Genomic DNA, 144,179 nt, shown 5'->3' with positions numbered 1-144,179 from the left:
ATTAGATGTGCTGCATGTAATCCTACCCTAATAGCTCTCTTGGGGGGAACATCGCTTACAAAGCTCAATGTTTGTAGCCAGGAATGGAGGGACATGATTTGCAGCCACTATACAGCACTTAACCCCAGTATCTCCCAAAGGCATATTTTCGTTTTGGGTTTAGGCATCTTTCCAGATGTAAGTCAGATATGAAATGCTACCTGCGTAACATAAAGCTATAAATAGGTTTAGCGTGGAAGAGACCTCTTGAGATCATCTAGTCCGTTCTCCGTGCTCTGAGCCTGTACAACAGGGTCAGGTTGCTCAGGGCCGTGTACAGTTGGGCTTTTCAATAGTTCCAAGGATCGGGAGTCCGCAGCTTCTCTGGGCAACCCCTTCAGTGTTTGACCACCACTATGGTAATTTCTTTTCTTACACCTAATTAGAATTTCTGTTGTTCAAACTTGTGTCCTTTTCTTCTCAAAGGTGAAGAGAAAAATGTTTCTTCAGTAGTCTTCTGAAATAAAAAATAAAGCCAAATAAAAAAGAATTCATTTTGTCTAAGCTGTCTGAAGGAAGCAGAAATTCCTTGCAATATATCTAGGAGGATCTATTTGCAATTTTTTCCTTTACTGTAGGACTGATAATTACTAACTATCTCTGGAACAAGATAGAATTCATATTATTTCAAATCTTTATCAGCTTAGTTTGCCTCGTGATAATTTTAGGCATCACATTTGCTTGCACACCATTTAAACATTAAGTCAATAGAGCTCCTCAAGAGGATGTAAATTACAGAAAGTATATTCATTACTCCGGTTTTGAACTGTAATTTTAGTTGCTTCCAGGGCATGAGAGGCTAGGACACTCAGATAGTCCTAAAATCTAGATAACACAGATGCTGACAGCAAAAATTATAGTCATACTCAATGACCTTGCATGGCATTGCTCAGCAGTCCAGATTCCTGGGGAACTAGTTCCTGTTCCTTCTCAGACCAGGCAGGTTCTTGCCTTTGTCCCATACCACAGACAAGCTAACAGTCCTTTGGAGAGCTGGGACAAGGCTATTGGGTGGACTAGAAAGAATTCACTGTTTGTCACTTACTTCTAAGCATTGGTCAGTTTGGTTGTAGCAATGGTTCAGACCCAGCTGCTGGACATAGAATCATAGAATCATTTAGGTTGGAAAGGACCTATAAGATCATTGAGTCCAACCATTGACCCAGCACTGCCAAGTCCACTACTAAATCATGTCCTTAAGTGCCACATCTTCAGGTCTTTTAAATACCTCAAGGGATGGTGGTTGTAGGGATAGTTTGATTTTCGGAAGAATTTGTAATGGGAAAGCTAGGAACTCAGTTTTCCCTAGGAAGGCTTTCTGCCTAAATGGTAAGTCTTTCTCAAAGGCAGTTTCAATGATTTCTCCCTATCCCCTGCACAGCAAGAGAAGTTCTCAGCCTCTCTCTCTGATATGTGAGAGGAGAGAGAGAGCCCTAACAGACATGTACAGAGGCCTTGGGAAGGTGGGAGGAGATACAGAGGGGATAAAGAGGCCCTAAGAGGGCAGGAACTTGCCTTTTTCCACTGGGGGCCAGGTGTGTGCAGCACCATTAAAAAGTGGTCCTTCCATCTGAAATAAACTGTTTCTTTTTTTCAGTCCTTCAACTGCCTTGGCATTCTTGGGAAGAATATCTGTGTATGTTTTACCTTACAGTGACTCAACCTCTTTCCTGGGCAGCCTGTTCCAGTGCTCGATGACTTCCCACGAAGAAATTTTTCCTAATATCCAGTCTAAACCTCTGCTGGCACAACTTGAGGCCATTTCCTCTCATCCTGTCACTTGTTACATGGGAGAAGAGACCAACACCCACATCACTACAACCTCCTTTCAGGTACTTGTGGAGAGTTATGAGGTCACCCCTGAGCCTCCTCTTCTCCAGGCTAAACAACTCCAGTTCCCTCAGCCGCTCCTCATCAGACTTGTGCTCCAGACCCTTCACCAGCTTTGTTGCCCTTCTCTGGTCATGCTCCAGCACCTCAATGTCTTTCTTGTAGTGAGGGGCCCAAAACTGAACATAGCATTCAAGGTGCAGCCTCACCAGTGCTGAGTACAGGGATCCTGAAGAAAAGAGCACTGGCCAGTGGGGCAAAGGGATCTGCAGCTGGGGTCACTGTGAGTTTGCAGGTGCAAACACTGCAAGAGCAGACAGTCTGCTAGCACACAGCAAACGACTTACTCAGGACATACTGGGCTGGGCAGTTAATGGGTGCAGTGTGCATGTAGAAGTTGGAAGGAGTCTCGCGTGTGGCAGATTTCATGCACTTCTGTCAGGAACACAGTAGTCCTATCGCAGTGTGCAGCACAGACGCTGCCTGCTGCTGCTGGTTCTGATGTGCAAAATCATGTTTCCACTGTACTACATAATACCTGTGGCACCAATATTGCCTATTGCTGTGAAGAACTGACTCTTTCTCAATATATTTGAATTCTAATTTTTTTGAGAAATGCTGCAAAACTTTTTCCTTTCTCAGCTCTTTACTTCAGTCACTTCTAAATCTCTGAGTTGAAACTAAGCCATAATATTCTTGTATAAGCTGTAGTCATAGGGGAAAAGATGATTATGAATTCTTGAACAGTAAAAACATGATTTTCTATTTTAACTCTTTCTCTTTGTTGCTATGTTATTTTTTAAAATAGCTGTATTATAAACTTGGCAAAGCACTGGTTTTATTAGGAGTTTATGTCTTGTTGTTTCAGAAATATATATTTTGGCATCCGTGAGAAAAAACTAATGCCAGAAAATCTCCATTTGTACATACATGTTTGCAAACATTAGACAGCAAAAGCTACTGAAGATTGTATTCAGTTTCTGCATTACCTTTTCTGGTATATTTTCTACTAAAAATGAAGAATGTCACCAGCTGGACACTAAGTCCTTCCAGTATCCAGTTCAGTTCACTCTGGAACATCTCTTGAGGGTAGGCCAATGCCCAAATTCACATGCAGGCAGCATCTGCCAGAAGATGTGACAAAGGCTGGCTGACCTCCACAATTCAATATACAGAAAATAATTGACCTTCCAAGGCAGGTAGATATTAGCAAGAATCCACACATCTGCACATGTGGATGAGACAAGTAAACTCCCTCCACTCCACACATGCTGCCTTGCCTAACAGGCTGCAGTCCACAGTTGTTGATACTCATGCTATGCCTAACAGTCTTGTGGCAATTGGTAGGGCAAATCACCCCTTCCATGGGAATGCAGAGCTGCTCCCAGGAGGACACTTCCTATGATGCATTGTGAGACTTGGATTTTTGTAGCAGGCTCAGGGACAGAAGTTGTGTCAGTGTGCCAAGGCATATGGTTTTGCAGGGCCTGCACACTGTTTGGTTGTGTTTACTGGCAGCTGTGGTTTGGGACACTGGATCAGAGGGACAGTTCATCATTGTGTGAAGGCATCGAGTATGGAGACTGAACACAGAGCATATGATAAATCTGACAAACAAGGCAAATGCTGCATTCTCATCCATCAACACTTAAGGAACAGCAGAACAAGACACAGCATGGTAGGTGGGACAATACTGCCTTGCTGACATGGGATGACCAGTAATGGCTCCACAATGTCTGGAGGATGGCATGCTGCAAGGGAGGTGCTCCAGCCTTTCGGGGCCATGGTACATGACTGAAGAAGTCATGACTGAAGCCACAAATGGGCTGTCAGCAATTTTCTTTGCAGATCATTTAGAAGATTCAGGGTGGGGTTGTCCTGTGCATGTGGAACACAAAAGCAAAATGGCACTGGCTTGAAATCACCTGGATGTCAAGACTGTACATACAGCCATGACTTGTTTTGGTTACAATCTGTAACTGCAAAACTAAAGGTAAATATTTTCTCGTGGAGCAGAGCCTACATACTGATGGATCCCTTAAACAAACAATGTGCTCTCATAAGAACTATAGACTTAAGGCTAAAGCAGGCAATGGAAATTAGGGATGCCACATTTGCTCAAATTCATACCGCATCTGACAATTCTAATGAGTAATTGCTCACTGCAAATGCATGTGCTGTTTTGTGGATTGTGAACTGTTGTTAGACATGTTATACTGATATCTTAAGGATTTTAAAGTGCTTTTGCCCTTTGGGGCTTTTTATTTGAGCACTACAGGGATGAGGGCGCTGTTAATCTTTATGGAGTATTTTGTGCCTAATTAATTGTAAGGACGTAGGTAGCTGAGGGCTTTTCTTTACAGAATAAGATATCAATTAAAATGTAAATCTTTACAATTGCTGTCTTGGGGACATAGGGATCCCTATAATTGAACTGTGTAGATTACTCACTGTGTTCAAGTACATTAATAATAATATGTTGGCACAGCTGCTCCTTCTTAATTCCTTACAATTAAATGGACAGTACCACGTGTTAAAAACAAATTATGACCTGTGTTCATTTTGTCACTGTATGCAAGAGGGTTAAAATAGTTCTGTAGTTAGAACAGGTGATTGATAATAACAAAAAGCCTGCAAACTGCATGAACAAAAACTGATGAAAAATGCAGGAGTTTCACATACCTCCTTGTTCCTTTTCATTTCCTTTCCCTTTTGCATCTTTACTTGGACATGTGATGCAGGGCTGGCTACAGATTACCTGGATGAGAACTGTTTCCCCCCTTCATTTGCCTGAGCTGTCCCTGGAATTGCCTTTTTTCGGTAGCAAAAATGTAAGCATCTGTTAAGCATCTGCAGAGGGATGTTTGCAGTGAAAAGCACATGAATCTCTCCAGAACAAGGCAGAGACATCTGACCCCCACTGCAGGGAGAGGGGAGCTGTGTACTCCTAACTCCATACACAATCACAGATCAGTAAGAAAATGCTGGAAGCTACTTAGGGTGGTCGTGAAAAGGTGTTGCTGCCCCTCACCTCACCTCGACTCTCCTTATTCCAAAACCTTGTGTGAAGTTCTCTCTCTGTTCCTCCTGCACTGCTCTCCCTCCTGGAACATAGCCTCTCTCTTTTGCCTCTGCGGCAAAATATTTCACAGCTCTCTTTCTAAAGCCCCTCCAAGGTAGCAGCAGGATGCTCAGCCTTCTGGCAGCACAGTTTATCTTGCAGATCTCAGAGTTCCCAAAGAACCCATCCAGCTAGAATTCCTTAACAAACATGCAAGAGAAGGAATCCCTCCAGTAATACTTCTGTAGGACAAGACGTAGGCTTAAAACTTTCCTCTTAATACACCATTTATTTGAATGCTAAAGAAATAGCAAGACAACAATTTAGCATAATGGAATGGTCTGAGTAACTGTAAAGTTACAACACTAGTGTTTTTCTTTGTTTTTCATTGAAGAAAATTCTGACATCCTGTAGCAGAGGAGACAACATGATATCCTAGAGGTTAGAGCACTTCCCTGTAAGTGAAAAATCTGAGCCCTCTTCAGCCTGAAGAAATTTGAATCTGTTGTTCTCAATAAAGTTCCTAATCATGCTATGAAATACAGCACGAGGTGTTCTCCATCCACCCTGCTGAAGCAGAGCCAGTGTGCAGCAGAGTGCAAGAAATGGGACCAGGGAGAGGGGACAAGATATAGGGGACCTGTGTGTAGTATGGTGAGATGAGGATCCCCAGCAGTTTATGAGTTCTGAAGAGTTTGGTTCCTTGCTCCAGATTATATTTATGTATTTTAGCTTGTGATGCTCAAACAAGCAGGACTAGCAGCAAATATCCCTTCACTTAAGGTTTAATAAGAAAAGAGCCATCACCATTTCCTCTGTACTTCCTTGTTCACTTGCATTACGGAGTTTACTTCAACTTTAAATGCTCCTTGCTACAATGAACTGGAATTATGACTGCCTTCCATGTGATATTTAATACCCTGCCTGGCAGGATGAAGCCTTTACTTTGCAAGCTTCAAAGTGGAATTTGAAAGAATGTTGCTGATTGCAGTCTGTATTGAGCAAAGCCGTTCAGCATGTGCTTTGCTTTCTTTTGTCAGAATTTAAAATTTTGAAGCAAGAAACTAAAACAAGCAACAAGCTGTCTTCTGGATACAGAAAGATACAGAAAGACACCATTGAGTCAGTACTGTTGAGGTTTAACCCCAGCTGGCAGCTCAACCCCACGCAGCCACTCACTCACTCCTCCACAGCAGAATGGGGGAGACAGTCGGAAGAGTAAAAGTGAGAAAGCTCGTGGGTTGAGATAAAGACACTTTAATAGGTAAAGCAAAAGGCACACACACAAGCAAAGCAAAACAAGGAATTTATTCACCACTTCCCATGGGCAGGCAGGTGCTCAGCCATTCCCAGGAAAGCAGAGCCCCACCACACATAACGGTGACTTGGAAAGACAAACGCCATCACTCCAAATATTCCCCTTCCTGCTTCTTCCACCAGCTTTATATACTGAGCATGATGGCATATGGTATGGAATATCCCTTAGGTCAGTTGGGGTCTCAGCTGTCCTGGCTGAGTCCATTCCCAACTCCTTGTGCACCCTCAGCCTCTTCTCTGGCAGGGTGGTATGAGAAGAGGAGAAGGCCCTGACTGCTGAAAAGGCAGTAAGCACTGCTCAGCAACAATGAAAGCATCACTGTGTTATCAACACTGTTTTCAGCACAAATACAAACCAGAGCCCCATACTAGGTACTGTGAAGATAATTCAGACTATCCCAGCCAAAACCAGAACAAATACCCAATGCATTTATGTCTTTAGTCTCCTCTGAATCCATACAATCTGCCAAAATTAAATTCAAATAGATTTTAAGACGCTGTTTTCTTGTTGGCTTTTTTTTTGTTTTCCCCTTGGTATTAGTTTCTATACCTTCAATAGGTTGAATGTCTCTTCAGTCTCACACTGGTCATTCCATCTCCAGGTCCCATGCACTATCATGCCAACCTTTTTAACACTGGATGCATTTCCTGCCACAAGCAATCCATATGCAGCTGCAGTCTCTACTATGGAAGTGTTTCAGCACTTGTGTCTCACTGTCTTCAGCCACAGTATTGAGCCCCCACAAAACTTCCACGTTTGGACCCCACATAGCACCACTGCAAGCTCTCTTGACTCCACAACGATTGGTGTCATAATGACAGCAGAATGAAAGCACTAGGACCACATCACAGGACACAAAAGTTCTCCCTGTTTCATTTTCTTCGTTGTTGTGAATAATCACTTGGCATATTTGAGGGAAATGAAATGGTTTTAGCTTTTTCCATAAAAAATAGCTTTTAAAATAATGATCATGGTATCTTATGTGCCTGACTCCTCTCTTAGACTGGAGACCTTACCTGTAACTGACTAACACAAGAGACTGATACTGCCTTAATTGGCTAATGAACAAATGTCTAATATTAACAGGACTCATTCACAACTGTATCACTACGAGCACAGCAATTCTGAGTTCCAGTTATATTGCCTGTTACCTGTAGTACTAAGTGACAATTACTATGAAGAAATCAACTAAATCACATGCAAGCTTTATCACATTACAATTCTATTGCCTTCCCTTCTCCACTTAGTATTAGGGCATAAACCCATCCCTTCTCAGCCCACCCCTGCATGCCAAGTCTTTTGGACATAGACCTGATTAGAGTCCAGCAGGTTGTCCCAAGTGTGTTGTCCACCATCCACAGGTCAGCTTTACCACTGGAGGTATCCACACTTCTACAACCAGAATATCCCACGCCTCTTTGTTCTCCACAGAATTATACCTAATGCCTATTTTTAAATTATTTCTTGGGGTTTTTTCCTATTTAATTATTTTAATTCCTAGTGTTTATTTTCCTAAGACCACCTTGTCAACAACCTTGCATTTCTCTTTCTCTGCCTCCCACACAAATGGGACCTATTTAATGACCTGCCTCTAATTATTTTTTCCTCATTAGTGCCAATTCTGCTACATCCACATCCAGATTTGATATTTCTAACACTGTTATCTAGGCAGTTTTGATACAATGTGGTATTTGCTCATCCTATTATCTAGATAGTCCCAAGACTCCCTTCAGCCCGTTTCATTCAAGCTGATTACATTTCATCTATACCATATGCTTTTTGAACTGAAATATGTTATCTTACTTTAGCCTTGACTTCCCTACTTACTCCTGATTTATGCAGAGACAGCTTGCATACCACAGCAACAGAATAACCCTTTGAGTGCTCACACAATCTCTTTGCCCTTGAACAGCTTCAGTCATCCTCCAAGTTCCCATGGTGGCATTAGCCCGTTTTGAAGCTGTGTTTGAGCCTCTGGCTCAGTAAGGCTGGAAGGAATGTCCTTTGAGGAGTGGCTGAGTACTTCAGGCTTGTCTAATTTGGAGAAAAGCAGGCTGAGGAGTGACCTCATTGCTACTGAGGAGGGTATGTGGAGAAGGAGATGCTGATCCCTTCTCCCTGGTATCTGGTGATAGGTCCCATGTGAATTGTTCACATCTACACCAGGGGAGAGTTAGAGTGGACATTAGTGGACATTTCTTACCAAGAGAATGGTCAAACACTGGAAGAGGCTTCCTAGAGAGGAGGTCGATGCTCCAAGCCTGTCAGCGTTTAGCAGTGTTTGGACAATGTCCTTAATAACGTGCTTTAACTTTTGGTCAGCCCTAAAGTGATCAGGCAGTTGGACTAGATGTTCATTGAAACTGAAATGTCTGTTCTACTCTAAACAACCTCAGAAGAGACCCACTATCAAGGAGACGTGCATTGCAGCAAGAAATACTTCACCGATGTCAGCAACAGTATCACATCTTACTGTTAAGAGTCACTTTCTCTTTCCAGAAAGCACAGAGCCTCCTGTTACTGCCAAAACCTCATTTCAGTGCCAGCAGCCACAGCCAGGCTGCACTGCCAGTTGCCACTTTTCACTATCATCCAGCATCTCACTTCCCTTTACCACCAAAATCCTAAGTGCTAAGACCCACTGTCACAGCTCATCTGCCACCTGCCCGTTCCCATTGCCAACCCTACACAGTCTTGTCTCACTGGGAGCATCTGCAAAGGCATGGCTGCTCTCACCAAAGGTGTGACTGCTGCTCACACAGCCAGCCAGCAGCACCTCCAGAGCTCTGGCAGCACTAACTCCAGTCTGGCCTAGCGAGAGCATCCCTGCCACCACAGGAGTAGCTGGTCTGTGTGAGGGCCACACCACCCCCACGCCACTGCTCCATGAGTGATGTGATTCCCAAATTGGGTTGATGGGGTAAAGACCACATGGATTAGGGTCACAGCCTTGGCTGAAGGCAAGAAACGCTCCACAAGTACTTCCCAGTCCTTCTGCTCCCTGACAGTGTTATCAGAGAAGCTGCATCCTTTCCATAAATTCAGCCTGGGGAACTGCATGAAGGATTCATGGTAGCACAACTGATATTAAAGTTACCAGATTAAAAGGCAGCAATTCCCAAGTGACTGAGAACTGACTAGAACAAGGACACCACACAGTCACCCTTAGGAAGATGGCTAAGCTGGGACAAGCTGTAATATAAGAGACAGTGAGTGGGATTCATGTGTAAACTCTGGACACTTACAGTGTGGAAATGATTCATCTCATTTTGAAGAGGACATCTACACTTGGTCACATGAACTGCACCATAACATTTAGCTATTTCTCATCCTACATGATTCAGGAACAGTGCTTTGCAATATCTTGCTCAGATGCCTTCATGTTTGAATAGATAAATCTCACACTGCATCTAGAGGTAGTAAACCCTCTGCTTAGAAGGCAAATTCTACATGCTACTGGTCTGTCCCCCTGTCAGAACTTGTAATCAATCTTTCAATTTTTCTCACTTGCTTTTGAATTCTAAACCTTCAAAACTTCAGAAAACAAGATTTTAGAAAGGCACACACTTTACCTTCAACAATCAATATTTTCTTTATGATAACAACAAATTATTTATTCAAACTGTCTAAAAAACAAGACTTCCTTTTTTGATCTTTTGTTAGAATTAATTAGAATTCCTTCACATGACTTTCTACTTTGATCTGTAAATCAATTTCTGACCCTACCAGCAGCTTGTGAAATATTTATTAGCACAGGAATATTATCACAGCCTGATTATTGTCTAGATCACCCATCTAGCAGCATACATGCCAGCATGTTATTGCTGAGAAACTTGGCTGTGGTGCTTGTCTGTAAATTATGACAGTAATTTTCCATGTCCCACTCTTTGCCCTACTACAGGTTTCTGTTTACCCATGTTTCGGTCTGACAGTGCTGTTCCATCTTGTCTGGCTTGCTGTACAGACATAATCTTGCCAAGCAGGGTTATAAAATCAATATTGCTAAATCAAATAATGGTATTATAATGAAGCAAGCTTCAAAAGATAAATTGTATTCACTCGTGGATGTCATATTTATTTTAAAAGCAGAGTGTCTGATTTACGGTTATTCTTCTATGCCTTGCATATTAAATGTGGAACTAGATATAATTTAGGGGAAAGATATAATAGATGTCTACAAAAGCATATGCATCATGGAATAGATGGATAGGTATTGATCCAAATACCTTCCCATTAAGGCCAATCTAATTTGATGATTTGATTATGTTTGAAACAAACAGAACAAGGTGGTTTTGACACAACAGGCTGTAAACCTGTGGAATTCCTTAATAGAAGAGGCTGCGGATGCCAGAAATTTGCACAGTCCCAACAGAAGACCAGAAAAAATATCCTAAGAAGAGACCTTTTGGGGGTTATTAAACCACTTCAAGCTCAGGAAATTCTCTCAACATTGTTGGAAGCTGGGACAGTGTTAGGGAACAGGCATGCCTCATTTTAACACTTCTTTAATTGACCACTTACAGCCACACTTAGAGATATAAGGGACGAGATATCTTCTCCTAAGTTCTTAAAATTTGTACATGCTTACACCAAGCTTCCTCAGAAATGATTACTGGAGCTGGCATTATTTCCTCATGGAAAAACATAAGGAAGCATCTAGAGTCAGCATCTGTCATGTCATGGCTAGGCTTCGCGAACGAAGATTTGGGAAGGGCTCTACCCACGTTTGTTGCAGGCGCGTTGGTGGCTAAAAAGGCCAATACAAGATAGATATGTCCGGTTGCAAAAGGCACAGCAGAAAGACTCCTTAGATGGTATATTCTGCAAGGCTCGATTCTTGAGTCAGCATCTATAATAATAATAATGGCCAGTCTTCGCGAACGAAGATCTGGGGAAAGGTCTTTTACCTTTCCAGCCTGCGCAATGGATTTTTAGGTGAGACACAGCCTGCGCTGAACTGAGCCCACCCTTTAATCCTAAGGTTCATCTGCCGGGGCCAAGCAAGCTTGGACAATGGCAGTGAGGTCCTCAGGACGTAGGTTTGTTTAGAGTGACCTTCTCATAGATGGATGGCCTCACAGGGCTAACACGGGTTCCATCTACCCGGGAGACCGAGGAATCGAACCCGGGTCGCAGCAGTGAGAGTCCTGCATGCTAACCACTAGGCCACCAGGGGTCTCTAGAGTCAGCATCTAGATAGCAGACAAATGCTAAGGGCTTAGGCAAGGGAAGATAGGAGGACTTAAGTAACTGGATGGGGAAAAAAGAGGATTCAAAAGGAGATGACATAATAAGGATTGGGGAAATGGTCTTTCAGCCACATTCTCAGTGAGCAGGACAAGTCTATCAACAGCAGAGAAAAGCATGGTGAAACGATGACAATATTGAAAGTCTGAGCAAAAGTTTTTCAGAAGATCAGCTGTACTTCCTCAGTACTACTGTACTGTACTCTCCTATGCTCAATATCATCCCTCTGGCAACAGCAATAACAAGGGCATAAGGTATTTTGGTTCTTTGTTGTTGGAATGGAAAGCCTGTATATTACGGGCTGATAAAATACACATTTAGCCCAATTAAGCTATTGCAAGAGAAATTGGTGCATCTAGCCCTTATTGCAGATAGGGGGCATTATTGAGCCTTGAAGCCTGACGCCGCAACTGTCCCTACTTCTCCTCACATGTGGGGGACAACACAGGCTATACTCTATTCCCAAGTTCACTGCACCAGGATCCTCACTGCTCTGTCTCCTACCTTGTCCTGCCAGTTCTGCTGCCTGGGATACTCCTTGTGACAAGAAGACCACATTGCAAGTACCCACTGTACCTGGACAAGGGGGTAAGAAGAGAGTACCTCTCCTCCCTGTCTTCTCCCCATGAGGCAGATACTGTGTGTTGGTCATTACAGAAGACCAACAGAGGTACAGAGCCATCAGAGGATGAAGAGCAGGGAAAATGGAACAAGTGATGGTGACAGCTTCAAGTTTAGGCTCTCTTGCCTTCTGATCCTTGGTACTCTTCAGGAGCATGTGGCACCAACAGTTTTGTGTCTGCTGCCTGGAGCCTTCATCAGAGCTGTCACCATCAGGACATCCCTCTTGCCTTGCTCATTACATCTCTGCCTGGATGAAAGGACCCCTGCTAAGAAGTATTATTTAAAGTTTGCATCCAATATTGAAACTTGAATAATCAGCAGAAGCCTCATATTGTTCACAGTGACTGAGGAAAGGAAAATTTCACAGTGAAGATGAAAATCTACGCCTTACTCATGCAAGCTGCACATAACAACTGCAAATCTTTGATAGAAATATCAGCAATATTTGTTGAAGCCTATCTCTGGTTTTCATCTTAGTACTGCTAAATATAAAACATATAAACAACTTGAGAAGAAGGAACTGTGACCTGGAGCTCTTGTCTGAATACCACAGCTGCTGGCTGTGATGCAGCACATATGCTGTGTGGTCCAGCTTTTGCCCAGAGTGTTAATGCGTGCTCTGTTCCCAGAGGACAGCAAGGTCTAGCCACCTCTGTGAAGATACAGGCCTGGACCCCATCAGGCTGAAAGGCAATCTCTGCATTTCTGGCAAGTGCTCTGCCCTTAGGCTCTTCCAGCAGGTGTGTCCAACCCCACGTGTGCTTCAAAAAGACAGCATTAGGAAGGGTTTTCTAACAGCAGCACGTAAATCCTGACGTGCTTGCAGGTCCGAGACCCTCAGAGCACAGCCTGGTCGGGTGCGAGTTCCCCTTTCCCTCACCACCACCCGCTCCATCGCTGTGTATCCGGGCCTGAGCTCCGCTGTGCGCGCGGCGGGGCGGGAGGGGAGATGGAGAGGGGAAGGAGCCCGAGCCTCCTCCTGCCGGAACCACCCGTTCCCGCTGGGCCCCTCCACGACCTCTCTCTCCAAGCCCTCTCCGGGCCGCCCCCGCCGGCACTGCCCGCCGTGCCCCCCGGGCCGCCCGGCGCATGCGCGGTGCGGGCGCGGCACGGTGGCTCTTGCAGGGACGCGGCCGCCGGCGCCGCCGCCCGGGGCCGCTGCCGCCGCAACGTGTTGCGCTCCGCAGCCCCGCATGGGCTGTGCTCTGCCTCTGCCTGTGCCGCACCGCCTGCGCGGCCGCGGCGCTCCCGGCCGCCCTGCTGCGGCCGCGCCCGGCGCCGCAGGCTCCAGCTGCTCGCTTTGATGCCTTAAAGGACCTCTGCAGTTCATTCCGGGCTGCTCTCGCCGCCTCCTCCTGCTTCTCCTCCCCGCAGCCGCTGCGAGCCCCTTCTTGAACTGCTCCGCGCGTTACCGCCGATCGGTGCAGGCGGGCATTTCCATGCGAGCGCCAGCCGCCCGCTGCTGTAACCAGCAGCAGCACGTCATCCGCCTCCCGCTCCGCACCCGGGGCGATTTTATTACTCCTGGAGGTGCAGGGGCGTTTTTTCGGCAGGAAGGTCCAGTGTAACTTTATTTGCGGCTTCCGCTGTTCTGTACCAGACATCGGTTTCGCTCAACATCCTCCGGGAGCCGAGGGAACCGAAGTTGCCAGGTAAATGCCCCCTTCCTTCTCTGCAGCACTTAGGGAGGCGGCTCCGGTCTGCCTGTTTGCATGGCTGCGGCGCCGCCGTTGTACAGCGCGGGTTGCGAAGCGGAGGCAGCGTTTAATGGCACAGCTGTCACCGGCACAGCTCATGTCGCCGCCCGTCTGTCATGACACGTCCCCGCAGGGCTGCGGGGAGCGGAGGCTGCCGTGCCCTGCACAGCCGCCGCCGCCGGATCACCCCGGCCCGCCCGCCCCGCGCTGCCCGGGCCGGGGGAGCGCTCGGTGCCGCTGCGGCAGCGCAGCCCGGCCGGGCGCCGCCGTCACCGCTGTCGGTGTTGTCCCCGCAGGCCGGGCGGGCACCGCCCGCAGCCAGCCCGTCCCCGGGGAGGCCCGGCGGCGTGAGGCCGCCCGCCGCTGCTGCTTATGCAACACATCATCGATAACCACCCCGACATGGCCACGGCGCTGCTGGCAGGCGAGAAGCTGAAGGAGCTCATCCTGCCGGGGCAGCAGGATGACAAGGCGGGTGCACTGGCGGCTCTGCTCCTCCAGCTGAAGCTGGAGCTGCCCTTCGACCGCGTGGTCACCATCGGGACCGTTCTCATCCCCATCCTCCTCGTCACCCTCGTCTTCACCAAGAACTTTGCCGGTAAGGGCGGCAGGACGGGCAGGGCCGTGCCTCTGTGGCTGCTGAGCGGGACCATTGGTGCTGAGAGGTGTCTGCCAGCCCTCGCCTGGGCGGGCGGGGACGGCGGCAGGGCGGCAGCAGCCACTGCCTGAGAGCCACCTGTGCCCATGACGCGGACCCTGCCCCTCGCCTTCGCGGGCAGGGGAGCGTTGTCGACGTGGTGGCCGCTCCCTGACGGGGACAGTTGCTGCCTCTCGCCTTGCCGGGCAGGCGAGTGGTGGGCAGGGGTCCCCAGCCACCCTCCGGGGCACTGACCTGCAGGGAGGTGTCTGCTGCCCTGCAGCAGCTGAGAGCCCGCGTGGGTGACACAGGGTGCAGGTTAATGCTCCTTGAGGTGGATCCTGAGCAGGTCCTAAGCTGGACCCTGGCTGGCGTCAAGCATTGTCCTGTTGTTACTTCAGACGTCTACAACATGAGTGTTAACTGGCCTGCTAGGGAGAGGCCGATACTGTATATGGAGCCACATGCACAATGTGCTTTGCCATATTGTCACAGTGGAAATCACCAGTGTCTCTTCCTCTTGAGGGCCTACATCTTGCATACACCCAGTAACAATTTTAAAAGCCTGGTTTGATTGCCCATCACCACCAGTCTTGGAAGGTCACATTTTGATGAGCCGTGAAAATTACTGATCCAGTAAACTGTTATGACACCTTTTGGGCCACTAGCACATATGTAAACATTGTTTTGCTTTGTGAAGTATAGGCTTGATGAGTGTAGCTGCCAGTGCATGACTGCTTTTAATGTCCCTTAAAGCTCCATTCTGAAGATCCATGGGAAATTATTAGCACTTTAATATACGGGATAGACCTGGCAGTCTGTACCTTGTGAGGTTGGTAAGAATTGGCTGCTTTAGGATTGACTTCCAGCACTTAATGTCCCTAATACTTGTTTTCATTATGAGATAAAGTTAAATCACCTAGAAGAATAACTCATTGCAAATGGAGTCTGGAGATTTTTCTTAATTATAGTTAAAACTTTTTCAATCTCCCTCAGTTTTTAAAAAAATACAGTTATTTAGATCAAGATTTAGATCAGCCACAGTTAATAAGAGCCTCGTTTTTTGGATGGTTGTCTAGGGGTATCTTGGAGAAACCAAGTTTACAGGGCAGGTGAAAACCAACTCTTCATAGCAACTGAAAGACAGGATTCAAGGTCACCTGTGGGGACTCTCTGTGGAATGCGAAAGTTTTGTGATCCTTTCCTCTCTAGAGAAGTAAGCTAATAGAGTGCATCTTTACTTATATGTGTGCTTTCATATTGTTTGAGAGGTACAGTTTTGAACCTCAGTAGGCCTAAACTCAACCTTGGATGCAGGCAAGGTCATGTCCCCCTTCATGTGTGTTCCTTTACATAGTGCTTCCTAGCAGAAGCCCTTCGATGACTCACTGCTTGTTCAGACAGCAGTAACTTGCTCCATATGAACAAGTCATCTGAGACTGCAGATTGTGGAGGAAGTGTCAAGTCTAAGAGACTCACATTTATACAGTGGATGTCCCTCTGCATGGCTAAACTGTGGTCCTCACACATACGTGGAAGAAAGAGGGCCTACTGAATTTACTCACATCTGCCTATATTTCTGCAATTGAGTTTATTTTGTGCTGTGGGAGACTATTCTCTAGGCTGATGGTTGTGTTCCAAATTTGTTTTTGAGAAGGGCTTAAGGCAATATCACTTATGTCTACTTATGGACTGTGTATTCTGCTTTGATCCAGTAAGAGCAGTAGTCTATTGTATCCTGCCATGGCAAAGCTTATAAGGCATCGCAGAAAACACCCTTATGTCTCTGGGAAAACGTGGGGTAACATTCTTCCCTCGTATGATGTCATGTGTTTGTTCAGATGGTCTGCAGTTAGAAAAATAATATGAGAAAAAGGAAAAAATTGCAAATACAAGAGAATGTAATATAAAAACTCTAAGGGACTGACAAAACTAAATAGATTCTTTTTCAAGGTTGAGTCAAAGAGTTTGGGGTTAGTAGATTCAGTTCTGCTTCCACAGAGTTCAAGAGCAAAACTTTTATTAGTTTTAATGTGGTCTGAATCAGATGTTACTCTTTAACAGAACAGTTTTACTCAGACTTCTTTAATTAGTCAAGCTTGTCCAGAGACACTGACACTGGAAATAACAGTTCAACTGGATACATGCTTACTACTGATTCTGCAGTTTGTGTTTTTTCACCCATGCACTGTCACTGATCTTAAAAAACATCTAACTTTGCTTTGGATACTGCTCCTTCTGTGCAATTTAAATAATAGGTATGGAAGTTCAAACTTTGCTGATAAAATTGAGTAAGGTATCTACTGCCCCTTTGTTGTGAATATCATAGTAGCTTCCCAAACTTTGCTTTGGGCACTTGTACGCTTATCAGATACTTATTATTATTTCTCATTCTGTTAATGATGTCCAGTGGGAAGATACCATCGTGCCACTAAACTGAAAACAACCCCCTTTTCTGGGGGCTATACTGTCCCATTTAATCAGTACTGGTAAAGCTTTTGGAACAATGGTGTGTGCACTCGAGACATAAAAGTGTAGTTGTCTAAAAGCAGTGGTTTCTCACAAAACTTTTTTGCTGAGCACTGAAAGAACCTGCATGATGAGTGGGTAGAGGAGATAAGAGCCGCTTATTTCTCTGATCTACCTTTGAGCTTATGTCAGTGAAAAGTGTAGCTTAAAGCGCAGTCAAGAGCAACTGTACAGTCTGTGCAACAAGTGTGGTGGGAGTTGCTTGGCCAAGCAGTGTGGATGTCCTCCCCTGGGGGTGTGCAGAAGGCACCCCATCATCACAGGAAGCCTGGGCAAACCAGGGCAGTAGTAAGTCTTCTGGCGCCAGAGGCTGCAGTGAAGCATGTTTGAAAGCAGAGTTCAGCCCTACAACAGAGGACAAAGAAAGAGCATGTTATTTATTTAAAAGATTGTAATTAACAACCTTAAAAATCATTATATCTCTAGTATAACATATTATATAGCGTATAGGCCAGAGATAAAGTTATTTATTTAATTTTGTTATTTTAGTGCAATCATTGTTTAGGTAAATTTGTATGCTCTTCATGAAAGTGATTTGTTTGCCCTTGCATTGGAGTGTTCTGATCTTTACGTATCTTTTGATAAATTAAGTGACAAATTACTGCTTTAATAACATAAAAGGCAAGACCTAATTGTTTAGTAGATACTGTGCTGATGTTTTGAATAAATCACAATCCATCTGAACTTAGTGCTTTACAGAAGACTTTAAATTAGGTATTGTGCTTTTCTTCTTTTACATGTATCATAAAATCATAGAATGGTTTGGGTTGAAAGGGTCTTTAAAGACCATCTAGTCCAACTACCTGCCATGGACATGGACATCTTCCACTAGACCAGGTTGCTCAAAACCCTATCCAACCTGGCCTTGGGAAGGGACATCCACAACTTCTCTGGGCAGTCTATTCCAGTGCTTCCCCCCCCGCACAGTAAAGAATTTCTTCCTTGAGTCCAATCTAAAGCTACCCTCTTCCAGTTTAAAACCATTGTCCTGTCAATACAGGCCCTGCTAAAAAGTCTGTCTTAAAAGCCCCCTTTAAGTACTGCAAGGCTGCAATAAGGTTTTCCTGGAACCTTCTCTTCTCCAGGCTGAACAACCCCAGCTTTCTCAGCCTGCCATCAAAGTACTCCATCCCTCTGATCGTTTTCATGGCCCTCGTCTGAACTCACTCTAGCAGATCTTTCCTGTGCAGAGGGCCCCAGAGCTGTATGCAGGACTGCAGGTGGGGTCTCAGGAGAACAGAGTAGAGGACCTCTCAACCTGCTAGACATGCTCCATGTTATGCAGTCCTGGATGCTTGGTGTCTTTACAGTCTTACTCAAGGTTAAAAAAGGGCTGTCATCCTTGGTTCGCTTTAGCCCTATAAATGAATCTGTAACATAACCAAATTTTATTGGGAGATAAGATTTTGTTTCCAAACTTCACTTCTAGACGGCAGTGCATTTGGGGTGCAGTTGAGCTCTCTGCAGAGTGAAGGGCATACACACTTCTAGGATATGCTCCTGAGAGTTAAATTCAGGCTGCAAAGGAGGCAGTAAGAGTTTGGCCATTGATTTCAATGGGGACAGGAGTTCACTCTGATGGCTGAAGTAACATATGATTCTTTCAGTGGCCCCCAATTCCTAAACTTTTTTCATAAGAGGAAAGAAAGTCACTCACCTAACCTCCTACATTGTTATTTCTGAGTCTCTCAATTCTCCTTTAATGTTTTTCAAGCAAACCAGTGTGAGTCCAGAAAGGACACCCCTAGAAAGTTAATTAAAATAAATCCATGTGCCATATGATCTTATACTGGGCGTAAGATCATCATGAGATCATCATTTAGAAGCGATATTCAGCTACCCAACACAAAGAAAGCCCACACGAGCACACACAAGAGAAGAATGAATATTGTTTCCCATCCTCTATTTAGGGTCCAGTGTATGTTGACCTCAAGGATAATAAGGAAAGGTTTTGAGGCACTTTTCCCTGACCCAGTGGATGGATCTGTATTTGAGTTTCCTGGTTTCCTGGAGTTGGTAAAGGTGACTACAGAAGACAGCATAGGCTAAGGGAAACCTCTCCTGTAGCAATGTCCTTGTTGAGATAACAGTGTGTGCAGTTGGTGGTCCCAAGAGAACTTTGGTTTTTGTTTGGAAATAATAGTACTTTAAAGATAGCAATTACATTTTTTATTTAAATATGAATGCCAGTGTGTTTGAAATTCTATCAGAACAGAGACATGACCCCCATCACACCCTTTATAGTCTTAGGCATCTGCTGGAGCACTCATGCAGGTGTATATGCAGTGCTTTGCAAAGGCCCATACTTGTATTTAACTCTGTGAAGGTTTGATTTCTCATACCTAACTTTTCATTTCCTAGCAGCTTGAGCATTTAGTTATTCCTGTGCAAACTAGAAGTAAAATGCAACCAATGTGAATGGAGAGTTCAGATTCGATAGTACTGTGCTGTCCCAGGGCATAAATAGGTGATTATACCAGGTACTAGCTGGTGGTGAAGCAAATTTTGAGCCTGTAAGTATAGCTTGTCACTTTCGTCTTTTCATTTTAGCTGCATTGGAGCCTGCTGGATTGTTCCCTTTCCTACGATAAAGGTTTTAATGTTCTTTTTATTTAAAGTGTTTCCTTGTTAACGTAAACCAGCCTTAGGTTAATATTTGGTGAAAAAAATGGTAAACCACCAAACTTTTAATTAAATGTTAGTAGATAAGGATCTCAGTTATGTAGTTCTAGTCTACCTACAGTTTGTGTTGGTTTTCGGCAGTAATTTTTAGTTATAATGTTTCGGTATTTCCTGTCAAGACATGGTCAGTCTGGAGTGGTATGAATCTAGATAAAAAGCGATTAGTCCTTTAAAACACTGCCTTACCATTTTCACTTCCTTTCCAAAATGCACAGAATGTGGAGTATTAGACAGCAACATTCATTGCCAGTTTGAAATGGGTCTGTTAGATGTGCCATGAGTTTTTCATCCTTTACTCTCCCTGGTTTTACCATGGTACTAGTACGCACGAGCCACAGCTACAAGTAGGATGCTGCTGGGTCAGCAAGTGCTGTGTTCTATCCTCCCTGACTGGCAACAGTGCTACAGGTGGCAGCCTTTTGTAGTGAAGTGTCTCATGGTATTTGCTGAACTTCCAAGACACTGTTCTACGATCCAGTAGTTTAAGAGATACTTAACTTTCATGATGTGCTGCTTAATTTGTTTGTATCACTTCATGTTTAGTGAGTCGTTTAAATATTCCAGTTCAGTGTTGTGCCGGGTCCAGAAGCAATGTCATCAGTAATGGGAAGTTCCTCATGCAAGGGACCAGAGAGTGGTGGGCCCTAACGGAGAATACATTGCTGTTTTTGTTATGTGTTATCTCCACAATATTGAAGTATTTTGGTTTCAAAACTGGTGTGGTCAAAGCATTGCTAAGTCATATCCCTCTTGTACAGTGCTTCATGCTTTCTATTTAAAGTGAATTTTTCTTTCCATGTTGGAGTCATGTTGGCTTTTCTCTCAGAAGCTGTTAAATACCAGTACTTTATTAAAACAAAGCAAAGCAATCATCTAGTTGATTTTTATACTTTAGTCAAAAGCCAAGCTGTGGCACTGATTTCCATGCTAGGTTTATAAAACAGTGCCTCCAAAATACAAAAAAAGTTGCTCAAAAATACTGTATTTCTATGTCTCTTAGCAGTTACATAGCTCAGCCTCTACCATCCTTCTGCTAAAAAATTTTCATGAGAAAGCAATGGAAAGAGACAGTAAGTTAAATGACTGAAGGGTTAGTTCAAGTTTTTGTGTTTTATTTTCTGTTTTGTAATGATTTACATAAGCAATGCTTACTTCACTGTGGAGTACAGTATATGCATGAGTTTAATGTCTTCTTTGCTTTTCATGCTACAGTATGGTTGAAATAGTATATGCTGCAGATTTCTGTACTATGAGATGGAGTTTTATTTTGTATTTTTGGTCAGCTTTTCTAATTTGTAGTTCTGTTTCAAGTTGTAGCAGGATATTTTCATATGCTTACTTAGGTGACTTATCTAATAGATGACTTTTGATCTTGTTTTCCTCTTCAACTGCACTTAAAGCAACATAGAGTAAGAAAGTAAAGACAAAGTTTTTCCAAGTGATTATTCTTAGTGCTAAAAGTACGGGGCCAGAATGTTTTGTGTACCTGATGACACCAGCGCAGAAATTGTTTGTGAGGCAATATTAGTAGAGAAAAGAGAATTTAAGGAGTGTCTCATTACCCTTAAGTGCTTTCTAAGCACGTATTCTTAAAAAGGATTAAATGATACAAGCATGGGCTGGCTGCAGTTCAGCTGCTGGCTGTTTGCATTGCTGATGGGATTTTTCCGAAGAGTAAAGGCAATTTACTCACATACAAACATGAGGTGTGCACAAGATATACATGCTGGGACTCTGTGAATTTTGATAATTAGAAGATTTGCAGTTATACAGGTGAATGGTAGATAGAAAGTATTCTTGAGGAAATGCATGAGCAATACATGTGTAATCACTGAACTGCAGTTCCTAGCAGCTAGAAATATTTTCCTGTCATAAATTCTGTTTCTCGAACTTCATCAACGCACATACATCATATTTTATTATATAGTCTTTAAAGACCATTTGTGCTACTAACCCCTTCATTTTTTCAAGTGTCATATATGTGAAGAGGTCCAAAATGTGGATGAGTTTTATCTTACTACATCCTTTCAGATAACCAACAATTTGAACAGATGGTCAAAAATATTTTTGTTTAAGAGCTACTTAATTTGTTCACCTTTTGTCAAAGAGGAAAAATTATGAATAAATAAGGGTAAGGTTGAGTCTGATTTTTAAACCTACCCTGAGGTGTTTGAAGCTCTCTGTTGTCTCTAAACTAGATAGAAATCATGCATCCATGATGCAGAGCTGTAAAACTCTTCAAGAAGAATCTGCATCGTCACTGAGTTACTTGGGTTCTGTCAGTATTAAAAATAACTGCAGTAGGCACCCTCAGTACGTATACATGTTTAATTACAAAAGCAGAATAATTTCGCAGTAGGCCGCATGATTTGTGTAGAGGTGCCATTTGTTTTACATGATACAGGATTTGTTCTAAGAATAACATTGAATTCAGTGCAGATATTTACATCATTGGGGATTTTGTCCTAGGCATGTATTATACTCTTGCATTTGAACTGGGAAATGCAGCAGTTCATTATGATAGCAAGGTTTGGGGATTTGTTTGCTTTTCTTTAGTGGCACCGTGCCTGTCATGCAGATTCACGATTGCTGGAGCAGTGCTGCAGCCAGGTGCTGAGATGTATGATGTTTTTTGCAGCTTAGAGCTCAGTGACTATTTCTGGACCATTTTGGTTAAATGCTCAAATAGTTATTTCACATTTTTAGGTTGGAGTACCTTATCTTCTGAAAGATCCATATCTCTTCAGGAGGTCAGGAGACCTCCACGCTGGAATTGGCAGAGCCCCTGGGAGCAGCCAATTCTTCTGGCTCTGCTGTGATGAATCAAAACAGTTGTGATACATTACAAAACCCAATTTCTCTACACATGGAGGGACCAGTTTTCCAAAAAGCAATAGACTGGCCATCTCTGCCCTATAAATACTATGTTATTAAAATAATATTATTACCTAATGAGCAAACTATTGGTCTTTTTCCTCTTTTTCAATATGAAGTTTTCTGGGTGCTGTGTTTATACCAAGAGGTACTTAATACAAACCATCTTTTTAATTTCTAGTCATTAAATAACTGTGGTGCAATAGAACAAACCTACTGTTTCCTGTTGCTTCCTGTGGTTGTATTTTGCATTTGACCCTTGGTTTAGGAAGCCACCCTTGTCTATGTATCATCAGTTTCACTGGATTTTCATAATTCATTTCACTTCGGCATTTATTCTTGCAGTTTACTTTAGGTATTTCTGTAGTCCACATTACCATAATGTTTGGGTGCTCGTGTAGTTGCTTTGGAGTTCCATCTCTAGAAGACAATTTTTGAATTGGCCAACATTATTTTTTTAATCTTCGCGAAACATTTAAACATTATTTTCACACCTTACCACTTCTCCTATGCGGAAGATCTGTACATCACCAAAATTCCTCTCACCTCCTCATGTAAATGCTAAATTTAGAAGTAAATGTTATTCAGATCTCTTTTGTAGGACTGCCTGCATGGCTGAATTTCATTAATTATGTTTTGATGAATACATTCCTTGAGATTCACATCTAACCTTCCCTCAAATCTTGGCATAATACAGAGCTCTTTGTACAAACACAGGCATTGTCATTTCCTTCCAGGTGTTTTCTGAATGCTCACAGAGCTCTTTTGAGCACAGAAAGAAATGCTGCTAGTGAAGTTCAACAGTACAGTCACTATAAATAACCTCTCTTTCCAGTGTTGTTACCACCATCCTGCATGGCCATCACATGGTGGATGATAGTTCATCACTGAGGAAAATTCCTCTATAGGAGCAGCCGAATGGATTTCGCTTAGGTGCCTCTGCACCTTCTGCATAATAGTTGCTGTTTCTGGAATAACCTTCTCCAACAGCCTTCAACATATCAGCCAAGTTGGAGTAGATACCTTTTTCTCCTGACTAACCTGGGCAGGTGTTAGAAGTCTTTAAGTCTCAGATTGCTGGTAAGGGAACTTCAGCATACCAGCTAGTTTTGGAAGAGCCAATGTTTATTACATACAGGGAATATAGTTCTGTAAATTTATATATACACTAGGAAAGTGCATTATTAATTTCTTGATTCCGCAGATCTAAAATATATGCAGTTCAAGCAACAGTCCTGCAAGCAAAAAAAAACCAAATTGGAAATACAGGGACACCTGCTGCAGCCCTTGCACTGCAGTTACCCCTGTGGGTGACCCAATACCTCTACATCTTTGAAACTGCTTATTTACTTCTTACTCATCATGATTAATCCCTGTAGAGTACAGGCCACTAAAACTTAATAGGAGCAGTGGTTTCCTATCTCATTTCTTTAGGGACTTTCTTTTCAAGATTTTTTTCTTAAACAGGACAAGTGGTTTCAGAGATTGGGCAAAAAAGGCTATACCTTACCTTGCTGATCATGGAGAAATTTGTACCTTAGGAAGACTTCATGGTCATGGAACCTGTATTCAGATTTGGAAGGAGTATTCCCTAAGAAGGCTAAAGGTATTGTCTTTTTGTTTTGATAAAAGTAATAATTCTTAGTAATTAGCTTGCTGAGTTAAGGCTTACTTTGATGGATGTTTTCTTATTCATATGACTAAACTTAGTGAGTTAAATAGGACTGTATGACTACAGTTGATACACAAAAGTAGTGTCAGGGATCCATCCCTATGCTGTACTAATTTCTAACCTTTAAATAAACTTGTTGAAATAAACTAGTTAAATTAAGGGAGTTTTTCCTTTTGCTGTCAGTTAATTCGGGTATTAGCCAGCATTTGTTAAAATCACATTCAAGGCAGAGTTACATATTCCCTGTGGACTATGTAACTGAGATGGAAAACATGTATACTGTTTAGATAATGTTTTACTTTCTTAGACTAAATTTGCAGCCTTAGTAACATGAATGTTTTTTATCCATTTTTTTTTTCAGAGAGAAGAGGATCCAGGACATTTCTTCTTTTCCTTTTAAAAATTGCTGAGAAACTACTAAATAAATTATCTCTGTTTCTTAAAATAAACAGTTTGCTACCTGCTTTCTTGTGCCTTTTAGTACCCAAGATGAATGAGGCATGCATATAAAATTGCTTACATGTATGTGACACAAAGTAAGGACAGCAGTATGATTAGGAATACCCTTGTCAAATACTGGCATTTATTGCTGAATTCAGGGAGTTTCTAAATTATTTTCTCTGTTAGAAACTTGTGCACTGGGAATGATGGGCAGGGAGATTCGGAAATTCTACCTAAGTGTTGAATTACTCCTTAGAGACAAGTGGAGGGTACAAGAAGTGCTTCAGAGATCTTGACTGGCTTGCCATCTTTTCTTCATAAGCAGGTTGGGCACAGGTTTGAGGATATTTAGCAGCCCTCTTCAAGAAGCAGATGCCAGTTGCTAGGAAGCACTAGGCTAGGGTGAGTCTATAGTGTATGTAACTCAGTAAGTATACTTACCAATATACTTACCTGATACTTACCTCGGGTCTCCAGTATGAGGATTTAGGCACTTGTCATGGGGCTAGGAGATCCAGCCTGTTCCACAGCATTTAAGCACCAGTCCTGCTGCCTATACCCATGTAGGGCCATGGTGGTCAGGCTGAGTATTTACTTCTAGATCCTTGAAGAACTTTTTGCACAAGAGTCATACTTACCTTTCCCTTGGTGTAGCAAGCACAAGAATTTTCATATTTTTTTCGTATTTGAATTACATTTTCTGAAAACTTTCTTTTTTTTCTGTCTGCAATTAGAAAATTGTACTGTTTCTTCTGCATTACTGATTTACTGCACTGGAATCCTGAAATCATGCAATTCAGTTGGAAGATTAATGAGGTGTGATTTCTTTTTCCAGAGTAAATTCTAAAAGCTGGAGGCCACAGGACACATACACAATTTGTTATTACAGTTTATATTTTGCTTTGGGTAACTATACTTCATTCCACTGGGAATGTAGTAGATGTAAAAAGTCATTTGCCCTGTTACATAGGGGTGTATACTGTTCATTACTAATATTTTCTTTTCTTAATTTGTAATGCCTGCCAAAGCATCTAAATTTGTTGTCTCTATTTATTTAAATAACTTTCGCTCATAATAATATTTTAGAAGCTTGAAAGTGACCCCACTACAGCATCAGTTCTTCAAAGAGAGGTGCGCATGCCAGATTCTATGCACTGTGAGTAATCCCATTGGCTTCAAGGGAAATGCCCAATGCTTGAAGTCACTTAAGTCTTTTTAGGAGCAGGTCTTACTTTTTATGCTGTTGAATGCTAAGAGATTGCCATTGTTGTCTTTATTTTTAAGGGGCTAGTGAATGTGTTAGGTGCAATTCACTCACTTTCCCAGGAAGACCTGTAAAAACTTGCATGGACAATGGAGAATGATACATACCTACTGCTTCACCATATTTTCTTGACAGCGTTGTTTCAGCGTACCATAACCCAGGTCACATTTTTTGCAAGGTGTTTCATGTTATAGATAGGCAAATATACACACACACATATATGCGCACACACACACACACACACAGGGCTTCCTTGTTAAACTGTGCTGCTCGCATCTCTTTCTTTGATTGAGGTGCAATACTGAGGCCTGAGCTCAATGTATGTCAATTATAGCCTTCTAGCCGTATTTTACCTGATGTATCCCTAGTGCACCTGGCCATTGCATCCATTTTTGCAAATGGACATTTCTCAAAAGAGAAAAAAATTATTCTCGCATGAATCAGCCATTCTTGCTGGACATGATCTAAAGAAAAAGGAAGTTCACCTTGAGGATAATCAAGCATCAGAATAGGATGCTCAGGCATCTTCCATCTTTGAAGGTTTTCAGACTGACAAAGCCTTAATTAAGCTAGTCTGAAATCAGTCTTGATCCTGCTTCGAGTGGGATGTGGGACTCAGTAAATTCCGAGGTTCCTGGCGGCATTTCCATGATTCTGCATTGCAATATAACTTCAGGGAATGGTCTAGAATAGCAGTTATCAGATTTTTCCATGGGTAACTCCATTTCCAGATCTGAGATTCATTTTTGTAGTGGGAAGTTTCACAGGAGTTCCAACCCCAAACCTCAGGATTCCTGCCCCTTTCTTGAGGAGTTTAGAGTTTGTGGTATTGTAACTTCAGTTAGAAATTTAGCGGGATATTTATTTATCAAACATATTTTCATGCCTAGCTATTGCAGCCTGATAGCTGGTGTTTAATTCACGGCCTCTCGAAGAGGGCAGTTGAAGGTGTACTAGAGTATAATAGTTGGGAACCTGTGCATGGAGGTGACAGACCTTGGATTGAGAACAGTAGGAGTGGGAGCCTATGCCTCCAGGAAGCCCATAAGCATTTCTCAGAGACTTTTCGAAAAGGCAGAAGACTTGACAGCTCCTAGCTTCCATACTTTGCCTTCTCTCCTTCTTTTCATACTGTCTGTTTAGATTCTTTAGAAAGAGTTTGAGCACAGCCTCTTCCTTTGTCCCTCTCCCTACCTTGACTATCTTTTTACAACCATGCACTTTCCTTCCCTTAAATTATGCCTTTTGTACTTCCTGTAAGGCATTTTTTCTCCATTTAAGTAGCACTTATACTGATGGGATGAGATGGTGCAGAATGGAGCATGTGAAAAAACTCAGCTGCCAAAAGATTTTAATTTTTCAAGTGGCATAACATAATCAGTTATATTACACAACTAAGTAATTCTGTATTGATTATTTCATCTTGATTGCACATCTGAAAAAATTCAGTGAGATGTCTCTCATACCTTGTCCTAGAGACTAGTTTTATGGATATTTGGAACCTATTTATGTGCATAATGAGCAGGATAAAATGTATTTATGTAAAACTGTTAAAAACATCTGAAAAAAGGGAAACTAAGCATCTTAGTGTGCATCTTTATGCTCAAGTCAGTATAAGATAAAAGTATAATATACTTTTTTAGTAATTGATATACTTAATTATTCACAGGGACATTTCCTGGGAATGACAGTTACTGTAGGAAAGTATTACTGAAGACAGGATTTGTTCCTGGGTATTCCTACTGATTTTTTCTGAAACTATGTTGAACTTCATATTTTGGCATGGAGTTAACACGTTTCTGTAGGTGCACCTTCAGACTTTGAACTTACTGAGACTTTACTCTAAGCATCAGAACTAAAAGTTTTGCAGTAAGCCATCACATTTACTGCAGAAAAGTTGTCCACCAATAACAATGGCAGCTTAGTTACCTTTATTTTGCCTTTGCTAGAAATGCACATATGGGCAAATCATAGCTTCATGTCCACCCTTAACTCCCTTTTCATAATTGTTTGGAACTGGCAAAAGATTATTTTGGAGATGATGACCTTGCTTTCCAGATTTTTTTGTAGGAATTTCTGTCACTTGGGCTCACAGGAATGTAGCTTTCAAGGAGCAGAGGAATAGATTATTTTTATAGGCTTTAGACTAAACAATATTGAGAGGATGACCAATCCACTCAGCCATAATAATGCTCCCTAAGCTTTTAAAAAAATTTCTTTACAGCCCTTTACTCTATTGTATTTTCCTACACAATTGAACAGCTATGCCATATGCAATTCAACTGCAGAGTCTCAGGAAAAAGCTGTGTTTCATGGTGACTGGAATGAAAAAGAAGCTTCCCAAACTGCTTCAGGATTTTCAGGGTGAAATAAGAGTATCAGTTGAAACTTTCTGTATTTGTGAATATAAAACTTTCTATATTTATGAAAGTTAAAAGCAAATACATTTTTTAATATTGCATGATCCAGTGTCAGAGCTATGATTTTAACAGTCTTACAGCCTTTTTTTTTCATACTACTTACATATCAGGAGAACACTGTTAAAAAAAAATTGATCTGCTGTGCCTTCTTAAAACTGTATTAGAAAGGGCCCTCACTACTGAGTTGTATGTGTGAGGAAAACTTGTTACTCTGCTGTCCTCATCAGATCTGCATGTAGAGATCCAGCTGTATGTTTTTGCTGACTTTCATAACAAACAAGATTAGTTATTGACATACTGTTTTTTAATTAATTCATGATTGACACAGGTTGCAGTGGAGGAGAAACAGTTCCATACCCTACTATAACAGAATCAAACAGCTTCAGGGTGTTTGTTAAATGCCAGGTTAAATGCTGCCATCACCTAAGAGGTAACATTCACAAAAGCTACTCAAACTTGGTGTCGATCTGGCTTGGCAGCTTCTTGTCAATGAAGAGAGAGACAAGCTCTTCCTCCAGGCAACACCTAAATGAGTCTTTTGCTTTGAATCAGTTGGGAAGGGAATTCCTCACTTCCATTGTCTGGAGCATATTCTAGAAGAGTGAGCTTCTTAAAGCCAATGCTATGCTTTGTGAATCAAGTCCTATGCTGAGAGGGTTAAGCTAAATATTCCTGTGGAATAACTTTACCTGAATTAGTGGCATTCTCTGACAGCGCATATGGCTCCAAGATATTGCCAAGAGAGGCTGTGGTTGCCACATCCCTGGAAGTGTTCCCAAGGCTGGCTGGCTGTGGCTTTGAGGAACCTGGTCTAGTGGAAGATGTCCCTGCCTGTGGCAGGGGAGCTTGGGACTAGATGATCTTTAAGGTTCCTTCCAACCTAAACCATTCTATGATTCTATATTAGAGAAAAACATTTGAATAAAATTAAATTGTAACCCCACTGCCCCCACTTTATTCAGTTATCAGAAGTCCCACTGACTCCACAGAGGATTTGGGTTTCATCTGAAGGATCTTGGGATATACATGGTGTACAATGAAAATCATGTCAATTTTACAAATATGCAAAGAAAATTCTAGACTAGTATCAGAAAGTTACAGAAAAGGAACACCATGCTCAGCTGTCCCAGTAAATTAGAGATCTTTCACAACTTAACATGCAATGGGATCAGTTAAAAACATGCTTAACAGAGGAAAAGGAAACAAACTCCTGTAAAATGACATTTGTTGTCTCTACTGGTTGGTACAGCCCCATTTTCTAACCTCTAATGCAGCTGATCAGTCCAAACTGGAGTTGTGAAGCTCTTCAGACTTTTTTCTCTGAAGCAGTGGCAATGGATAGGGTGCAGCATTAGTCTCTTAGTGTATCTGTTCAATATAAATGTAAATGTTAAGACACTTTTTTTTTCTTTTTTTATTTATAAAATAAATATATATTGAATTGTTGTTGTATAAATATACAATTTTGGCAAAAGTCACTCTAGCTTTCAGGTCTCAGTGAACAGAACTGGAAGAACTGTTCAGTTTATTTGATAGTAGCAACTGATACATGAATCAAAAAATAATCCTTATGAGTGATTTGTATGAATACTTGTTGCTGTTTTCTGAAGTATTCATGATGTTGAGACCTAGGAGAAATGAACCTATGTATGCCACAAGAAATTGGGTCTCCTATTGGCAAGTTCACCCAATTACAAAAGTTTCTACTTATGAGTAATATAGCATGCTGTTTTTATAATTTTTTATTTCCCTATGGGAACATTTTCACATAGGAATCTATTTGGTCTCCTGGGAAATCCCACAATAAGTCTTTGATAGTAGGAGATGAAATTTTTTGTATGCATCCCTTCATGGGTAGAGTTCGGAGGGCACATAAATTTCCAAAACCAAGGGACTCAGTGAGCATTTTTCTTGTAACACGTCTGTAAATACACAAAATAGTCTAAATGGGAAGCTGTGTAACTTTAGAGTGCTTTAAGCTCTCCTCTGAGATTGAACTTAGATCATTTTAAAATAGTCTTCAGAAGTGATATTAAGGAATTTGCAGGGCTTATTCACTGTGCATGCTGTCTTGGGTAGCAGCATTTATTCTTTCAACTCTGTTTAAATTCGTAGTATTTTTAGAAAAGAACTCTCACTGAGTCACTTTAAAAAAAAAACAACATAATTTTTGTGCAGTTATCAGCATGTAGATCTCTGTAGGTCACAGAAGAGGTTTATACCTCCACACCAAAGAACTAGCTTTTGATTTGCTCACATGTAGAAAGTAACTGGTCCAGTAAGGAGTCATCTGTTAAGCCAGAAAGATTAGGGGGTTTTGCCTGCATATTAATTTTTAATATTCTATTTATTGTTATCAAACAACATGATACTTTATTATTTCTTTTTATTATTTTTATGATTAAGAGAACAGTGCCACCACTCTCTTCCAGTGAGCTGTTCTTGATCTGAATTGTAGACTACATTCAGAAATGGAGCAGGCTTGGTGTTCTTGAGTGATATTCAAGTGAGGAGAACATGCCTTCTCCCTATGGGTCTCATTTTGGGAGGTTTTCTAAAGGTATACCAGAACACTGTAAAATATATTCCCTTTGTTCTACCAGCCAAAACATGAAAACATGGTCTTCCTCTTTGAATAGGGTTTCCTCATAATGGTCGTTGTTCTTTAGGCAATTAATGCTGCTCTAGCTTTCACAAGGTTTTCTATCTTTCTTTCATGGATTGCTAGAAAAATCTGATTGTGTAAGAACATAATTTATATACCAGGTCAAGACAAAAGTCCTTTTATCCCACCATCCTGCTGAAGATAGTAAAAAAAAATACTTATCAAGAAATGTTAAAATTAACAAGCATACAGTGTAATTTCCTTTGATAAACCCTTCCACCCTCCAGCAGCCTGTGATTAAACATTTCTTGAGAGAAAAATTGCATCACCATGTATTTAATAATCCTTGCTATACTTTTTCTCCCATTACTTTGTCTGATTCCTTTCTTGATCAACAGTATTTGTTTCTTCCATAATACTGTAAGACAGTGAGTTCCACCATTTAATTACATGTTATGTAAAAAAACCAGTGTTACAGTTTCTAATGTAGAATTAAATTTCCATAGCAAGAAGTTGGTAACACTCCAAATTCTGTCCTGATCAATCACACTTTAATTCAAGAATGTTACCTAAGAGGGATACAGTTGACTAAATCCTTATTTGTCGTAAGTTTCCATTTTTTTTTACCATATCAAATGAGTAGACTTTGTTAATAAGTATTAAAAACATTGCTTTCGGCTACATCTAAGTTTTTTCTATTTGGAAGAATGTTTAGCTGGGATGAACCTTAAATTTCATCTAAATTTCAGCATTTGCATGGAATATCCTCGGCTACTGACCATGTAGTGAATATCCGGTCTTCTAGCTTTGCAGAGTTGAGGTCACAGTTGGTTAGGATATTGTTTTCAGAGATTTAATTAAACCAAAAGACATATTTCTTACTGACATTTTTAGCTCAGGTTCATTCTAAAACTTCCAGGTAAAAAGTTTGACTTTGGGCTTTGTGAGGATGTGTGCAGGCTAAGCTGGCTAATAGACATGGAGGGCTTAATGCTCATGTAAAGATACGGTAAAATAAAATTGATATAATTTGAAATGTTTATTTTCCAGAGCTCCTTTTGTAGGTTAAATGCACAGCAGTGACTTTTCTCTCTGTTATACAGAGGAGCCAATATACTGTTATACACCACACAACTTCACCCGCGATCAAGCCTTGTATGCCAGAGGATATTGTTGGACAGAATTAAAAGATGCCTTGCCAGGAGTTGATGCCAGCCACTGGCCCTCCTTGTTTGAGCATAAGTTCCTACCTTATGCGCTGCTGGCTTTTGCTGGGATAATGTACATTCCAGCTCTGGGCTGGGAATTTCTCGCCTCCACCCGGCTGACTTCAGAGCTTAATTTTTTGCTTCAGGAGATTGATAACTGCTACCACCGTGCAGCTGAAGGGCGGGCACCAAAAATAGAGAAACAGATTCAGTCCAAAGGCCCAGGGATCACCGAGAGAGAAAAAAGGGAAATTATTGAGAATGCAGAGAAGGAAAAAAGCCCTGAACAGAACTTATTTGAGAAATACCTGGAAAGAAGAGGACGAAGTAACTTTTTAGCTAAACTTTATCTTGCAAGGCACCTGTTCATCATCTTTTTAAGCATCATACCAATCACGTACTTATCCACTTACTACGCTACGCAGAAGCAAAATGAATTTACATGTGCTCTAGGAGAGCCTCCAGACAAAACTAGCAGCTCCAAATTGCACATCAGAGTGAACTGTAAGCTGCCGTCTGTCCAGCTCCAGCGGATTATTGCTGGTGTAGATATTGTTCTCCTCTGCTTCATGAACTTGATAATTCTCATCAACTTAATTCACCTCTTCATATTTCGGAAGTCTAACTTCATATTTGATAAACTGAACAAAGTTGGAATAAAGACCAAGAAACAGTGGCAGAAGTCCCAGTTTTGTGATATAAATATTTTGGCCATGTTTTGTAATGAAAATAGGGACCACATAAAGTCATTGAACCGTCTGGATTTTATTACAAATGAGAGCGATCTGATGTACGACAATGTGGTACGCCAGCTGCTTGCAGCGTTGGCCCAGTCCAATCATGATGCCACTCCAACTATGCGTGATTCAGGGATCCAAACAATAGACCCAAGCGTTGATCCAGCAGACATTGATGCTAATGAACAGCTCATCATTAAGAGACCAAGGAAGAAGATGAAATGGATTCCAACTACCAATCCCCTTCCTCAGCCATTCAAGGAACAGTTAGCTATTATGAAGGTTGAAAACCATAAACCTGATAAACCGAAGCCTGTGAGGAGAAAAACAGCAACAGACAGCCTTATAGCTCCTTTGTTAGAGTCTGCTGCAAAAACCTCACAGCAATCGTCCGCTCATAAAACCGAGCCAAGTGCTATCCCAAGCACAAGCAGTGAAAAAAAGCACACACGGCACTTTTCCTTGGATGTTCATCCATATATACTTAGTAGCAAAAAACCCAAGCCAGAGGTTCAAGCCATCCCCTCAATGCCTACATCAAAAAGCCAAGAGGGTGGATTTTTAAACCAGGAAGAAAATGTTGTAGTGCACGTTACCTCCTCTCTCAAAGGTACAGTATGCCATAATGCCCATACCACCTCCACAGACCATAATTTACATAGCAGTCTTCAGGAACTCAAAGTTTATCTGAACGGTTTGACCTGCCTTGCTAGATTTTGGAATAGCTAATAATCTCAGGGCTTACAGGTCTCAGAAATAGAGGTTCTCTCTCTTAAAGAGCTATGTGGAGGGTAAGGATTATTACAGTAGAGCTGTACAAAACAGGATGCAGGCTGTTGATGTGGGTAGTTTTTTAAATGTAAGCATGACCACTACAAATGTGGTCATGCCTTGCCAAGGAAATGAGGAGCATTTGGCCCCATGATACCCTTCATTCTCCACCAGCACCTGGCACGTTTCAAACATGCCTTATTTTCAAGTCATATGGAAACTTCCATGGTAGATGAGCAGTACTCTGATCAGTAATAGCCCCTTAGGAGCATGTGGGAGACTAGTAATGGCAGTTAAAGCTGCCTGTAGAACAAAATCTCTAACTACCAACTCTTACAGGTTGGCATGTGTTTGTCACCTAGGAAGTCACAACTCAGCTCATTGACATTGTCCTTCACACAAGAGATGCTTTAAGTTGTCCTGTGTCTCATGTGGACCAGAGGATTGATAGTCTGAAGTGTGGGTGCTGGTCAGGGATTCAGGATTTCTGCCATTCCCTTCCTGTGTGGCCTCATAGGAGATGCTCTTTCTGTGCCTCAGTTTCCTATGTGTTTCCTGGAAAGCCTGTCCTTGTCTTAACTCAAAGGAATGTTTCAAATATATCAATAATTGGTAGGTGCTAGAGTGATGAGGAAAGCCATTTGAACATTAAGAAAAGTGATAGATCAGTAGATAAACTGATAGACAGATATCTTCTTGTTTATTTTTGTAAGCTACTGACATAAGAAAGAAGCACTATGCAGTTGAAGTTACAGAAAAATCTGTATGTACTTAAAGCAATGGCTCTCATCTCATTACAAGCTAAGACCTCCCTCTGGGCTTCGACAGACTGACATCTACCGTCACCCCACTGCCCAGCAAAGAAGTGATTTGAGGTATAAAAGTTTCTGTCACTTCCGAATCCCTATGCTCCTTAGAGCCCTCCAACTCCCCAATGTGCATGTGAGCTATTCTACAGCATTCCTTATCCAGTTACCTGCTGTGATTTCAACTCCTCAAAACTACTGGGGTTTTCTGGTCTCAATTACCTTTATCTAAATTAGTGCTTTAATATTTTAAGGGCAAAAAATAATTACAGGAGTTTTGGGGCTCTGTGACTCCCCATTTGCATTAAAAAATTTCAGCTTTGTTTTTGAGTTAGACCTACATTGCAGTCCATCAGGTAAGGTAGACTTATAATTTCTGGAAAGAGACATCAGTTAATGTCAAATTGCTGAGTTCTTTCTAAAGACAAGTGGCTTACAATATGTAACCACTAGTTTTTCCCATTGAAAGTACCAGTGCCTTTTGTATTCCATCCTGTGGATTTCAATAGTCATAACGTTTGTCAAAACATTAAATCATAACATTTATAAAACACCGACCATACTGTAGAGGGGAATAAATTATATTTTTCAGTTGTTTTTTTCATCATTTTACAAAAATATCATTCATATAAGAAAGCATGAGCATGCGTAAAAAACAGCCAGATTTACAAACCCCATTTGTTGTTTGTCTGGTTTCCCTGAGCGTACAGCCCTGTTGTTTTGGAACAGTCCTGTTGGATTTCTCAAGGGTTCCCAAGAAAATTCAGCTCAGGGTTCACTTCTGATCCCACTGAAATCGGTGGCAAACCTGCCAATGACTTTTATTGGTTCAGGACACTCCTGACTGATGGACTGGAAGGGTGACAGACTACCTGTCCTTTAACTGGCTGTTTTGTTTTCTTCCAGACACCCCTCATCCTGCAAAAGAGATCCTATACTCATCTGAGACATGCAGAACTGTGCCTGCTGCTGCAGCTTTTGTCACGTGTAACCACAACCATATAGCCACAACTGCTGCTGCCACCAGTATGGCTTTGAACCAGGTCAAACCAGAGCCAACACCTGCCCTGAACTGCAACTCAGCGCACCCTTTGCTGCACATCAACACGCTGTACGAGGACCATGAGGAGGAGGTTTCAAACATAATGGACAATGGGATTCACTCACCGACTGACACAGGGGAAATTCTCTCCATCCCTACCCCAAAGCAGATAAGGTTGGCAACGTTTGACGAGCCAATGGCAATCGTGAGCTCGGTGGAGTACTGAAGGCCCCGGGCTGCCCAGCTGGCCCCTGTGGCTGGGCCCGAGACCACTGCAGTGCAGAACATGGTCCCCCCAACAATGCAACTCACTGCATGAGCATGGAGAGTTTTCACACAGACTATAGCTTCTGCTGATAACACCAAACAGTTTTTCAAGATCACATCATGAACACTGTCAGTTATTTGCGAAATAGAATAAAGAAAATCTGGTGGAAATAGACCTTTAACACTGAGACAACCACTAGTTCTAGCTCTAAACTATAGCTTCCTGATTTAAATGGGAATTAGCACAATTTATGAATATGAGGAGTCTGATGGCTTGCCACAGCAATTTTAGTGAGCGTTTAAATCCTTTGCATTCAGAATTACTGATTAAAGTTAAAACAACATGGAGGTGAGGTATACTTTTTTAATGGCAGCAGTTAAATAAGAGTTCTTTTCTAAGCAGAGAGGATTTTTTTTTAATTCAGGATTTTGAAAAAATTATATGCAAGCAAAGTTTGGTTTTGTTTGTTTCTTTAGCTCACTGATGTTGGGCTTGATGGAGACTTAGCTGAAAGGGCCTTACTACCACCAGCATTTAAGTGCAAAAAGATTGATACACTCAATCTCTTGCATTTATAAATGAAAATACCTGAAGTATGCCCCGCCCTTTAACATGCTTATATGTTTGATGGAAGATGATTAAATTAAGAGTTTATTTTTTTAACTATATTTTACCATGGAAAAAATTACTTTATTAACTTTTCAAACCAGGTGTTACTTTTAACAAAATGTGTAGAAGAGAGTCATTGTAGCTGCTTATTTTTTCATAGTGTATTTATGAACCAGGTTAGAAACTTTCATGGGTGCTTCACTGATATGAAAAATCTTATGGAGGTCATTACAAAATATCTTACAAAATATGAAACCAGCAAACCTGTTCTCAAATAACACACAGTTAAAGAAGTCTATGAATTTAGTTCTGCAGATTTGGCTAGTCCTTGATTCAGCAAACACTTAAGGCCATGGGTGACACTGAAATGAGTCATGTAAAGCTAAGCACACACTGAAATGGCTTTGCTGGATCCTGGCTCTAGTGCAGGCAGACAATAATCCTGCGGTATGTGCTATCACTCTGATTCAATATTTGCCATCCTTGGCTCAAAGCACATCTTCATGCCCATCTTCCTATAATTACGGTATGTGTGATTTAATAGAAAACTATAGTATAACTAAAACATCTATTAAAAGTGTATCATGCAATAACCATTCTCAGCAAAATTATAGTGAAACAAAAAGTGACTGTGTTAAAATAATATTCCTAGCTGCATTCAGAATTACAGACTGTGTGTATTTGCTTCAAAATTATGTATAATGGTAGAAAAAAATATGCAGCACAAATATGGGACTGAAATCTTGAGTTTATTTTTAATTTATTACCTCAGACATGCATATATTATACCAATATTTAATGAAAATAGCACTGAAAATAAATACCTATTATTCTGAATATTTTAATGTGTACTACTTCCTAGCGTAATGTTACAACACACCCCTAAAGCAAGGTAACCGAGGTTCTTGTCAGTAGATCCCTAGGGCTGGATTAGAGTGAAATGACACTGAATTACCTGTGTATACATATGAGGCAGGTTTATTTTAAAACAATTTGGTTGCAATGGAAAGGAGGTAGGTAGCCATTTTGCTTCTTTTCTATAAAATTATGAAGAAAATACGTAAGAAGAAAGAGACAGAAGGAAAGGACAAGAATAGATAGTGAAGAGGAAAGATGTCACCACCCATGGATCCAGCAATGAGACATGATCAGTGCAATTTCAATGTCTGTGTCAGAGTCATCATGGCAGTCTTGATCTGTTGGGGTTAGGGCCCACACAACAAAGAGTTCAATGGCTTATGTCCTTTCAGGCTCATGTGGGAATGCCCCAGTGATTCCCCAGGGGAGGGGTTTTCTTCGGTGGTCTTTGGTGGTTTGTGGCCCCTTCTAATGACATGGCCACTGTTTGGCCCTTCTTCTAACTGTTCCAGTTGTGCCTCCTTCCTTAGGGAGGAATACCTTCAGGCTGGCATGTGAATGCCCCCGATACCTCCCCTGGGAGGGAGTTGGGGAAATTGGCATGATAAAAAGCATTACTCCTCCTCCACAGGATCTGCTTCTTATCGACCTTTTCCCTTATGTGGCAGGAAAACACTTTGTTTAAAACATCAATCCTGGTTTATCAGGGAAATGATAGCAGGGCTCAACCAGCCCATTCAAACAAAGTTCTGTCCATCACACTTAGTTACATACAATTGGAATTTTATGATAAGCAGTATGCAGGACATGTGATTCACGTAATGTAAAGCCACCATTCCCCCTTACATCAGTTGTGCCCAGCCTTTTGGGCCTGAACAGTCCATTACCAAAACATCAGCAAGCCACAGGATGCATACTGCAGACAGGGAAGGAGGGTTAGGCACAGCTGGGGGACCTGGCAATAACACCCTGAGGTCTTGGAGCAGTGTGGCATGGAGCTGATTGGGGACATGAAGTTCAATCCAGGGCAGCTGGGAGATGATGACTACAACAGCTCCTGCTGGCTTGTCTCCTTTCAGCCTTGGGAAAAGTCACCCATGTGACTTTTTAAATAACAAATCTGCACCTGCATAGTCAGGGTCTTATTTTACCCAAGGTACAGGAGGAAGCTTCCACAGCCAAGGAGTGGGGCATCACCTGTGATGGGACTGCAGGCAAGGTCTCTTCTGCCTGATGGGTTACTGCCAGTCACTCAGAGTCACCCAAAAGCAATGGCACGGAGTCTGGAGGTGAGTAAAATGCCCCACTACATCCTATTCATTTAGATGAATACTGTGGTTAGAATTCATTTTTTAGACAAATTAAAACCATTATAGTTCAGGACTTTAGTTAAACACCAATAAATATTTACAAAAATATGGAAAATTGCCATACAACAATCATGAAATTCTTAATTAAGGCAAAGTGAAAGAATAGGACCTGGAGGCCAGTTTTAAAGCTATATAACTCCCTTATACCACTGTACTTTCAATTGCCAAAGGCAGTGTGGTGAATTTCTTCCTGATTGCAGCAGCTCAGCTGACAATGTTACAAATGTATGGGGGAATCCTTGAGGTTGCCTTTCCACTACCCACTTGGTACCATTAGGCACTGCATCAACCATACAGGTCTGTAGCTGAAGTGATATACCAATAAATGTACATACTAGTATCAGGAAAAGCAGACTGTCTCAAAACTAAGGATCTGAACTTGAAAATGTTCAAGTTGAAATGTACTTTGAAAATAGCTACATTCAATAATTGGAGGGAATTTCATTATGCAGAAAATACAGAGCCAGGTTCTCAGGCATGATGACCTGGTGAGGCAGAAGAGTTGCTCACTAAGGTGCTCGTGTTCTGTATACGTTCAAGAGCAGGACTCAAGTCACTGTCATTGTCTGTGATACTGCTGGTTGCTGGTTCCTATTGATTTAGGGTCTGTTGCTGCCCTTGTAGAAATCAATATTGTGTTTGACTGGACTGACTTAAAGAAAGAAAGGAAACCATATTGTTTTCCTCATCCCTGGGACAAGTTGAACTCACAGAACACCCACGTTACTCATCTTTACCTGTTGTGTTACAGGAGCATTTGTACCATCATCTTTCATAAGGTTGCGGGTGTCAGGCACTCAGCTCTGAATGTTAACACAAGTAACTACTTGATAAGGGCAGGATGGTGGCCCAGACACAGTGTTTCAACAACCAAACAAGCAGGGAGCAAATGCAGCTTCGTCTTGGCTGATGTGGGGTAAATATCTGATGCAGGCACATAGCAAACCCTGCCTTGCTGAACTGAAAGGAAAATTTTTGTGTCTTACCCACCAAAAGGGACTTACCTAAACTGAATGACCAAAGACAAGGAAGTTGAGATAAGGCCTCATTTTTAAGTGTCTCTTTAGCCTGAATTGCATTTACATCTCCATCTGCCTTGTCTCTTCCTAGTGGTTTCAGCTTGACAGATCCGATGACTCACATTCTTCAAGGCTGCTTTCCCATTTATTTCACAGGAAATAGGACTGCATGTTGAGAGCACAGAAACCCTTTTCTTCAGGGTACTCTTACTCAGACTACATTTGACAACCAAAAAGGAGAGACAAGTGTGTCAGAAACATCTTTTGAGCTATATTTAGGCTGTGCAAACCCAGCAGGAGATCAACCGTTTCTGTCTCACAGCAGCTAGAGATGTGCTTCTGTTGAGACTTTTTTAATGCAATAATGATTTTTAGTATTGATGTTACTAACATTTAGCTGTACGGAGTAAATGTACACATAAACACACAGATTTATATATATCAACTATATACCTACAAATTGTATATATACATGTAAATATGCATCTTGCATAGAAATGTTCATCTTCTGTACTTTGCTTTGTAAATAAGCTGTACTTAGTCATTTCTTTTGCCTTCATTTCCCATTATCATGCAGTAGGTCCAACCCATCAACATTATGTGTCTTTCTGACTCCACTGGGATTTTCTGATGCTCAGCGTGCTGGTGAGGATGCTCTGGTCCTGCAGAGTTAGGTGTGCTAGGTTGATACTGTCAGTGAGTCAGGCCCTGATATTGGGAGCTGAGCTGTTCTCTGCACTGTACTTCCTATGACTCCTTGGCACCAAAACCCAGGGCAGAATTTATCTCTGTGCTGGGGATGCAGTCAGTATAGCTGACAGTTGTTTTGTACAAATACATCCTTTGTATCTCCCGAGCTGGCTCCCAAAGCCAGTGTTGGACCCAAAGCAAGAAGTTGAAGCTTCTCTTGCATGTCCCAGCCATCAGGTTATCTGCCAGTTAAAAGTACAGCAGGGTTAGAGCTCACAGGCTGTAAGAGAGACTGCACTGAGGGAATTTCATCTCCAGCTTTAAGCAAGCTTGTCACTGCCCTCTCAGGCTTGCATCAAAGGGAGCACTAATGAAAAGCTAAGTCTGAGAGCATGAGCCCAGGCTCCTAAAGCCACTGACTGAATGAGAACTGGAGACAGCCTCAAATGCACTTGACCTAGCACTGCATAGGGGAAAATCCTTGCCTTCATATCACAGTCATAGAAGAGCATTAATAGGAATAGTGAAAATCCAGCTTTAAGCACAAGAAAGTGAAACAGTTTGTCCCAAAGCTACTCAAGCTATGTCTAAACTATCTAATCTAAAACTAAGAACATGCCAATGCCCTACCTGCCATCATAACCAAGTCAGGATGGTTTTGGGTGTTGCAGGAAAGGCCTCTGAATTCTCATCCCATTAGAAAACACTTTTTTTTTAAATTCTATCAATATTGTGGAATATTCATCAAGGAATGTTTCACTTTAAAGAAACAATGTGTTTTCTCATTAAAATCATTCTACTAAAATACATGCCACAGAGCACATTGGGAGTTTTAAACAGAACAATAATTTTGAGACACCTTCCAACATTTTCCGGCTGTTAATGATGAATATTTCATTCTGTCTGTAAACAGACTGTAACTAATGGCAAATCATTCTATGTACTTTATTTACAAGCCACAAATCTTCAGTTTTTGCTATTCTCTGAACAGTTTTCAAGTGTTTTTAACTGTTTTGCAACAGTGTACAAACAAAAATATTGTGAATGACTGCCACGCCAGTGAGGATCTCAGGGCTCCATGAGTCAGATTCAAGGAAACGTTGGCCTGACAATCCTGTTGTCCTCAGTGTTTTTTGATGCTTCTGACTTTTAATGCTTTACTGACTTGCTATTTGTTCACAGAATGGATTTGCCTGGAGTCAGAGCCAGCTTTAACTGAAAGAAGTTGTTGAGCCTCCTGCTGCACTCAAGAGCAAAGATGTTTACTGACTCTTGCTTAACTAATTTTTCTTTATAATCGCAGGGCTCATAGCAGTCACTAGTCTAGCTTTCCACAAGCACATCCAGGGAGAGCACAGACTACAGCAAATCCCTGAAATAGGAATGAATGATTCACATGCAAAATCTGATGTCTTGCATGAAATGAGACAGAAAATCACCCCATAACCCACTGCACTGCAGATGGTTGCCTATAAAGAAAAATTACATGCTTAAAAGATAATACCAGTTTTTGCTCTTAGAGCTTTTATACCATGGCAATAACCCCATGGCAGTTTACCAGTTACTGCTCTGGAATAACAAGCCTGTGCCCAGACCCTGGGGTGCACAGCAGAGAAGACAGATGGGTACATTTTGTTGCTGAGGAAAAGAGCTTCTGAGAGCAGTTCAGGAACTTCTTTTGCAAAGTGATGGATGTGTTCATCCATGCAAACTTGGAAAAAGGATTTACCACAATGGGGGCTAAGAAAACTATGTACTATTTGTCCTCTAAGTACAGTCCTGCAGACTTCACATTGGCAAATTTATCCTGTTGTTGGAAGGGCCTCCACAACGTAAAGGAGTGACTAGATGTCTAGAATAAATTGATAGTTGGAAGAAGGAAAGGCTCCAGGGAGACTTTATTGTGCCCTTTCAATACTTAAAGGGAGATTATAAGAAAGATAGAAACAGACTTTTTAGTAGGGTCTATAGCAATGTTACAAGGAGCAATGGTTTTAAACTAGAGGAGGGTTCAAAGGAAAGTTTAAACTAGAAGAGAATCTATCTAGATTCAGACTAGATATAAAGAATTAGCAGTTCAAAATAACGAAACTGAGAGCCTGGGAAACCAGATATCCCAGCAGAGCAAAGGGATGCTTCACATGACAACAAAAATAGCAGAAAAAGGAGCTTCTGAGAAAAGCTTTAAATATCATTAGAATGACTCCAAGGCAGTGACAGAGAATATTTTAATGCCTGGGAAGAAGACATGAAGGGACACAAAGGTGATGGAGGTACTGAAGTATCTCTCCTATAAGGAAAAGCTGAGAGAGCTGGGACAACGAATATAACCTTTCAGCTCCACAGGTGGTGGCTGTCAAAGGCATGGCACTGGGCATACCTAATGTCTCTGTCCCTGTGCAGACCCCTGGCACCAGGCTCCCTAGAAAACTCTCCACATGACCACGTAAAGTCAAGGGATTCTCTGTTGTGGAAAGAGAACATCAGCCTGGGAAACACCAGCAATACAGTATATATGCAGATAGGTATTTTCCCCTCTATATTCAAGATCTTTAGGGGACCCCTGGTGGCCTAGTGGTTAGCGTGCAGGACTCTCACCTCTGCAACCCAGGTTCAAATCCAGCCAGTCCCCCGGGCAGATGGAGTCCGTTAGGCCTGTGAGGCCATCCATCTATGAGAAGGTCACTCTAAACAAACCTACGTCCTGAGGACCTCACTGCCATTGTCCAAGCTTGCTTGGCCCCGGCAGATGAACCTTAGGATTAAAGGGTGGGCTCAGTTCAGCGCATGCTGTGTCTCACCTAAAAAATCCATTGCGCAGGCTGGAAAGGTAAAAGACCTTTCCCCAAATCTTCGTTCGCGAAGATGGGCCATTATATTCAAGATCTTTGCAAAAGTCTGCTTAACTCTTTTCCACACAGGTTTGTCAGAATGTCCCACAGCAGCAGTCAAAGTATTTGTCTTCAAACCAGTCTTTACTTATAAGAGTTGCTGGCTTGGCCTGCCACTACCTAATTTGCTCTAAATCATCGGTTTCTACTCAAGTGCTGGGGAGGCCTGGTCTCCTGCCATAAGTCCTTTTGTTTAAACACAGTCTCATACTAAAGTAACCACAGGATTGGAACCAAGGGCAGATCTAAGATTAAAGTGTTGGAAAGAGGCACTTGGGCCTAAAGCCAGAACTATTTCTTTACCTTATTTTTCCCTTTTACCATTTAAATGCAGGTTTATGTTACATTGAATTTCTGGGAAACACTAAAGGAAATATGGGGTGGCAAATGAAATATCCTTTGTAGGCACACTCCTCTTTTTCCCAGCAGACCAAGTGTCTCCTCTGGAGGTTCTGGCCCCAGACTTTAAGCAGTTATAATTAAAACTTTATGGCTTTTTGTTTTACTGTTTCCTCAGCAAATACATGTTAAAATAGGGATGTTGTTTTCAATACAAATGGGAATTTGATTTTTGATTTTTACCCTAAGCATTGAAATCAAAATCCATAAAAGATTATCTAATTTTTGCAAGCTTAAGTAGTATAATTAAGTATTGTGAGTTGTGTAGTGAATTAAGATGTGTAAACCTCTCGGATTTTTAAAAATGCTTCTTGTTTGGGCTAACAGTAAATTGCAAGATACTTGATGACAGGTTTCATGAGCAAAACCAAGGCAGAAGACTTCTGATGAGATAACTTGCTAATTTAGCACATGTTACTTCCTAGTGTTTGGACAGCAGCAATGTGTGGAAGCTGTCACAGCAGTACAATGGCAGCTCTGACCCATAAGCCAGCAAGCCCACAGCCTGTGAAAATGCAACTTTAACCTTTCAGTTAGGCTTTGCCTGCTTGCCTGGGCTTAGAGCTGCCCCTCCTTGGAGGGGTCCTGGGCAAGCATTGAGCAGCCTCAGCTTTTTGGTCATTAAAACACACTCTCTATTCAGGAGGGTTGTCCACTTCTTTGTTTCCGCAGGCCAAACCATTACCAGTGAGAAATGAGAGCCCATGGATCTGCAGCCTTGGCTATACAAGGCATGGGGACACTGGAGGGATCACTTGACCTGCTGACTTTCTCAAGAGGGCTGTTGATGAGCAGAACATGGGTTAGTCAGGGCCCAGAGCTGCCAAAGGCAACAGGCATCCTCCAGGAAGTCAGACAGCCAAAGGCCATGCAGACAGTGCTTGTCCTTTGTTGGGCAGGTCACTGACTTGTTTCTGTTCCATCCCCCTTCATCTGAAGTCCACAATCTGTAACATCCCTGCCTGCTAAGCCCTCCTCTGACATTCTGCCGTTTCTCTACCATATATCTCTTTGCACAGAAAACTGTTCTTCCCAAAGCAATTCTTACAGGTACTGTGCCTAGGTTTTACTTCTTCATTAGCCATTAATGCAGTGCCACAGGAGCAGATCAGCAAATTGAAGCAGTCAGTGCTGATTTGCTCACTACCCCAGCATATGTGGTCTGGGAATTTAAATTCAGATGATATTTAGTGTGCTGTCCTGGACCAAACATTCCTGCCGGGCATGCATGTGAGAGTTGTCAAGTATCTGGACCCTTATTGCTCTACCAGGGGCTGGTTTGTACCTCAGGTAGAATCTCCAGGGCTGTTCTCTCCTGGAGAAGCTGCAATCACAACAAACTCAATCTACAAAATGAACCAGTGCACAACTGCGAGGTTCATCAGGGAATTTTCTCTGAAATCACACTACTCCTCCAAGGCAAAATGCCAAAGATGATGCTGTTTTTGTTATACTCTCTTCTCTCCCTCAGCCATCCTCACAACACCTTACTCATAGAGCTACAGATCCTGTATTGGCTGGGAAGCACCTTGCTCTGCCTCACCAGAGCAGCTGCCCAGCTGCAGCTCACCACCACAGCTGGTACAGGAAAGGCTGCAGAACCCTACCATCAACGAAGAAAACAGGGAGAACCAGCAGGTGCTAATATTGTTCACCAGTTCTGGAAAGCTAAATGCAGTGGAATTTACCAGTTCCTCTGCAAGGTGAATTCTGCCTGAAGGGTAGGATTATACATACGTACCATCATCATCTTCAGCTTTGCCCATTGAATGTGGTAACTTTCAGCTACTGTGAAGTAAAATCAGACTATGGATTTATAGTATATTTACTACCTCTGTGTGGCAACTATGTGTGTGTGTTTACTCTTGACCCATGCTAAATGTTAAATAAATCACTTGTTGCTGAAGAGCAAGCTTTGCTTTACCATAAGATGAACATACACAAGACTGGCTACCCCAGAGTAATTAACATCTCCTAAGTCCACTTCCTAGACTCCTGCACCAGTTTCCTGAGCTCTCTGGAACTGACTCCATTAGAAAACTCCTTAGAGACAGGAACACTAATGTCTTCATTGTAGTGTTGAAATTGTAAGTGTTCATTTGTTGGTTTTGCTTTGGAAGCCAGAGACCATGTGATAAGTGATACTGAATGTGTCCAAATAAGCTATGAGTGTACTAAGCAATCTATCAGGTTCAGAGTAATAAATGACTGCACAAATAACTGGCTTTAATGATGTTTCCTCTGTAGATTTATAGCAGAAATAAAGCCCCAAAGCATTTGGCTCCCAAGGAGCACAGACAAGACCTGTTTAGCATGGATGGCTGATACACACAAATTTTATGGCATAGAAGTTGCCACACCTGAATGCAAACTGAGGATTTTGTGGTGTCATTTCCGTTTTTTCGCCCTGAATGTTAATCAAGAAGCAAATGTATGAATAAGATAACATTGTTTCTCTTAGTGGGCTGGCAATCAGCTAATCGACTTTGTGCACTAGGTAGTATGTGCTAGTCCAATTATCTCTTACTCGTGGAGAATAATTCTTAGTATTTAGCAGAACTCTTATTCCAATGATACATTACCTGTTCCAGCAATGTTCTGACTATTATCTGAGGCTGCACTAAAAAAGCTACAGTTCTCCACCTCTGGAACTTTCAGGGTGAACTATGTCAGTACAGGCAGGTACACTGATTTATCCACCAGTTGCAACAATTCCACTCCCTTCCCATGGCAGATATGAAGGGAGGAATTCAGCTCAGCTCTTACATTTCATAGAAAAATATACAATTAAAATGTACTTAGCAATTTTGTATCAGTGGATAAAAACTTTGAAGTAGAAAGATTTTCTCCCCTTTATTCTTAGAGTTCAGTGCTCTGAAGTGGGATGGGCCTCTTCCTCTCAGCACCAGCTCTGCTTCACTGTTAAAACTGTCCTGTTTGTTAAGAATCTTGCAGTAAGATTTTCTAGCCAATAAGTCTGACATTTTAGTAAACCAGAGACCAAGTAGAGGATCTGCTTGTACCTGAATTGTATTTAGGTGAAAGGTGCTGTTCAGTATTCCCTTTCTGCCTGCTGAGAGGCTGACAGCTCTGCCCAGCCTCAGGCTGACTGACCAATGTTCTGTGCAGGTGGTAAGTGCAGGTAGCAGCATTCCTACACACGCAGCTAGCATTTCTAATTAGCTTATGCCAGCTCCTCCCACTCTCCCCTTCTCTCCAGGAGACTTTAATAGTGTTAACAGGAGCTGCCTTCAGTATACGCATGGAAGTGTCTCCATTAACTTCAAAACAGACATTGATCACAACCATGATCTGAGCTGGAAATAAAAGCTGCAAAAAGGAACTACCTTCTATTCCCTCTGATAAATTAATCCGAAAGCTGACATTTTGTATGTGATTTAACCAGTCCTCAATAGACTCGAGTGTCCAGTTTTGCTAATTAATATTCACACAGAATTCATTACTAACATCATTACAAAAGATAAAATATGATAATTTTTAAACTTGATTATGTGTCATTTTATTGTTTAATACAAGTATTTGTAACAATCTCAGCCGTTATCCTGGTAACTAGTATCAATAACAAGCTTCCTAAATGAACTATAAGAACAATTAATCAGACAATACCTTAAATACATATGGCATTAATTATGTTCACCCAGTGGCAACAATTAAAATTCAAGCCTTGCCTGAAGGTAGACTCAGAAATTGACAAATACAATTTTAACAGCTTAAAGCTAAAATCGCCTTTTATGTAATTCTTACTAAGAAATAATCATAGTATTGGTCTGGCAAGTAACTTGCAGACAGAGTCCTTTATCTAATTTTTTTTTCATACATACCCATTTTTTGTTATTTGTCATCAACCAAGGGGAAAACGCATCTTTGCATGCGTTGTAAAGTCTTTTCTATCAAGAGGTTTATAATCAGTTTCTGGAAGAAATTTAAATTTTTATATTGCAACATGAAATCTAAAACTATTACAAGTGCCGATGACAGAAATAAAGAAAATACGTTTCCAAAAAGCTTATGTAATAGGATCTGAACTAACCTCAATGATGGACAGGGAGTAGAAATTCTTCTTTTACTAAGCTGTCTGGAAAGGACACCCTCCTAGCAGTAAGCAGCAATGTTTGTTCTTTAACTATCACAAGTAATATGTAGCTAAAAACATTCATCCCTTGTGAGCCTTCACTCACAGCTTTGATAAATAACATATTAATATTGCACGGAAAGAACTCGGAACATTTTCCAATATACCTATCATATGCGCTTTGTGTTTATGCTAATTTATTTTATGGATTTAGAGTGCTCCCAGTGGTACTGCAATGAAATCAGTGCAGTTATTTTAATTGGATTTACCTTGCCGGAGGAAAGGTCAGGTTTTAAAGAAGAACGAATTATTTCACCTTTCCCTTCATCAGTCAGACTCCTCTCTGATGTGTACATATGAAGCTTAAATTTCCATCTCTTTCATTGACTGACAAATTTGCTGCATTCTTTCTGGGGAAAAAAAAAAAAAAGAAAGAAGCCAGAGTAACCATCAGCTGCAAGCATTTTCAAGCCGCATTTAGAAACCACTTTACTCATTTCTGAAATGCAAAGTAAAATGGCTTTTCTAATAGGAAGCAGTGACAGACAATTTCAAAGTAAAATTTCAGGGAGAATGGAGAGAAGTCAGGCTGTAATTACACCTGGTGAAAATTACCCAGACCGAAGGCTAATAATACATCTCTTTTTAAGTCCCACGGGAATGCTTCAGGGACTGAAGGCAGCAGAGAATTCCCAACATGGGATAGGAGCAGATGACGTGAAACAGAGAGACAAGAGTGGATGTGCTGAAGGGCCAGAGATGATGTAAAGGATTTGGGCAGTCACCACACAGACACTGGGGCTGGCTCTGTGTGAGCTACCTCCAAAACACTGAGCAGGGCAACTGCTCACTGAGGCACAAAACTGCAGCTGTGGGTTGGGCTGCTTTGGGGCCTGAGCCTATCTCTGTGTAGCCCCACGGGTCCCTGCTTGCCCACGTCAGCCCAAGCCAGCACTTACTTGGAGTTTCCATATGTCTGTACACAATCTGTCACATTCTCATGCTCTAAATTATCTGAATAAGTAGATTCATAGATATCCAGGGACCTCAACAGTTCCCAGGGAAATTAAACTGCTCTTTCTAGGCAGGCTTTGTTGAATCAGTCTAAAGTTAAACTCCTTTTTGGAAAATATTATTTTTGCATAAGTAAAGTTTATACCAATGTGCTAGGAGAGCAGTTTCACAACTAGAATTACATGGCTCCAGGTAATATAATGGAGTGCAGCTGGCAGCTCAGCCCATGTGCAGGATGGAGCTGCAGTGTGCAGCAGCCACATTGCTGCAGGAGCCAGTCTTTCCCTGAGGGCTCTGTGTCTCTGTCTGCAACAAGGATTAAACATGTTTTATTTGTACATTATCTGATGGGCAAGGTCAGTCTCTGAAATGCTGGGTATTGGATCATGTCGTGCCTGAGCACAAGCGTAAGTGACCCATGAAATTAAAGGACATTTTCCACTATTCACTCAGGACAGCCCAAGTTTCCCAAAGGTAGATCAGCCCGGAAAGTCCTAGCTAGAATGAAGAAATCACTGGTAGGTGGAAGGAATACCTGAAGTAAAAATACACAAACATAAAGAGTGTAGGTTGAGTCCAGTGAAACAGAAAAGTGGTGGTGGTGGTTTCAGCTTCAGGTTTTTTTCACATCAGAGAACAAGATACAAAACAAGAAAACAAAAATAATCCTATAGATGTGCTATATCTTAAAATCTTTAAGGAACTGAAACCTTACAACATCGATGATTAGAGCAGCTTATAAAGAGCATCAAAAAACAGCACTGTGGGATCTGCAAAGATCTGTCTGTTCCTAGGTTTTGGCAAGAATTTGAGTCACTGTGAGGAGGGACCAACCTGTAAGGAATCATCTCTTTCTACAGCTGTTGTCACAGAGGGGATCCTCTAACACTTCCCCTCAGGCTGTTTACTGTGAGATCGTGGAGGCACACAAGTCTGCTGCCCTCCGAATCTGAAACCATCTAGACTTGATAATGCACTGAGTGAGGGTCCATATGAGACAGCTGGAGTCTGCCCCTGTTCTACATGACTTTGGAGGGGCCTCCCAGGAATCCCAAAGGATATGACATGGTATCCAACTGATCTTCCCCTTACTAGCTTTTGGATATGTCCATTGCATTATTAAAAACTTGCTGGAGTGTCTCCAGCTGTATAGGCATTTCTGTCTTTTTAATAATACTAATCAATACATTTTCAGAAAATCAGTATAACAGCATCAAAATTTAACAGCCCAAACTTGCCCATTTGATGAATATGTGCAGTCACTAGGTGACTAAAAACTGTTCAGCCTGATAGTCTCTAAAAAGGGACGCAAGAATTACTTTTCAAACACAGAATCTGAAAGAAATGACTGATGTTTGCATCAAGAAAAAATTCATGTCAGCTTTCCAATATCTGATACAATTATGTCAAGCACTAACTTTTTATCATGTGAAAAGGGCCCTCTATGAAAACATGCCCATGCACAATTTTAATCTGACTGACAAGTAGTGTTGCAAGCAGTGATTTCTCCAACCTACCACATCTGCTTGGTATTTGGGGCCGTATTCATGGTATCACCCCACGGTGCAAGGCAGAGATTTGAATGAGAAGGTGTCCTGGTTAGAACGGCTGGGACCAATTCATCCCTGGATGGGTGTAACCCAAAACTGTGTATTCTATAGCCTCCATGCCATTTCCCAGAAACTGCTGTCAGTAGAGGCCTGCAAGGTGGGAAGATGTTCCTGTACCCTTTTATGGAATTCCCTGCTCTGATATCCTTATATGGAATTCCCCGCTCTGATACCCTTATATGGAAGAGGGACTGAGCATCCACATGCCCTTTTATGGAATTCCCTACTCTGAGGGAGGGACTGAGCACTCCCGCCTGAACTGGAGAGTATATAACTGGGAGTTTCAGAGCCTTGAGGCTCTCTCGTGGGATCCAGAGGAAGACTCCAGACCACTGCCTTCAACTAGACTGAGACCACCACCCTCGACTGGACTGCAATCACCACTTCTGACCAGACTGCAGCAGCTCTCCCACCAGCAGGTTTATTCCCTCTCCCTTTGCTTTGGACTCGGGGGTGGGCCAAGGTACACCACTCTTGTTCATACCCTAGGGTGCTGGTTTATACATTTGGGTTTTGTGGGTTAAAACCAATTGTCTGTCTGTATAATTGTACTTATTGCATTATTTTAATAAATTGTTATTCTGACTTATAAATCTCTCTTTTGAATTGAGTTCATTTTCCCTTGCTGGTTAACTTTTAAACCAGCACAGAAGGAAAAAGCAACTTAACAAGAAACTGTATAGTACAGTTCTTTTTGCCAGAAATGGCATTAATAGTAGTGACATACCTGGGCTGTTAAAGTGCAAACATTTTCTTACAGTCAAGCTTCACAAAACACGTAAAATAATCTGCCTGGAAATGAGATGCCTGGGAGCTAGGTGAACAACTGGCTTCTTGTCTGTTCTTTACATAAGAGGCTTTATGTGCTCTACTTATTAAAAAAGTAAAAGTAATGGATTTTGAAGCTGGCAATTGCATGCTTTAATTGCAGATGTTTGTTCAAAATACAAGCAATAAACCAGGAAATCCTTACATAAGGGTATGAAAAGTTTCTGGCATTAAGAAGATAAACTTAAGTTACATGATATTGATGTTTTCTTGGGTGCTTTATAGTCATGTTTTCACAGAGATGTTTCATTAACCTATTGAATTACTCTATTGGTTCCAAATTTTAAATAGTGATCTAAAGTATTTATCTTCTCCTGATTCTTATTTCCTACCAAAAAAAGTGCTAACTGGATTTCAGGGTTCAGATTTACTCCCGCTCAGTGAATGCAACAGGGCAATGTCAGACAGTAAAGAAATTAGAAATATGATGCCTTGTACTTTGATCTGGTTTCATTTTTGAGCATCCCTGATTTTCATGACATGTCATCAACAAGAACACGTATCAGAACAACTCTGATTTCCAGTAAATTCTTCATCACTCCCAGGGGAAATCTGTGGCCCAGAACAGCCAAATCATTCCTTCTTGCATTCTCAGCATCTTCTCTGCAGCACAGAACAGTCAAAGTCCACGTGAGACATGGACATGTGCCTGGTCTGCTATTTCTGACATAGAAAATGTCTCTTACTGCCCTTCCTCTGGCATAGACCATTGAATGAGGTAGAAAACGTCCATATTACCAATCCCTTTTCCCAACAGGGATATGAGATATTATTAACCAACAATATACCAGTAACTTAGTACTTCCTGTCTTTCCAAGTATTTACCAATTCACAAATCCCTCTAGACACTAATCTCATTGGTCTTAGAGATAGAGCTTTGCCACTTGCCTTACTAGAAAAACAGAAAGATCAGGTCTGTGCAGGCTGCCATTCTCATGTTGTACAATCTTTTGCCAGATGAGAACTGGTTTAGAAATGACTGATCAATTCTGGACATCTATGATTTTAATTTATTTATTTGTTCATGTTAATTTACTGCCCCTGTAAAGTCAGTAATCTTCCCTGAGCATTTGAGAGCCATCTAAACTGCCTAACAATGAACACATGAGAAAAGGTGACTGTATCACTGCCTCCTATTTTTCCTGTGTACACAAATAAATACATGAAAGTTATGAATCTCTTCAGAGCAATGTCTGTCCTCTCAGGGCCAAGCTTGAAGTCAGTGTTCAACAACATTACTCCCCGAATTTGCTTGCATCCTACTGCTGCACAAAGAATTTCACTGAAAGGAAAACTTCTTGCTGTGCCCGTAAAATTCCTCTTTCCCAAAGAGCATTGCCCCAGCAAGCAGTGTACTGCAGCAGAGTTCCTAAGGGTACCTCCTGAGATGAGACCTTTAGTCTTCTGCTTTCTAAAATGCATCCACATGAATAAAAGTACACAACTATAAACTTAAGGCATACTGTTCAGTAAGTGCAGGACAATTAATGCAGAATCCAATAATTCTACTGAAGCTTATTGTAAACAAAATATACCCAAAATGTTCCAGAAAACATGGTAGCATACTTTCAAGACCAAGATTCTCTTAACAGGTTAGAATTTCTAACACATTTGCAATCAGCAGTTACCCTGGCCTCTTCAGAGTGTGTAACACATTCCCGTGATACAGAAAATAAAAATGCATGATTATGTTTAGCCATATTCTAGTACAAAAGCTGCTGCACGCCAAGCCAAGGCCTTAAGAACACTTGACTGCTCTGTCACATCTGTTAGTACTCAGTGACTATTGTTTAACACTTGGTTATATTTTTCAAGAGGTTTCATTCAATCCTTCTATGAACCAGTGGTTTGACTGGTGTCCACAATGGGTACAGACTCATCCAAGCTGGTAACCACAGTGAGTAAACCCCAGAAGTGGCATGCAGAGATGCTTCAGTCAGCTCTGTGGGAGCCATCACTACAACCAGAAGCAGGGTTAGAGACGCCAGCATGTTCTCTGCCCCAGCTGGACAGATTTATTTAGGAGTCACCAGCTGAAATGTCTGTCCTGGGTTCCTCTGGGTTTCTGCTCCTGGCTACGCCATGGTTCTTCAGTCCCTTTTAAGTGGAAAACAACCTCAGGAATGGGTGAGGGAAGGACAACTGCACAATAGGAACTCATACCACTTCATCCCAAGTGCCTCCACTCGGCACAGCTTCAAATCAGTGAGTCCAGCTTTAGAGTAGGAATAGATGATGAATGATGTATAAAATCTCTGGATACAAATGTTAGCTGACTTGTCCTGAAATGGTTGAATAAGGCAGTGAAAAAAAAATCACTGTGTTTTGTCTCTGACATAGTAGGACTGAAATTAAGTATTCACCTTCCTTGCAAACAAAGACGGATTGCAGTGCAGTGGCTGCCCAGTGGCAATATCCCACACACTGTGTTTGTTCATGTAGTTGTTCTTTCCCCCTCAGTTTTGCCTCAGACCTAAAGTGTGACTATCGTGTGCCTCAGTTCCTACAAGTGACCATGTGTGATTAAATACAGGAGTGCAGGATCTGCAAATGTAGACAACTCTGATACCCAGAGAACTGCATATTGGGCATCCTAAAATCATGCCATGAGGCAAGTGAAGACAGCAATTTGATGCCCCATCAAACCTTTTCTTCTCCAGGCTGAACAAAGCCAGCTCCCTCACCCTCTCCTCATATATCATGCTCTCCATCTCCTCAACAAGGCTTGCTGATCCTCAGCCAGATGAGTCGTAGTTTGTCATCTCTTGTCCAAAACTGGACACACCCCTCCCAACACAACCTCATGAGTGCCAGAGACAAACAATTCATCTTTTCTTTGGTCCTGCTGGCCACAGTTCTCTGTGGTTGTCAGAGTAAGGAAACTCTTACAACTTTTAACTTTGGAAAATTTGCCCTGAGGGAGAGAAAAAAAACAAAACCAGCTTGGTCCAGTTAGTCAGACTGACAGCTGCTCTCATAAGTGGCTTGCTTGGAGGCAACATCCCAGAAAATGGCATGTGTCACAACCAGAGAGTCCTACACTGCTACTTTCTACACCCTGAACTCAGCCATCTCCCTTAAATGCTGTTGTGGTTCTGCAGACCTCTCCTGCCATATGCTTACCCCTTCTGACTTGCCTCTGTCTCTCTTTAGCTTTCACTCTGCACAGACCTCAAACTCTCTGCAACAGTGGGTTTAAAAACATCTTAATATCTCTGAGTGGGATAGTGGTACGTCATGGAAGAACCACCGTGTTGTGAAACGATGACAAGTGGCAGAGAGGAAATGGGACATCAAGATACTGGTTATTTACTTCAAACACACTCAGTCCCCAGAATCTCTCAAAATTGACTTTTTATCTCTTGTTTTACCCAATGTCTTGCCAAATCTGAGCTAAATTGTGGAACACAAAGCTGTGACATTATATCTCGGTCTTCCACAGAAAGTACAAACATGAAGTGCCCTGGAACAGATTTTTTAGAAGTATGTGGGCAGTCCTCTTAATATTGTAAAAACTAATGACTTCTGGACTTCTGGATCATAAGTGTTAATACAAGAGTACTGAGGTCAAAAAACATGAAGGCTTTGGCCTCAGTTAATGTGTGTTTAATGAAACAGGCATTTTCAGTAAAAGTACAGCCTTAGCAAAAAGTTGATGATAGTGCAATTCATGAGACAAATACTCTTGGGAGTAGAGTATCCTGTAGAACTACAAAGGGATGATTTACCAACTAGGAGCAGAAACCAGAAAATTTGATGGTTGTGAGGTTGTAATTATGTTTTCTGTAATGACTAGGGAAAAAAAAAAAAAAGGAAAAAGATAAAAGGTGTAGTAAACCCTAGAACTGTATTTTATATAGGTTTTCCAATCTTAAACAAAACTGGAAAAAAAAATCCAAATTTGTCTTGGATTGGGATGTATATTATAGCTAAGAACGAGACTTGCAAGGCATCTCACAAACTGCAGGAGTTAGTGCTATTAACAGAATGGATATAAATATTTGAAATTCTGTATTAAACATTAAGGTTTGGGGTTTTTTTTCTTTTGGGTCAGAACAGAGCAAGAATTTGTTCCAGCTGCTTATGTTGCACAAGTGGCTGTGCTAAATTATGTTGATTATTGGGAACTCAGCACTGAATGAAACCACCCTCTGCTAAACACCTTGACTGTAAACATAGAGTAATAGAATAATTTAGGTTGGAAAAGACCTTTAAGATCACCAAGTCCAACCATAAACTTAACACTGCCAAGTCCACCACTAAACCATGTCCCTGAGTACCACATCTACATGTCTTTTAAATACCTCCAGGGATGGTGAATCAATCACTTCCCTGGGCAGCCTGTTCCCATGCTTGACAATCCTTTTGATGAAGAAATTTTTCCTAATATCTAATCTAAAACTCCCCTGCTGCAACTTGAGGCCATTTCCCCTCATCATCTCACTGTTACTTGGGAAAAGAGACTGACACCCACCCTGATAAAACTACTTCTCACACAGAGTCTGTGCCCCACCAGAACCAGGCAACTTGATGAAGCCAGGCAGTAAAGATGCTTCTCTCCATAGTAGGGCTTCTGTCTGAGCAAGGAGAGCATAGGGCTCTCAGAGAGATTTCCACAGCACACTATGCAGGCAAACGTATCAGCAGCCATATATCAACTTCTACCTATATATGTGTCATATATAAGATATTCATGCCACCTTCTCTCTTCCCATACCCAAGTTAACAGGTTCACATGGGCCTTGGGCTTCATGGTTTCTTTAAGCAGTGTCTGACCTTTCTGCCACCAGCAGAGCACGAGGACTGGTAACAGAGCAAGCCACAAACTTTCTATAGGCTGATATCTGACATCTGATTAGTGTCAGATGCCTTGACGATGAACCCTTCACTGCACTGGGCTGGTCTACATGGCCCTTCCAGGCTTTGGAAGGATGAGTGCCCTCAAAGAAAACACAATAGTGGCTGATTCCTGGTGCTTTTATCTGCACTATCCTTGGTGAAATTGTTCATTTTCTAGTAGCTGTCCTGGCCCTTTCTGTGGAAAAAGGACAGCCCTGGTCGAAACCCTGGAAGATGCTCTCTCTGTTTCTGCCATCTCAGTCATAATGTCTAATGGCAGAGCCTGGGGCCAACGATATACAGAGGTATGTGCACACACTACTGTGCACATGCACAATCATGCTTTCTATGCTCATGTGCATAGGTCTCCACCAACAGTGCTATAGACCAAAAGAACTTAAGGACCCTATTTTTGTGGAATAAATTTTATTTGAAGTTCCTGACGGCTTACAGCTTTGTGCCCACCAGCTCTGGAAAAGAGTCCCAGGACTCAGTATTGTAATAATTTGGATCAAGCTAAATATGACATTTAGGGTGTCAAATGCTTTTTAAATCTCATTTGAAGCAGAACAATACGCATTAAAAACATCTATACACAGATAGAAATAATCAATGTGATATAAGCCAGGGGAAAGAACAAAAAAAATTAAGTTCACAAAAATGTAACAACTAATAAGGAGCTGACCATTGTACTACAATGTCATAATTAAAAGCTGAAGAGGAAGCAGCATCAGGGGAATTACATTAATGAAACTTAGATGGTACCATTGAGCAAACTCTGAAAAACAAATGGCTTAAAGGCAAGCAATGCTTTTTTATGATAGAAGTCTCTGTGGGCAAGCTGATTAATCTGTGTTTCATATTATAAATTAGAAGCAAACAAGATATTGCACAGGGCAAACTCTGAGAAAAATAGTGCTGTCCTGTTTTTTTAAGGGTGAAATATGCAGGAAGCACTGGAGAAATCTTACTGGCTCCACTGTCAGGGACAGAATGGTGCTTCAACGCCATTGCTAAGCCTCCTGAAAAAGGAAAAGAACAAAAAGTGTCTTGAGCCAAAAACTGAGTAATAAATAAATGTGAATGTCATAAGTACACAAGGAACATCACACAGAATGGAAATAAAAGATGACATCCTTGACAAACTGGAAGCATGACATATACAACATATGCTAGAAAGCTGGCTTTGAAACAGCACTCACATCTTCATTTCTACTTGTTAGTGACAGCTGTATTAACCAGGTGTATGTCTCAATGGCCTTTACCAGGAGACTTAAAATTAATCTCTGTTCTGCTTTCAAACTACGGGGCTCATTTTCTGGGAGCTTGATTTTCTACCTCTACTCTCTCCAGAAAACATCTGATGACATATTTAATTTCTGATGATTTTGCTCAATGGTACCTTCTAAACTTTATTAACTAAATTATTAACGTAATCACTAGAATTGGTCCAAAGCCACTTATTTCCTTGTAAAGTAATTAGTTTAGCTTCTGCCTAAGTTTCCCAGAGTATTATCATTCTAATGAAACAACAGCAACTACAAACAATACCATCAAGACAACAAAGATGATATATGCAGGGTGGGGAGCAAGGGGTGTTGCTTTGGTAAGAAACAAATATCTACTAGAACAATAACTATCTGAAATTATTATTTAATTATATCTTTCTGCCAAATTTTTCATATGATTAAAAAACATAAAGGTGACTACTAGTGCTAGAAAACTGCTGTTACTAAAACGAGGCAGATCAAGACACTTCTTTTCAAAAACGTATCCAACAAGGAGCTCAGATCTCGAAGGACTGCTTGACTCCTGGGATGTGAAGCTAGACAAGAAAGAGGAGTTGGTTCAAGGGAACTCCTAAGACAGCAGAACACTAATAACTGAGATGAGAGTTACAGATAATTACGCTCCAGGCATAAGAAGTGGAGTTACAGAGGTAGGTGGAAGGGCAAAATGGACAAGAAGTGTGAACATGCCACACATTGGCGAAAAGTTTTTGCAATATTAATGAATTTCCAATTCTGCTTATTCCCTAGTCCTCCTGGTGTTTTCTTTAACAGTTTCAGTGAGCAGATCTATTCAAAATTATGGGACAGGTATATTTAGCTTTTGGATTTGTCCTTTATTTTCATTATTATTTTGGCTGAACTCTGCACTGAAAGTCAAGGTGCTACTGCATCTGGCAAGCCTCCACCTCTATCTCTTCTGAAAGTTTCTAGGCAAGAATGACAGTACCTGGGATTACTGAAACACAAGCACACTATGCCAAGTAACATGACGTAATACTCCAGCACAACTACTGAGAAAAGCATCTTGTCCACAAAGTGGCTTCAGGACACTGAAGTGCTGCTGAACTCCAAAGTCTATTCAAAGTCCCCTCTCAGCAGTGAGCTGCTATGCAAGAAGAGATTCCTGCTGCAAACTACAGCACAACAGAGGCTGACATAAGCAGAAGGGACACCATCACTCCAGTCCTCCAAGGGAAGCTTTGTCAAGTGGAAAAGTCTTCATGAAAAAATACCTATTTATTACCCTTTCAATAAGCATCAACAAATTTCAAAACCAATGTAAAAGATATTGACTAACTAGACAGGCTTCCTTTATATTGTGGAAGGGATGCTGAAGTTTCAGAAAGGAGAGTGCTGTATTTCACAGGTCATTTTCCCACCAATAGCACTTTAGTTACTTTGCATGTAAATTACTAAAGTGTAACAGGCACCCTACACAGTGCTATCTGCAAGTCAGGAAATCAAACAGCAGAGAAATAGCCCTGGAAGATGCACTCAGAGCAGTAATAAAGCAGTAGAACTGCTGTAACTAATGCTGAGATTTTAATCAAGATATTATCAACCCAACCCTCCAGTCAGTCCTAGCGTTGACCACAGATACTCTCAGCACCTCATCTTTTTGACCCAGAAGAAGTGGAGCTATCAGAAATTATTATCACTACATATGAAAGATCCCTATTCTTAGATTTTTTTATGAGACCGTATCACTGCTCTGAAGTGTTGATACCTTAAGATGCATGCATCTCATGTAGACAGAGTAAAGCTGCAGAACTGTTATTTTGGAAAAACTAGAAACATGAATTACCAAGCAGTATTTGATCTATTTGTTGCAGTGCTAGGACGTATTATCATAGTCTTCCAAGAATTGCCAGTTCCAAGGAGTTGTCTGTCTTGGTCAATATGAACATTGCATCTCCCTTTATTTTGCTGTGGCCTTGCCTAAGACTCAAGATCCTGTTCAAAACCAACAAACATAAATGTTATAATCATAATGAATCAGTCTAAGTACACTAATGTGACAAATAATGTATCAGTCTAAGTACACTAATGTGACAAACCGGGACTGTCTACAAAATGGGAATAGTATAAAATTGAAGCTTCAAACACTACTTAGCTCAAAACTTTGCTGCTGTGCAGCCACCCTAAGAGTGACTCTAGACATCAGGAGAATGACAAAACAGGAGAAGCAAAGCTTCACAGAAATCGTTTCAAACAGATTAGAGAAATCTTTATAGAATTACAGCACTTGAAATAATGTTTAATTTGATAATTTTAATTCTGTAGCCCAGATGAGATTCTCTAGTAAATTGTATTTCGTAGATTTAAATCATTAACAAAAGATTTCCTCTCTACAATAGAATACTGAGTGTTAATTGCAAACGAAAGCTAGTGTGAAGGACAAAATATGTTATGTTCGTTAGATTGCTTCTTTTTTTTCTGTCACTGTCCCATCCACAAGCAAATCCACATATTTGACCAATAAATACATAGCTTCTGAAAAACATGTGTGTGTGATTGTGTTCCCTTTGATAACATGGGACACTGTATCTTTTGATACTTGAATTTTACTGGCCCAGAAAGTAGATGAGGACAGCAGAGGGCACAAGAAAACAAGGTTAAATTGGGATATATTAATCAGTTTCTCAGCAAACTAAAATGGCATATTGAACAGAGTGAAATTTGTGCGTTTGAATCAAATAGAGCTGAGAAGAAATATGTATTTTTACCATTTTGGAGCAGAATGGGTGCATGACCAATGAAGTATTAACTACAGTGGTCAAAAGTCTTTTCAGATTAAAAGAAAGTATTGAATTCTGTTACTTGTGTGACTTATATTTTAAGTTCCTGACCAATATTTTGTGGTGCTTCAGAACAAGACTGCGGTAAGACTTCTTAGGTGCCCAGATTTTCCATAGATATGCCTTTTTATTGGAACCCAAAACATTCAACTGGGAAAACACTGCATTTCCTTCTCAGTTCCTATGCCACCTGATTTATCAAAATCTCCTGTAGGTTATTGGATTTAAGAAAAAGAGCATCTTTACTGTAATTTATCTGTGGAAATCTTAGATGAGTACTATTCTTGTCAACAGTTTTATACAATATCAGCTGCTTAATGATAGCACATGATTGTATTTTCCTCAGAAGAAAGAAGATAACATTAAAGAAGATGAATACATAAACACAAAAACTACATTTTAACAAAAGTAATCTTTTTTCTTCTCTGACCTACCCAATCTTACTGTTATTGTTTAAGTTTTCTAACTCCAGGAAAGCCATCTCTTATCTAAAAATTCACAATCAGTTATAGAGGCCATTTTAAGTTCTGATTATCTGTAACACGAATTTCAGCTACAGTAAATAATTCGCGTTGGACAAAATGTCAACCACTTTTGAAGTTTGAAAGATTTATATTCTTGGCATTCTAGATCAATGTTATAAAATAGTCCTTGTTTCATAACAAGAGTCTAATCTTACCACTCTGCTAATCCTAAATCTCACTTTGTCCAAACAACAGAGCTATTGTTTCTACAACTGCAACACAGCTTGCTCCTATACTTAATTTGAATAACCAGCAATGTTAAAATTGATATTAGCTTTTCTTAAAACATGGACTCATCTTTTAGTGTAATATGTCATTTTGATCAGAGAATTTAAATTTGAAAGGATGACAGAAAACAAATACATATTCCAGCAAGCAGTAGGTAGCACTGTCCACTCTAACATTTTCCAGTTACAGTCATTCTGACCATCCAGAACAAAATAACATTGAATCTAGATAAATTTTAAAATTAAAGTAAGATTTGGGCACTGGGTACAAAGAATTCAGGACAACTCAAAGAGCTACTGGGAATCTCTTATTTTGGGAATTAATTAGAGAAGAATGACACTTCTTTCACACATCTACAAAAGTTAATGTTGTTAATTCCAGGAACCGGCAATAAACATTTAACTAACACTCACAGCCAGTCCATGAAGTCTTTGGTGATATAAGTATACTTAGCATTTACATTGTCACTGCCAAGGTTTATCCTATTTCAGTGAGGCCAAGAGTGCAGTGATGGTTTACATTTTTAATTATTCATTACATCCTCAGATTCAGACTGGACCATCATATAGACATACAATTGTATGCTTGAAACTTAGTTTCATTCCTATTTTGATATTCTCAGCAACTTAAAACCTGAACAAATTCACTGAATTGCATATCTACACAAGGGTTTTGCTTGAATATGTTTTAACAGTGTACTTCATTCTGACTGACTGTTACATGTCATACAAAGCAATAAAGGTCAAAATCAGAAATAATTTTAGTAATCAGTGGAGAAAAAAAAGAGCAATATCACATTCTTGTAAATTTTCAGAGCCTATTGACTCCAATAAAGAATACTTTTTTAATAAACCCAGTGCAATTCCATGTTCCTTTCCCATACTCCCCACAACACCTGTTTTATTGCTTCTATAATGGATTTCTGGAAAAAACAAAAACAAAAACTACAACGTTCTACTGTCTTTACATTTCAATGCACACTTCATTTCATTTGCACTTAGTTGAACCATGTGGAGACACACAGAAATGTAAATACTTTATTGGAGTTGAAACAGTGACTTATTTTGCTCTTAGCATTTGCTAAACTTCATTTCTCAAGTACCTATACAAACTATACTTTTTGTCCATTGTTAAAATTGTACAACATAATGATGACTTCCAGAAAATAACAGGAGTTCCACTAGTGCATAATTAAAAAAAATATAGGGACATTTACAAAAAAAATGAAAAAATATATTATGTAAATTATAAACAATAAACATCAATCCTAAAAATGAAGTTTTGTTTTCTCTATAAAGAGAGATTTTCAACAAATTTCCAGGGTTCACTTGTGCAGATGAATACCCAAATGACTGAGAAGGCTGTTCGCATTGCACTCTTTATCTGGAATGTGATTTTCACAGCTAAACAGCCACCTAATATCTGAAAAAAGGGACGATGTTAATCCCCTTTCCCCCAAGGTTATACCATTCTTCCCATGAAGCTAATACTCATCTTTTTCACTCAAGATTTCTTTCCCTGCTTGTATTTGTTGGCATTTGACCATTCTCCACAGCTTTGCTAGTCACATTTCTAAGAGATGCCACATCCTGGAGTTCCTTTGTGGTTCCTGGCTCTTTTCTGAAATTCTTCCTCCCCAGTTTGCTGGGTAAGAGGGGCATGTCTTTGTGCTGCGAGGTAGAGAAACATGTAAAAGTCGAGTTCGGAGGTTTTAAGGACATGGGAAGAAGCAGGAGTGAAGCTCTGAAAGTTCAGGACCCTCTCAAGTGCAGGGCTTGCTTTTTCTCAAACTCCAAATGCAAACCCAGAACTGTTGTGAAAAAAACCAAAATCCTGTAGATTTATACTGCTATCTGATGTGAACAAACCCAGGACTACATAGCAAGTCTTGGGGGTCCTACATTTACTCTCAGGTTGTATAGATCTGGCTTCAAAAATGTAGGTGGGGGCACACTTCAGAGACAGATCCTTTGAGAAAGGAAAAGTGTCAAAGAGTCTGAGGGCTGTTTGTAGAAACCCTTCTATAAAACAGTAAGTCTGTTCCACTCACCCTGAAGTTCACTTCAAAAGTCCAAAAGAAACTTCTGAAGGGCAACGAGCCCTTCCCTTCTCTTGCCACCCCTCGTTAAATCTGATCCTACAGCTTTTGCCACGTCCTTGAATGACAAGGACCCGCGTTTACGGTCTTTGCAGCCCTGCAAAGACATAGTCGGCGACGTACTGGCTAAGAGGACAGGCACATCCTGAAGGAGGGAGTAACAGAGCTGCAGCTCCACCTTTAGATCGAGATCAGCATTGGAAACACCACAGCAGGAAAAGCACCCGTGGCAGCTTGAATCCGCTCACAGCAATGGTGGAAAATCTTGGCGGCAATGGGGTGCACGACGCTGGACGGTCCCTCAAGCAGCTCCCAGTGTCAGCTTCTGGCATGGCTACCTGGGTGCCCCTGGACCAGACCTGCCCCTCGTGCACTCCAGTAACACCATTTTCCAGTCTCCAAGGAATACTCATATGGTGTAATGTTGAGAGACCTCTCTTGCTCTCCCACACCCTCTCCTCTTTCCTGCCCCACATTTCAGTGTCTTGGGTATTTACATCACCCAGAAAACCAGTCAGCCTTGCCCCAGGTGTCCCTGCTGCCCCAGAGCCCTGTCTGTCCATGCTGCCACCACTCTCTGCAGAAAAAATCGTGAGGCTCCATGGGAGCACTGGGACATGGTCAGGTCAGGAGATGCCTTCCCAGCACCTTCCCTTCTGAAGGGCTGTGGAGATGCCCGTAGCATTGACACACACCTGACACGGGCTCCAGAGGAGAAATGGAGCCTGGAGGAGGATGCTCAGGTGTAAGTGGTGTATATGAAGGGAGGATTTTCCCAGTGGGGTGCGCTCAGTTCTGGGGGAAAGAAGGGAGCTGGAGAGGACAAGGGACAGGAGTGGGGGGACCTCAGCGAGGGGTGGTGGTGCCCAGCAGGCCAGCAGGAACGCGGGCAGCCAGCAAGCAGGCCAGCACAATGCCGATGAGCTGCAGCAGTGCCAGTCCCAGGGCAGCGGTGGCAACATAAGACATGTTGCTGCCGACGAAGGCCGACACCTTGGCGAAGCAGCCGTCGCGGTGCAGCCTGCGAGCGTCGGGCGGGCTGCGCTGGCAGCCCCGGCGGGCCCTGCAGCAACTGAGCGGCACCGACCCGTTCTGCTCCAGTCCCCAGGGCGAGGCGAGCCAGTCGCGGTAGCTCTGCACCCCGCAGCAGGACAAGGCGCGCTGCAGCGCGTCCAGGGCGTCCGCCACCCGCTCGTCCTCCCCGTATGCCAACAGAGCCTGGCGCAGCCCCTCCTGGAAGCCGTGCGCCAGGGTCTGGCGGTACAGCAGCGCGGAGAGCCCGGCCGCCAGCCCGGCCGCCAGCACGGCCGTCAGGAACGCGCTGTAGGCGCGCAGGAGCCCCCGGTGCTCCGTGGCGGCGCCGAAGCATCCCAGGAAGCCCCAGATGATGACGGCGGCGCCGGTGGCTAAGAGGATGGCGGGGGCGCTGGGATAGTCGCTGGCCGAGAGCGCCAGGTAGCTGCCCAGAGACACCTTGGCCCAGAGGCCGATGATGAGCATGGTCAGTCCCGCTGCCCAGAAGACGAAGCTGAAGGCCATGAGGGACAGCTTGAGCAGGGTCATGGTGCCCTTGGGCCCTGGTGCCGGCGGGCGGGCGGTGGCGGTCACGGTACTGGGGAACCTCGGCCGTCGGTGCCGTCGGTACCGCTGGGCGGTGCGGGTGTCCCGCGGCCGTCGGTGCCGTCGGTGCCGCCGAGCAGCACGGAGCAGCGGGAGCCTCGGCGATGTTCGAGATGCCGGCGAGTCCCGGCAGTTCCCCGGGCAGCCGTGGGTGCGGGCCCGGCGCAGCTCCCCTGCGGCAGCCGGTGCGAGTCGAGCCTCTCCTCCTCCCCGTCCCCTTTTTGAGGGCCCAGGAGGGGGCGCGGCCGCGGCAGAGGCGCTTGTCCGTCCTGAGAGCTCGGCGGAGCGGGACGAGCCGGCTCCAGCGGGCAGCCTGCCGGGCCAGTATCCGCTCTCGTCTCCCCGTGCCGTACTGGGGGCCCTCGGGGACTCCTCCCCTCTCCCCAGCCTCTTTTAGACGAGCAGCCTCCTCAGGTTAGTGCGTACCCAGCAAACAGCGGTACCCGCAGGGAAGAGCCCGTACAGGCATTCCTTAGGGCTCTTTCCCGAGGTTTGGGGTGAAGCAAATGGGTGCGTGTAGGTGGACTGGCAGCTCCCTCTGCCCGCGGCACTGCAGACCCTCAGCTGAAAAGAAAGCTCGAGATTAAACTTTAGTGAAATATGCTGCAGCCCTGGGCAAGGGACTAAGCTTTTTCTTACAAGCATTAGGAGTAACACCTAAACAACACACAAATAACCGACAGGAAGCATAAGAAATCTATGAAACGACAGATTTTGGGTTTATTTCTTATATTGCATCAAGCCATCCTAATAGGACACTTGGTAGAAATAAGCATAGATCAGTACCTGAATATTAAGTAACTACACATTCAGAGAGTCAGTCAGTTCAGATTTTCCCAGATGGAAACTATTTTTCCGGGGACCTGATCCTGTTAAATATTCATTTGATTTAGCCCCTGATAAGCCTGAGCCGCTGAGAAGGCATTAAAGCACTGCCAGGCACTGTTATATAACAAGCGGCCCAGGAAGGTCTGAGAAGACATTTCACCACCGATGCGGTTTCATTGCAAAAGATATGCTACTCCTACAAGCCAGATTGAAAAAAAACAACAACAACAACCAAACAAAAACAACACAAAAACCCAAAACAAAACAAAACAGCAAAATAAAAAAGAAACAACAAAAAAAAATGAGTCAGAGGTAGAGTAGCATCCCCAGTGGTAATTCACTGCTTAATGAGTCTTTGACCATACTAAGAGACTAGTTTCTCTTTAGCCTTTCTTGACAACACCACAAGATGTAGCACTCTTCAGTTCAAGACTTTGTGCCATCTTCCTTACTATGGGTCTTTGCACTGAATACAGAAACTACTCAAAGCATTGCAACACATAGAGTTGACTTCTGTATGTCTTCAGGTGCTCGAGGAATTAATTTTGTCATATGCTAATATACTATCAGAGTTCTATAATGTTTATATTGATAAAATGTTTATTTCACTTTCATTCGTTGGTGAAAGATCTTTAATCTCTGCGGTTTACTGGATCACTGTGCACTTCAAATTGTCAGTCTTTTTTCTTTTTCTTTTCCCTGTAATTCCTTATCCTGGGACAATACTACACTTGTTTGAATTTCCACTGATACAACTTTAAGTGAGATTGAGAGGTTTAGTTTGTATATGCAACAGTCACACCAAAAAATCAGGTCAGAGTACCCTGTGGTTCACACCTCTGTCAAAGTCCTTTGGGACTGAATTCTGAGGTTTAATTGTGTTTCACTGGTAGCATTTGGTTGGTTTCTTCCTGCTACAGAATTAGGGAAGGAAAGGAGTTGCTTTATGTATCACATTTTAATACACCTGTTTAACGTACAACCAGAAACTCATAGTTGCCAAAGCATTAATATAAAATAATCATAATTGGAACATCACCTGTTCTTTATTAGAGGCCTTCATAATTTAATTAGCAGGAGGATGTTATCATTCCTGTGTTTTGCACGTTCTCTTTCACCATTTTACAACTTTAGGCTCTTCATCAGCTTCTTGACAGATCAAGTCTTAGATAATTCCTCAGATTCTCAAATCTTCTCTAAAGATTCTCAAATCTTCATGTCAAGATGTTCTAGGAACAATGATTTCCATGCTCTAGAAATGCTCCCCAGTACATTGCATAATATTACTCATTTTAGCACTATGAGTAATATGAGTCATATTGACAGTGAAGAATAAAAGCTCATGGCAAAGACAAACTAGAGGTCTGCAGATGTGGAATTTCATAATCAAAGGCTAAAAAGTGATAATTTTCACAGTTTCACACCTAAGTGAACATTCTGTTTTGGGAGCTCTGAAGGTGACATTCCTGAAGCTGTATTTCTTCTGAAGCAGTGAGTCTCCTCTGGCCAGCCATCCGTCAGCCATGCAGAGAAAAGTCCTTGCCGTCCTTGAAATGGGTTGCCATCTTCCAGCCACCTGTTTTGTCTCTTAGGATTTTACACCTTTTTATAGCAGTGTTTTTTCCTTTTGAATCCTTGAACTGCCAACTAGCCATATCTCAAAACTACCAGCTGCTGTTTTGCGTTTCTTATCTCATGTCACTGTGTACTTTCTCATGATGGAGCAATTTTTTCAGAAGTTTGTCAGAGCTGGTGCTATCAGAACTAGGTCTTGGATCACAAACAGCTGAAATCCGCAGGAGAAGGGCTAGACTAGCTATGTTGGGCAGTGCTAATGAGGGGCTACAGACCCTTTTCACAGTACAAACTTGGGAATGCTCACTCCGGACACTGTTGAAGCCTGCCTCAGTTTCAACAGGCTTCAACACCAATAAAGAACACCAGTAACCAGTATTTCCTGTTACCCTTACAATTCCCTGCAGTGAAAGCAGACGGGCAAAATACTTTAGAACAGGCTTGTACAGGTATCTTGGGATGCATTACACCACGTACAAGTAGTCAAAATATGGGACATATGGGCATCTACTTTACTATTAATAGCAATGATCAGATCTCCTTTGGATTAATGATTTACTTCTAATGAGTTTTTTACCCTTAAAATAGAGTACAAAATTTTATTTTAGCTGTACCTTCACCATAACTACAGGAAAATATGATCCATGCCCCGAGCAAGTCTCTCAAGGAAAATTCAGTGCACTTTCCAGTTACCCCCCAGAAAATTATTACGTGCTGGACATCAGATATGTTTCAACACTACTATATCGAAATGGTATGCAGGCTAGGTTCGTGGCAAAGTATTAAAATACCATGTCAAAGGAATAAAAAAAAGAAGTAGATCTTTAAACTTTTCATTTTAGGAAGCAATGGGAAGACAAGAAAAGATTAAACATTGCCAAATTTTACACTTGATCTTAAAAAGATTTCAATTCCTACTAATTCTCAGTTTCCACTTGATGTATTAGGAGCTGAGGGTATCAAGTATTTAATGGGATCTACATAATGTGCATATTGACAGCAGTTAAGTGTACTTAGCAAGTCATCATTCATATAATACTTATGTACATTTATCAATACAGATTTCCATATATGAATGAGATTTTCAAGATTTGCTGTAGCGAAAATCTCTTCTACTTTTCACTTGGTTGGTGTAATTTTTTATCACCTCTGCTGGGTTTGAAAGCTAAAGATCTTGCTTCTTTAAATCCCTTTTTCTTTTCCTATCTTATCTTAAACGAATGCCATGATACCAATTGTGGAGTAGCCAATCCAAAACAGAATAAATTAGGGTAAATCAGGGAGTCATGTTGCATAGCACAACCACTTCTCTGCCTAGTTTTATCATAACAGTGGAGGCCTTCAGCTCATAAATGCTGATGCAGGATAGTGGTGTAAGGGAGAAGACTGTTCCTCTCTGGATGCATACAATAGACCACAATACACCATGTAATTTTATTTTTATATGTAATCAATGGACAGTAGAATTTTTAGTAATATTCTCAGTGTAGCTTTATAGAATGAACATCTGTCATTGCCAATTATATTAAAATTACAGTGCACACAGCCTGATGTGTAGAGGTGATCAATATGTTGCCTGTAATGTGTTTGTATCAACAAATATCTACCAGTAGTCCCTTGCTTCCTACTGGTGTTTGGCACAAGGTTGATGGGCAAAAGGAATATTTGGTTACAAGCAATCTTTATGCATTCTGGGTCCTTGAATGAGGAACTGGGAAATCCCATGCATAATTACCATGACTGAAGCATCTAGCAGAAAACTGAGGTCCAGTGAAAAGGTAGGTATTCTAGCTGATTCCCACCTGCACAGGTATCTTCTTTGTCTCTGCTGTGTTTCTGTGTTTTGGCAGATATTGCCATCACAGGTAGAGGACAAGGTGACCACACATACTCTGTGACTGGTTGAAGAGCACCATGAGACACAGACTCTTATCCTGGGGTCACTGAAACCTGTGTCCTTGCTGAGGTGAATGGTTAGAGCATTCCTGTAACACAACAGTAGAGCAACAGAGGATTTTCCAAGCCTTGGGGTCCAGATCCAGGGACTTTTACAGCTTCCTTGAATTGCTCACATGAAGTGCACTGTCCTCAAGCAAGCATTGCTCTTACCTGCTGTAAAGGTCAGGAAAAGCTTATTCAAAGGAAACAGTCCATGTGCAAACAACACACCACACTGGCATTGTTGCTTTAATCAGGGCAATCATTTGTCAGCCTGCCTGTCTTCTCTGATACTCAGATATGAAGAATCTTGTTTAGCTCTCCTGAGATTGTAAAACCTTAAACATTCTTACTATAACTTTCTTTGAAAAATGCCTGTTGCACTATTCATTCTATAGCTTGCCTGTACGCAATAAAGCATTAATTAATGTGATAGAGATTATGAGAACTACAGGCAATTTTCCTGGAGTTTCCTATATGAAGGACTGCTGAAAACTTTCCTTTTTTTTTTTTTGTGAGGCAATTTTCATGGACTTTTAAAGTTACTGATCTCACAGGTTCATAAGGGAAAACTCCTGCTTAACTAACCTAATTTCTCTTTTATGACAAGATCACCCATGTAGCTGACTGAGGGAAGGCAGTAGATGTGGGGGTTTTTTTATTTCAGCACAGCTTTTGATACTGTATCTCACAGTATCCTTCAGGACAAAATGCCCAGCACACAGCTAGATGAGTCCATAATACACTGGGTGAACAATTGATGGGTCGGGCTCAAAGAGTTATAGTAAATGGGGTTACATCAGGCTGGCAGCCAAGCACCTGGGGTGCCCCAGCGATCAATTTTAGGGCCAGTTCTCTTTAATGTTTTTATAAATGATCTACATGCAGGAATAGAATCTACATTAAGTATGATGATGATACTAAACTAGGAGGAGCTGTGGACCCCCTTGAGGGCAAAGAGGCCTTACAGAGAAATCAAGATAGACTAGAGAGCTTGACAATCATTATCCATGTGAAATTTAACAAGAGCAAGTGCAGGATTCTCCACGTATGGGGTAATCCTCGTTATACATAACACTGTGGGACAAGAGGCTAGAGAGCACTCCCTTAGAAAGAGATCTGGGGGATTAGGTCAATGACAAGTTGAAATATGAGTCAGCAGTGAGCCCTAGCAGACAGGAAGGCCAACCATCTCCTGGGGTGGATCAGGCAAAGCATCACCAGCTGGTTGAGGGAGGTGATTGTCCCACCCTGCTCTGCACTGGTGTCGCCTCACCTTGAGTGCCATGTCCAGTTTTGGATGCCTCAATATAAGAACTGCATCAAACCATTATAGTGTGTCCAGAAAAGAGTGATCAAGATGATGAAAGGCCTAAAGGGCATGACTTATGAGGGGCGGCTGAGGTCACTTGGCTTCTTCAGCTTGGAGAAGAGAAGGCTGAGACACGACCTCATCACAATTGACACCTTCCTCAAGGGGGGCAAGTGCAGGGGGAGGTGCTGATCTCCTCTCTCTGGGGAGCAGCGATAGGACATGAGGAAACGGAACGAAGCTGCCTCAAGGGAAGTTCAGATTGGACATAAGGAAAACACTCTTCACTGGGAGGGTGGTAGGTCACTGGAACAGGCTCCCCAGGGAAGTGGTCATGGCACCAAGACTGTCAGAGTTCAAGGAGCATCTGGATGGTGCTTTCAGCAATATGGTTTATTTTTAGGTAGTCCTGTAAGGAGCAGGGAGTTGGACTTGATAATCCTTGTGGGTCCCTTCCAACTCAAGATATTCAATGATTCTATGACTCATAACTACCTAAGCTGAAATTTCCAGGGCAGCTATTTATCTGAGTCTGAAATAGAATTTTTTAACTTCCAGCAACTACAGTTCCTCAAAACCTGTTTTGAAAAAGGTTAAGGTAAAAGATACTGTTTATCTCCTTTAAAAATAGTATTTTAACCACCTCCTTATAGCACTTCCAGACTTTGGACTACAGACTTGAAAACTGGCAAAAGACTAGAAAATTGGGGGGATCGTTTTCTGTAATTTGTCAGGGATAAGAAAATTACAATATCCAACATTGGAGAAAAAGAGAGTTCTTATTTTACATAACTTATGAATTGAAAATTTTCACTGATTCTTAACTATACATAATTCTTTCTTTACTCTTGAAGAGGAACAAGGACTACTGTAGCCAACTCAGGGGTGTTTAATTCTTCCCTAAAATAAAAAATACAGTAAACCATCCTTACAGAATCTTACAGATTCAAAAGATGCCTCTTTATCTTTGAGCTAAAGGAGGATTTCTGCTACACAATAATAACTTTATTGTTCCTAAGCAAGTAGAAACATCAGAATGCACCTCTAGGCATACAAGGCTTGATTCTTCCCTGCATAGAAAGGTTACTCATTAAAAGCAAGCCCAAATTTGAGTACAGCAGTATTGGGTTGATGCAAAACCAGAGTAAACACAGGAAACAAGACCTGTAAAATTTCATAGGAGCATTATCTTACCTCCCATCATCCTTCAAAATATCTAGATGCTATTTTTATCTGCCACATCTCTAATTCACCCCCTTTCCCTGTTCTCCATCAGATTTGTAGACAACTATCTCATTAAAAGAACAAGACAATTGGGGAACACATGCCCTTTATCTTCCAAGTTCTTTAGGGGCACTAAACTCTGATTGAAGGGTATATATATATATAATGGCCAGTCTTCGCGAACGAAGATTTGGGGAAAGGTCTTTTACCTTTCCAGCCTGCGCAATGGATTTTTAGGTGAGACACAGCCTGCACTGAACTGAGCCCACCCTTTAATCCTAAGGTTCATCTGCCGGGGCCAAGCAAGCTTGGACAATGGCAGTGAGGTCCTCAGGACGTAGGTTTGTTTAGAGTGACCTTCTCATAGATGGATGGCCTCACAGGGCTAATGGGTTCCATCTGCCCGGGAGACCGAGGAATCGAACCCAAGTTGCAGCAGTGAGAATCCTGCATGCTAACCACTAGGCCACCAGGGGTCTCTGATTGAAGGGTGGTAACTCTTTAAACCACTCTACCAGGACCACAAGCCCCAGAGCAGGTGAATGGAAGCTGTTAGTTTTGATCATGTGATAATTTTCACCTCTTTTTTTTTTTTTTTTTTTTTTTCTTTAACAGAGTCCTTTTCAAACTTGTTGTCTGTGTTTAACCAGTAAGTTCTCTACCTTCTCAGAAAGCATTTGGCTTTAGATGAAATTGCTGCATCCAGATCACAAGCATGTTTAAGAACCCCCTGTTCCACATCTTCGGCTTAAGCTCAAAAAAGCAAATAAGCAGCATTTATTTGTCTTGAGGATGTCTCCTTCCTTCCTTTAACTCTTATTTTTAGATGTATGTGTCAGAATTTTCTGCAGAAAATTTGAAAGCATTTTATTTCTTGGAGACTGCACCTTTTCATTTCAAGGTCTATTAGAGGACACAGACATGCGAACTGATATTTTGACTCAAATCCATGGGAAGTAATTGAATATTCTGATATGCAATAGCTATAAGTTTGGATTTTATGTTCTGATTCTGCATTGTACTATTCCCTACTCCTGAAACATGTACACAAACTCAAGGTAACATTAAGATGGCCTAAAGATTTTACTAGCAATTTAATTTTTTTTCAGGAGAAAGGCATTATGAAGGGGCCTTTGGGAAGTTAAGCACTTTTCCATACAATTTATGAAGGCAAAAGCAGCTGGGATTTGTGAATCAGAGTTCCTAGATATCAGTAAGAAATGGATTGTAATCATGTGACAGGCTTGATTTTTTTAAAAATCAAGTTACATAAATGAAGGAATACAATACTAGCAGTATTGAGGCTCTCCAGCCTTAGCTGACTCCCAGCAAGCTCCTAGAGTCAGGTCCTGTAGCCACTGAAGTGTGAAAGAACTTTACCAGGGACTTCAGTTGTGCAAGCCTTGTCCTTAAATGAACGCATGTACACATAAGGACTCTTACAAATAGGGCTCATGCAAATAGGGGAGCTGATGAGCAGGCAAGTTGATTACAGCACTTTCACTGATTCCCCATATGGACATAGTACGTGGGGAAACGTTTGCACCACCTGCTCAAATTAACTTACTGTTCTTTGCTTTGAATGATCCCCTGGGGAAACAGTGGAGAGCAGAAAGGACCCGTCTCTTTCAATCCCCAGCTCAATTTGTTGTAGAACAAGCTGTTAGTGTTTATGTATGCCTCAAGGTTTGTGAGAAGGGAGGAATTTAACAGAAAAAGTACCAGTGCTAAACCAGTGTTTTCAGTACTTTAAACCAAGGATCTGGACCCATAATTTTATTCCTTATGTCCACATCTCACATTGACATTAGCAATGATTTTCAGTACTTCATTATCTGGTCTTTATCTTCAACTCATTTGTTTACTTATTTACAGGGATTACACCCAAAGTCTCCCGTAATGCCATATAGCTTTCAAATCTGAGGCAGACAAGTGTGTGTTCAGGATTGCAAACTGGCATTAGCCTAGATTTTCTGCTCTGTAGCTCTAATCCAGTCTGTTATTAGTTGAAGAAAGCACTGCATGATTTAATTGTTCATGTGTAGGAACAAGACCATATATAATAGGTCTGTTGTATCTCCTTGTCTTCTAAAGCTTATGGGGGTTAGGCTCTGTTGTGGGACTTGTGGTTTTCTCTGGTGAACAGAAAGATTAATTTGAGCAATCATAGACTCCCTCACAGAGGCACATCTCCGGTTTAGCTTCTTTTCCAGCCTTTCCTGTAGAGAAGCAGAAGCTCTGATTTGCCTCCTGGACGAGGAAAGCCCACATCTCACAACCATCTTGCTGTCACAGCAATGCCACGTTAGTTGCTCCACATGCCTCCCACACAAACAATCCCACAAAGAGCCCTGTGCTGATGCAGCTTTTGCTACCCAAGCTGTGTTACCTACAACTACTAGGAGTGCCTTTACATTGCACTGTGCTCTGCAGGTCAGCTGATGGAAAGGGGGAGAGCAGAGAGTACGAAGTAGAGGAAGAACAAGGGAGCTGCAGCCCTTCTGGACCCTTTGCCAGCAGCACCATCCTCTTCCACGTTCACAGGAAGGCAGGCTGCACGCCTGCCTGTGCCCATGATGCTTCTCCAGCACAGCAGCTGGGGCTGGACCTGGGCTGCTAAAGCCTTGCTCACAGTCGTCAGCTTACCACCAAGTTTCCCTTCGCAGCAAGCACTCATGATGAACTGGCCCTAAGCCTCATGTAAATTTTAAGGGTAAGTTGTAAAGTCTAGAGGCGGTTGAGCTAGTCCAGTGTGTCGTTTGGTTCTTCTGATTTACCAAATCAGCTTCGTTGGAGCCAGTTCCAGCCACACACAGCAGCTTAGTTGTTGAAGCGGTGTTGAAGGAACAACTCCAAGACTTTCCCAGCCTCAGGAGCAGATACACTGGTGCCGCAGAGGGCACTGGGACTGCCTGGCACTCTTGCCATGGCAGGCTGCCATCTCTGCACTGCCCGAGGGACAGAAGGGCTGCATCCCTCCTGGTCGCACAGAACCGCACTCCAGCTTCCCTCTCTGCACCTTGTGCGCGGTTTAGATGATGCTGTTTCGGAGAACGTGAATATACTCCATACTCGCGATCCGAGAGAGTGAAACACGCTGGAGCTGGACCTCGGGTGCTTTGCTGAGCGATAACAAACATGCAGCGAATGAGAACGAAATGCCAGAAACCTGCGTCTCCTCCAGGGAGGACGGTCAAATAAATTTAGCGGAGCTGGTAGTCATTCTGCCTCTGCTTTCTTCTTCTGCCTCGCAGTCTGGAATGGATGGGTGGTCTCTCCCACAGTCACGCAGGAAAGGAAAATGACGGGGAAGGCAGTGGGATGTCGGGGTGCCCCGCTGCTGCGCTGACGGCGGGCGGCCGCCAGAGGGCGCCGCAGCCCCGCGGCAGCACCACCGCCCGCCCGAGTCGGCCCGGCCCGGCCCCGGGGCTGGGAACGGCGGAGATGGTGGGAAGGATTCTACGGAAATGGGGGGGAGTCAGCGAGGATGGGCCCAGGGGCGTTTTCCAGGCAGTGTGCAGTACGCCCCCCAGCCAAGTGTCCATGAGGGTGGGACTTGTGGAGAAAATCGTAAGGCTCCCTAATGTAGCGAAGGCAAGAGGAGACGTGACAAGAAAATTGTCCTCCAGACCCACAGATAGCAGGGCATGAGCTGTTGGACTTGGACACAAGCAAACACCAGTTTAGGTCAGACGCTGGAACAACCTTCCTAATGCTCAGTTTTTAATGGTAGAGTTGTTTTGGTGGTAGTGTTGAATTGCTTGTTATTACAAGTTCTTAAGAACCTGTTGTGACAGGGACAGACCTATGGCCATCCAGGAAACAGCCTGGTGACTTCCCTGGCAATCTGCTCAGGGGCTGATGCAAATGTTGCACCGGGTCTCTATTGTGTACAAACCAGAGATCACTGAAGACAATTGAGCTACTCTAGCTAATGTCACCATCACTGCTATCAGTTCTCTAGAAACCTCATGTAAAAATAACTTGTCAAGAAAAAGAAAGAGAGAAAAAGGGATGGAAGGGAAAGAAGGAAAGAGAGGAAGAGAGGGCAGGCAGAAGTGCACTTAGCTTCCTGTCCTTGCTCCTATCCCATCCTGGAAACACCTATGCCTAAGAACAGTGGCATGTGCATGAGGAGCCTTTCTGACTCGCCACACAATAAAACTACTTCAGATATACTGTGTTGTGGCTGGTAATCATTTAGTGAGGCTTAGTCTCAATTAAAAAAAAAAGGGCATTTTCAGTAGAGTCGAAACACTGAAGAAATCCATGAATCACCTACCAAGCCCTCTCTTCACTGCTGGCATTTGCCATTGATTTCAAAACAATCCCACATCAATGGCAACATTTAAAGAAGACATTTGAAGTATTAAAAATAAATATTAAGAATTTACATGTTACACTAGGCCACTTAGCAGACAACAGTGACCCATCCTGCAATTGCTAATAAATGGATCGTTTAATTACCACAACCCTCTCTAAATACAGACCAGTACAGTCACGCAGGCTCCCACAGAGACATCACAGCTTTCAGAAGGATCCCTGGCACAGTCCTAGCACAAGGGCACCTCTAACAATAGTGCTGGCAGAGGTCTTCACTGTTCGATAAACTTCCTCTTATCTCAGCACTCCCTCTTCACTTTCAGAAGTGTTGTGCACCACAGACCAGGCTGAAATAGCACAGGCAGAATCTCTGGCCACACTGTTTTGTGTCAGTAGAGACCTGCACCTTGCCTTGGTCCTTGTAAAGGCACGTTCAACCACCGCAGTTCTTGCTGAGCAAGCAAAGGAAACACTGCCTGAAGTAATCGTACATGAAAGCACCAACACTGTTCACATAATCAGGGTGCAGTATCATGAGCTAAAGGAAAAACAGGTCAGCAAGGTTCACAGTATTCCCACACAGACAGGGCTTGCCAATCAGATCAGATCAGGTGAGGTCCTTCCTGCAGGCTAAGGCAGTGTTCCCCAAGCTCTAACTAAAAAATCATTGAACCTTTGCAGCTGAAGCAGTGGGAAGCTTGGGAACACATCTGTAGTCTATCAAGGGATTCACAGAGTTTGCACAAAACACCAGCGGTGGGCAGCGGTGGTGCAGCAGGAGGAGCTGCAGCTAAAAAAAAGCAGAACAGTCACTTAGGACATACAGTTTGAACCAAATATATTATACTGCAAATAACAAAGTTTGTGTAAGCCTGGCATACACTGATAGTTGAACAAATCTGAGTAAGAGAATAAAACCTGCAGTCAGCAGTGTAAGAGACACTACTGCAACTTGAGATCCAGGTTGCTGAGCAGTGAGGCCTCTCACGTGCTGCTTAGCACACGTTCACAGGGCTATACCTGCTACGGGACAGCCCCACAGTGGATCTGATGCCATGGAAAGCTTGTAGTAGGGCAAGGCTGATGCATGGAAGAGATGGGATTAGAAGCAGACTCAGAAGAAAGCAGCTGTGGTCAGCAGGGAACAGCTGCATCTAGAAATGGCACTACTCAAAGGGCAGATGTCCTTGGATGCCAAGAAAGCCATCTGGCATGCTCCCCAAAAGCAGCAGCCAATTTGTTCTTTTATTTAGTAGTGTCCCATCTTTCTCGGTGGCCTTCAGTGACCAGTTGTGGGGAAAAAAAACCCAAACAAATGTGTTTGGAATTGGTTGAACAGCACTAGATTAAAATGCTCAAAGCGAATTTTTCTTCCTTTTCTGTCAGACACTGGATGGCTTTTTTTTCCCCAGAATTGAAGGTCTGCATAGATTATACCTTACTTGGTGTGTTTTGATTTCATTATTTTCACAGATGAAATGCCTGCTCTGTGCTTTTACAGCAAACTGAAACTATTACTACACAAAATGGGAAGTAAAATTCCCAACTGTCTCAACATGTCTGGACTTGATTTCTACATACCACATACTTCCAAAGCTCAGCCCAATCCTAAACTAACCCTGGCTGTGAAACAAAGAAAAGTTAAGAAAAGATCAGAAAACATATCCTCAAATCTGTTCTAATGAAAATGTATTAAGACAACAGATGTGTGCTTAGACTAAATGGGTGCTTTAGCAATACTGTCATTGAGCTGCCAGAAAGGGAAAAAAAGAAGGAAAAGGGATAGAGACAACAATCAGTCGCTATAATCAGCTCGACACATCTTTCCAGAAAAAAATGTTTTCTTGACCAATAAAAGATTTGTATGTATCAGCCTGGTAATTTGAAGTCTGATTAAATGCCAGCTGTGCTTGAACAGGTGGTGCAACACAGATTTTTCAGGTTTCGTGTGTGAAACATTAACTCTTCTCCAGCAGGAGAGGCCCGCTGTGAAGAGAGAAAGTGAACCGCCAGAACAGCCGTGGCAAGAGCAGGACTGCTCATCAAGGAAGTCACGGATGGCTTCAGAGATGACGTCGACTGGAGTGTGATTTCCCTGCGATTTCAATCTCCATTAGACCCACGACCACGGCATGTTTTCACACGGACACCCCGTACAGTCCCACACCTACGGGTTCCCTCACATTTTTACCCATTTCCAAAGCACTCGTAAGGACAGCCACGCGTGGGCCAGCACAGCACAGCTGCCGGCAGCCACGGCAGGACCGCCGGCGGGGAGGCGCTGCTGGCTCCCAGTCCGGGACTAGAAGGTCGGTGCCAAGCCGGACCTCCCGCACCAAGCTGGGCTCGGGTGAGAGCGGCCGCTGAGCTGCTTCAGCTGGCCAGGGAGAGCAGCCTCAAAGAGGACGTGGCTCAATTCCCGGCCAGAAGGCCCCTGTCCCTCAGGGACGCTGAAGGTGCTTCGAAACCCGCTGACGGTACTCCCGGACGCTCCCGCTCCGCCTCGGGGCTCCCGCAGAAACCCCAATAACTCGCGGCGGCCCCTCCGCGGGTACAGCCCCGACTGGCCACCGGGAGCCGAGCGGACACGGGGCTGGAGCGGAACGGCAGCCGGCGGAGGAGCCGCGCGGGGCGGGACAGGGAGGAGGAACTGGTAGCTGGGAGCTGTAGTCCGCTGCCGCCGCTGCCCCGCGCCCGGGCAGAGAGCGGGGACTACAGTGCCCAGGGTGCCCCGCGGCGGCCCCGCCCCGGCGCTGACTCCTGCAGCACGTTGTCCCGCGAACACGCCCCGCGCCCGCTCCGTCCGCAGCACCCCGGCAGCGGCGGCTCCGCCGCTCCCGCCGCCCGGCACGGCACGGCACGGCACGGCAGGTCAGCGGGGCGGGGGGCGGCGGGGCCGCGCTGGGGCCGAGCCCCGTCGCGGCGGGTGCGCGGAGGGAGGGTGTGCCGCGGTTCTCCGGGTGCCCCGCCGGAGGGGAGCGGGGTGCGAGCGGTGCGGCCGCGTCCCCTCTGTGCGCCCCCCTGGCACGCGCCTGACTCTGCCCGTCCAGCTGCCGGCCCGGCGATGCCGCCGGGCAGCGCTCGCTCGGGCGGGGAGGTGGCCGGGGAGCTCCCGCCGCTGAAAGCGCTCCCCGGGCCTGGCGAGAGAGTTGCGGGCGGCGCTCGGCGCCCCCGGGGAAGGGCGGCCGGGGCCGGTCCGGCGTTGCCCCGCCGGTGACCCCGCGGGCGGCGGGGCCGAGGGGCCTCCTGGGCGGGGGCGGCCTCCAGGCGGGCGGGCGAGCGAGCTCCGCCTCGCAGCGGGCGGGCTAGGGCATTCGGCCCCGCTCCGGAGGGGAGGAGGAGGCTGGGAGGCCCCTGCCCGTCGCCTCTCGCCGGAGCCCCGCGGGGAGGCCCCCGCTGCCCTGCCCTGCGGGAACTTGCGGGGAAATGCGGCCCTTGGGGCCGTTTTTGAGGTGCCGGGTTCGCACCTTCGTTACGGCCGTTCCCTGGGTTGGGGGGTCGCGGAGGTGGCAGCGTGATGTGGGCAGAGCTCTCCGTGCTGCTGTACCTGACCCAGGTGTTTGGGGATAAGGGCGTGGATTTGCTGGGTTCTGACGGGGAGCTTCGGAAAAGCCGAGACTCAGTTTTTCTTTTTTCTTTTTTTTTCCCTTCATTAAACAGTTGTGGCTTTCTCGGAATTCACCTGTGATAATAGTTCTAATTAACCCAAGGTCTCGAACATAACTCGTGTCCCAGGCATAGCCTAGGCCTCTCTCTTGAGGAAAATACATGTACCGATAGAGGTATCCATACAACAGAGGTGTTTATGTTTTTGCTAGCTTTCAGGAAGAAAGAGAGTATTTTTCTTTGGTAAAACTTTGCAGAAAGTTGCAGCCGATGAGTTGGAAAAGCGAGAGGATGGGATGGGCTTTTACAAGTTAGATGCTGTTTTGCATATATGGTGACAATAGTAGTCCCAAGAAATATCGAAGGTGCCTGGAGTGACCTCAGTTCTCCGAGTTGTAGGGATATGTATCTGTTCACCTACTGTTCAGCTCATTAATGCAGGTATTCCTTCTTGGAAAACTAACAGATTAAAGCAAAAAAAATTTTTAAAAACCCAGACCCAACAGATTTCAGGGGCTTACCTTGCACAGTAGGGGAAAAACACATGTCCATTTAATTATCCTAAGCTAAATGAGTTTATTAATTGAAAATTCTGGGTTGTGGCTGTAGCATTGATTTGTGCCCTGCTGTTTGTGGCTCTCAGTAGACTTTCAAGTTTCAGTAACTTGAGTTGCTGATTGTAAATATCAGCTATCACAGTGTCTGGCACTCTTGCATCTTAACTGTAGACTTTAGATATTAATTTGGTGGTGCTAGGAGAGTTAGATTTATTTTTCAGTTCATTCTTTCTTCCATATGGTAAATATGGTGAAACATTGCTGCTGCTGCCGCTACAGCTGTGAATAAAACGTGCTATTGGCATATACTTGTGGGAGAGTCATACCAGTGCTTTTTTTAAAATAATACTTTTTGGAAAGCATCTTCTTTTTCCTTATTTGCTATTCTGAAAAAGTGAAGAAAAAGATTTGAGGCAGCCTTTGAAAATGTTGAAATGAGAGCAGGCCAGAGATATGTGTACTCCAGATTTAATGGGAGTGGTGCATAACCGTGTCTGTCTGAAGTGATATCACAGCATGAGCTTTACCAGCCAGTGCCAGTAGGAAAGAAGGATTCTGCAGCTCTCCTTCTTCTGTCAGGGAAAGTCCACGCTGGTTAGCAGTACTGGTTGTCTGTCATAAATTATTTAGTACAAAATCTCACCAATATATTTTCTTGATGAGGGTTGTTACTAGATTGGAAACCTATTTGCAAATGCCTATGTGAATTGTTTCTGAAGTCAGAAACAATTATTGAAGGTTTTTGTGAAGGGCCACTCAAATTTGAGATGTTATGAACATATTAGTTAATACTGTCATTCTGTATTTGAACTTAAAACAATATTTATCTTCCTTCCTAAAAAAGGACTCAGGGGCATATAACTTTAATATTAACCACAATTTATAGATTTGTACAAAAACACGCACGCACTCAGAGATAAGTTGTCTTCCTTTACACTTCTTTTTCTAATAAAAAAGGAGTAGAGGAGCTGTTTTGTCCTTCTGCCTCCTTCCTTCCTCTGCCTTCAGTTGACCTGCTCAGCAGTTTTGATCGAAATCACTGAGGGTTGCAGATACTTAGCACATCCACATGCAAGAATTTCAGTGTCCTGATGACTCCACATATCAGGCTGCAGGAGACACTACACTAGAGCTCTAGGAGTTCGTGTTTTCAAGTGGCTAAGCCCTACAGGCTGTCTGCAGAATAACCTTGTACAGACAGTGCAACCTGATGAATGTATGTTGAGAGGTCTGTGTCTCTGTGCAGGAAGGGTGTGCATGCTTGTGAGAAGGAGCAAGAACCTGCACCACAGCTGAACAACACCATGACTGCTGATGAAGTTTAAAAAAAATCTCCAGTCACCTGCGTGGTGCATCTGGAGATCCAGATCTTGTCTCACTAGGGCACATGTCTGGTGTGTTGCACAGCCGGGAGCTGTCCTTCAGAAGGACAAGAATACAGCTCTAAGTACAGTGTAGGCCACAAAGAAGACCTGTGAATGAGGAATCCCTATAAGGAGTTGCTGAGGGATTTTCTCATTTCTTCGGACAGCAGCAGATAATCATGGAAATAGAGATAATCTTTTGAGAGAAAATTTTATTTTTTTTTAAACACTGAACTTGTCAGGTGCAGGGTGCTTTATGTTTTAAATGAGTGGTGCAGCAGCTGCTGGATGGACTTTGAAGCAAGACAGCTTTCCTGGTTAGTGTGAATGTGTCTGTAGTACTGAGGGATTAGCACTATCCTGGGGCTCCTGTGTATACAGGCTGGAATTTGCTTTCCTGGAGCTTTGTCTCTCTTAGGTCTGTCTTGAAACCCGACCCTCTTTCTTCAGTTCCCTGCCACAGTAGAGCTGTGTGTCTTTGCTTGTTGCCAGCACTTGGGTCCGTGTCATGTAACTGTTTTCAGCTTTGTGATCACCTAATGATTTTGAGAGTAGATCAGCTTGTTCCCAGCTATTGTTTGGTGACTAGGATGGAAGGCAAAAGAATACTACTGATAAAATATTGTGCTTGGCAATTGGGCAAAATTATTTTGTCCTACAGAATCCCAATTTTACCTTCATAAGAATTGCATTTAAAAGTGTTTGTAAGAAAAATGAGCGTCTGCCAGTACTCTTGAGACCCAGCTTCTGCATATCTCAACAGACAGCCACTGACATGTGAAATATCAGTGTGTATGTGGAATTTAAAACAACTTCTCCAAGTTTTGTGGACCACAGTCCAATATCTTCCAAGCCAATACTTAGTTGTCCATGGCAGAACTTCTTCACCCTTCTCCTTTGCTTGCTGCTTGTAGGTAGGGAGTAGAGTGGAAAACCTGCTTTTTGTAGAACTCCATAGAAACTACACATGCAGCAGCTGTGCTCTTTTCCTTTTGTTCTGCATGAGAGTGTTTTGGAGAGGGTTTCCCAGAATCAGAAGTATCACTTGGTTCATAGCTTTAAATGACCTGGAAGGAGAAGATGTACTGATATCTTACTCCAGTCTGCTGATCGCAGCAAAGTCTAATAAAATTATTTTGGTTTCAGATCTTCCCTGAATTCATATGATTCATATTGGAATACAATAGGAAAGTGATTTGGATTGATGTGCTAAAACTGTCAGTTTCTGAGTTGGGTCCAGACTTGGGCCAGTCACTGTGGTCTTTCTGTCCCACGTTTCTAAATTTAGCAATCTCTTTACAAACTCTTAAAACAGGAAGGATTTGGGCAAATGTTTGTTCTCAATTCTGCTGTGCATTAGCATCCTGATTCACCTCATACTTACTCATTTCATCAAGTCGCCCTGGTCAGTGTAATAGCAATAACTTCTAAAACCCTAAAACATATGAGAATGCCTTCTTGTCTTTCACTGGTAAACATGTTTTCTGTCCATTCAGTGTCCCAGGACAGATACTCTCATGTTCCAACACCTCCTTTCAAACAAAATTAGTGTAGTTGTCTGTGACTTTTATATTTTAGCTTCTGAAGCATGCAAATGGATGTTGACTCCAGTGTGCAGGTACCTGAGTTTAGGCTGCATATATCTACACAGTTCATTTTGCAGGAACATTGATGCTCAGAGGGTAAAATTCTCTTTTGAAATTTGTGAACTTCTGAGTCATGAGAAACCAAAGCCACGCTCTACAACCATCTGTGATTACAGAACCAGTTGCTCAGTTGAGTTTCAAAGGCGTGGGTTGTGTCAAAGAGATAACATGCAATATGTGGAGTAGGTCACCTTAGTGATAGTTTTGAAATACATTCCAATTTCTGAATTTGTGGCTGTTGCATTAATTGGCAGTCAGGTTTCAGCTGATTCATCCTTCTGGGTATGAGCAGTCTATCAACAGAGAAGACACCATTTGGAGTGGATGATTGTTTGTAAACATTTGTAAGACTTCCATGGGTAAGTATGGAAAACGCCTCATCAGTCTTAAATCCTCTCCTTCCATTGCAGAGGATGGTGCTGAGACCTAAGTGGGTATCTTTTAATTTGGTTTTGCCCTCTTACTACGTTAAATGTTAAAAATGGAAGGTGCTTTGTTAGGCATTCCAGACAGCAAGTAATTAATGACTGCAACAGTTTGTCAGTGAGAGAAAAGTTGGGTCTGTATCTTCTGAATATACCTCTTCTGTTTACATAAAGTAAGTGGTCCTTTTAAAGGGTAGCAGCATTCAAATGAGATGTGCTTATGCTTATGCAGTGCATAAGATGACTCTGAAGTGTGCAGGCTATACCAATATATACCAGGCTAAACCAAATATCCGTTGCTAGTGAAACTGCAGGTTTAAAGGATGAAACACAGCACACTTAATGCTCATACATTTTTATTGCCAAGCTGATGGGAACTGTGTTCTGGCCAGGGATACTGGTGTTAAAGGGCTGGCACACGGGTCTGTTTGTGACGTAGTCTTTTGTGTGAGCCAGTGGCGTATGTCCAGCTCAGGTCAGTTTTATCTCAGTTGTAGCATGACTTGTGTGAGGTGTGCTGTATTCTCTGTGGAAAACTCCCGCTTTGTTGTTCAACAGCTTGCTCCAAAATTCTGTCCTTAGCCTACCTCTTGTCTTTCCCACAATAACTTTAGAGGAACAAGGATGAGTGGGGTTGATGTGTTCTATGAGGAAGTGCTATCCTGCAGGGTGTGTGGGGATCTTAGAAGAAGGACCAATGAGTAATAACAAAGGAAAATTCAAATTGCAAAATTGAAATGCTTTGAAAGTTCCAGCAGCCTTCTAACTGCTTGTTTAGCTACCAGAGGTCAGGCTTGTTGTAGTAGTTTAGTCTAGGCCTTCCTTGGTGACCAGTTTGTAACCAAGGAAGTGCCCATATTACCCGGTATTCCCTACGATTTTTACGTAAGCCAGGAGTATAAGAAGAAAGGAGGAGAGGTCTTCGGTTTCTTTCCTTCCGGTGGCTTTGGAGGTGCAGACTCCCTGCTGTTGAGTCTGTCGGGTTGGACAGTGAGGCCTGGTAAGGCCTTGTCGACCTTGGGAGGCGGAGGTTGCCGGCAGTCGTTCCAGCGTGACTTTCTGTTGTCCCAAGGAGAGTAGTAAGATATTCTTTTGCTAATTCTTTCAGTTGCTAGATCTTGGGCTGTCGATCATGTATATTTTATTTTGGTTTTGTTCCTTTTTTTTCCTTCCCCCTTCCCTTTCCCTTTTCCTTGGAGTTGTGCATGGTATTTCAACTGTACATAGCTGTATATATCATAAATACATTTATTTTCATATAAGTTTGGCTAGTTTGGATTTTTCATAGTTTTTTTCCTTAACCCTGAGCTGGGGGTATTTCAGTGTTGGGTCTGGGACTCGGCGGGGAGCCAAGTAAAACTTAGACACTTGTAGACGCATTTAAGCATTCATACACCTCAGTTCCTCATTTGTAAAACAAGGAAGTACATATAATCTGATCTCAGAGGCTACAGGATTAATACTTTGAGTATTAAGACATGTAGGTACCTTCTGCAATCCTCATGAATATTGTAACTATCAAAAGCATTAATAGATGCATTTAGATTTGTTTGTCGGGGGATCAAATATAAAAATTGTTGCCTGTCCCTTTCAATAAAGGGTGAAACAAGTTGTGGTAGTTAGGTGGCTCCTAGTTTCTTTTCCAGCTATTCTGATATGTATGCAGCTCATAGGAAGTACAGAGCAATTATAAGATGACACAGAACTTTATTTCCCTCTTGCAGCGTCAACATGTTGAGGAAAGCAAATGCTGCTTCTGAATTTCTTTATAGTTCAGCAGGAGGAAAACATTCAATAAAAATCTTTTTAAAGAGTAGCTGACTATGTTGTTTTATAGGTTGAAGCATGAGAGCTTTTTGAGAACTTTTTTATCGATTCAGTTGAAATCACTCTCTGAAGAAAGCAAATTTAAACAACACAATAAAAGAAGAAATGCAGCCCTGCTGTAGGATATCTTAACGAATTGCCTGTCTATTGCCTGTGTTGTGCTTGAATTTTCTCACTGAACTACATCATTGAAATTAAACAGGAAAGGGTATTTGTTCTTTTACTTGCCTTGCTAGAACCCCTGATTTGTGAGTGTGCGTACCTCTTGTGTTCTTGAGACTGCAAGCTAAGAGAGTTTCAGATACCTAAATATGCAGCTAGAACCGAAACCCTCTGGTTAGCTAAGACTACCAAGTATGAAAAATGAGCCAGTAGTTCATGAGCATATTTCACACAAAGAGGAAGCGCTGCTGAAGCTGTTTTATATTAGGAAAGCTGGAGGGCTGATGTGACATAAGCATGGCAGGGAGGTCTTTCTCACTCTACTTGATCAACCTCTGCAGGATAAACATTGCTAGAAGATGTTGAACTTGTTCTTTTCGGGGGAAGAGAATAAGACCCATCTGCATGGGAAAAATACAGCTCCTCTTCAGCAGTGCTTTTGCCAGTGTGGAATGGCTGTCTTGTGTGTGCTGTCAGGACAAGAAGACCTTGACAGGAAATAGGTGCCTATCAGTAGAGATGAGTAATGGCTAAATTCTAGGCTTGCAGTTCTTTTGGTGGTCTCAAAAATTCCTCTTTGGTTGCCTAGGTGTCTTAAGAGTTGGGAAAAGGGCTTCATTTGTTCACACATGTATATACGAAGAACAATTTTTAATGACCAATGGATGGCAGGCTGCCTTGGACTAGCAAAGATGCCACAAGCACAAGAATTGCATTTGCTGGGGAAAAAAGATGATTGAATTGGGAATTCAGTCATTAAGGAGTCCTTTCAAGAAAATTCCAGAGGCAAAGCCTAGTCTTCGTGGATCATAAGAAGCCAGATCAGACTCCTCCTTCTTTCCTTTAGCTCCAGGAATTTTCTTGGTTGCACTCTCAGCAGGAGAATGAATCCCCAATTAAGACAGTCTCCTGGCAAATAAGAGAACAGACATACTTTCTAATCTCTGATCTTTGTGAGTGCCTAGAAGCTGCATCTCCCAGTTTGTCTGAAAGAAGTGCACTGCCATGTCTGAGATTTCCAGTGTGTGATTTATTTTGTGAGGGCCTCTTACAGGCCTTTGAAGTAGCTGGAGAAGGGGGATTTGATTGGTTTCACGTGTTCATGCCAAATCTCATGGTAAGTAGAAGAACTTGAGGTTATGAGATGTTGTGGTATACATATTATGGAACACACTAAATAATTGTCTGAACAGCTTCTTTTGCCTGTGGCTTTACAACTTGGGATTGAATTTCCTTCTGTTCCCTGGCAGGTTCTGCCGACCACATCTTTTTCACATCCATCGCCCCCTGTAATCCTCAGTCATCTCTTTTTCCTGGAGGTGCGTTGCACCTCTAAATGACTGTGAGACTCTTCCTGCCAAGTCTGTTTAAAATTCACCTATGGGTTAGCAAGCACAGACAAATAAGTGCCTTGTTACCTTCATCATTTCTTTAGGAAGTTAAACTTTCGGAAAAAAGAAGAAAACACAGGTTGAGAAGTCAAGCTCTAAGAAATTTGGAAAGGCATGGATTTAAGTTGTTCAGATGTTTGCCAAGATTTGATCTGAATCAGCACCTTTTCTTGCTGTTGGACACGGTGGAAGGAAGTGCTTACAGATTCGTGTGCTTCAGTTTGTTATCTGTGTAACAGCAAGGTATGTTCAGTCTTCTCTCAGAGGTTTCAATTTTATATTTCAAGTATCATGGCATACAGAAATCGTCTATGAATACATGGATGTACAGGGATAGTGTCTTTTCAATGTGGATGAGCTGGGTTGGCCTGGAGTCCAAGGTATTTGACTAATGCCCCAAATATGGGGGAACGGCCTTTTGCCAGTGCTGCTGAAGAGGATGCTGGCTAGCTGAGTAGCCAGACTTGTCTGTACTCTGGTGAATGCAGAAACAGGTCTTCTGCATGGAAAATTTCACGTCTAGTGGAACTTTAGCAGATCTGAGCACCTGAAAACAAGATCATAGAATGTCCTGGGTTGGAAGGAATCTTAAAAGTCATCTAGTTCCAACTCCCTGCTGTGGACAGGGACACCTGTCACTGGACCAGTTGCTCAGAGCTCCATCCAGCGTGGCCTTGAACATTTCTGGGGATAAGCCATCCACAACCTCTTTGGGCAACCTGTTCCAGAGCCTCACCGCCCTCACAGTAAAGAATTTTTTCCTAATATCTAATCTAAACCTAATTTCTTTAAGTTTGAAGCCATTCCCCTTTGTCCTGTCTCTATATGCTCTTGTAAAAAGTCCTCCATCTTTCTTGTAGGCCCTTTCAGGTACTTGAAGGCTGCAATTAGGTCACACCAAAATCTTTTCTTTTCCAGGATGAACAAATCCAATTCTCTCAGCCTTTCCTTGTAGGAGAGATGCTCTCTCCCTCTTAATCATCTTGGTGGCCTCTTCTGGACTTGCTCTGACAGGTCAATGTCCTTCCTGCGCTGGGGACTCTAAAGCTGGTTGCATCACTCCAGGTGGGGTCTCACCGGAGCAGAGCAGAGGGGCAGAATCCCCTCCCTTGACCTGCTGCGCACACTGCTTTTGATGCAGCCCAGGACACAACTGTCTTTCTGGGCTTTGAGTGCACATTGTTGGGTCATGTCCAGCCTGTCATTCACCAGCACCCCCAAGTCCTTCTCAGCAGGGCTGCTCTCAATCCCTTCATCCTCCAGCTTGTATTGATGCCGGGGCTTGTCCTGACCCAGCTGTAGCACCTTTCGCTTGGTCTTGTTAAACCCTGTGAGATTCCTATGGGCCCACTTCTTGAGCTTGTCCTAGAAGAAAACAGTGGCAGACTTGCCTGTTATTGTGGCTGCCCAATCTCTCATCTGGCCTTCAGGGTATTGTGCCATGGGTTCCCTGCAAGGCTGGAGCTGGGAACCACAGTGAACAAACAGCCTTACTTTTTCCAAATGTTGTACAAGTCAGTTGAAAAGCGGTGCTGGTTAGCATGAGTAAACTTCAAAGATATCTCACTTTTTGTCCCTGCCTCCCCCCTGCCAGTATCAGATATATAATTTAGTCAGTGGTGAGAATGGGATGAGGTTTTCTAAAATGTCACTTGGTGGGAAAAAATACCACTCAGACTTCTATACAGAAGCACTATTCTTTAACCAAAACTTGCAGTTTACTATTTTTAAGAGTACTCTCTAGATAAGAGACAGGTTTTCAAACACCAGAAGGCCTTAACCAAGCTTAGAACTTCAGGTTGTGCTTAGGGCCAGCTGATTCACTGGCAAAAATACTGTGGTATTTTGTACATAAACCAGTTGAGAACCAAGTCCAGAGCTGAGCATCAGAGTATTGGTATACCCTGGGTGATGATATAGTTGGACAAATATGTTCTCAGAGGGCATTTGGTTTCAGCATCTCTGCTTCATGCTGTCCCTCCAGTTTTGCTGTTGCAGTTGTTCCTAGAGCTGTTTGGTCATCTGAGCTTAAAATGCCTTGGTAGCATGGGGGGGGGGAAAGAAGGTTGTTCTTTAATCTGAATCTGCTCTTCAGTCTAGTTTACTGCCTAAGTCAACAAGTAGTTAAACCAGTCTATCAGAGACGAGAGGCAGGATAAAAAACAGGCTCTGGGCTCACTTAAACTCACAAAGCCACCAGACTGTCTGGAGGGAGGAGCCTGTGTCCCATTCAGGTTGCAGGTCTCCTGGCAGGGGTTTCCTTCTGCTGTGCTTCTTTAGATTTGTCCACACCACATGTAAATTGTGGAAACACTGAAACAGAAGAGCAGCTCAGCTTCACCTGCCATTTCAGCTTACTCTGACATCCAAGTTTCCTTGACCTGACTCCTTGGAAGATGGCAAGGCGCATGGTCCTGGTTTGAAAATTAAATTATGCAAAATTTTGCAAAACCAGTGGAGTGCTTATGTTGCCTGTGCAGACTTCTCTCATTTCTTTGAATAGTTTGTTTTACTGAACCTCTTGGCACTGTTTGCAGTTTGTATTTTTGTTTTTACAAGGTATTTGCCTTGCAACTTGGGAGCTGTGTCTGTAGCTGTTGCCTGCTTGAGGTGTGGGGTTCTGTTGGGTTTCATGGGGCTTTTGCTCCGGGAACTATGCAGAAGCCAGGATCTTGGCCACTCCACTTTTTTCTTGCCCAGCCTGCAGCTGTGATCTCCAGTTTGCCAGCTGACAGCTAGCAGTGGACAGTGCAGAGGCAGGAATTGCTGAAATCCCTCCGCGCACACGTGGAGGGAGGTGTGCCAGTGGTTGGATTTACACTCACATGCTTCACACTGCCCAGGCAAATGCTCTTTTAAAGAAGCATATTTTAAGCAAAGCTAGAAAATGGAACAGCTGACTTGAAAGTAAAGGCTAGAAACCAGGATGCAGAGCACTAATCTGACTGCAGGAGACTGTTGCATTTGGGGAAGGGGGAGGCTTCCCATCACATTTGTGTGCTGAAATACACTGTCATATACAGATAGCCAGCCACCCAGCTTTCCTCCAACATCACCTGACCATAGGGCAGGAGCCAAACTTGTCCCTCCACTCTTTAGAGCAAATGTGTTGTATGACTAAATTGGTTAGGACTGCTCTCCAGCCTAATGAAATAAAACACTGTTCACACATACTGTGAAACAAGTCAAAGGGAGATAACTCAAAATTTTGTAGTAAAGAAGCAGCACTTTCTTTGAGTGCCTCAATTTTAGTGGGATAGCAGTGAGAATAAGCAGAATGAGTGCTAGTTATGCATTCAGTGTCTTGTGCAATCCCCTTAGGGTACCACCCAAGTCAGAACATAGCACTCTCCAGCTTCAGGAAAAACTCTGCACTTTTAAGGTTCCTTCTTTCATCCGTATTGTTGAACTAAGACATGGAAACAATTCACTAAGGGTTTGAAAACCAAATTTCCTGGGTTTTTCACACAGACACAATCTTACTGATGTTCTGACTCTGGCATATTTGTAAATATATGTCATCACACCATGCTGATCAAATAACAATGTGTGTGGCTCTAGTTGAATATTAATATTGTGACTGCTCTCCTATTCTGTGTAGCGGTGAAGTCCTAGAAATACAGATTATTCCTAGAATTTGCATAAAAACTGTCTTGGTGTAGTTTATTTGGACAAGACAGAACTATTTTGCTATTGCAAAAACCCTTTTGACAACCATATTGTATCTTCAATTACTTACGAACTGATCTGGAGGAAAAAGGCATTTTTAAGACAGTAAAAAAAGCAAATTCTGAGTTCCCATGAAATCCACCCGTGTTTATTAAGATTATCTCAGTGTGTGTGAGAACAGGACTGTGCTCTGGATTTAGAGCCACCTCAAGAACCATACTGAAACAGGCTAGTTCTACCCTGCTGATGGGGGGGGGTTTGCTGTTGGTTTGTTTTTGTTGTTTGATGTGGTTATTTTAACAGCAGGAGAGTTGAAGAAGTGACGTTTGTGCATTTTCAGTTTGCCACTTTTGTTACTTCAACCTTTGTTTGAAACTGTAGAGACACATCTGCTTTTTTTCTTCCCTCTTACAGTTTTTAAGCAAGTACTCTGGGTGATGCTATTAATTTTTAATTCTCTCTCATTACTTTTACTTCTTGCAGTTCTTGTGTGGTTGGTGAAAATAAGCCTCCGCTGCAGGGATGCAAGAGGAGCAACAGCCTGAGGTAGGGCTTGGAGACAAGTTTGTTTCTCAATATAATTGCAGGGAAGGTCAAGACTGAATCAGCCAGGTTCTTCCACTCATCCTTGGGGAAGTTTTGCAGAGTTGTAGGGTTGAAAATACCAGCGTGAAAACCCTTTTAAAACAGGGGGATGGGGAACTGAGTGCTATTTTTTACCACATTTAGGTTCTTTTCCCTCCAATTGCAAAAGCTAAATAGGGTATTTTGTATTAATCTACTTGCAAGTGAGGAATTGCAGAAAATAGCCTAACCTATGAGATTAAACATTTAGAAGGAAAAATGTTTTGTGAGTAAATTAAAGAAATTGATTAGATATAAATCATCTCACTGTACATGGCTTAAGTTCCTTGCCACATTAAAGTGACATGCTTTTTCTACCCTTCCTGTTCCTTCTCTTCTCCTTTCATATCATGTATCTCAAAACCTTTTTCTGATATAATAGGGAAAGTTCAGGAAATTTTTATCTTATGAGATATAAGAATGTCGGTTCTTTTGTCCTGTTAATTAATTTAAAAAAAGAACAGCAGACTCCTCATGTGGTGGCTTAGCGCTTTTCTCTCTGCAGTGTTGTGATCCTATGATGACAAAGCCAGCATAAGTGACAGGATTAATTCCATATGTTACAGATGGATAAATTTTTCCAAAATATTTTTGTGACTAGAGTTAACATATGCAAGCAATAGAGTCAAGCCATATGTTGTGAGCAAAAGCTGAGCTGGTGTTAAATTAAATTTGTGAACATAATTGCAGTTTGCAGTGTAATTGCAGTTTGCAGTTGTCAATGAACAGACTTTTGCTTTGTAATGAAAGGATAATCTGTTGCTGTGAGTATTTTAAACTTTGCACTGTAAAGCTGTTTTACTTTTTGAGTTTGCTCCATGAAATATATCATAAATTTTTTCTTGCCTTCAGTGGGGCCACGGTAAGACACCCAGGCTTTATTTTCTGAAAATTCCTGTTTGACATAATGTAATGCAAGAAGAAAATAATTACTCTTGTTGAAAGCTCTTAACAATTGGATGTGCTTTGTACAGTCTTGCTTTAAATCTTACCAGGTTAAGTACAAAGTAAATAAAGCAGTCGTTTTAGCTAAAAGGCTGGCATCCTTCAGGAGAGCTTGGCTGCCTGCTTGCTGACTCATTAATACTGCCTTTCACTTGGAAAGTACTTGAATGATGATGGATTCGCATCCAGTCTCTAACTTTTTGACTCAGTGTTGTTCAGGAATTCCAAATTCTCCCAATAATCATTTTGATTAAACTTTGAATTAATGTAGGTGCCTAAAGATAATTTATGTCTTAGCTTTCCCTTATTCCTAAGTCTCTTTTCTGCACTAACTCTGCCTCTCTGGCTTGGATGACACTGGCTGAATGACCGGGATTGATTGAATTCTATGCATGGGTTTTAAAACTTGCCTGTTAATTAAAAATAAAAAAGGTTATTGTTAGCCAAAGACCTGCATCATATACTTCTAATGATAATACGTAAGAGTCAGTCTTAGTGAATCTTTTCAGTTACCTTCTGATCCTTTAGAGGGCAAAATTATGCAGATGCCGTGTTTCTTTTTGACTTTGATTTCTGAGATTATATATATATAAGTCATCATGCACGTAAACTTTATAAGGTTGGGTGTGCATTTTGTGTAATTGCCTTACACTTATTCCAACAAATAAAATACTTGGCCTGACTCTTCTAGAATGGATGTGTTTAGTCTTGTGAGTGCTGATTAACTTTCAGACTCCTGACAGACTAATGCTGACTGGTAGTTGAGTTAAATGGTATTAAAATAATCAGTGCACATTTTAGTTTCCAACACAGAAAATGCTATAGTAGTGTTAGAGATAAATTTGTTCTTTTTGTCTAGAATCCAATTTATTTTAAAGCTCCACATCAGGTTGTAAATACTATCTTGTAAAATAGGCATGAAGTAGTTTTTAATATATTCTTTCTCATACTTATGCAGCTGGGAAAATTAGTTGTAAAACCACAGATGTTTTGACTTGTGACACTGCTTAAATTATTTACTTGCTTGAATATTATATGTAGTTTCAAATTGAGCAAGCTCACAAAGGGAAAGATGTATTAAAACATTTCATTATAATTCCCAGCCTCCTTTTGAATTTGTTTCATACAGGCTGCTGCAGATCCAATGTCCTCCTCTGATGCACCAGAAGATGGCCCAAAGGAAACGTCCGGTGTATCGCAGAATATCTGTATGTTTCTGGTTTGACCGGGGAGGGTGTATCACATTGGAAGTGTATTAAACTAAATGTCCTTAACTTTTCCTTACCTAATACGGCTGTGGCTGTTAGCACAAAGGGAGGTGTGAATGAGGTCACATCTGACTTAATCTGTTCATGATTTGTTTCAAGGCCCAGTTGTGTAAATCAAATTTAGAAAGAGCAATGACATATTGATTGTAAGTTTGCTGATCCCATACTTTAAAAACCAAGTAAATATTTTAAGATTTAATACATACACTCAGATACTGTTTTGAGCTCAGTCATTGCTTACTAAGCCACTGATGCATAAGTATGGTTTGCTTCAGCAGTCTGGTATCTAGTGATTCAATGTTGATCAGTTGTCTCAAATGGAATGTGTTGCCCATGCTAGCATGGTAATGTTTTGATATGAAAGGCCAAGCCTGCGGGATGTAAGAACAGAAGTATTCCAACCAAAACTGTCCTGTGAAGCCAAGGAAGTGTATCAATCCTTCCCTGTCATTGGTAAGGATCAAATAATGGCAGACATTTCTTTCTCAGGAGGAGAAAACAAAGGCTTCTTAGGATTTGCTGTATGTATATTGATATACTGTTGTGATATTAATGTATACAGTGCTCATTTATAACAATAGGAACATTCAGATTGTGCTTTCTGTCAAATAATAGGCTCTGAACCACCTTAGGGCAAATTAGTAACAACAACATTACTATAATGCTGAAGTTGCTGAATAATCCCCAGGGATCTCAGCTTTCATGGGAGCAAACAGAGCCTTGACTAAAGCTATGGGAAATATATTCAGACATAAAGAAGCAGATTAATTTATGTTACTTTTTTCTCCAGATATAGAAGTTGGTTTAATAAAAACCATAGCTGTTCCTGAGAATGTTTTCCCTGATTTTGTCCTTAAATTATAACATCTGGTACTGCACCGTTACAGCAGTTTTTCTTCACATGAAACACTATTCAGTCCAGTTCTGAGTATATATATGAGGGGAAGGCGTGAAAAATAAATACAAATTACATCCTTTAAGGATTACCAAACATGTAGAAACCACCTTCAACTGGGGGAATCTGAACCATAAATATCTTTAGGCTAGGAAAGTATTTAGGGCAGGTATGTGCACACTTCCCCATTTATCACATTCTCCCTTAGACATCCACTTTTGACCATTGTGGGAGGCAGGATATTTGCTTAGGTAGATTTTGTTTGATCTACCGTGGCTGTTTTTATTATTACGTGACTGAGAGTGCTACAAATGCAACAACTCTACCTCTTCTTCCTTTTTCAGTCATGTTTTCACTACCTTCTCCTTAGCATCACCATCTGCTTGGCAGCAACATTGTCTTAGCTCAGACAGTACTGATTGCAACACACCATGTTCTTGGGTATTGACCATGAAGTTGTAGGCTGCTGAAATTCTGACTGAGAAGGATGTTGAAAGGTTCCTTTTGTTTTGGGTGGTTTTTTTTTAGTTTAGGGGGGATTGTTTGTTTGTTTGTTTGTTTTATTTGGGTGGGGGTTTTTTGATTTGGTTTGTTTTTGTTGGTTTTTTGGAGTTTTTTTATGTAAAGTCTTATAAGTATTTGTGGGACAGATCTGGGACCAGGACCACACAGTTAAACCAGATTCATGAAAATGAATGTATGGTAGGAGACTAATTTATCTGCATCTTTGACATCCTGCCTGCAAACTGTGCACTAACCTTTTTTTTTTTTCCCCTGGGATTATGATCCTATTCCAGGCTTCTGGAGACCACTTGAGACCTCTGCTAACTTGTACAGCAGCTTGCCAGAGAAAGAGAGTTGGTTGGAAACAAAACTCTGCTTTCCTGCTTGATACTTTTTTTTCTAAGATGCATTACAGCTCAAAGATACTCATTCAAAGTGACTATATTTTCCAGTGATGTAGAGTTGAAGCTTCTCTATCTCAGTTAATGAGGCTATCTGGCATTTAACAAGGAACTGTGACAGAACTGATAGATCCTCCTATTTTCAGTATGGCAGGCTAAACTCACCTTGTACCGTTTTGATCTTAAATAGTTTGTTGTTGAAACTAGGGAAAAATGATCGGTTTCCTGACCTAACTACCTCTTGAGGTTTAATTTTCAATTGTGTACTGATCTCTGGTGTGTTAATCACGGAAAAGGCTAAGGTTGGTACTGTAGGTATCCTGTGTGTGCCAATATGTGCAGTTGACTGCCAGCACATTCACACCAGTGTTCGTGTTGCTACCTTTTATATAGATAAAAATCCCAAAAGGGGACAATTTTGTTTTAGAATTTAAAAAATGCTCTTTTTTTTTTTCTCTAATTTAGTGTATACCTTTTCTAAGTATTCTTTGCTTCTCTATCCACCTCACCTGCCACACAGCTTCTCTCTTTCCCTTACTGAACTGCGTGGACAACCTGTCCCAGTGTCCACAGGGTAGGAAACCTGGACTGAGACCCATGCTTGGAGGCAGCCTCTCCAGTGATGGCACTCTCAATGATGTAGCCTCAGAATTGAATGTAAGATTACAGTGGTAAATCAATGGCCTTTTAGCTCTGCTCTGCTGTTTAGTGGTGACATTTTTATTTTCTGTTTTACTTACCTGCACTTTATATCATGTGGGCTTTTCTTTTCTGTTTTTCTTTACACTTATAGCTGATGCAGATGCATTTAAAATTCTCCTGGAGATGAAGTTGAAGAAGAGGCAGAAGAAGCCTGCTTTACCAAGCACTGTGACTGAGCTTGACACTGAGGATGGTTCTAAAGTGTATGTGGTTGGAACAGCCCACTTCAGTGACAGCAGCAAAAAGGATGTAGTAAAGGTAAATGCTAAGTGTGAACCCTTCAGCAGCATGTTTATAAAGCATATTTATAATGTTGTCAACTTAGCATTAAGTAGAATAAAGTCTAGCTCTCTGACTTGGTTCTGTGCTGTAACCTTCAGGCTCTGTTTTTCCTAGTTGGCTGTTGAAAGGCTACCAGCACTGTGAGATGAGAGGCAGACATGTTATAGTAATAATTTTTGATGCAATACGTTGCTCTCCCATCTCAAATATTTTTATTTGTCCTTAAAAAAAATGCAGATACAGTGTCAATGTTGCAAGTTGAAATCTCACTAGTGAAACTTACATTGCCTGTATAATACTTGGCTGTAAAACCATGCTGTCCCAAACTTGGATCCAGTCTCAAGAATGGTGCAAGTAGGAACAATTTCATACTGTACCTCATGTGAAATCTGCAGTTTAGAGTGGCTTTATTATCCAGGAGCTAGAGAGGGAGGAATCTTGTGCCAGAATCATCAACCATGGTTCTTACTCAGATTGCAAATAATCACAGAGTATGGTCAAATTAATTTTGTGAATGTGAAAAGTTTAACATCAAGTGTTTCTTTCCTGCTCCCCTCCCCAGCACAATGTGTTCTTCATCTTCCTGTCCCACAGCATCCAGGAACTAAGGCAGTTTGCTTCCTTAATATTTTTCTCAATACACAGCTATTTGGAGAAGTCTTATTTACTACTCCACTGGTTTTTTTAATTGAAAATGATTGTTGGAATGTGCTTTTTAAGTCCCTTTTCTCTTTAAAGTATTGATATTGGCTGCATTTCTGTTTATTCCTTTCTAAATCAGTGTAAATAAATTCATTTTTTTCAGACAATACAAGAAGTGCAGCCTGATGTAGTTGTGGTGGAACTATGCCAGTACAGAGTTTCTATGTTAAAGATGGATGAAAAGACATTACTAAAAGAAGCCAAAGAAATAAATTTGGAAAAACTTCAACAAGCTATAAAACAGGTATGATTCCTACAGTGAAAATTAAAGGTTTATGTTAAGAGCAATTTGTCAAGTTGCAACCAAAACCAGTGTTCCCACGAGCTGGGAACCTAATATTGTCGACATAAGTGAGAATACTGTTACAGTGGGAAAGTTAGGTTTGGGTATTTTCTTTTTTCCAAGCATCAAGGATTTTTGTTTCACAACATCGTTTTGTCAGGTTGTTTCACAGGATCATTTGGGCAGTTGTTGACCTTGGCAGGAATCCTACTGTATTTAATAGCTGCTCCATTTGCAGGACACAAGTTTAACTTTGCAATTATTATTCCTGCAATCTGCATCTATATCACAGCTATTTAAGGAGCACTTGATTTTGGTGTTATCTGTTTAGCTGCATTCCTTCTTCATCCTAATGTGTTGCTCTTTAATTCCTATCCACTTGTCTTTTGAGTAGTTTCTAATTGACAGTAGACCCTGAGGGAGGTTTTTAAAAATCTGGACTGAAAAATGTGGGATTCTATTCAAATTGTAACTACCCTGGCAGCTTGACATTGACATGTCTGGGATGTGTTTGCAGAACAAGTGTTGTCCTGTGTTTTTTCACTTTCACTCACTTAGCTTGTATTTAAATTATTTTAAACTAAACACAGTGAAACAGCACAAAGTTGACTTAAAAATGACAGGACACTTGAGTCTGGTTGGATGAAGAAATTCATAGATTGTTATTTTGGGTGTGTGGTAATTGTATATTGGAATTGTTTTATTGGTGTAATTGGGGAATTTCCAGGACTGCACCCCCAATAGAAATATAATCTGCAGAAGCACTTGCAGTGGCTTGGGGCTGGTTATGTGTGTGTGTGCATAAAGTGTTTCAGAGCAGGCTTTCTGACTCGGAGTTAGGCAATAATGCATCGTTCCTGTTTTCTTTACTTATGCCCTATCAAAGGAAAGGACATTTTAAAACACTTGCATATTGCATGAATTGCTGCATCCATCTGTTATTTTAGGTAAGGTGGATTATTCTGATGCATGTAGCCAAAAAATGCATGTTCACAACCACCAGAGCAGCATAGCTGAGGATCTTCTGACCTTGTAAACAGGCACAGAAGTTGTTTTTTTTAATGTCAAAGCTAAATGCAACAGTTTTTGCTCTACTTCTCTGTTAAGAAGAAAAGGACAATGAAAATAAAACACCAGACTTTTTTTTTCTCTGTGATGTAAATTCGTGCTGGCAGCTTTGTAATTACCTCTTCCTACCAGCTCTTGAATTGATTTTGTGTGCAGACAGTAGGAAATACAGACTCTGTTGGCTTCAAAGCCAGAGGACAATACAAGGATCCTTCCTATTGTTACAGCTCAATCTTAGTTTCCTTTGTCACCAGGGTTAATGCAAATAATAAAATTTGGACATTGGGCCTTTTAAAGAACATATTTCTCTATTGATAGTCTCAATTAAAAAAAAAAACCTCCAACCTTTTCCATTTGATTCACTAGCAGCATGGGTTATATAGGGAAAACCTGGAAGAACAGTCCAACTGTCTCATGCTAAAGACTTTGTTTTTCTCTAATAAGAATCAAAACAGTTGGTAAGTTGCTTAGTTATGCTTTGGTTGCCTCCTCACATTGAAATGTGTATTCAGGCCCAAAAGCTGCACTGAAAGTCAAAACGGCTGCAACTTTCATCCTGAGTTAGGGAATTGGGAAAAAAACCTAAACAAACTGTCTTTTTGTAATCACTTACATAAATATGAAGCAGCAAAATTGCATTTCATTGCTTTTAACTGAAGATGGATACTGAGCAGAATGTTAACATGAAACCAACATACTTGCAATGGATCATTGGCATCCACAGCTTATCAAGCTATTGCTGCTGGTTAAAACCAGATTTCCTTTAGCCCCTCCTTGAATTTCAAAACCGTTACAATTGTTTGCAGAGAACTACCTGTTTGCTTTCCATTAAGCAAAGCAACACTGTGCAAACTGGTATTTGGCTCAAATGTGGATAACTTGAAGTTCCACAGTAACACTTGGCTTGAACCTAACTGGTAAGACAGGTTTTGTCTTATCTTCTCCCCTGGCTTCCTGGTTCCGCTATCCCTTCTGTGTCCATACAGTGGCCCTGTGTTAGTCTGAACAGGGCTTGTTTTTTAGCTGCATCATCTCCTTGTGGTTTAAGGTTGCTAGTCCTGGCACAGAGGGGGAGTTGAGAAACCTTGTTCTGGGGCAGAAGAGAAAGTGAGCTAGTGACAGCAGAATCTTAGCTTAACCTCTTTTTTTATCTGAAGTTACCTTGTGGAGCAATATATTGTAATGTTGGGTCTCATAATGCTTCTGGCTAGTGAAAAAAGCTCTTGTTTTGCACTCTGTAATATAGACCTCCATGTTTAGGTAACCACAATATTGTCCTGTTAAATAAAATGGATATAATATGAATTGGTAGATGATGGGAACATCCATATGGACAGGAGTAGACTGCTGTTCACTTGCTACCTTCACTTTTGTTTTAAAGTCTAACCTCCATTGCACTTGCAGCAGTAGGAAAACAAGTTCTGGGCTCAGGGTGTTAAGGCTGTTATGGCTTCTTCCATGGGAATTAGGGGTTTTAAAAGAATTGTGGATGAAAGTATAGATGGTTTGTTTCTGCAGTTGGTGCTGTATCTGTGACTTGTTATGTGGTCAGAGAGTACCTCCAAGGCCCCCTCCATAGGCTGTGTTCCCATACATAGTATAAGCATTCCTGTGCTGAGTCCAGTGGAAGATTTATGTTCTTCAGAAGCCCCCTGGTAGCTGCCAATAGCGGATGTGTGGGGAAAGGCCCTGAAACCTGCAGTCGTACTTTGCCTGGATATTCCTCCCTCTTCCTGTCCTTTCTACTGTCTCCATGCTAGTCATGCTGTCCAGCAGTATATCTTCCTCAGTCATCTTTTCGCAAGCTTCACGAGTATTTAATGTGTTTAATCTCTTCTTATATGTTTTGTCTTTCTCTGCACATTTTCTAGTTGAAGTATCTTGCTTTCAAGACAGGAGTCTGCCCAGGGTTGTACAGCAGCACATTCATGTTTCCATAATGTTCCTTTCCTGATAATCCCTCTTACTCTTCTTGTTTTCTGACTGCTATTGAACACTGGGCTGATAAAACTGCTGTTTTACTTTCTCTTTCCTGTGTGCTAATAGCTTTGCATTCTTCTGCCTGTGCAGTTAAATTTCTGTATACTTGTGCATTGCTTTGTGTTTATGGCTGTTGCATCTCACCTACAAAATTATTGCCATCCGCTCAGGATTTAATTTTCTTTTGTGTTCAACTTTCCTTTATCTGACACTGAATTATCTGGTATTGATAATAACCTCCTTTACTGTTTTGCTCTCATCATTTTTTGTGCATTTTGCTCCTTATCCCCCAACAGTATCTGGCTGGCCAATTATTGCTGGTTGCTGCTGCATATGGCTGCTTGTCACCTTTTATCTCCTTGATGCTAAACAAATACAGCAGGCACTGAGTTTCATGCAGGTTAAGAGCACAGACAACTCAGACACACTTCATAGATGCATCCCTCTGTTAGCCATGAGGATGAATCTTCTGTCACAGTGTAAAAATGCAACTTCAGGTGCACCAGTCCTGAAGGGGAAATCAGCCAATAAATAACCTCAGGCTGCATTATCCTACTTTTTTTTTTTTGTGGGCATCTTCTCTGAACTTCTGAAAACCCTTGTTCCCCAGGCACTTTTAACTCGATCTCGGGGATACTGAAAACACTTTTTCTCACTGCCTTCTTTCTTCCTTCCTCAACTCCCTCCAGGAACCCAGCACCTGACTTTCTGCCATGCTTGGTAGTTTGTAGTATGATAAAGCAGATAATCAGTTGTCTTTGAAAATAGCCCCTCTCTTTTGTCAGTTCTGGTCCTCAGTGACTCGAGTCCATTTAACTGCAGAAACTGCCTACAGCCTTTGGAGAGGTCACACAAGCATTAAATCTGGCACAGGGTGGGTCATTTAAGCAAGGAATGAAGACCAGGACCTTTCTCTGATAACTTCCAGCAGCTACATTAACTCAGGCTGTCCTGTGTAGCCTCATCTTCAGTTGCATGAAGCTGGTGATGTAGCAGGAAACAAACCTTCGGTGAGAGAAGGGGTAGTGCCCCTTTTGGTAGCGTTATGGGCTGATGCCAAATTGGAGGAGGTGTGTAACCAAGGTGCAGGTTACATTTTGGGATAGGTAACACTCATCCACTGAGTTGTAGGATTGAGTTAAGGACACCCAGAGCTGGACAGAAGGGACATCTCTGAATGGATTTGAGATGTTTTTTCATTCTTTTTGTAAAACGTCAGGGAAGGAAAATTTTGCATAAGTATACATAGGAGAATTTTTTTTCTTTTTACAAAGAATAGTTTTGATTTTAAGTCTCTGTTCAGAAAAGTAGTAGAGAACCTTCAGTCTGCTTATGGGAGTTAGTCATACTCAGAACTGTGAGGTCTCTTCTAAGGTCTTATGTGCCAAAGTCATGCACTGCAATTTCTTGTACAATGCTAGATTCTCTGTTTCTGCATCTGTTAACCTAACCAGTCCTCAATCTAGTGTTTTCCAGGATTATGGATGTGTCTGCGATTAGCCCACTGGATATTCACTTCAGTATCTGTATGACATGGTGCTCACTGTGCATTCAATGGAATATACTCTTGTGATCCCTTTATTTTTTTGTATCCAGAAAAGTTATTCAGATACTTTCTTCAAGCAGGCAGAGTAAATATAGACTGAAATAAGTCTGGCTGCCCTCCTTTCTTTTCTTAACTCTGCCATACATTTTTGTTGAAGGTGAGAATACTTTGGCTGCACAGTGAGGTAAACTGGTAAAAACTGAAATACGAACTGTATTGATAAGTGAATTGGCTCCAAAGATAGCTTCAGTGCTGCTTCTTCATTAAAATAATTATTTTTTTTCATTACTGTGAATAGTGCATTCTTAGAAATCCACATAGCTTATTGATTTGGTTTTTTTGTTTTTCTTCCTCTTCTGCCAGAACGGAGTCATGTCTGGATTGATGCAAATGCTGCTTCTGAAGGTTTCTGCTCACATCACAGAACAGCTGGGAATGGCCCCAGGAGGAGAATTCAGGGAGGCTTTCAAAGAGGTGCGAACTTGAAATGGCTTTTCTGAGGTCAGATTTACTGGCCTTTTGCTCCCACAGTCAAAGTAAATAAAATCATTTTGTCACTAACTCAAAAGAGCACTCTGGCCATAGCTGTGCTGAAGCCAATGAAATAGTAAAACTCATTTTTGGCTTCGAAGTGTACTCAAAGGTACAAAAGATTGTAGCCATAAGTGGTAAGAAAGCAACTCCAAAAAGGCTTCAAACAATAAGGGTTTTTCTCGATGATATTTCTGATGGAACTTGTTTTCATTAATAATTTAGTTCTTTAAAGTAATTGTTTTTGAATTCTTAGTATTGATCGTGGTCCCACCGTTGGTGGTGTCAGGATTTCAAGCTGTGAAAACCAGCTCTAAAGTATTAATGAGATCTAACACATCTGGAAAGATTAGGGAAGTGAAATATCTGACTGGTCTGTTACTCTTATCTGGTCTTCTAACGTTCCCTTTTGTACTACTGCCATCTGTGATACACGGAATTAAATAGTAGCTGTGTATCACACTAGTCTTTTTTTTTTTATCTGGGAGCACTGGGACGCTATTTTCCATGTACATATCCACCTTGCAGAACGCATCTTGCTGGTTTTAGGGAAATTTTGTACTAATAAGGAAATCTGAGATAACATTGCTGATAAAGAATCTGGAATAATTTAGTGTATTTATCCTTAATAAAAAGAAAACTTTCAAGGTGTATTTTCTTGAGCATTCTAGACCAGAATGAAACATTTTAAGTGGGAAAGAAAAAAAAAATAGCTCTGTCCTATTCTAAAGTGATTGCTTGAAATTTTTAAACAACTGTGCATAGGAAATAATTTTCTAGAAAGTCTGTGCTACACTAAAATTTGTCAGTATGAGCTACAGCCAAGTCTCGCCTCACGTTATCTCGTGGTATCTGGTATTAGTTCTTGTTTTGTAACCTCCTTCTTGAATATATTTTAACATGACAAAGTGAAAAATTAATGATCCTGACAAATCCTAGGTAAAAGTGAAATGATCGCAGTTGTTTCACCTCAGCTTTATTCAGACCTAGACAGATATTAAGCCCCATTGCTCATCTTATGTAGTAGTAAGCAGAAGCTTTCTGCTTCAGTAAAATTAACCCAAAGAGTGTGGCATTACAACTTAATGTTTTAACTGTAATACCTACTACATTGTGTAGCTGATTTATTCCTTTATGAAGTAGTATTTTGTAAATTTTATTTACTGCAAAGCCAAAATATTTTTTTATGTCGAAGTATGACACTACTTGCTCTTTTTCAAGGTATCTTGTTTAACACAATAAAATATTAACATTCTATTAATAAGGATGTACTGTGCTGCAGTATGAAATGTTGACTAGTGATTTGTATCTTCTCTTTCAGGCCAGTAAAGTACCCTTCTGTAAATTCCATCTTGGTGACCGACCCATCCCTGTTACATTTAAGAGAGCAATTGCTGCACTTTCTTTCTGGCAAAAAGTCAAGCTTGGTTGGGGCCTTTGCTTCTTGTCTGACCCAATCAGGTAGGAATAAGCATCCCATATGTTTGTCAGGGTGAATTGTTCAGTTCCTCAGTTGACTTTAGTGTAAGGGTACACAGCCTGATACAATAAAATGTGAAGTTAGCAAGAAGGATAAATATACAAACTACCCTGCAATAACAGGTATTTTTGAAAAGAAAGCTTCCTTCCTGATCTTGTTCCAGCTCTTTCTTTAATTGTCGTTTGATGCATTACTTCCCGGTGAAGCAAAAGATTTAGTGCTGGAGAGTTCCTAGTGTACTTAAAAAAAACTTCTTAAAATTCTTGATCCCTGAATCTCAGTGCCTCTCATACCCTGTGATTGGAACTCTGCACAGCTCATGCAGTGATATGTGGCATTTTTTTACAGGCTTTTAAAGTTGGGCCAGGGTTCAAACTGTATTTGTGTCAATCAAACCTGTTTTGCAGTTTTAGCATTTACTTAATTGTAATTTCCTGTAAATACTTACTGTTACATTAATCTGTAAAATGAGTTTGACCCTTGTTCAAGCCATTAACTACAGTTCATGCACAAAGTAAGTTTTCTTACTACCTTTCACTTTCTTACTACTACTGGTCTAATACCAGCATGAGACTGTTTCTAAGCTTTTGGGGGACATCAGAGGGTATATTCCTGTGCGTTTTCTCCCATTCTTCATCCATCCTAAGAACATTTTGGTTTTCAACTGCAATATTAAGATAATTATGGTATATACATGCCAGCTTCCCACTGAAACTTGGCCGTAACATCTCAGTTGTTGTCATACAATTGATTTTTAAACATAACATGTGGATAGAGGTTGAAAAGGAAAGGTATTTATAATTGGGAAATCATTGGGGAGGGAGGGAGGAATACTGTGCACCCAGCCATCCACATGAGATTCTATGGAAAATGGAGTAATAATTCAACATGATGTTTCTGTGATCTGTTGGAAGCTAGCAGTGCATTTCTGCTTTCAGTTCCTGTGTTGACATTTGTAATGTCCTTTTCATCTTGGAAACTAAAGGAAGTGTGTTTGACATAATTCTTCAGTAGATATGCAAAACCAGATAATTCTGTTGCTGCAAGCTATGGCTGTACCACAGCTATGGGTGCAAGCAGAAGAGTTTACAGCATCTACGAAAATTAGAAAAGCTCCTTACATTTACTCCTGCAGTTCTTATTTTTCATTTCCTGCCCATTTTCTATTCTATTCTGGGAATTGACTTAAAACTTTGACTTCCCTGCTAAAGACCTGTGATTGACACTAGCAATCTGCAGGTATCTTTCCATCCCCTCAGACTGTGCCTTATGGTGTGCTTTTTTTGTTCCTTAAGTAGAGCCTGTCTGTGTTCAGTGATCTGCTTCCTCAGGAGTGCTCTGTGTTGGCTCTTCTAAGCTTTTAATATAGACTGAAAGTGGGCACCATGATAAGTGTGGCCTTTGAAGCCCTAGTGGTCTTGCTGAGTTGTCAGCTTTTAAAGTGGGAAGGGGAAAAATCCTGTTGAACTGGCTAAAGGCAAGTGACCCTTCTTCTTTCCCTTTGCCTCACTGTAGAGGCATTGTTAGGTATCCAGTTTTACAGGTTTATGGAGATTGTTTCCCTTTTGGAAAGGATAACTGGGGTAGGAGAACTGTAGAACATGTGTTTAGGTGAATAATGTGTATAATGCCCAATTGTTTTTATTCATTGATTTATCTGTGTTGGCCTCTAAAAACATAACAGATACTGAGAAAACTTACCTTTCTTTCAGTAAAGATGATGTGGAGAAATGCAAACAGAAGGATTTACTGGAGCAGATGATGGCAGAAATGATTGGAGAATTCCCTGATCTTCATCGAACGATTGTCTCAGAACGAGATATTTACTTGACATACATGCTGAAGCAAGCAGCAAAGCAGATAGAACTACCTCGAGCTTCAGAAAGTAATTGTTTTAAAACAGATATCATAACCAGCAAGGTGTTCTCTGTGTACTGGTCCAAAGTTCAGTTCTCAGGAAATCTGGGATGTTCTATTCATGAATGCTACACGTCACATAAGATACAGTGCTTAAAAAAATAAAAAAGGGATGTTAATCTCTTCCGTTGATACTACGTAGAGCAGGAACAATATTTGGATCTCCACTGGGTGTTGTGAAATTTGGATGGTAGCTGGGAGGTGAGGGTGAGAGTTGGCATGTGTTGCAGTGGTCTAAGGATGACTGGTCAACTGCTGCATGTCAATGGTCTGGGTTTTGCAGTTGCTGAGGCCAGGTCTGTAACAGTAAACTTCACAGACTTGAGCATTGTTCTCAGATTGTTAGCCCAGGTGTTGTCACAGTTTGGGTATGTGCCAGCTGCCACTGTCCAAAGTGGTGGCGAAAGCTCTCTGTTCAGCAGACAGCAAAGACCAGGGCTGTTCCTGATAAGCAGTAAAGAAACGTGACCTACTCAGAGAAAGGAAGAAATTAATTTACCTTGCATCTGCTGAGCCTTTCACTCTGAGGCTGGAGTATGAGAACCAACCATGTCTGTTTACAAAACAAGTGATTCTTGAAAATCTAAAAACTGTGCTGATTTTTTCAGACTTCCAGTGAAAGAGGCAGTAGGTGAGATGAGTACGTAACAGGGTTTCAATACCTGGTCATAAGAGTCCCCATGTCCTGGAAAAATGAATTTTGTATTCTCACACATTGCTATTTATTTCTGGCTTGAAATTAATTATTTTATGAGTGTGTTCCCTTTTCTCCACCTCTCTTTCTCAGATGAGCCTAGAAGGTATATCCCAGCTGTTGTAGTTGGTGTTGTTGGCATGGGTCATGTACCTGGAATTGAGAAGAACTGGAATTCTGACTTAAAGATCCAGGAAATAATGAGGTAACAGTCGTCCTTTCCTACATGTTGATGTAACTGCCTCTCTTGCTAAAAACCAGTAGTAATTAGTTTCTTTGGAGGTTTTTTGGTTGGTCGTCATGGCTTGAAGAAACATCCCTACCCTGTCAGCTCATTGACTTGCTGTGCAGTGCTTGCAGACTGTGCTTACAGCAATGAAAAATATCAAAGGAAAAAAGTAAATAGTTGAATATGGAGGGAAGTAGAGATGTGAATGTCCTTATCTAGAAAGAAAATTAATTGGTCCTCATTGAAGTCTTTTAAAATGAGAATTTAAATTGGGGCTGTAGAAGATGGTGAAAACAAAACCAGGCTTCCAGTCTACTTTAGGTAAATATAAACTATTGGATTTAAAGTTTTTGTTGTCAGCACACTGCTGGCTCTGGCAAGCTTAGTGTCACAGTTGCTTGTAGCCTATTCTTAACTGTATATGTAAGCAATTACTTGTTTTAATGTGTATACCTAAATATGGGCTGATTTAAGCCATGTATCTTGCTCCAGATACCTATTAAAATAGATGTACATGCTTTTTAAAAGACAGAATTGAAGAACAAAAATGTTCAGACTGCGTATCCTATAAAGCCGCAAAGGTCAGGACTTCAGAAATACAGAAGGGATTATAATACTACTACCTGGTAGTATTGGTCTGTGGTGCTTTAGGATAATGGAGCCTTTCAAATATTGACACTTTACCTTATCACATCTGTTTACTGTGTTTATGTAACCAACTCACCCATCTCTTCAGAGTCTGTGAAAATCAGAAAAAACAGTGACCCGCCTAGATGGTGTATTTAGGTGTCTAAAATATAATTTAGAGAGACTAGCCATTAAGAGTGGCATCGTACATAAGTAGAAAAGGCTTTATTATTGTTGTTATTTAATTTGTAGGTAGCCCTTGAACATGAAAGAATACATTGTTAATTCATGATGCATCTGTTACCTGAAAATTTCCTGCACTATAAGGGGGAAAGGGAGAGAAAAGATCCTTTTTTTGATTGGAAAATGCCTGCTCTTACCAGCCATGCAGATATTGTTTTTTATCTTTTGTTTCAGTGTGCCTCCTCCATCAACTTCAAGTAAGATTTTCAAATTTGTCTTAAAAGCAACAGTTTTTGGACTGCTGGGATATGGCTGCTACCGAATAGGTCACAGGACAGTTCAGTTTGTTCTCTCAATGCCAGCAGCACAGAGCTATCTTCAGAGGCTGACAGAGGTGCCTCAGCATTGAACATCCAGTCGAGGAACTGTGTGAAGAAGGGGGCTGAAAAAAGGGTGATAGAGGCAACCCGTGAACTGGGCTGAAAGAAGATGAGGATTCCAGTCAGAGCTGATTGATGCTGAGCAATGTCAATCACTATATAGTAAAAGATTTGATACTAAAGTCACACCAGCTATGACCTAATTAATAGTTTTGATTCCTGGTAAGTGTGTTGCATGAAACCAGATGATTCCAGATTGAGCTAAAAGAAATGTGTATGCAGATATATATATTATATATGCATACTGTATATGTAATATATATATTACTGATGATGTAGTACAGGCAGCTTAAAGAGTGTGTGTTCATGACTTCTTTTCCAGAGGAACAGAACAACACCAAGTAACCTAATCGGCTGCATCTCTGCCGAAGTTCAGGGACACTTGTCTTGAATGATTCTTTGCTTTTTTTTTTCTTAGGTATAATAATACCAAGTGGTTGTTTCTGGTGCCAGACACTTTTACACATAATTTAAAAGGACATCTTCTCAATGTGTGTTTTATACGTAAAACATTTAGGCTTCTTTTTTTTAATTCAAGAGCTTTCCAGGAATTTCAGAGTTGTACAGGCTGTCATACGTACACTGCTCAAATTTTTTACAAGCCTTACTGAAGAACAGGAACGTTGCCTTTAGATTGCATCCCTTGTTACCATCACCAGTTGAATTGTCTTTCTTCTGCATAGAGAAGGAATAGCCACCCCATCAGAATGCAATGTGGTTTGTGTCAGATGTTTACAGGACACTCTGTTCCTTTAGATTAGCTTATTTAAACTGTATTATTTAGCCATATCCTGCTGGATTCAGTATTGTAAATTTAAGAGGCTAGAACTACTGTACAATTTACTTTTGTTTCTCAGACCTTTCATATTTGGGTAAGAAGTCTGGAATTAATAGTACCTGCCCCTCATTTTTGATACATGAAAATATTTTATTTATCAATGTAATTTCTCGGTGGATGAATATTTTAATCTATTTAATAGGAAAGCCATGTTCAATTTAGTCTTTCAAACTAGCTGTAGCATTTGATTTGTATTACCTGCTATTTATACATAGAATTATGGGTACTACAGACTGCTGTTATTTTCTTTCTTAATTATCCAGAACAGTCATCCATCATCAATCTATTTCTTTCTTTCTTTCTTTATTTTTAAATTCTAATTTAATATTTTATAGGAATTTTTTTGTACCCTCCTTTTATACAGGATTGTCAGTGATTGTAAAGTGCCCTCTGCAATCAGCTAGTCCCAGTTCAACAATACAGATAATATTGTCATATCAAAGTTTTAACCTGATGTATTTGAATGGGAGTCCCATTTGCTTTTCAGGCTCATATACAGTTGCTTAAAGTGAGGTTTTTATCTGTATTAATTTATTTTGGGAATGAAAGATGGGAACCAGTGTGTGAGGCAGGAGGAGGAAAAGGTGATGTGTTTTGTGTTTCTTTGTTGTTTTCAGTTGGCTCAATAAAATCAACAAACCACTTTTAGTGGAATGTGTTTCCAAAGCCTTGTGTTGGAAATGGTCCTGTACAGTCTTCTGTTTGCTGAAAGTATGTACCTGTATCTTCTGTGCAGTGTTGTCTTTTTTGAGCTTTTAAAATTAAGTTAAGGGTCTGATGCTCCTCTCTGTGATGGCATTGACTTTGCTGGGAGCTGGTCTGTCCATGCAACCTGATGCTTTTCTGCCTTGACACTTTGAAAATTTTATGAGTTCCAGTGCAGCAAATTTTTAAAGTGCATGTTTATCTTTACACTTACTGAATCTAACTCGATCCTGCAGAGCTCTTAAGATGATGTTAGGTGCTTTTCTGGGCCTTACAGTTGTGCGGGAAATAAACCTCTGCAAATGAGGATGACAGCAATTCATGCTTCTTGGACACAAAATGTAAATGATAATACAGAATACAGTGGGGGCAGGTCCTTTTATTTTCTATCTATCAGTGCTTAAGAAACACCAGCCATTTTTCACAAGAGGAAAAGCAGCATTTGTAAACAATTTATAGAAGAGTGACTGCCTGAATTTTGATTCCTGTTTTTAAAAAACATTTAATGTCTTGTTTATAATTAAGCAGTCCTATTTGAATAATTCTATTACATTTTATGTACATTTTTAAAAGAAGAAAGCAAAAGCTTAAGCTCACTCTTCTCCTGGCTTTACTGACTTACCAAAATGTTGTTCTTTTGGTTGTTTTTTTGAGAATATTTAGCTGGTAGAATTCAATATATTGATGTTTTTGCTTTAAGTTCTCTACAGATTTTTAAAGTATCTGCAGATATTTTAAAAGTTCTGTAGATCTTTGATATCTGTGCTCAGGTACTTTTACACGATGGAAAACAAATCTAAGGTAAATTTTAGATAGGAGCCTTAAACTTGGGTGGGACTAATGCTAAATGATTGTCATGGAGCATTCTTGCAGATGTAATGTTTTATGCTTTTTAGCCAGAAGTGATTAGCATCTAAGTTGTTTGTTATTCAGTTATTCTTTCCAGTCAGTACCTTTAGTCTATTGTTTCAGTTTTTTTTCTTTACAAAGCATATCAGCAGATTCTTCAAGGAACCTGTTTGTGCATGGAGAATTTGCAATTTATCTTCCCACTGTTGCAAATTGGCAGATCATATGTATGCACTGTTCACTCAGTGGCACTGGAAAGTGATGAATTTGCAGAACTAACAATTCTATGAATCCATACACAAATTCTTGATGTTGTATATTCAATGTGTTGTACCGTTTATATAACATAATCAGTGTTTTAGGTCCATTCTCTTCTGTTCTAGTCAGTCCTTTCAGTGTTGACAGCATCCTGTAAAATTTAAATATATGTTGAATTGTCCCAGCCCCGCCTCAACCTTATGAAGCCATATTGTATTTTTTGGTGACATGTACATCTGTTTTATGCATTTGTACATGTGATGTAAATTTGAAGTATTTTTAACAATGTGTGCCTTTACTCTAAAGTGATTTAAAGTAAACAGCAGTATGTTCTATTATATAAAAAAATAAAATATTTTAACCACCATTTCTGTTGAAGACATTTGTTTTACTTATTAACCAGTATTTTTACTGAGAGCAAACACTGATTAGCTAGAGCTAATCAGGATAATTTCACTAACACATTTTTCTGAAGAACATTAGTTGAACTGCTTAACTCCTGCTGAGGGGCATCTGAGTGTAATGCTGAAGTAGGGGAACTAGTTTCCTACCTACCACATGTAATGGGTTAAGAGAAGAAAGGATAGTTTCCCTGCCCTACTGAACACGCAGGGACACTTGACTGCTCAATGTGAGTACTTAAATTCGGAGTCCAGAATTAATCACAGTGAGTTGATTTTGTTGTTATTGCTTTTCTTTTGATGTCTCCAGTGCTCAGTCATGCAAGGAGATGTTGGCCTTAGTCCCAGTCCAGTAAAGTGCTCCAACATTGGCCTGACATCAGGCACAGTCACACGTGCTTAAAGTGCTGTTCTCCACATGGGAATTAAAGACCCTTTAAGTGCAAAAGATGTTGAATGAGCGGCAAAGAGTTTAATCTTTCAAATTGAGCCAGGTAAATCAATATGACCATTTTTTAAAAAAAATGTATTAATACAAAGACCCTGTATTCATACTGAAAGTATATGATAAGCTGTATTCCATATAGATAATATACCATCTGAATAGCCCCCGATTGTACCCTTTGTCAATCAGTGGTCCATACTTCTTTGGTTGTTTGTATGTAAAGCAAAGGGGAGCCCCGTTTTCCTTGATCAGGCAAAGTTCCCTTTGGTTGCACTTGGAGCTGCGTCTGCAAAGAAGTACTGGGTAAGCCATTCAGGTGGAAGGAACAACTTTAAATCCTGCAGTCAAATGCTGTCCCTGGGACTGGTGGACAACAGGCTGCACAGCACCTCTGCTCTCGAGCAGTGCTGGGTCCGGCAGCCTCAGTTTGCCACCTCCGTGCAGGTGGAAGGCAGCTGCCTGCTTTCAGAGTATCACTCACCAGCCTTACAGGCACACTGCTTGCCCAAGTCATGTTTGAGGTGTCTTTTCTATACCAAATACTGAACAAAATTTAAAAATTGACCTGAGGTGGATTACAATTTCTGGGATTCCCATTGGAAGCTGTATTTTTGTGTGTATTGTCAAACATCTAAAAGGCACTGAGAAATATATCAAGTTATCTCTAAGTGCCAGGCAGCGGGAACTACACATGGAAAAGAAACGGCACGTTATCATTTGTGTAACTCTTAAGATACTTATGTACATATTTCCCTGTTTCTTTTTACAACTGAAATAAACTTTAATTTTGGACTTGAGTGTTTTGAGACTGACATTATTGTAAGATATGTGGACTTTTAAATATTTGCAGAAGGGTCTGACTGATGGACAGACTTCAGTGTGGTGCTGAGCCCTTGCAGTTGGCTGTGGAAATGCACATGGAAGACATCAAGCACAGGACAAAAGTAGCTCCAAAGATACGAAGCTGAAATGCGTCTACTGCCCGTTCAGGTGAAAAAATACACCAGCTGTGTGTGTGTCCCCACAGCAGCAGGTCTTGTGTGTCAGTTTGTATGTGAGGAGACACCAGGACTAGCAGAAGCAGCTGTCCAAAGAAGCTGGCAGGGGGATGTCTCAATATCCCTTCCCTTGTCACTTGCATTCTGCCTGCTGCAGAAGGAAGCTTTCTATCTATACTCTGAGGAGGCGGCAGCAGCAAAGGTGGGGCTACCTTTACTCTCAGTCCCTGTAGGGAAAAGGGGGGAGGTGGGGGCATTTGTGCACTGCTCCATCACAAGACCTTGTCCTTTGGGTCCTGACACTTGGCCTGGCTCTGACTCCTCGGTAGCTCCCTGCTGGGGGTGGCTGTGCTGTAAAGTGAGGAAACACTTCTGCTGGATGCTTTGTCAGTTTGTGTAGTACTACACAGGGAAGCTTTAGTGGTGTTAGTTTGGTGGGGTAAGATGCAGCCACTTTCACACTCATCCAAGATACTTGATACTGATGCAAGAGGGAAAGTGGGAAGGATCAGACTTAAAAAAAAAATCAAAAACCTGTTATATACTTCTTGCAGCTTCAATAGGTTGTGTCTCCTCCCAGCTAAGTGACATTCTTTCAGTGGTAAGATGTCCCTTCTTTAAGCTACAGAGATGATTCACAAACTGAACAAAGTAATGAAGAGTGGTACTTGATTACAGTGTGGTGGTTATTAATGTGATGTGTCTCTGCAGTGACTAAACTGCACATCTGCCTTCTCCAGGGCCAGCAGGAGTGTTTGTTCCATCCCTGGAGTTGTGTGTGGGCAAGGCTGGCAAGACTGCTCAGGGCTTCACCTTTGTGTGAGTTCAGCAGGGTTCTGGGTGTGCATCACCTGCCACTGAGCATCTTCTCTCCACCTCCCTGTGCCATCCTCCTGTTGTCTCTCACCTCATGATTACAGCCTGAGTTCTTTAGAGCTGAGACACACTGTTGCATTTAGTTGGAAAGCACAGATAATAGTAATAATTTGGTGCCATCTACTGACTGCATATGGTTTACCCAGTATGTCCAGTTTTAAGTAGAGGCAGCTAATGGACTCTGAGGCTATTCTAGAGAAGAAGGTAAGTGTGCACACTTGGAGAGGTTGTCTTGACTCACCAGTGTGGTACCTGCTATTAACTGAAATGACACAAAACAGGAACATCCTGAGTAAGTATGACTTGTGGTATGCATTCATTTATCTTTTTTCTTCTTGTGATTGTATTGATGCTTGAGAGGCAGGTTCTTTATGAATCAGCAATACCATTTTAACCTTCCCTTAAAAAAAAAAAGTATTTCCCATAATTATATTGATTCTAGGGTACTTCATGGAAAAGAAATAATTACACTGCTAATTACACCATCATTTTACTCTTGTAAGAATCATGGATTTAAAATTATTTAAATTGTTGTGAATTGTTTATTTTACCCCATTTCAAGGACAGACTTAATCTGCCCATCATGTAAGACCCAACACCTCAGCAGACCATTACTCTCACTCTTCTAAAAATTTTAACATATTTTTGTTTGTTGCACTGAGTGACTGCTGCTCTTCCAAGGCAACTGGAGACTGTGGGCATCTTACCCAAACCCACATCTACTGTGACCACCCTGGCAGGCTGTTGGTGCTGCTCTTTAATGTTGGGCAAAGTGGGAGGACTTGGGGAACCTGTAGCAGCCTTGATGGTTTATTGTGGTTATCAGCAATTTCTGCCTGGCTACTACATACATGGATTTCTGCCTCTCTGACTGTGCACAGGCAGGCCAATAATGGTGTTCCTGGGCAAGTGATGGTCAGACCTGGTTCTGAGCCTGTTAGCACAGGATTAAGTGCTCTCTGGGATGCTCAGGCCTGTTAAGAGGAAGGCTCGTGGCAAGCAGCACTCCCATGGCAGCTGGACTCCATGGACCACAGCTCTGTGACTGTGCTGAGGTGTGGCTCTCCTCTTCGGATCAGTTACCCAAGACATAACTGAGGCACACTGTTTATTGACTGGTGAACACACTAGAAGGAAAACAGCCAAACAGAAAAATAACCTAAGTATCACACACTGATAAAGTTACATATTTATGAAAACTGTAAGGCACAGATATGAAATTACAAACTCTCAATCTCAGATCTAATGATTCTCACACACAGCCAACAGTCAATAGCAGGCTTTTTAAGTCCCAAGGTGCAGGTTCATTCCTCCATGCCACAACATATGGCCACAGACCTAATGGAGTGAGTCCAGTGGGTTATCCCAGGTGATACCTTCCAGCCTCCCAGGCCTAGAATCTGCAGGACATTGTTGTTATGGGCCATAGGTGTCCACACTTCTACCATCAGCTGGAGCCCTCTGGTCTTCTTCACTGGACTTCACACCTCATCCTTTCTTCTTCAGCATCAGGGCCCACCTTTGCCACCTCCTCTCCTCCACTCAAATCCTTCCCAAATAAACAAACTGCCCCCAGTTCCTCCCCATTGGTCCTGGTTTTGCTACAGCCATACCTAACTGTGGTATTTCTGATGCCTTTACCCAGGCAGTTCCAGCCTTATATGGTGTTACTGGCAGAGATACCCAATGCAGGCAGCCTGGTTTCCCAAGACTCCTGGTTGTCCCCTTGGGTTTATTTTATCTCCTGCTGTTACTAGACTACCCAAATTAGCCTTGATCCCTATGCAAGCTGACCAAGCACTAGCAGGATCTTATCTGGCAGTTTACATACTGGAGAACAGCAGCAGAGGCACTTGTTTGTCTCCCTTCTGCCAGCACTGCTGGGGCCTCAGCTCTGTGGGGCTGTGTGCTCCAGCAGGATCTCTTGCTCACAAGCCACCCCTTGGTCTGCCTGCCCTCCTCCAAGGACATTCAGACCACTCTGGGTTCTCAGAAAGCTCAATCCCTTCTGGCTGGAAGCAACCACAGCTGTTAGCAACACAGGCAAGATGTTCAGCTGGGCACCTACCCACACCTTTTGAAACAAAGTATATAAAAATAAAGAACAAGTGACCTCTATCATAACTGATAAGAAGTACAGGATTAAGTGCATTAAGTGTTGCGTAGAAGTACTTTTGGAAACCAACCCACAGATATGTCATGCCAGCAATGTACAGTTCACAATTTCAGTCCCCAGTTCTGACAGTTCCCTACTCGCCGCCAAGGTGGTCTCAGGCTTGCAACTTCTTGTTCTCTGGTTTCTTGGCTCTTTTCCATGTGTTGTCACGTTGACCTCTTCCCAGCAAGGCCTCTCAGCTCCCAGACAGACATCATTAGTCCCTCAGTCTGTAACGAAATCCTGCTTTTGAGAACAGGCAAATGAATGTACACCAGCAATGGATGTAATATCACATCTTTGGTCTTCTCCTGGTGGAGCCATAGGTCCATGTGAGCCTCCCATTCTTCCATTACAGGTAAGGCAACACAAATACAGCCTGCACTGTTACCAAACACCATGCCAGGCTAACATGCTCCACTGATGAGCAGCAACATCCTCAAGCAGTCCACAATTGACTGTACAGAATGAGCACAGATGGTTCATTCAGTTGTCCATTTGCATCAGCAGTTGATGACACTTCCCTTGTAATATGGGATCTTTTTGTTGTACTATCCATAAGAACAGAGATGATCCATCTGAAAAAGCTGTTTTAATAACTAAAAATTGAGTTTGAGTACAACAGATATATTATTTAATTTAATCCCTTACAGTTTGTTGTTTCGTTTGATTGGGTTTTTTTAACTTGGCAGTTGCTTTTACACCACATGCCATATTTGGTAGTTATCACTGCTATTGCATTAAACAGCAAGTTTGTTACCCATTTACCTTGTCTATGATTCAAAATTACTGCCAATTTCCATAGACAATCACAGAACAGTTGAGGTTGGAAGGGACCTCCTGAGATTATCTGATCCAACCCACTGCTCAAGCAGGGTCACCTAGAGCTGGTTGCCCAGGACTGTCTGCAGATACTTTTAAGTATCTCCAAGGATGCAGACTTTGCAATCATAAGAGATGCACAACTCATGTCACATTTCAGAGTATTCTAGAATAGTTACATGCCTCACATATCAATTCTTCATCTCTTTCCCCATCTTAGAGGATTAATATGGATACTATAGGGTTTGTGGATACTTGTGGATGGTGTGATTTTAGTTCTAGACATGCTCAGTGGCCAAAACTAAAACTGCACCACCTGAACAATTAAGAGCATATCAGGTGATACAACTGCATCCCCCATCATCACACTGGTTCCAAAGGTACCACTGGTATCATGTGCAACTTCTGTGGCTGACCCACACTAGGATCCAATCTATCAGTTCAGTCTTTTTGTCCAGTCCATGCCGTCTTACCTGCGGAGTCAGATAATTCTGGAAGAACTAAAAAATGCTTATTACTGGAAAACCAAACATCTGAGGTCATCCCCATTATCTCCAGATCTCATTAAAATTCCTTTGACATATTTCCCAAAGGACATAAAATTATTAACAGCAGTGGTGATGCTCCCATCCAAACCATTGCTCTTACACCTAGAAGCCAGCAGAACACAATGAACAGCATCTGCAGTGCTTTAACAACATTCCTGATGCTGTTTTAAAACAACATAAGCATCTTGAAGACAACTGTTCTCAGTGAGGCACTCCATGGTTCACACCTGTGATTGATTCCACAGCGATTTCCTGAAGACCAATCTTATTTCACCTTAGACAGAAACATTCTCTTTGATTTCCTGGCAGTGAGTCTCATCTATCCACAAAACCCTCCCTTCTTTGTTTCCAATTATTTCTGTGTTTCCCAACCCATAAAACACAATCGACTCTAAGTTTTCTCTGGGCCTTCCCCCTTGTACCTGTGGTATGAACAGGATCACATTTCCCAGTGGGGGTGGATTTTCATATTGCTTTATATTGGCGTGCTGCTTCTCAGCTGTATGTTGAACCTATTAGCTCTCTCCAGCACCCTCCAGGACTGTGGATGGTAGGAGATGTGAGTTTACTGATGCACCCCTACGCCCCCCAGGAACTTCTGGTCTGGTGCATCTGTCAAGTGGTTTCCTTTATCTGAACCCGTTAAGATTGGAGGACCACATCCATTCAATGCTTCACACAGACACCAATGTATAATGTAGGCAGTAGTCACACACTGCCATTGCCTCTGTCCAGCTTGCTGTTCTGTCAATGGCAACAAATGTGAACTGACACAAACCCTCCTTCAGCCTCTTGAAGGGGTCCATGTAATCAGTTTGCAACTGTTCAAGTGGTGCCCACTCCCAGAAGCCAAAGCCATTACCCAATGCAGCCTTACAATTCACAGAATGGTTTGGGTTGAAAGTGACCTTTAAAGACCATCTAGTCCAAACTCAGGGCTGCAAGTGGTTTCCAACACCCGAGTACTCCACATCCCTGGACTTCCACAGAAATTGTGAAAATAGGGATTTCTGTGCCATATGGGTACTGGGGTGGGAAGAGGCAGGTCTTTGGCTGGAACCACATCACACTCTTCATTTACTACACTTATTACTCTTTTACTTTTAGATCAGCACTTCACTGCCTTCAGAACTCCTGCGATCATTTCTCTTTCTGAGGCAGTAGCAGAACAATTTTCCCTTGGATAAATCTACCTTGAACTAAACCAGGAGATTCATTCCTAAAATGCTTGCACCTGCTTTTACCAGAATAATTCACCCATTCAGTTTATCCTACCCTGCCCACAATTAACCTTCTACTTCTTTTCCCTTTCTTTTACCCCTTCCTACTCCCAATATCCCGACTGATTTAGCCAGGAGCAGAGGACCCTGATAATCTAATAATGCTGTCTCTTATCACATAGCAATTAAGAAAGCAACTCCCCCAGCCCCCTTTCAACAGACTTCACACCTCCACGCAGCCCCTTCCCCCTGCACATCAGGTCAGGAAGTTAATTCCAATGACACCAGGGGCTGGGACTCCTAATCTTTAGGGTCCCCTGTGGGTGGGTATAGCTTTTTCTTTGGGACAGGGGGAGGACCTGATACATTCATCTGTTTCAGTTTTTCCCAAATCTCCTCCTGCTTCATCCCCTTTTCCTGAAGGATTTTCTTCATTTTGGCAAGTAAAACTCCTGTGGGCTGACTATCTAGCTCTCCTTCATTCACCCCCTGGCTTATTAAATATCTCCAAATTGTCCGTCTAGGAATGTATTTCCTCCCCTTTGCCCCAATCCTCTCCTTGTTTGCCATCCCTTTCCCCTCGGGTCCCATCAGGGTACCCATGTTCTCCAAGGTAGCCATGCACTCACCCAGGGGGCGGCCAATTAAAGTAGACCCCATGCTGATGAAAAACCCCTTGTGCAGCTCAGGAACACGGCAGGCCAGCACCCCCACATCCCCCTGCTCCACGTGCACCTCAAAGATATCGAAGTCAAGGGTCACCGGTTTCTCCCTTTGCTTTAATGCTCGGAGTAAGACATTCCCACAGACGTAGGCTGACACCTCCTGGACATCTCTCCAGGGTGCCCCCTCCATGTTGTCTTTGAGAGGCTCATACTCTCCCAGATTTCTGATCACCAGCCTTAAAATCTCCCCTCCCAATATCTCATTAGCCGGCAGGGCTCTGATAATGGCCCCTACCTTGGGCCAGGGCAGCCCGATGGCTGTCACCACCCGCTTCGCCGCCTCGTGCGTGAAGGGAGTGCACTGCTCCAAGGTCCATACTCGGTTCACCCACACGGGCCACCCCTCCTTCTGTTTCCTCCAAATCTCCTCTTTTCTGGACATATCCCCCTCTCCCTGGCCTCTATCTCCCTCCACCGGCTTCACTTTCCTCGCAGCCCCAGCACACACGCCTTGCACGGACGACTCCTCCCGCATCTCCAAACTCCAGCCGCCCCCACCCCACACCTCTGGGTCCCAGTCTCTCTTACTGAGAGCCGCCACCTTCCTCCGACCCAGACCCTTCCCCAAGGACAGCAGGGTGCCCAGGCACTGCACCTTCCGTCTCAGCCGGGCGTTCTCGGTCGCCTCGGCCCGCAGCTCCTCCCGCAGCTGCTCGTCCTGCTCGCTCAGCCGGGAGCTGTCGCACCGCAGCGCCAGCACCTCGTCGCGGGCCAGCTGCAGACTGTCCTGCAGGCTCTGGATGCTCTGCTCCTTCTCTTCCACCGCCGCCTGCAAGGCCCGCGCCAGGTTGAAGAGCAGCCACTGCAGCGCCGAGCATTTCTTCTCCCCTTTGGGATGGTACAGGGACACGTAGTTCAGCCAGTGCCGCTCCGCCGCTTCTAGCGTGGGGTCCTGCCCGACCACCTTACAGTCCCACGGGTCCCCGCCGTGCTCCAGCATGGCTTGAACCAGCAGCCCCCGTTCCTCCTGGCTCGGGGAGCTCTCCGGCTCCTCCCTCTCCTTCGATTTCCCCCCCCTCGTTAGCCAGGACATCTCAGTGCCAGCCAGCACCGGCGGGCGCCGAGCCGGGACAGCCTCGGGCGAGACCACGGGTGCTGCCCCCGCGGCTGTCCCTGCCCAGCCGGATCCGGCGCAGCTGAGGAGAATGGGCCGAGGACACGGGCACAGCGGCACCGGGACTCGGGCACAGAGCACCGGGACAGAGCACCGGGACAGAGCACCGGCAGCGCCCGCCACGACGCGACAGCGGCTCCAGACGTCCGCCCTTCGCGATGCCCCCAAACGGGCTGGGTGGCGCGCCGCACGGCCAGGGCTTATACGTGGCCCCTCCCCGCACCCGCTGTCCAGTCCCGTTCCCTGCTTGCCGCTGGCCGGGCGGGGCTCCCCGCGACACCGCCCCCGGCAGGGGCGCATGGCCGCGGTGCTGCGCAGCGCCCGCTGCTTCCTCCCGAGGCTGCAGCCGCCGGTGTCGGGCCGGGCCCGGCGCGGCTCCGCGGGAGCGGCCATGGAGCAGCCCCCGCGCGGCCCCGAGCGCGGCGGGGGCTGGTTGGGCGCGCTGCGCTTCGACAACCTGGCACTGCGCTCGCTGCCCGTGGACGCCTCGGAGGAGGGCGGCCCGCGGGCCGTGACCGGCGCCTGCTTCGCGCGGGTGCGGCCCAGCCCGCTGCAGAACCCGCGACTCGTGGCCATGTCGCTGCCGGCGCTGGCGCTGCTGGGGCTGGAGGCTCCCGCGGCCGACCCGGAGGCGGCGGAGGCCGAGGCCGCGCTGTACTTCAGCGGGAACCGGGTGCCGGCGGGCGCGGAGCCCGCGGCGCACTGTTACTGCGGGCACCAGTTCGGCAGCTTCGCGGGGCAGCTCGGCGACGGCGCCGCCATGTACCTGGGCGAGGTGCTGGGCCCGCGGGGCGAGCGCTGGGAGATCCAGCTCAAGGGCGCCGGCATCACCCCCTTTTCTCGGTAAGGCCCGGGGGGAGCGGGGCGGGACCGTGTCGGAACAGCCCGGCGAGGCGCGGGTTTGGGGGAGAAGCGCCCGGTGTCCCCTGCGGGGCGAGCTCACTGCAGGGAGGACCGGGACCGGCTTGCCGGCTCGCAGATCGCATTAGCAAGGGGCTGGCTCCGTGCTGGGGATCGTTCTCCGGGCAGAGGTCATCCCTTAAGCCCTCGTGGATTTTTTTTTTTTTTTAATCTTGGCATCAGCAAATGTAATATTTAAATGCTAGACCAGGAGGTGGCAAACTTTTCCTCTGGAAAACGAGTGTAGCGGCATCTCCTTCAGGTGGCGCGTTACTTCAGTCTCTGGTTATCCTGTGCGGGTTTTCCCTTTTTGGGAGAACAGAGACCGTGATGACAGTGGGGATGGCGCTGTGTAATACCCACCTGGCTGCTTGCTGCCCTATGGCCCACACAAATGGTGTTTAAATGTGGGTGTTTGATTGTGCTGCTGGTCCTTCTCCCCCATTCTTCCCAGCTGTGGAGGGAATAGTGGAAAAGTCCCCAAAATGGCATACTGACCAAATTCCTGCAAGGGTTGTGTATCTTCATTAGTCGCGTGAGCCTGCACTACTTTAAATATTTCATGTAATTTTTCCCACTTGCATTTTCCATATTTTTGTTCCAGCTGTGCACAGGCTCGGTAACACCTTAGTTTCATGCACGTGGTCCTCTGACGGCCTTTTTCAGGTCTATGAAGATTAAGGAAATCACAGTAAAAATCCTAGATATGGTGGTAACATTGTAGATCTGCCCTGGTCAGCTCTCCTGCTTGCTTGTGGCTGAGAACCACCTGCGTCTGTTTCTCTTTACTTAATATCTATTAAATACCCTAGTTTGCTCTTTTTTGTCTGTTCAGGTAGGGGTTTTTTTAATGCAACTGCTATGCATGCCCATATTTAACACCCCATTTCTAGAGTACTTACCCGGAAAAATACAAAATAATATTTTTATTTTATTAAGAGGAAACCATTCACTTGATATACAATAAAATAGCTATACTTGTCCAAATTTTTTTCATTTTTTGGAAAGACTATTACATTAATGAAACCAACAGAGTTAATGATTAGAAGGGATGTGTGTAACTGGAAGGTTTATTTTCTTCTGTGCAGTCTTCATTGCAAGGCTGTTTTGTCCATCTAATTGAACTTTAACAGAAGTTTGAAAGTCCAGCTTTTGTTTTCAGATATGCCACTACTTTTTTGTTTGACTGTGGACAGAGTGTGACACTTTCAGGCTTTTGTTTCTCCACTGCTACAGAGGAGACAGGAGTTCCTGCCTTTATAGCCTAAAAACTGTCCATGTCTTCTTGCTGCAGACAAGCTGATGGTCGGAAAGTCCTGCGGTCGAGCATACGGGAGTTCCTGTGCAGTGAGGCGATGTTTCACCTGGGAATACCAACAACAAGGGCTGGGACATGTGTGACGTCTGACTCAAAAGTCGTCCGTGACATATTTTATGATGGGAATCCAAAAAATGAGAGGTGTACAGTTGTTCTGAGAATAGCCTCCACATTTTTAAGGTAAAAACCTATTTTGTTGATTGTTTTTTTTTTTTTCTTTTAAAACCAAGCACAGCAGTCTTTTAAAATACTGTTTTGAGTGTATTTCCCTAACAGTACTGTTTGTGTGTTTCTTGTTCTGGAGGCTTGGAACTTCTTTTGCTGGGCTGTAGGAAGCTGTTTTTCTTGCCCAGCAGATGGGATGAGCTGGTGTCTTTGCACAGACACAGATAAAACGCTAGGGATGCTAACCTGATAGAAAGAAGTAAGTTCTGCAGACTTATTAAGAGATTTTTCATGTTTATGCCTGCACAGAATACAGGGGTTTTTTTGATGATAATAGTAGTGGTGGATTGTAGCTCTACCCTTAATTCCAATTCTAATGTAGTACTGTTAAAGTTCGGTTGTACTTTCCCTGCCTGATAACTGTATGAGGTTCCTGCTCCAGCAGAAACCATTAGGCATTTCAGGAAGTTGCACTGCTTCCTGTAAGGTAATAGAATATTAGAGGAAAGTGAGGTATAAGGAACATAGATATGTGCGTATATGTGTATATGTGCTTCTGTGTGTATACATATGTGGACAACCCTAACATATGCTTGATATACAGTCTAGCATTAAAGTCCAATTTCTGTACATTTACTCAGGATAAGAATTCTTCTGTAGAAGTGGTTGTAAGAAACTTTATTGAACTGGTGTTCAGTACTGGCTAGGGTCTTGATCTGTCAGTTTGGTTCAATGGATGTATGTGCTTCCTTACACTGAGCTACGGAGCCTCATTGGGTTCAGTGTAGGAATGTTGGAGGTCTTTTCTCACAGTCAGTTCAAGGGTTGGCCTTAAACTCAAAAGATAATGTGCTGTTATTACAACAATAGTAAATGGTCTTACTACATGTAATGTCAAATGAAGTTAATAGTATCAGATAATTCTAAAACATGCTTTTATTATTTTGAAACAGATTTGGTTCGTTTGAAATTTTTAAACCTCCTGATGAATACACTGGACGCAAGGGTCCCAGCGTTAACCGAAATGATATTCGAATACAGATGCTTGATTATGTGATCCGCACTTTCTACCCAGAAATCCAGGAGGCTTATTCAGATAACAGTATTCAGAGGAATGCTGCTTTCTTTAAAGAGGTAAGGAAGATCAGAGTCTCTTCATAATCCACTGCGGTTGTCTTTAGGAACTTCATCTGCCAGCACAGATGACTGGAGTCAGTTAATACTTTGTATCATCTCATTGTCTGAACTATTCTTTTCTTTGAAGAAAGCACTCTTAAATAGACCTGCTTATTGATGAAAGCAGTGTTGATACTGATCTAACCAATGAAAGCAATTTAACCTTCTTAATAGTAGATCGCGATGTCCCTGCTCTGGGGAAGCATCCCAAGACTTCTCTCCATTTGCTGAGACTGTCTTAGACTGTGAGAGAAAGTTCTGGCCGTGACTGTCAGATGATGAGTTGACAGTACTGAAATATCGCTTGAAAAACATTGTTTTATAAAATATTGAGAATGCTGAGTCACTTCCTGTGTCTCATTTTTCCAAATTACAAACAGGAATGTTGACTACAAATCACTTGATGAGGAGAACTGTGGCTGGTCACCCACTGTGTGCATGTCCAGCTCTGTAGTTGATGGCATGTTTACTTCCTGATGGCAGAAAAGTCATGGGACTTGGGGATCTTTGTGGATGTGTTTGTGTGCCTCTTCCTGCTTTTGGCTGCTTTTCCTGGCCCAGTTACTACTGGTTTTCTTCCAGGCCCCATCCCACTCCCTGCCCGGCCACACCACACACACACCTCCACCCCCCGCATCCTTTTCTCATTGCCCCGTATCCGGTTTTTTTATTTGTTGTGCTTCTCCTGCCTCTGCCTGTCTGCACTCCATGTCTGTGCTAGCACTGCCTCTTGTGTTTTCTCTTATCCTTAGTGGAGACTTTCCAGACTTTTCTCCACCTGAAAAGCATCTCAGTCTCTTCTCTAATTTGACAAACACATCCATCTTTTTTAATAGTGGGGAAGTGCTGTCAGCTCAACTCTAACATGTTTTATCTTTTCTTTGCATTGTGAAAGAAATGGAAAAGCACAAACAAACAACATTATCTGTACCTCTCAAATAATTTGTAGCTGTTGTTTAAATTTAAATGAGTGTGTCCTTCAGATAGTGCTCTTATTTATATATACAAAATACTTGTTTTCTAGTTTGTCTAGCAGTAGAAAAATGTTGATCAAAAAGAATAAAGCCCAAAGTGAGTGCAAAGCTGTCTCTTTTCTCATCAATATACCCATCTTTGAGTGGCACCCAAGCTTTAATTGCTTTTGGGCATTCTCATTAGAGGAATTTCTTTTTTACCACAACACTGGTGGTATGTGACGCATTCATAAAAAGACATCCAGCAGTAAAGAACTGCCTTACCACTGGAGTGCTTTCATTCCAACCCTCGTGACCAGGATTTTTTTATTTTTAACTTCTACCATCTTCCTGGCACAGAGCCATTGTGCAGGGTGTGCCTCTCCTACTGGTTTAGGGCCTAAGTAATCTGTTTTGGACACATGTAGCTGCTGGCTTCCAACTGCCCCATGAGAAAGTGTTCAGGAAAAATGGGTAAAGTACCTCCCATGAGAATATTGTCAAAAGTAGAAGCATGGGATCTCAAGGTGAACCAAAAGCTTATGTTCCAAGCATCATTTGTGGTTTTCACTACCTGTCAGAGGAAGATTTGTCTAATTTTTCTTCTTTACCTGACTGCACATGTTTTAAATAAAAAAAAAAACAAAACAGAAAAATTCTGGGTTTAAAGACAGAGGCATAGAAATGTTCAAGGAGAAACAATTCCTAGATAGGTTTTTGAACCTTAATGAAATACACTTACACTGCAGTCTGGAGCAAATAGTTGCTTTGAATTTCTGTACATTGATAGCTCTTTGGGAAGATGAGTGATTTTAGCTATGAAAATAATTTGATTTAAAAGTTTTAGCTAATGGCTAGATAAAATTTTTACTTACAGCAATTTAGTAAAGTATTTAGAACTACTTAGGTTTATTTAAAAAACAGATTAGCTTTCTGAATTTTAGATTTCATAGCACATAGTAGTTCTGATTGACAGGTGGATTAATATATTTAAATAACTATGAGTACTTTAGAATATTCCAGTATTTATTTGGTGGATGGGGCACATGCAGTGATTGCAGTCAAGGATTCCATAAAAATAACTCTCAGCTAAGCAGCAGAAATACCTCTGATGAAGCATGCTTTCAGTAAACAATTGCATTTAAATAAAATTGTCATTCTTGGAATATTTTTACTTAGTCTTGTAGCTTTTTTCCACTCTCAGCAAATTGAGGTAAGTGCTTATCAGCACTAAAACCTGTTCACAGGGAATAATTTTTTTGTGTAAACTATTTAACTTCCTGTAAATCACTCCTACATACTAGGTAAACCAGAAGAATAACTTCATACTGGGCTTCGTTGCATATAGTTAATTTTATTTCTTAGACTTTGCTTATGTGTTCTTCTGCCTGTAGTTACTCTTTAAAATTAGTAATAGGCAAAAGAATATATTTGTATAATGGTTAGACTAGTACTCGAGTCTGTCTCCAGCGCATTTTAAAGCTATTCTGTTGACTTGCAAGTCAAGCATGGAAGGAGAGAATAGGAGGCAAATGGAAATGGGAGACAGAGTGACAGGGCAGTCACTAACAGGAGGAGAGAGGCAAGCTGTCCTTAAAGATGTCTGTGTGTATGGCATGCTGCCAGAATCTGCTTCCATCAGAGCTGTAGAAACATCAGTTCAGACTAGGAAATGCTTGGAAGTACATAAATGTGTTGGAAATACATTGTGATGAAAAATGGAAGAAATATATTTGTTTTTAGATAACCAAACGAACCGCGAGGTTGGTGGCCGAGTGGCAGTGTGTTGGGTTTTGCCATGGTGTGCTGAACACAGATAACATGAGCATCGTTGGACTGACCATTGACTACGGCCCTTTCGGATTCATGGACAGGTCAGTGTGGCAGCATTATTTGAAATGTGCATATGTACATGCTGTGTAGACCAGTCCTGGTATTTATGGTTGCTCTAATATTTTAACTCTAAAGTAGTTTTATTAATTCTCTTTATCGCAAAGTAGGTTAAGTTAGTTCTAGTTGTCTTCTTTTCAACTTCTTTTTAACTGTTCACAACATCCCTAACTGTTAGACTGTAGCCTGTGGGTTTGGGAAAAGAATCAAGGAGTGTTCCCTTTCATATTTTTTAGTTCCTAGAGCAGACTAAAATAATAAAAGTACTGCTTTTCACAGTACTGGTGTCCAGTTAACTGGAAGAATGCTTATTATTTCTTCATTTGTAGGTATGACCCTGAGCACATTTGCAATGGTTCTGATAATACAGGGCGCTATGCTTACAACAAACAGCCAGAGATTTGCAAGTGGAACCTGGGGAAACTTGCTGAAGCTCTAGTTCCAGAACTGCCTTTGGAAATAAGTGAACTCATCCTGGAAGAGGAATATGATGCAGAATTTGAGAAACATTATTTGCAGAAGATGAGGAAAAAACTAGGCCTAATCCAGCTGGAATTAGAAGAAGATAGTAAGCTAGTATCTGAACTCCTTGAAACCATGCATCTCACAGGTTGGTGAAGAGCAGGTTATTATTTAATAGCCTATCAGTATCTATAATCAACCCAAAATATAATTTATATCTTGACCTTACGAGAAAGTAGCCTTGTGCAACTACATTGTCATCTGAGAGAAGAACAACAGACTGAAAAATGATTACCTTATTGTGAACTGTGGAGTAGTTGTTGCCTTATATAGGACTCCTGTCTCACATTTGCACCCTCACTGAGGGAACAGTTTATTTGCCTCTTCAGAGTGATGACCTGTACTGCTGTAGAGGGAGGTAGGAAAGAGGTATGGGACCAGTTTTCCTGCTGATTTATTAGTTGCATTATTCATACCACACTTTTTCAGGTGGAGACTTCACAAATATTTTCTACTTGCTGAGTTCATTCTCAGTGGACACTGATCCTTCAAAATTTGAAGATTTCTTAGAAGAGCTTACAAGTCAGTGTGCTTCTGTGGAAGAACTGAAAGTTGCTTTCAAACCACAGATGGATCCAAGGTATTATCCCACTTAAATGCTTTTGGCTTTTGCTTGTAGTTTCAGTATAACCATAACGAACTCTGTATGGTATGTAATATTTGACTAATTTTAAGATTGGAAATATCACTGTCAAATAGATGTATCATGATCTACATCTATGACTTGCAGCAGTTGGCTCTTGGATTAAAGTTTCTGAGCTTTAGTTGGCCCTTTTTTTTTCCCTCCCCTGTCTCTGCTGACTGAGGCAATGAGAGAGCCAAATAATGAAGTGATACAAAAGTATTTTACAGAAGAAATGGATGTGAACTGTAATGCTGCTGTGTTCTGCTAATGTACTGTCAGCAAAAAAAGTCGCTTTTAGCAACCAATGTTCTGGCCTAAGTATAACCCAAGTGCCCACTTTAGGTATAGTCCATGTCTAATTTGTTCTGCAGTCCAGCTACTCTGAGCATGTTCAACTGCTGCTTATAACGGTGATTGCATCCGTTTTTCACTTCTTGCAGAGGAGGGAAAAAAATAAAGGTATTTTCAGTATGTTCCCCTCCCCCCACACTTTGCTTAATAAGTGCTCCATGGAGGTAATGAACCTACCAAATTTTTCAGCTTTTCTTTGTGTTGATACCACAATATGAATATAGCTTGTGTGATAGAGATGAGACAGTATTTTTTAAACACTGCATTCAGGTCTAGAGAAACATGAAAAGCAGCTATAAATCATCATGATATGGGTGAGTACATAACTGATTTTTTTAATTGCAGCTCTTGGATATCATATAGGTAGACATTATATAAAGTATAGTACTTTATATAAACTCAGAAATTAAAGCACGCAGCTTATCTCTGCTTACTAAAAGTAGGAAAATATAACCGGCTATAACGAGTTGTCTTTTGAGGCCAGGGAATAATATTTATTTTCTCCTTCATAAAGGAGATAAATATACTTAGTGTATTTTGATAGGCTGTAACTCTGTTTTTTTTATTTTACTTTATGCTGTAGTTTAGTTATTAATCCAGGAAAAATAAAAGTTACCTAACATGGTATCAAAAAATAAGGTGAAACACCAGCTAACACAGTGAAATGTGAAAAGATACAGTCCTAGTCAAACTTGCAACAAAACAGTCTGGATATTGTTAGGAATTTATTACCAAAAAGCAATTCTCATTCTGTGATTTAAACTGGCTAACTGAAAATATTAAACATAGTGTTTCGCTATTAAACATAGCAATTTAAATGAAGTATCTTTCCCCATATCATTTAGGTTTTTATTAGTACTAATAAAATCAGTAGGTGTTAAAGAAATAAAAAAAACCCCAAACAACAAAACCTGTGAATTCTGTATTATCTTGATAGCTAAGTAAGATCAAATTTTTTATTCCAAATTCATTTTAAAGTTCCAAGGGTATTTTGATAAGACCTGCACAAGTAAACTCAACTGGTAATTCTGAAAATCTACTGTCTGCTCTTTATATACCGGGGGAAAGAAAAGTAAAATTAGCATAATTTATAATTTTAAAAGCGGTTTTGTTGATTATGAATTTCTGTTATTTCTAAATCATAGTTTGTTGTGAATGTTTTCATATGTAGTTTGATTGCTAAGAGTTGCTTCTTGACAGGCAGCTCAACTTCACTATCTAATGTGTTTGTTCTTTTTGTTCCTAGACAGCTGTCGATGATGCTGATGTTGGCTCAGTCTAATCCGCAGCTCTTTGCATTAATTGGAACAAAAGCTAATATAAATAAAGAATTAGAACGCATTGAACAATTCTCTAAACTGCAGCAGTTAACAGCTGCTGATTTACTCAGCAGAAATAAAAGACACTGGAAGGAATGGCTGGAGAAATACAGGTAAAGTTTCTCAGTATTCATAGTACTGTATTTCTGCATTTTGAGAACGACGTGCCTGTCTCATGAAAGGCACTCTCTCTCAAACGTAGATTAGGAGAAATAGGGAGGACATGCAGTTCAGAATATTATCTGCTTTGTTGCTGTGAAAGTTCAAGGGCACCTTTGTTCTTTGTTTGCTAGATTTTGTGGTAGGGTGAGGGTGTAGAAATCACCTAGCATCAAATCTAGTATTAAAAGTGCTTCAAGAGTGTTGATGTTGATTCTAACAGAGACTAATTTCAGTTGTGAACTTTTAAGTGCTCAGTAACTACAACTGACTGACCTTTAAGTCCTTTGAATTTTCTTTTTTCTGAAAGAAAAATCTGTGTATTAATATAGAAATCAAGTAGAATTATTCTTAATCAAAGAGTAACTGTAAAAGAAATCGTGGCCAGGAAAAAATGTCCAGACTCTTCTAAAGCCTAAGTGTTAGCAGGGTTTTTTGTAAAGAAAACCCCTGAGTAGAGCATCAGTTGTTTGTACTGTGTGGATTAGGTCCTTTCTGTACCTGGCTGATCTTGTTCTCCAGTGGGGCTCAGTTTTAGTGAGTATTACTGATAAAACGTAGATCAAGCTGCCTCAGCTGTATTGCATCCCTTTGCTTTTATCAGAACAGCAAAACCTTAACCAATAAACAAGCATAGAAATACTTAAAAGACAAGACCTGAACGTGGCAGTCTTTGTGGAGCAATGCAGAACAGACCATGCACCAGTGTCTTGATCTGACTTTGCGAGAACACAAAAGCTGTGGTGTGCCACTTCCTTGAGCTTTGTCAGGACCTGCTGACAGTCTGTAGTGCTGCTTTTATGAATGAAGTGACATCTTATATTCTGTTGTCATGCTGCATTTTATAAACTGAGAGGATTATAGATGATGTAATATTTATTAAGAACTGCAAACTAAGGATCTCAAAGCAAGGAAACATATCAACTTTCACATATGATTCTTGATCCAAACCAGTTGTTGTCACTTGCTTAATTTCAGAGTCCGTTTGCAAAAAGAAATAGAAAGTGTTGGTGATGCTGGTACCTGGAACACTGATCATGTGAAGGTCATGAATTCAAACAATCCAAAATATATCTTGAGAAATTATATTGCCCAGAATGCCATAGAAGCAGCTGAAAATGGGGATTTCTCAGAGGTATGCTATTACTACTTACACCCTCTCTAGATTTGCATGGATATGTAGTGCTGGTGTAGATGACTGACATTATGCTTGCCAAGATTTGGTCTGGCATCTCAGGCAGTAAGGGCATTGGAAATTCACTGTTCAGGAGGTCTGTATTGTTTTTGAGGGGGCTGTAATTTTAATGACTGCAGAACAAATAACTGAATCAAAAATCTGACTGAACTTCACCAGCTTTTGTAGGCTGACCCCAGGGCAAGACACTTATTCCTGCTTTTTCTTTCTTGAGAGTGGCATTTATCTTGGGAGGCAGTTGAGGATTAATTTATACTTGTTCCTTGCTGTGCTAAGTGTTATCATAGAATCAACTGGGTTGGAAAAGACCTCTGAGATCATCAAGTCCAACCCTTGATCCAACACCACTGTGGTTACTAGACCATGGCACTAAGTGCCACATCCAGTCTCATCTTCAAAACCTCCAGGGACAGTGAATCCACCACCTCCCTGGGCAGCCCATTCCAATGCCTGACTACTCTGTAAAAATTTTTTTCCTAATATTCAACCTAAACCTCCCCTGGCACAACTTAAGCTTATCTTTTAAAACTTATGGCTTTCACCTGTGGGCTTCAGCACAGGGAATGTTACATGCACAATATGGGGAAATTAATTTGTTTTGAGAAAAGCACTTGCATTTCAGGTTATTTGAGCTTGAGTCCCATACAGATACAAACCCAGTTACAATTACTGATTTTTTGATTTCAGCTTATTTGATATGTATATTGTTCACCTGTTTAATATTTGGCTTGTCTGGAGTTCATGTATTAAATACAATATACTGATTATTTGGTGTGAAGTTCTTCTCCACAACATTTTTCCTTCGCTTTCTAAATTCTCATAACCATGCAATGTTTTCTCTCTAGGTAAGAAATGTACTGAAACTTTTAGAGTGTCCATTCCAAGAAGCAGAAGGTTTCAGGGAGGTAAAGGAAGGTGCAGAAGAGGAGGGAGCAACTGCCACAGCAGCTGCTTGTGCTGAAGAGACCAGAAGCAGACTACCATATTGCAGCAAACCTCCACTTTGGGCTTCAGAGCTATGTGTTACATGATCTTCATAACTGCCTTGTTTTGTTTTTTGCTGTAAACTGAAGACTCTGATCCTCCTTCAGCAGTGAAGAATTCAGCAAGGCACATATTGAAGTGCTATTAAGTTATTGAAGCAACCCTACATTTGGATGCATCTGCAGCACTCTTCATCTGTGCCTAATTTGAAGCAATTGTTGATCAGTGGAACAAACCAGTGGCAATTAACAGTTCCTATACATCAGTAATCTCAGTGTTTTGAGACTGAAAGTATTTCCTTTATCCATACTACATCACAAGTGTAAAGCAATATTTTATGCTGAATTTTGAACATCCAAATGCAGTTGTTGTTACGTGAAGACAAAAATAGCAAGACAGGAATCTGATCTGTTTTTGTCCGATGTCTTAACTAATAGTACTTCTGCTATTTATTTACTGCTTTCTCTATGCAGGGACTTTTAGTCCTCTTTAATGGAGGAACAAATTCAGTGTTGCTTGTTTGAAGCTATGTTTCATTTAATTAAGTAGTTCATTTCTTGTGAACCTTCAGATTGGTATTTAATCATTATCTATTTTCAGAGAGTTTGTGCAGGGCAGGCTCGAGTTTGGGGGGAGGAATCGAATTTTTTTTAAGAGCAGAATTAAGGGAGTTTATATACATTTGCACTTGAAAACTTGGTGGTGAAGTTTATTCAGGCACAGGATGTTGCATACAACATGTGTAAATATTTGCTAAACTCATGAGTGCAGTTTGTAAGCCAATTGCTTTGGGCAGGATCCATTAGCCAAATTAGTGAACCTTAAACTACCCCAGCACTCAAATCCAGGTTCACTGTGTATTTTTTCTGTGCTTCCAAGTCTTGCTGTATGAGAAGCGTGTACGTGGGGTGCCTGGTCATCACACTGGTCAGTGGGGTTGTTCCATTCCCCGTCTAGTCTTGCACCATTCAGTTTACTTACATGGTCTTTAAAAAATCTTTAAGTTTGAAGTTGCCATTCAGAAATGTGCTATTTGAGCTTGTCTGAAAGATGATGGAGGATGTGGGAGGAGAACAGGAGCTGACTTGCTTGCAAGTTACTTATTGGTAACGTTTCTGTTGAGGTTTCAGGGGAAAGTTGGTTACCATTATTGTCACATTAGCAAAAGAGAGTTCTGTAATTAGTTGTTACTTAGCTTTCTGAACTTCTTTCTAAAAGACTGTGTTACTGGTTCAGATACCTGCAAAGTTTGCTTTAATGCAAAGGCTTCTCTTTTCCAAAGAGACCACTGTCTTACACTGTGATTTATGTGTACTCAAGTACACGTCCCCTGTGCAAGCTTGGTATTAGCTCAGGTAGAATTGTGCTCTTTTAAGTCTTCCTCAATACGAGCTGTTGAAAAACAGGACGAACAGTTGGGCTGCTGCTTGTCTTTCTGTACTAATAATCGGTTTGTCCTCCTTACTGCTGCAGTACATAGACAATGTTTTGAATGTGAACATTCACTCTGTCCTGCCTTCAAGCTGAAGAAACTGATTTATGATAAACTAGAATCTCTGACAAGTACAGTACTTTCTGTGAGGTTTTGGAGTTCTTGCAGAAAAGGACAAACTTGAAGGTGTATTTACATAGCCCATGGAAGAATTGTGCAGTTGAAAGAGGAAGCACCTCGAAGAAGTAGGCAGTAAATAATGCCAGCCAGCACAGCTGATCATCTTCTAGGAATAATCCATTTTTGTGGGAGTTTGAGACTTTAGTTGGGGATTAGCCTTCCTCTAAACTTGGGATACTGGAATCAAACCATTTAATGGAAACTTCTAGCAGAAAGTGAGGGCTGGGTAAAAAGGACTGCACCAAGGAGGGAAAGTGTGCCAGCAGTTTGAAAGAGGCTTCAAACATTTCCCTGCGGAATCAGTGGTCTCTTATGGTGTGCCTGGTCCAGAAGGGGAGTAATGGAGTGGGGAGAAGTTGCTCCAAGCTGATTGACATAACTCTGTGCTGATTTTTGCTTCTCAGTTTACATCCTTCCTTGTGGGAAGCAAAGGGGAACAGAGTTTTAGAGGAGCTCTGTCCAAGCTTTTGGCTTAACAGAATGGTCTAACATGTAATGATTCTTAACCATACCTAAGGGATTAAGTCTTTTTAATGGCGTTCTGATAATAATTTAGGGACATTGAGTAGATCTGTATTAATAGCAGTATGGAGAAGGAGAACAATATTATAACTCTGTGTTTGAACATAGGAGAATTTTAATTAACTACCAAATTGTTGTCACCTATAATACCAAAATCATGGAAAGAGATACTTTGAAATAACTTACTAGCAATGTTATCCTTAAAAAAGAAAATGAATACTACAGTGAGAAACAAAAATGTGGTAGTGTTTGCTGTTAAATAGATTCTTTGCTTACATGTAGATCAAGATGTAGATGTAGATCTTTGCTTACATGCAAGAGGTCTAGCAAGATTGAAATGATGAATGCAGTATGCTGGTGTGGCTGCTTTGATGTGCCACTCACTAAAGTTGTATTTGTCATAAGATGTTCACCAACAGAAAGAAATATGGAGTGTATTCACATAGTCTAACTGCACTGACATCCAACTGCTCGGTTTCCAAGTGCATGCAATAACATCAGTGCTTTGTATTTGAAGAAGTGTGATGATCTGAAGCCAAGTGGAATGCTTGTGCTCTTCCAGCACTCTCATTTCAGAAGGCAGGTCATAGTTTCATCTCTGATGATAGTTTCTTCTATTCTTGTTCCTGGAGCAGTGTGGAATCAGGAGGTTGTTCAGGACAATTAGACCAAATTTTGTCCAGCTAAGAACTTTGTCTCTTAGCTCAGTTCTTCAGAGAGAAGGGAATACAGCTTATAGCATTTGAGAGTCTAAATACTTGAATCATAAATTGCTTTTTTATTTTTACAGCTTGTATTTGCAATAGGTAAACCTGAAAATTATATTTCTTACTGGTCAAATATTCTGCTTGTATAAAAGCCATGGAGTTTGACAGGTGCACTGTTTGCTGGTTAAGAACTGGCTGGACAGCCGGGCCCAGAGAGCAGTGATGAATGGTGATTGACAGCAGGCTGAACATGAGCCAGCAGTGTGCCCAGGTGGCCAAGAGGGCCAATGGCATCCTGGCCTGGATCAGGAACAGCGTGGCCAGCAGGACCAGGGAAGGGATTCTTCCCCATTACTCAGCACTTGTTAGGCCGCACCTCAAGTCCTGTGTCCAGTTCTGGGCCCCTCATTTCAGGAAGGATGTTGAGGTGCTGGAGAGTGTCCAAAGAAGGGCAATGAGGCTGGTGAAGAGTCTGGAGCACAATTCCTATGAGGAGTGGCTGAGGGAGCTTTTGTTTAGCCTGGAGAGGAGGCGGCTCAAGGGAGACCTCATCACTCTCTACAGCCACCTGAAAGGAGGTTGTAGCCAGGTGGGTGTTGGTCTGTTCTCCCAGGCAACCAGCAACAGGACAAGAGGGCGCAGTTTTAAGCTGCTCCAGGGGAGTTTAGGTTGGACATTAGGGAGAAGTTCTTCACAGAAAGAGCAATTGGGCATTGGAATGGGCTGCCTAGGGAGGTGGTAGAGTCACCATCCAGAAAAGACTGGATGTCTTAATGCCATGGTCTAGTTGACAAGGTGATGTTAGGTTGGACTAAATGATTTTTTCCAACCTAGTTGATTCTGTGATTCTGAGCTGTGGTCGAAATGAAGCGGTGACTCTTCTTATCAACAGCTTTCTGTGGAAATACTTGATTTAGACTCAGCCTGTGGCTATACATCCTGAACTACCCTTGTGTAAAAGCAAGTGGTACCCAGATTGCAAAACTGAAATGAGAACCTCTTGGAGATGTGTCTCTGGATAGTCTTGTGTGATAGTGCGGCTCCTCTCATGGCTTGATAAGGTTTCACTGTAACTCTGCTTCGTGAGCTTGTGAATCTACAATTGCTGAATGTTTTACTGTCAGCTCTTACTTGGAATGTTTTGTGGGTTGTTTTGGGGTTTGGTTTTTTTGTTTGTTTGTGGGGTTTTTTTCCCCAATAAGTGCTACAGATTTGATTCTTTTATTAAAAATAATAAAACTTGCAATTTTAATATTCTTGTTCATGCCTATTTCCCAAAATGGTTTTACTGTTGACCATACTGTTTGCCAACTTCATTTCTTTAGAAGTTTTTGCCCTGTTAGTATCAGAGGGCCAGGTCATATCACAGAAACCTCACCTTATATTTTTGCAGTGTTTTCTGAGGAGTGAACTCACAGGTTTCCTGCCTTGCCAGCTATTTTGGTGGTATGCTTGGAGCAAGGTAAGGGCCCTCACAGTATTCAAAGGGAAACCTCCCTCCCACTTACTTGGCTATAAGACCTATGCTGACACCACTTTTATTCTTCCTTATGTCATTGGAATTAAACGGATCACCTGATGTCAGCAGATTCAGGATGGGATTTTAACTCTGTTGACAGAAGTAGGCCTTTGGGTAGAAAGTGAAGTTGTATTTTGTTTATTAGTTTATTTAAACCAAATAATTTAAACACACATGTGGCTCCTCGGGGTGCTTCAGCTGGGGTAAATCTCTGCACTCCAAAATATCTGTTGAACAGACTGGTTTCAGGTATTCTGCATTTGAGTTTGTCTGTGATGGAAGTGGGTTTAGGCCAAACCTGCTGCTTGTGCCTTTGCATGGAGTGCATTCAGACATGGTCCACTGAAAGAGCAAATTCAGGCCTTGGTTATCCTGAATTTACTTTGTCAGCTCCATGTTTCACATATTTGACTGTGTATCTCCCTCCAGACAGCACCCTTCATCAGGTCACACACTGCCACACGCTCTGGCTGCTCACTTGTGCTCAATAATGTCCAAGCAGCCCCAATGCCCCTCCTTAGCTGATCCTTCAGCATTGTTAACACAGGTGGTGGGACTCGGGCAGCTTTACCTCTGACCAGAGTCGATGAGACAGGTGGAGGCAGTAACATGCACTTACCCCTCCAGAGCCGGGTGACAGCTGGGGGTAATGGATGTGAATCCAAGAGGAGGGTTTCACGATGCTGTCACATCCAGTGTAAGATCACACAGTTATGGCTGAGTTCTAAATAATGCAGCCACTACCTCTGTTACATCTTTTCATTTGACTTTGTGCTTCCTGCATTTACAGTGGGACATTTTTTGTGTGCAGTGACATTGCTCAGTTCCTCTCAACTGTATAAAAATGTTGCATTCAGTCCCCCCACCTTCCCTTAACACTTCTATTTTCCCTCATTCCCAAATCAGCCATGGAACTGAAGGATACAGCTTCCCTGTGTCAGGGCAGGTACCATGGCATATAAATCAAAGGATATTAGGGGCAGTGATAAAGCTCCAGACACACGTGAGTATAGACTGTACCTTCTTCTGTTCATGCAGTTCTTGCAGCAGATGCATAATTAATAAGGGAGCAGAAACGCAAAGGGAACAGCCAGGCTTATCTGTCTCTCCAAGGCACGCAAAAAATCTGAAGCTCCCTGCTGCTCCTCCTCCCCTGCTGCTGTTTTGGCTGGGCAAGGACAGTGCTGCAGCACTGCAGAGCTCTTGCTGAGCATGCACCTTCAGCAGGTAAACCCAGAGGTGAGATTTAATGATACTTTGGGCAAGTATAAACAGAAAACATTTTTTTTTTGTAGACAAAGCTGACCTACAAAGCTTACTTCATGGGTTTTCTAGTCTGGAGTCGATTTAGAAGTTGACATTTTTATACAGTAGAACATTAGATGGTTGGATTGTTAAATAGCATTTCCTCTTTTTTTTTTTTTTAAGTGGCACAAAGAAAGATGGATACTATTACCACTTTTTCAGGTGGAAAATCTAAAGCACCAAGAGATTAGGTGATTTTGCTGAAGACAGCAAAGCAGTGCTGGCTCCCAGGCCTGGCTGGTGACGGAACAGGTTTTTCATGCCCTGAGCAGCAGGCTGTGGTGTGGTCCATCAGCTGCACACAGAAATGAAAAGGACCTGGGCTGACACTGTGGGCAGTGATGGGGATCAGTAATAGGCAGCTTCTGCCTCCTCAGCTTGTCAGACAGGAAACCTCCCATCTGAAATGCTCTTCCCCTGAGTTAATTCAGCACCAGGACTGGCATTACGACATTCCTCTTATGTAAACTGGCTTTTCTCCTCTGTTCTTTTGCAGCCAAAAAACAAAAGGTGATCCATTCACCTTTAAATCTTCCCCAGAAGTGGAGATAGCAGATTCTCTATCAATGAATGTGAAGCCAGGGCAAAAGGAGGTCAAGGAGGGAATGCTCTTGAGCTGCCTTTGGCAGGCCCCATACACTGTAGCTCTGCTGGCTGTGGGGCTTTCACCCTTCCACCTTTATTTAGCAGTTACCAGTGCCAAGGTGTGGATCAGAATTCTGTAGATGATTTTCACTCCCCTGCACTCAAAAGTTTTACTGTGCAGAAAAACCAAGAGCTAATACAACCACTTCTATATGAAGTGCTCCTATAACACCACAAAAGTTGAAGATACACATTAGTTTTTCTAGTTTGAGGACGTTCTTGGTATTTCTTAACTGCCCTTTTAAACAAGCAGTATTTTCCAAATCAAAGTTAATTTTCTGTTGTGCAGTGTCTGGACAGGACAGAGTTAACCTTCCTAGCAGGCTGTTACAGGGCTTTGTTTGGATTTGCAGCTAAATCAGGGCTGATAACACAGCCACGTTTTGGCTGTTGATGAACCCTGTTTGCACAGTGTCAAGGCTGTCTCTTCCCTCCTCTTCCCTCCCTCGGCCCCTGCCCAGGAGGCAGGCCAGCAGCTGGGAGAGGACACAACCAGCCTGAGCTGGCCAAAGGGCTAATCCATGCCTTACAGCGTCATGCTCAGCAGTGCAAATGGGGAGTGGTGTGGGGGGTTATGTGTCTTAATTTCTGTACTTTGCTCTCATTTTTTTCTCGAAGACTTTTGTCTCTAAAGAAGGAGAGAATCCCTCTAAGATTGCACCTAAAGTCCTAACTTTGCAGTATTCATCAGGGCTTGCATTTGAGAAGTTTTTAGCTATTGCTAATCTTGCCCTTTTCCTTCACTGGGGAGCACTCCTTCAGAAGTCAAGGAGAAAAGGTTGCTCCTCTTGCGTAATCGTACCAGGACTTTTAATTTAGGTGCTCTGAATCCCTTTTTCTCTCTTCCCTCTTTCTACCCTCTCTTGGCTGCCTATGTCAGCGGCCAGGTAAGGCCTTCAGGCATTTTGAAGAGCTGACTGCAGGTATGTGTGCTGTTCCTCCAGGAGTTACACTCGGTTCATGGGAAAGATAAAACTTTGTCTTTCTACAATTACAGTGCAGTGCCAAGTCCCAAACATCAGATACTGCTCCCCACAGAAGCTGTGTGGCTGCTCTCCAGTGGGAAGTCTAGGTGCTTCACAACAAGACATCAGTCTGCACTAGAAGGTACGTACACACCCAGTCCTACAAATTCCCAAAATAGCTCTCTGCCTGCCCAGGCAACAAAATAGCTCAGTCTGCAAGCCACTTGCTCTTTCAATCCCCTGTTCTGCAGAACAGAAAGCAGCTAGTCAATTAAATACATCACAGATAAAGAAACAGCATAGCAGATGTATGTTACAACTGTGCATTACCACATTTTTACACTGACTTTGGAACCAGAGCAGAAGCAGAAGCAGAAACACACAGGTCAACTTCACCATTGGTATATTCTGACTCTAATGCTTATTTCTCTTCCAGAAAAAAAAAATCATAAGACTACCTATACATCATCAGAAAATAATCTTATTCAATATTCCATGGTATTGTTAACATTCCAGCCAGGCCTGTACCTTTAAATAAGTGTTTCCTAATCAGACAAACAGCTCCTGATGAATATATCCACATTTTAAGCAACTGTGCCTCCAGGATCTCAAAATCAACATATTTCAAAGCTGACTGCCTCTCTAAAACATTCTCATACCACGAAGTTGAAAGTTCAGCTGTTTCTTTTCACAATACAGGAAAAAAAAAAGAAGGAAAAGGAAAATTATTAGCAAATTGAAAATGTGATCCTTCAGTTAAAAGCAGTAGTTGGAATATATTGGGAATTACAGTTTTGTTTTGCTTTAGTGATGCTGAATTTCTGTTTTAGGTGTTTTACATAATCACCACAAAATAAGATGCACAGCTTAAATTAGGTATAAAGAAGCTAAATTTGGCGCAAGTTATCCAACAATTACCAAGGGCAGTTCTAGAAAGTATCTGTTAATTTATTTCATATACATGTATTTACATTGAAGGAAATTCACACCACTGAAAATACAACATTTACACATTCACAGATATACAGTTTTGCACTCTCTCCTGTGTTAAGATCAGGCACTCAGCTTTTCTCTCTCTGCAATAATGACAACATCAATTTTCAGCAGATAAAACAACTGGCAGGTTTGGTGGATTTTAAGCATCATCATGCTCTGTATGTGGTGGTTATTTTCTTCATGCTATTAGATAGTGGGTTATTTCACTGAAGAAAAATGCCCCTTGCATGGCATTTGCATAAGCTTCTATAAATCATAAGCATATATATATTTTTTTTTTCTGTTTTACTACGTTATCAGTGATCCTTACTCTATATAGAGTTCAGTTATCTTTGTAGTAGTTATTAAAGTTGATTCGCAGCAGAAAGTCCTCCAGATGTGGTTGGTATCCTCTATTTACAAGCTTTGTTACCACTGGAAGAAACACAAAAAAAATAAGCTTCAACTAAGATTAATATTCTAAAGTCAGCCTTGACAGTATCTGTGCCTTCTAATTAAAAAAAAAAAACGCCTAATGCAGAAATCTAAGGACAATAAAAACAAATGTACATTGCAACATAAGTCGAATATCTCTTTCTGGAATTATAAACTATTTCAAAAAAGATGCAAAAGAAAGACTATGTGTCGGTTCTAAGTGAAAGTGTATTATTCTAACAAAGCATTTCCTTATCAAATTGCATTCACAGAAACATAGAGATCATAGAATCTTTCACAGTTAGGTGGTGTGTTCTTATCATAATTTCAACTGACCAGGAAGTATGTTTAGGTCCTCTGGTGACCTCTGTGAAAGAAGTAGCTCTGCTGAAGTTTTCCTGAGCAAAGTCCAGTGTGAGAGAGAAAACCAAAGAGAAATTCCTAGGACAAACCCCTCAGGCTCTATGAACGAACAAACTGACTGCTCTAAACATCCTTAATTACAAAGGAAAAAAGCCAATAGAAACTCCCTGAGCTCACAAATATCCCATGCACTAATATAAAGGGAATTAGCAAGCAGCAGGAGCATGCAAGGAAGAAGGGAAAGTGTATTGTTAGAAGTTAGGGCCTGAGCCAAAGCCATTGAAGTCCAGACAACTTTGTATTGGCTTTCAATGGATTCTGGATCAACCCATTGTGGAAAGAGAGCATTTTACAATACATGGTGACTGAAGGTACAAGTGGAGATGAACAAGCACACATTTGCTTTGTAGTGCTTAATAATGAGGGTGTAAAGACTGGGTCACTCATCAAATTTCCTTACGGAATGGTCTATTAATCTCTGTCCATGAAGTAACCATAGATCTCGTAGTATGGGCTTAGGCGGCTCCCAGAGGTGTTCTGACTTCCTGTAGAATTTGGAAGCAGCCATTCTAACTCATCCTGAAATATCTGTTTTTGGTCCTTTGACACCATTTTTGGACACCCTTAAAGAATAAAAAGGGCAGCTCATTTCCTGAAGAATATAATCTGACTAGAAAGTATTCTAGAAAAATAGATCTAAGAAAAACAGTTGCACCTCCTTCAGGAATTCAGGATTTTCTAAAAAAAGGAACCCAAACCCCATGAACCACCTTTGTACTAGAGGAATGATAAGGAACTTGTACTAAAAACACAAGCAAGATCTGAAAGAGAAATGGAGAGGAAAGACAGGTAACCATTTCTTCACACTATAGCCTAAGCTGACAGTGAGATAAAATTTTATCATGTTAAAGGAAAGTACATTTGGCAAATGATCTGTGTAGCTGTAAAACACTTGCCTGGAGCACTGGCTTTAAGCTCCAGCTAGTGCTAGGAGGCTCTAGTCCAACATGGGAATCAGAATTTTCAAATCTCATAACCATGGTAATATTCAACTAGTGCATATATATCTAAAATTACTTCTAAGTGGTATCTAGCTATCTCTCATTGCTGCCAATAAAAAGTTTCAGAACTCAATTCCAGAGAAAAGAAAAATGTATGCACATATATAGAACTAAATACCAAATTCTTATTTTGTAAAGTAAGTTTAGCAAAAACTTACAGACAGTTTTGGGATATCTGTTAGATTTCTTTTGTGGACATTTTAACTAATGGATATGCAGATCTTTGCAAACCACAATAATGCAGTTTTCATTTGGGAATTACATTTTCTAACAGTAAGTACACACATCTTCCTACTTTTATGTTATACTACCAAAACATCTTTTTAATTTTTTCAGTTGTCAGTTATTTTTTCTTCTATCTAAAATTTATGCAATTTCTCACCTTTGAATAAGAAGTGGGAGTAATATTTGAAGGTATTGTATGACTGCTGCATCAGACCAAAGTTGGGATGAACAGCCATTTGCTTCCCTGCATCGAAGCTCCATGACTGAGAGATGAGCTGGCTGCGGAACTTCAAAATAAGGCTGAAGATGCTATGTATGATGTTCATCACAGGGGCTGCCTTCTCTGTCAACAGACCCCTAAGGGAAAACAAAAACAACTTTAGAAATTAGTTGACATAATTTATTGGTTGTAAGACTAAAAATACAAAGGGGTGACAATCCTTTAGGTTAAAGGTAATTGCTTGAAAAAAATCCACAAGACTGCAGCCAACTGTAATGGGGATTTTAAACGAGGTGCCTAAAACTAACATAGTTTGCTTGCACTTCCAAGAAACTGATATTTGCCCCAGTGTATCTGATTTCTAGAATTATATCTGTATTTGCAAAAGAGATGACATTTAAAAACATTATGCTCTCAGTCTCTTTAATCCCCTCTCATCCCACCCCCGGTATCCAAACAGCAGCTCTAACAAGTTGTTTCTGATTAAAACTGAAAAAGACATGAAAGGAGAGATTTCTTCTCGTTTATAATTTCTGTTCTTTATCATCTCTTCTCCCTCCATATCACCACTTTATCATTCCAGTGTACACTCTTCAAGAAGAAACAAAATAAACTCTAGGCTTCTTTCCTCTTGTGCACACCACCCCTCTGCCTCATATACAGTAACCAAGGGGCTAAAAACTTGTGATTCCTGAAAGACAGGTGTCTCTTGCACTGCTCATAAATGTGGACAGAGGCATCTTTTTGTCCCTTCAAAGCCCAGCCCTGGTCACTGCACATATATTAAAGGCACATAAAAGGTACAGAAGAAGCATTTTACATCCTTCAGCAAGGCTTACTTGTGCACACTACTCATGCTGAATGGAACAGCAGTAATTTACAAAGGCTATGACAAGGATGGGGTGAAAGAAAAACAGAACTGTGGCAAGAGTACCCTTAGTTTAGAGCTCTTAGGTTAGAGCTGTCCTGAGTAGAATGGAAACTTCCAGAGGCATAGTGAACAGGAGCAGGAGGTAACTCAAGGAGTTCCAGGGAAATGAAAACGACGGATAGATGAGGAGAAGCATCAAAGAACAGACCTCGCAACATGCCATGAAGTTTGTTTCCCTTACATAAAAACACTTTCATATGTAAAGACTACTTAGTGTGTCAGGTAGAAGTCAGTTTTGCACAAATACATTAGGCTAGAACTGGCCACTCCATTAACTTAAAATATTTGAAGTAAAAATAAGAATGGTAGCTTGCCTGAAGATTGCTTTGTTGAGGTATTCAGCATGTGTTCTGTGAATTTCTTCCAGGTTGCCCACAGAAGACAGTTTGTTTCCAAATTCGCACCATGTAACATGAAGAATCTGATTAGCAATGTAACCTTGAATAACTTTCACAAAATGCTGCATTTCATGCTTATACAGCTGGAGCTGTCGAAACTGAACAGAATTTGACGCATGACTCACTAAAGCTGAAAATAAAATCAGAAATACATTATCATCAGCATCCACAGACACCATCTAAACCCAGGATTTTTAAAGTAATGAAGGTTTCTGTTAGTAGAGTCTGTCTAAAATGCCAAGGAAGATTCTTAAAGAAATTTTGGCTTTTGAAGCTTGATGTGACTGTTTATAAGCAACTGTCTAGCAGAAGGTGCTAAAGGCATTTTAAACAGGATGCTCTCTAGTTCACTTCTTATACTTACCAGTACGTTTTAAGTGAAACCAAACATCCTTGAGAGTCCACACCATGTGCTTCAGCTGAAGCAAAAAGGAGAAGATCTTATTGTACTTATTCATGCAGCTCTCAGTAATGACAATGTTCAGAGGCCAGTCAACCTAAAAGAAATAACAGTGCTGATCATACTACATTTTTTGTTAGAAATTACAAGATTATTAAAAATACAAGTATTTCAACAATTTAATGTATGTATTTTAATAATGTAATGCAATGGCCAGGCTAAATAAATCCTGTAACTTCCATTACACAATTATTTTACTCCATTCTTAAGAACATATTCACTCTACCATGGTACATAAGAGCCATGGCATAATTGCACTGTTCTACCTTTCTGCATGCTTTCTTACCTTGTACCTTAGCTCTAAGCAACTCAGAGCATCAGGTGCATTGGGCTTGAAAACTTCTGGAAGATACTTGAGGGCAAAAGAAAGATTGGAAGCAAGCTGGGTATCACCATGAAGACTGTACTGTAATGCTTTATTTAAAATAGAATTAAGAACCAGTGGATTCAGCAATTCACCAGGTGTCTGTCCTGATCCAAGCTAGGGACAAAAAAAAAAATCCTAATTACACAGTAAAGAGTCTTGGCTCCTGAACACAGGTGAATTAAAGCAGAATGGTAAAGTGGTGACAACCCTGCCTGGATTGGAAATTTTTACTTCTGCTGTAGGGATGCATGAACAGCA

General features: G+C 41.9%; 5 protein-coding genes across 14 annotated transcripts in view; 3 read left to right on the top strand and 2 right to left on the bottom strand.

Annotated features, from left to right (window-relative positions):
* Positions 1-13,339: 13,339 nt before the first annotated feature.
* Positions 13,340-37,218, top strand: PANX2 (pannexin 2). 7 transcript variants are annotated; one of them, XM_027679228.1, is made up of 5 exons: positions 13,340-13,771; positions 14,113-14,414; positions 32,044-33,495; positions 34,458-34,531; positions 35,369-35,476. In XM_027679228.1, the coding sequence occupies exons 2-4, from the start codon at positions 14,189-14,191 to the stop codon at positions 34,487-34,489; spliced, it is 1,710 nt and encodes a 569-aa protein (XP_027535029.1). In that variant the 5' UTR covers positions 13,340-13,771; positions 14,113-14,188; the 3' UTR covers positions 34,490-34,531; positions 35,369-35,476. The 7 variants fall into 7 exon arrangements, 5 of the variants coding, with proteins under 5 accessions (XP_027535029.1, XP_027535024.1, XP_027535028.1 ...); XM_027679223.1 differs by lacking the exon at positions 34,458-34,531 and having other exon boundaries at positions 35,369-37,218; XM_027679227.1 differs by lacking the exon at positions 35,369-35,476 and having other exon boundaries at positions 34,370-34,458.
* Positions 37,219-59,949: 22,731 nt separating this feature from the next.
* Positions 59,950-64,586, bottom strand: LOC113965606 (tetraspanin-7-like). Its single transcript, XM_027679258.1, has 2 exons — positions 62,885-64,586; positions 59,950-62,504 (listed from the first exon to the last, which is right to left on the bottom strand). Exon 1 carries the CDS (start codon positions 64,493-64,495, stop codon positions 63,779-63,781), a length of 717 nt encoding a protein of 238 aa, XP_027535059.1. The 5' UTR covers positions 64,496-64,586; the 3' UTR covers positions 59,950-62,504; positions 62,885-63,778.
* A 13,972-nt stretch (positions 64,587-78,558) lies between these two features.
* TRABD (TraB domain containing) lies at positions 78,559-110,717 on the top strand. 4 transcript variants are annotated; one of them, XM_027679220.1, is made up of 10 exons: positions 78,559-78,609; positions 90,879-90,945; positions 93,098-93,176; positions 95,830-95,996; positions 96,826-96,966; positions 101,963-102,073; positions 103,452-103,591; positions 105,323-105,495; positions 106,315-106,426; positions 107,495-110,717. In XM_027679220.1, exons 2-10 carry the CDS (start codon positions 90,922-90,924, stop codon positions 107,667-107,669), a joined length of 1,122 nt encoding a protein of 373 aa, XP_027535021.1. In that variant the 5' UTR covers positions 78,559-78,609; positions 90,879-90,921; the 3' UTR covers positions 107,670-110,717. The 4 variants fall into 4 exon arrangements, with proteins under 4 accessions (XP_027535021.1, XP_027535022.1, XP_027535020.1 ...); XM_027679221.1 differs by having other exon boundaries at positions 78,605-78,623; positions 90,883-90,945; XM_027679219.1 differs by lacking the exon at positions 78,559-78,609 and adding an exon at positions 79,078-79,308 and having other exon boundaries at positions 90,883-90,945.
* Positions 110,718-119,916: 9,199 nt separating this feature from the next.
* On the top strand, positions 119,917-132,607 carry SELENOO (selenoprotein O). The gene is made up of 9 exons (XM_027679218.1): positions 119,917-120,497; positions 121,849-122,052; positions 122,991-123,171; positions 125,910-126,040; positions 126,386-126,666; positions 127,008-127,158; positions 128,801-128,986; positions 130,011-130,167; positions 131,073-132,607. The coding sequence occupies exons 1-9, from the start codon at positions 119,953-119,955 to the stop codon at positions 131,265-131,267; spliced, it is 2,031 nt and encodes a 676-aa protein (XP_027535019.1). The 5' UTR covers positions 119,917-119,952; the 3' UTR covers positions 131,268-132,607.
* A 6,802-nt stretch (positions 132,608-139,409) lies between these two features.
* TUBGCP6 (tubulin gamma complex associated protein 6) overlaps positions 139,410-144,179 on the bottom strand; it is a 43,542-nt gene continuing 38,772 nt past the window's right edge. The window contains 5 exon segments of the mRNA XM_027679216.1: positions 139,410-139,896; positions 141,703-141,902; positions 143,011-143,224; positions 143,459-143,591; positions 143,841-144,035. Of these exon segments, the coding sequence (XP_027535017.1) occupies positions 139,805-139,896; positions 141,703-141,902; positions 143,011-143,224; positions 143,459-143,591; positions 143,841-144,035 (834 nt within the window). The 3' untranslated portion in view covers positions 139,410-139,804.

The sequence above is a fragment of the Neopelma chrysocephalum genome, unplaced genomic scaffold, assembly GCF_003984885.1.
Source record: "Neopelma chrysocephalum unplaced genomic scaffold, ASM398488v2 Primary Assembly neopelma1_45, whole genome shotgun sequence".
NCBI classification, from domain to species: Eukaryota; Metazoa; Chordata; class Aves; order Passeriformes; family Pipridae; genus Neopelma; species Neopelma chrysocephalum.
The sequence above is the reverse complement of the archived record's forward strand: the minus strand, read 5'-3'. Positions and strand labels throughout refer to the sequence as shown.

Excerpts from the sequence above, each read along its gene's own strand:
- TRABD (XM_027679220.1), top strand. The coding sequence starts at position 90,922 with ATGCAAGAGGAGCAACAGCCTGAG. Across the intron at positions 95,997-96,825 it reads GCAAAAAGGATGTAGTAAAG|ACAATACAAGAAGTGCAGCC; the intron begins GTAAATGCTAAG and ends CATTTTTTTCAG. Across the intron at positions 103,592-105,322 it reads TTCTTGTCTGACCCAATCAG|TAAAGATGATGTGGAGAAAT; the intron begins GTAGGAATAAGC and ends CCTTTCTTTCAG.
- PANX2 (XM_027679223.1), top strand. The coding sequence starts at position 14,189 with ATGCAACACATCATCGATAACCACCCCGACATGGCCACGGCGCTGCTG. Across the intron at positions 14,415-32,043 it reads CTTCACCAAGAACTTTGCCG|AGGAGCCAATATACTGTTAT; the intron begins GTAAGGGCGGCA and ends TCTGTTATACAG. Across the intron at positions 33,496-35,368 it reads CGTTACCTCCTCTCTCAAAG|ACACCCCTCATCCTGCAAAA; the intron begins GTACAGTATGCC and ends GTTTTCTTCCAG.
- LOC113965606 (XM_027679258.1), bottom strand. The coding sequence starts at position 64,495 with ATGACCCTGCTCAAGCTGTCCCTCATGGCCTTCAGCTTCGTCTTCTGG.